Source organism: Ambystoma mexicanum, chromosome 2q, assembly GCF_040938575.1.
Source record: "Ambystoma mexicanum isolate Mex_15411 chromosome 2q, UKY_AmexF1_1, whole genome shotgun sequence".
Classification (NCBI taxonomy): Eukaryota; Metazoa; Chordata; class Amphibia; order Caudata; family Ambystomatidae; genus Ambystoma; species Ambystoma mexicanum.
In genome coordinates, this window is record NC_090924.1 from 1,256,810,318 (window position 1) to 1,256,954,496 (window position 144,179).

At 46.2% G+C, this 144,179-nt stretch overlaps 1 protein-coding gene across 1 annotated transcript; it reads left to right on the forward strand.

The window, feature by feature from the left end:
- Window positions 1–3,954: 3,954 nt before the first annotated feature.
- Window positions 3,955–82,260, forward strand: LOC138570067 (DNA excision repair protein ERCC-6-like). Its single transcript, XM_069648637.1, has 2 exons — window positions 3,955–4,154; window positions 76,721–82,260. The coding sequence occupies exons 1-2, from the start codon at window positions 4,048–4,050 to the stop codon at window positions 81,219–81,221; spliced, it is 4,608 nt and encodes a 1,535-aa protein (XP_069504738.1). The 5' UTR covers window positions 3,955–4,047; the 3' UTR covers window positions 81,222–82,260.
- Window positions 82,261–144,179: the final 61,919 nt, after the last annotated feature.

Here is a 144,179-nt window from a genome sequence, read left to right on the forward strand (position 1 = left end):
GAGTTTCGATGTCTGCCCTTCGGCCTGACATCCGCACCATGGTGTTTCACCAAGATAATGATGCCAGTGGTGACGCACCTCAGGAGTCAGGGAATAAGACTCATAATATACCTAGACGATATATGTCTAATGTGTCAGGAGAGCGAATCACTACAAGTACAAATACAGACAACAATAAAATTGTTAGAAGACCTGAGTTTCCTAATAAATTGGGAGAAATCCAAAATAGTACTGGAACAGTCAATGGAATTTCTGGTGTTCATAGTGGACTCCATTCAGGGATCTCTCAGCCTACCCATTGCCAAGGTGAACGATATTTTAAAAAAAACTGTTAAGACACACCCTAATGAGAGGAGAACTGTCCCTGAGGGACATAGCAAGGTTAGTGGGCCGACTAGCATCATCGATCCAGGCGATTTTCCCAGGTCCACTATATTGCAGGGCACTCCAGAGGTTAAAGATCAGACACCTCAGGAAGGGCGCCTCATAGGAAACGAATGTTCCCATCTCTCAAGAAGTGAGGGAAGAGTTGGAATGGTGGCTAAACCACATGGATGCATGGAACGGGAGGACCAATTTTTGGCTCATCCCCGAACCTGGTCATCGAATCCGACGCCAGCAGATGGGGCTGGGGAGCCCGATGCGGGAACCTGTTGACAGGGGGCAGGTGGTCGGATCAGGAGATGTCTCTCCATATCATCTGTCTGGAGCTACTGGCAGGGTCCTTCGCAGTGAAATGCTGGACTCAAGAGAGGGCACAATGTTGTGTTTTGCTAAAGATGGACAATGTCTCAGCAGTCAGGTACATAAACAGACTGGGCAGGACAAGATCCAGATTACTGGCTGAATAAGCAAAAGATTTCTGGGAACTCTGTCTTTAGAGGAAAGTGACAGTGATGGTGGAGTACCTACCGTGCCATCAGAACGAGGTGGCCGATTGGAACTCCAGATACTTCAGGGATGCCAGCGATTGGAAGCTGGACGAGGAGGTATTTCAAGAACTAATAGCTCGATGGGGACCATGCCAGGTCGACCTATTTGCATCGAGACTGAACAAACAGTGAACCCGGTTCTTCAGCTGGAGACCGGACCCAGAGGCAGACGCAACAGACACCTTCCTGAAAATATGGGGCCAACAGACAAACTATGCGTTTCCTCCTTTCTCCATGATAGCGAGGACTCTAGCCCAAGTGAGACAGCAGAAAGCATCGCTAGTGCTAATCACGCCGGATTGGTGTAGCCAGGTGTGGTTCCCCAGTCTACTGGAATTATCACATCACAGCCCAGTGGCACTACCCAGTCACGAATTCATTGTGCGAGACCCCAGGGACCTCAGCCATCCACTAGTGAAGTCAGGCAGACTCAACCTAATCGCATGGGCGACTTCAGGAGATCTTGGGTTAGGCCAGGACTATCGAATGAGGCTGAATGCATCATTAACAAATCCTGGGTACCAGGGACACACAGGGCCTATAAATCTGCATGGGCTAGATGGAGTAGCTGGTGTTTGGAGAGTAACATTCATCCCGATGGAACCGATGTAGTACATGTAGCAAATTTCTTAGCACAGTTAGCAACCCAAGGGAAAGCATACAGAACAATCAATACGGCCAGGTCAGCGATATCGGCAAGTCACCCAAGGATCGAAGGGATAGCGATATGTGAACGTCCCCTGATCTGTAGACTAGTAAGGGGGGTAAAGATTACTAGACCCCCCAGTGAAAAATACACTCAATTGTGGGATGTCAACACGGTTTTTTTAATTATTTCTATCATGGCCAGATAATCAGGAGCTATCCAGAAAGGCTATTTCAGGCAAGCTAGCCATGTTACTATGCCTATTGGCTTGTAAAAGGTCCTCAGACGTCAGAGCACTATAGATTAATAGGAAGAGTGTGCCACCGAACGGACTGTCCTTTCTCATAATGAGGAGGACTAAGACAGGTTTGAGATCCATATCTTACAAATCTTTTCCGGGACAACCACAACTATGCTTAGCGGCATATGAGGATATGACAAGGGAAGTGAGACCCCCAGGAGTATCTCAGTTACTAATAGCTATTTGTAAACCTTTTAAGGCCATAACACCGGCTACCATAGCCAGGTGGCTTAGATGGGTGATGGAACAGGCAGGCATTGATGTAGTAAAATATGGGGCTCACTCGGCAAGAGGAGCGATGGCTACCCAGGCTTTCAACATAGGAGCCAGAGTAGAGGACATTATGCCATCGGCAGATTGGTCGAATGAATCAACATTAAAAACTTTCTATTTTAAACCAATGGCATCGTTAGTGGTGAGTAAGCTTTGAACGAGCATAATCCGAGCCTTGTCATAGAATTCAGATTTTCAACACATTCGTTCCAGAAAGTCATAATTCTATTAAAGACACGGAGGCGAAGGATTATCCCACCCTATCAATCATAATATATGTATGGAATGTAAAAGGTACTGGAATGTGTTACAGGTGTTACTGCAATTTATTGAAATGGTTTAAGATGAATACATTAAAGTGTTACAGATTTATTAAAAGCACAAAGGATAATAAGTAGAAATTGCAGTTTACTTTACGATTGTCCCACCCTCTTTCGATTTAAAGTCACTGGTTACTTTATTTTTTCTATTAGATACAGTGGCGGACAACAAACAATCCGGAAATTGAGATCGTATCGACATGGAATGGACGGGATTGCAAAGTTCCCTGGACGCATCCTCGAATGGGCAAAGAAAGAGGAAGTGAAATTGAGGGACAGTATGGTTTAGGATTACTCTCCAATGTATCCTTCACTTTTGGTACACACGGGTGCACACCCGCAGTCAGACATTTTATTGAATTGATTTTATAACAAATGTTTAATTTGCTTCAAGAGTCTAATTACATTATCTGTACTAACGCCGCATAACAGAATACGTCATGGACCAAGTAATTATTGCCAACTATTTCTTCTCCTGGTCATCCATCACATGTTTTTCATATGTTGTGGCCCCTCTTGTTTACCTATAGCTCTATCCTTCACCTATGTTTTGTATGTGACACACCTTTGTCATTTGATTTATGATCTTCTGTTTCGCTCTGAGGGATTTGGCAACTGTCTACTGTTGTCTCTGTTATAAACTCAATGAAACTTTTTGAACTTGAAATTCCCCAGCGGAACCGTTCCCCCTCGCCTGCGAAGCCGCCGCTCTGCGCTGATAAGCTGCTATCACTCGCACCTCACAACACGAAAAATAGCACTAGCTCTCATACACACCAAACGAAGTCAATAAGAAATGTGCATTTATATGGTACTCGAGCAGCAAACAAAGAGGCATAATCCGAGCCTTCGGTCTTGTCATAGAATTATAGGAACTAGCTTCTGTGACCTATCATTTGACTTTTTCTTAAAAGTGAATACAAATATTTAAACACACAAATGAACTCTGTGACAGCAAATCAATTCTGGTCCATCCAAATAATGAATTGCCGAATAGCTGTCAGACAGTGAGACGTCAGTAGTGTAATAGGTGACATAGAGAAAGGACTGGTTCTGCTACCTTGCTTGCTGGCTGGGACATGTTGAAGTAGCAGTTTATTAGCTTTCAGAAAGAGGCGGATGTACTGTACATCAATACAAAACAGGCTACTCATCTTTGGTATTTCCGAAGTTGTACTATTTTATTTTTTAAACGTCCATACTGACCAAAATTAAATTCTAAATACTGTTAAAAAGTTTTAATCGATTTTATATTTTTCTAATTTGCACATGCATAAATCATAATAATCACATTTTAGACCCCTGCTACTATTGGCAATTAGTCGTAATACTTAGGTTCGAGGTTCGTGGCAGTTCGTGTTTTAAATACGTTTCATGTTCCACCACGGCTGATACGATAACGTAAGGTCCCATTTCGCCGACCCGTGCACACGCGCAGCCACATTTATATAAACCTCAGCGCAAAGCATTGTGGGGGGGATATTTTGAATAGCGGCGCGAGAGTCGGGCTGCAGTGTCAGCGTCAGATGGAGTGCTTCTGCGGTCCATAGGCAGCTGCGCGCCGTCAGCCAGAGGATGGAGACGCAGGAGGCATCGCCCCGCCGCAGCGGCAGCGAGTCTATGCCCGCCACCCTGTCCCGGAGCATCAGCATCACAGACGATCAGATTGCGGAATATGAGAGGTAACTGCAGCGGAACCGTGCAGTGGGGCGAGGGCTCGTCTCCTGGCACTTGATTTACACTGCCCTACATTGTCACACTTGCCAACAATCTGTGCCCAAAAAGAGTTAGGATTTTTCCAGTTTCAAAAATAATACTTAGCATAACAATTACATCACAGGAAAATACAAAACATACATTGTTGGAACCACTGGAGCATTCCAAAATACACAACCCATCAAATAGCACAATGTGGAAAGATGTTCAAATGTATAATTCTGAATGTTAAGTTAAACCCGAATTCAGTTGCCTAACTTCACAGAAGATAATCACACAGAGCTGGTAGGTAACGTTTGCCACTGCTCTGCAGCAGCATCCGGGCAATACATTTGTATTGCTGCAGTGCAGGTTGAACACTATAGCCTCCTCAGACTGATGTAGATGCTGTGTGATGGTGGTACGCTCTGCCACTTACCTTCACTGGTGGTTCACCTAAGGTCTGCCCCGGCTAGAGTGCAGGGCAGAGTCATGTAGCTGTCAGGTCACTGGATTGGCCTGAGCCCATCACTCAAAGTAATCACTTACCCGCCCACTGCACACAGAGTAACTAATGTGTTGCATGCTTTGTCCTGGTGCCAGTCTCAAGCAGCCTGCCTTAGGCACCTAAATGACCTGCCCCTGTAAAAAGCAGTAGGATCTGTCACCCAAATTTGTAGGCAGTAGGACTGCTTAAAAAGCAGTCGCCTACTGCCTAAATCAGTAGGGTTGGCAAGTATGCATTGTTTACCGCTCATGCAGGGCTGGGACCCAGCTGTGTCCTTTTCAGAGTGAACAGGCACAGTCAGCAGCCGCACACAACCCCATGGATTTTGATGGCATATTTTTTAAGCTCCTGTGACCAGTCTGTCAACCCGTAGTTAAAAGCTACCCTTCTATAATTTCATGTTGTTGGGTATTGCCCGTTGTCCCTTTTTCCAAACCCCTCTGCTGTCTCGTGTGGTCCAGCCCTCGCTGTCTCTTGTGGTCCAGCATGGCAAAGGGTGTGGAGTGGATGCATGATGTATTCGGTCCAGGAAATATGGAGATAAATGTAATTTGATAATCACTGTCGTATCACCAATTTACTGCACCTAAAAATTACGAGTTTAAGGTAAAGTTGAGGAAGTATCTCCAGCACTTTGACATCCTAAAAATTGAGGATTTACCAGAGGTGGAATTGCCGCTAATGGTAAATTCCATAAAATTCCCAAAGAAGTCCTTTGGACTCCGGGACTGGGGATCAACATTGCCATTTTGCCACGTTATTAGGTGGATTTTCCACGCGTGTCGGAAACGCAGAACTAGTACCGCCAAGTTTGTATTGAGAGTCACAAGTTCCACAGCACCCTAAACAAAACAATACCTAGCAGAAAAAAATGCTTGGTCCCACTGATGTGATGTCATAGCACTAATTATGACTTTCATAATACATTGCTATGGTGTAGTGACAGCAGGAAGATGCATATGGAAATAGTTGCTACTGGAAGCCATACTCTGCAATAATTCGCAAAGCAACTACAATTTGCACCAAATGCAATGCTTAAAGGAATAGTGCACTCAAAAATCCGCAGCAGGGGCCTCCCTCTGGAACAGCCTTCCTGCCCCACTGAAACTTGGGGAGAACCATCTCCGGTTCCGGAAGCACCTCAAAACCTTCCTCTTTGCCTCTGCTTTCTCTGACTCTCTCCCCTGCTAAAAGCACTGAATCTGCAACTGGGCCACTCACCGATCTTGGTCCTTGGCCCAGCCACTCTTCCTGCACTGCCTCCCTGCACTACGGGACTGTCTCTGTATCCTACAGCCCCTCCTCCCGGCACTTACCTTGCACGTGCCACCAGCTGGCCCTATTATTTATCTTGTATTCTTAACCCTGTATTGCACTTTTCCCTTCCCCTCTACCCTTGCACGATCTGAATGACACCTGCCTAGTAGGATCGTTGTCTGTCTCCCCTTGTCCCCCCCCTGCCTCGTCGCGCCTTGAAACACTTGTGTATAGGCGCGTTACAAATGCCTTATCATATCATATTGTCCCGAGCGTTCGGGCATGTGGTTTTAAGCAAACTGTGATCGGTCGTACTAATATTTCCTATGCACCTTACCTTAGTTTTCCTCATTTTTACACAAGCAAAATCGAGTGGGGCGCAACCATCTTGTGCCAATGTTTTCTGTTGCCGCATCGCCCTAAGTTCAAGTGCCCTTGCGGCACTAAATCATATCACCCGCCCCTGAAGCTGACATCACTATTCCTAGCAGTATTCTCCTCCTATTTTCATGACGTTAGTGGGCAGCGTAGCCAAACGTGCCCAGTAATCACCTACATCTTAACGTCAGTTGACGCAGAACCCGGAAAATCAACACATCCTCTCACAGCTCAGCGCATCCCAAATCGGAATAGAAAACACAATTTCTAAAGTAAACATCAATACTGTGCAAATTATAATGTGCTTTTATTTCACAAAAAATGCTCAGAGAACAACCATGATCCACTGATTTCGATTAACCACCAATTTTTGAATGTCCTTGGGTTAGAGCATCAAAACTTTATCATGGCACACACACTGTTCCTTTCGGGAGAAGATGCGCATTCGACGCACCTTGAATCGCAAGACTTCGGCATCAGCTTCTTGCTAGACCGTAAACGATGACAGGTTGCTCCTTGTCGGTCGTACCACCAAAGGGCACATCGGACCCGGGCGATCGTCTCACATCAGCGTAATGGAAATCCATCCGTTTAGGCGTATCTGCCGCTGCTGGCTGAAGAAACTACCTGGAAACTATGGCATTTGCAGAACGGTACAATATAGCTGTGTAGAAAACATAATAAAAATATATTTTAGCAGCTGGTCATTATTCAAATGTATCCATTTACCCTGTAATTCTCTACCAGATGAAACCTAATAATGAACGCAATACACAAACAATGGAAACGCACAGAAAACATCAGAGAAAGTTTGAGTCTACGATGTGTGTTAGCTCTGTGGATTAAGTATAGCTCCCAATGGAATGCAGAAGCTGACAGAAAAATGGAACAGATAGACAGCATTATAACGGAATATTTGCAACGAACTTGGGGTTGGTGACCCTAAGTTCCCTTGGGGAACCCAGACATGGACTCCATGCTCACTGTGCTCGGAGAGGCACAACTCCCTCACTGATGAGGCCCAACAAGGCTGAAACAAGTGTATGGGGTTGCTGTAAGTGCTCTTGTTCAGAAGGGAATTGCCATAGCATTTCGGTGCTGGACTGCCCATGTGGGCGGGACAAAGACTGATATGCAAATCGATATTTCCCATCTGTGAAAGGTACATTGAGCAAAGGCGATCGATGGCTGCGGAAACTCAGCGTGAAAAAAACACATAACGGGTTATCGTGCCATGTTCTTTCTAGAGAGGGGCACCTGCTACATTTTAAAAAAATGTAACAAAACTGGCAACATTAAATTTCGTCATGCAAACCAAGTCCCCTTGGAAAATGTTCTTCACCCGGCACATCCGATAATACAACTTTGATAGCACACCATGATATGCCATGGGATGAAGTGGTTCAGATATCACTAGCCTTCTTACAGGTTGTCTTTGCGGATCATCGATAAATGATCATCACAATGTGCTCCAACTAACAACTCATAACATAACAATGTAAGTAAGCAATACCGGTCAGTAAATGAAACCTTTACTAATTTGTCTTTAAACTGTGCACAAATATGCATTATTAGTAGACTTGTAAACATGCCGCAAGTTGTGCGATTGCTTTTTTAAATATGTAATCTACGGAATAACGTTTTTTCATCAAATGGCATATTGACACGTAGTTGAATTGTTCCATATGCATACAGCCCAAATGCCGTTTCAAATAGCAAAAAAAGTTGAATAGTTGAATTTACATTATATTTGGTAGTTTTGGCGTAATGCAGAGTGTCCGCTCAGAACAACATTTTGCATAGATTGAAAGTAAATGTTGCAATGTCCAGTTTCAAAATAGTGAATGTTATCATTTCTGCCAGTATTCGACAACTCCTGTCCTTCAAGCCATAGCGATTCCTCCCTTTCGCCCGAGGTCGAATAACAATTGAACCTTGTTTGGAGCGTGTCTGCCTGGTAGCTTTCGTTTTTGTGAATGAAGGCCACAAAAACTAAAACATACCGTACAAGACGTGTCGGTGTGAACTCCACACAAGCTTGCCTTCACTACATGGAAGCGTTGAGCACCGCCGACCATCAATGCATTTGAAATATGCCCGAAAAATAAACAAATTGTTTGCAGGCATCCACCAATGCCACGCAATCATGAATGCTTTTTTACCCATCAATAGTGCTAGTGATTTAGTTATTTTTGGACAACCGTTACACTCAAGGTAAATAAAACAGATAATACAAGCCACTGAAAGTCTGGTGTAACCTAAGATTCCATTTGTGTCTGTCTGAAACAGACCATGATTGGAGAACAGGATGTCTTTTTAAACTTCGTCCTACCTGTTTTAGTGAGGAGTGCAGAATAGTCTACAGAAAAGCATTTAGAAATGATAAGAGACAGCACCATACAGTAGGTAGGTTGAGGAGAGAAGAGGAAGGGTGGTGGAAGGGGTTTGGGGGAACACAAGGGAAGGACACTGGGATGGGCTCATGAAAAGCAAAACCCAGAGTTGCACTGTATGGCATCCAAGAACAGGCACTTCTTGCCAAAAAGTTGACAAAGAGGATACATTTGAAAAGACAATTTGGATGCTATGGTGACCTATCCCAAAAAATCGCACACATCAAAAGACCAAAATACTATCTGTGTGTAAAAAGGTGCCCACTCGCCGAGGTGTTTGGCAAAATAATACACAGCTAAAGCAAAATGTTCTGTTAGTTATGGGGTTGACACAGGTCAGACGATTAATCATTGCTATGAAAATCTTACCCACCATAGGCCATCAATGCTAGTGCCATGCACTGCATGTGTGGATGTGGTTTGCGTCTAGCAGAGGGATTTACAGACACCAAGCCTCAGTGTACCTTTGCTTGATGGCAAATATTGGTTTGCGGGTTTATAAAGGATTAGAAAAGTGGGTGTGTATGTGAATGTGTGACATGTTTCTGGCATGGTCTGCAAGAGGGGATCTTTGAGACAATGGGCCTGGGGAGGCCGTGTGAACAATGGCCCCTGTGCAGAAGATTACTTTGAAGTGTACATGGTGTTTGGCACCTTGGCCGTTCCCACACTTCCAGCCCCCTTGGGAGCGCAGGGCCACAGGTGCAAACTGCCATTGATATTGGAAGGGGGATGGATGGGCATGAGGCATGCAGACGAGGCCCAGAACACTGCTGATGGGAGAAACACTTCATGTGGATTGCAGGGGCGGGGTCTGGAAGAGGGTAGCCTGGAGACACTGGGTCTGGGAAGGCCATGTGAACAATGGCCCCTGTGTGGAAGATAACTTTGAAGTGTACACAGTATTTGGCACCTTGGCCGTTCCTACCCACCCAGTACTGTAGTGGGTTATAATGGAGGGGGATGGATTGTTAAGTAGGTGAGCGTAAAAGGGCACCAACCATTCTTTCATGTCCCTCATAGACTTGCCACCAGCTGGGTGCACTTTTATTTGTCATTTGTTTGTTTATTTTATTTATTGTCTTATTTATTTTATTGTTATCCTATTTACTGCACTACCCCTTACACCTTTCCCCCTGCACTTTTGCCTCCCCCCTGCACTTGCACGATCTCAGTCACCTGGCCTAGTAAAATCGTTGTCAGTCTTCCCTCTGGTCCCCCTCCCTTGCCTTGTCACGCGTTGAAACTCTTGTGTATAGGCGCGTTATAAATGCCATATCGGATTATATACAAGTGAGCGTATCGTTTCCCTGAAAAATTGAAACTACTATTCATAAAAGCTCATTTGTATTTTATTTTGTTGCTGATGTTGATGGCACAAATATACTACAAATGGTATACTTCGGGTTGCAGCACAGTGTGTGAAAATCCCCTGTACTATCTGCTGTCACTGGGGAATTTGGCACGAATGGCTCCAATGCCCCACTTGTTGATTTTGCATGTTTAAAAGTGAGGGAAACTAAGGTAAGGTGCATAGGAAATGTTTTTACGATCGATCAGTTACCTTAAAACCACATGCCCGAACGCTCGGGACAATAACATTTCTGAGCGTGATCTATTCCTTTAGCATGAATGCTTGTTTTCTTGACAGATAGTTGTGTATTTTGACAAGGCTTGATTACTTTATAGTTCTTGTAAATAAGTAGACATTGCATGCCACATTGACCTTCCGCAGGCCCCTTGACAACCGAAAATTGTTATGTAAATAAGACAACAGAAAAACTTAATCTAGATGTGTGTAGTTACTGGTTGAATGTAGTCTGCTTGTGCTGGTCATCTCACCGCTTAGTACATTTATCATTAATCTTCGGCTCTCAAAATGTTTTTGCATACAACTCCCAGCTCTAGCCACAACAGTCAATGGTGAGTGATCATGAGAGTTGTAATCCAAAATATCTTCAGAGCAACCAGTTGTAGACCCCTGGCTTAGAAGAATTTTGAGTGCTTGGTGGGTGAGTGCTCTGAATTTTGCCATTTGGGTGTAGGACTGGGCGATGACGAGTTTTGGAGATATATTTTGAAAATCGATATACGATGCGACAATATCGTTAACATCAAGAATAGTTGGGGGACTGTGCTGGAATAGATGAGGGATGATGGGTGGTCTTTTGTGTATCAAATACATGTAAATAAAGTAACCTGGACTTTCTTAAGACATGGCTCACATTAAATCTGTCTGGTCTCCATCTACATCTTCTTAAATTGCACCATCTACATCTTCTTAAATTGCACCAATGGTGAGAATTGCTGAAAGAACCCATAACGATGAAAAGTAATCGTCCCATGGTGGAGGACCAGCATATATAGATCATCCACGCCCTACCCCCAATTGTCACCCATGCCCTGAGCTTTTCTAAGCTACGTACAAATAAACATAAACCTGCTTCTTTGATTGTGGTTTCTAGACTGATTACCCTAATATGTGATGCACAAAAGGCTGCGTCCCATTGTGCGACTCACAGTACGCCTAGGTTTTGGGGAAGCAGCATGGAGGGTGGAAGGAAGGCTCAGCCGGAGCTGGGATGGAAAATTGGTGAGTGTGCAAGGAGTGTAGCAGCAGGGCTGCTTCGCAGTGCGATCCCTCCCAACCCTTCTTCCCCAAAATATACAGGGTGGAGTCAGAACCTTGCGGTGGTGGCCCTCACAAGCTGCCGTCCGCAGCATCTGTCTTTGGTTTGTGGTCCCCTGACCCCAAACAAAAGGACTAAAGCAGCCTGTAAACTCCACATGAGAATCCCTACCCTTAAGTAGGGACAAGGTCTTGGGTAATAACGTTTTGCTTGAACCTTAATAGGGGAAGGGCTAACTCGAAGTCTTTGGCTCTCAAGCATATTGCTTGGCAGTAGCTCGAAGAGATCAGCTGCTCCCATGGTTTGGGATAGTTAAGAGTAATTTGTTTAAAATTCTTCTGCCTTCTCTGTGCATGATGCCCTGCTTTTTAGCAGGATGACGTGGCCAAACTGCAAAATTGGAAAACAATGACCCATTCCTTTGACTAGTGTAGTACAGCAGAGGAATCCTCTGGCATGTGCATTTTGTGCCCCACAGAGCAGGCAGCGCTAACATCCCGTTAGGCAGAATCCTGTGCAATTCCCTTATGGAGCACTACAGAAGATTACGACTACAGGTATATGCAAGAAAAACCCCCTTGTCATCAGTCTGTACCAAAAAGATTTAGTTGGTAGCTGTGGCTAAGCAGTCAGACTTGTCTCAAGAGGGAGATGAGCAGTATTAAGGGTTTACACATTAGAACTACAGTACTATGGAACAAGGAAACGCTGACCAAAGCTTGGTATCAAAAAGAATATATATATTTTATACACTCTGATGTTCACACACAAATCACTATTATTAAAGCAAGTTAAATCAGTAAAGAAAAGTATACACAACTCCCTATTTAAATTGTAGACAAGTTTGAGCAAGAGTGAAAACTGAGCAAAACGGCACAGTGTTAAACTAAGCAGAAATTGCACTCTACAATTTCTTTAGAGGGAGGGAAAGAACAAGTTATACAGAATTAACCTCTCAAACACACCAGCAACACTTCCCAAGTGGATTGTGAACAAGTTAAGCAAGGCAGGACTTTAGCATCAACAGTACTTTGGTGAAAACCAAGCAACATGGCACTTCACAAGTTTAAAAAGAGGGAAGGAAAAGGTGGTTATAAGAGTTAGGTGCACCAACACCTTTCTAGGTGACAATCAATCTAGAGAAGGCAGTTGTAACAGATTTAGCCAGAGTCAATAGGCCTGTGCCAGTGTCAATGGTACCAAGCAATGTGCCCAGGATTAAAATGTTCTAGTAGCTGCAGTCAAGTCTTTGTTTAACGATTCGAAAAGCCGGTTGCAGAGGGTGAAAGACAATGTTAGACGAGAGTGGTGGCCAACCCAGTAGGTAAGTAAAGGATTTAAAACACCTTTAGCGAAACCCAATGAAACGGGAGGCCTGGCGGAACAATGTACCTTTGAAGTAGAAGAGGCTCCTGCGGTGGCTCTAGTTCCTGCAGTTCGGGAGATCCAGCAGAGGAGGAGAGGCTCTCGTCGTGGGGGGAAGGTTCGAGTTACTGCACTGCCCAGGGATGAAACCATCCCTGGGATGAAACCAGCCGCGGTGCTGCCAAACAAATAAAAGGTACGTCCGGGTGGACGGGTGCCTGGCTATCCGGTCTCCTGGAGCTTGGCACTGGAGATTCGACCAAGGCAGATCCGGGAAGGCGATTGGCGAACTGGTTGGCCCCACCAAGATCTTCTCAAGTCGTTGGAGAAAAGTGGTGAGGATCTGCAGCAGGGTTTCACCAGTGGTTCAGTCGTAGCAGATGTCTTTAGCTTCTCTCCTCTTCGGTTTCTTGGTTCCAGTGGCGACTTCTTGTCCTCCAGTCCTCAGGACCCTGCTTTTATGCAGCAAGACCCCCATTCATACAGCCTAGCTGTCACTCACACAGTGGGGTGGCTCTCCTGGCGGGAGAATCTGCCTATCGGGGCAGAATGTGACTTGGGTTGCGTAGGCAACCCTGTCCAGGGTGCCTATTCCCTCTCCCACACATCCTGTCTACCCCAGACTCGGTGGCGCCGAGAGGAGGGCTTCTGTGCAGAAGGCCACCAAAAGGACGAACAAAGGATCCCCGACCTGGGTTAGGATTCTAGAGAAAGACGCGAGAAAGAAATATTATCAAAGTTCTGGCAATAAAAACCTACTGGAGTAGAGTTTATGGTAGTAACCACTGCCACCAGCCAGAAACATTTGAGAGAGGGACTGTATGGTACCCCCTCGAAAATGAACGTTGGGGAAAAACTATTAACCCTTCCCAGTACTTCCATAGTAAGATTGGCTGTACTGGTTTAGTTCATAAGAATTGACTAGTAAAGTCAATGGGGACTTTACGTGCCCTGGGAGACAGTAGTCAGTCCCAGGGTATGGAGTCTATGTTTGGGGGTCGCTATGACACCCCTGTGGTACGGCACGGAGGGTGCTGTGTACCACACATGTTAAAAAGATGATTCCTATGAGGGTGAGAAAACCCCATAGACCAGAAGCACACAAGATAGCCTAAAACACACACTAGCAATCTGTCTAAGAGTGGGAAAAAGAGTCTCACTCTTAGCAGGAGAAAATAAACCCTTCAAATCCAGCAAAGCTGCTGGGTGACTCTATAGGTAAGGGAAATTAGCCTTTGAAGACAATTTTCCCTAACACATCCTTTGGGGGCTTGGCTGTGTGCTACAGTCAACGTTGTGCTGCTACCCCAGTCTGGCATCTTGGAACACGTTTGGGTCCTCAAGGGGAGTGGCTCCATTGCAGAGCACCAGCAAGCTCCACACTATACTGAGCCACACTTCAAATGGTGACATCCTGAGTGTCTTGTGATGCGAATGGGTGCATCCGGTGACAATGAATGTCTGGTTAAAGGGATGTTTCTGCAAATGTGGCAAATGTCTAATTTCAATTGAGCACGTCTTGTGGCATGGTCAGGGCTTAAAATGTGCAGTAGCCATTGGCTAGTGATAATCGACTCTTGTCGAGTAAGCATTTAATTTTATGGTTGGCTAGTAGCTTGCAACTTGAAATGTGTACCCCTGTTTAGTGAAACAGGAGTTATATTTGTGCATATTGGTCTGCATGTGTACTGCCCTGGGACATGGTTCACACTGTCTGTGTCATAGCAGTGGCTGGGTAATTTTTTTCTAGTGCACATGGACTACCCTCCGATGGGTGTCGCTGAATTGGTATAGGGCTCTTGCAGGGTGGCTGAAGGCTGTCCCCCGATGAAATGCCTTACGTCACACTGTTGGCTAAGGTGTAACATTACTATGGGTCTGTTATTATTTGGATGTAGGGCTGTCTAGGATTGTCATATTCTTTCTCCGATTGTAACAGAGTGAAGCAACACTGAATGTTTGGAGTGTACTTGTACGGTGCCTGTTACTGCAGGGGTCGAAATTAAGATTAGATGAGTATGGGGTAAAAGCAGCTCCTGGGATCCGGCATTAACCAGTGAGCAGGAGCTACTACCGGGGAACCAGGAGCTAGTACATAGCGTTCCGCAAATCCAACTCAACATAAGATGCAAGTGTAACATTTTGCTTATTTCTTTTGACTCCTCATGCTTTAAATGTTATATAGATGTGTTCTGATGCTTTTTTATGGATTGATCTAAATGTAGAGTTAAATTCACATCAGTGTGTTTGTTTGGCATCAGTTGGCCCGGGCAGCCAAAAGTAGCTCCTTGTCCCAATCCAAGAATGGCCTGAATGCACTTTGAACCTGATTGGCTGCCTGCATGCTGAATGCCCTTCTAGATGATTGGTTGCCTAGGTGTGACCCAGCAGAGTGAATGAGAGACCAAACAGTATATCTGAGGACCTCTCACTGACGGAAATCGTTCAGAAGCTGCAGTTGGAACTTGATGCTGATTCTTTTTATCTCTTTATTAGATTGCAAACTATAACAGTTTCACATAGATTTAACAAAATTCTGCAATAACATCCAAAGTTTCAAAGTATCTTAGATAACTTTCACTATAGATTCCATTAAGATAACCATTCCATGTGAAACATAAGTCATCTTCTCCAAATGAACTCACTTACATACCCAAAACGCATAGGACAACATAAATGTGAAAGAGAAGAGAAAAGGAAATGAAGAGAAAGAATAGAAAAGAGAAAGAAAAGAAGAAAAGAATATATTAATCACCCTACCATTTCTTTACATTCACACATCTACATCAATCATAAAGTGCCTCAAATGGTCCCCATAACCAAGTACTCCTCCTCTTTACCTTTATTTTTCAATGAGACTTTATCATATTTCGATAAAATCTGCAATTCCTTCAACCACTCTTACTTCAACCACTCTTTAATATTAGGTTTTGATGCTTATTCTTGAAGCTGAGCTGGAAGCAGGTTAACTGCTGCTTCCCTTCGCAATCTAAAAGCTGCTGTGCCTTCAAGAAACTGATCCAAGAGAGGATCTGGCTAGGAGACCTCTTCCGGAGCTACGATGGAACATCGTGCACCTGCTAACTTTCGCCAAGGCTCCCTGGAAGTCCGTCCTCAAAGGCTGCCAACAGGAGACGGGGAACGCTGAGGAATCTCGAAGCGCAGTACCCCGACAGTGAAGTCCATCGCCGACTGTCCTCGTCAACCGAAGCCGCAACGCTCCATTGCCTAAGAACACATAGAATCAAGGACTTCCTTGCTCATCACCGTCGACCGCTTTGCCCTGCCGGAGAAAGTCAGGGTCACTGCCGGTGGGAGAATCTGCCGGTGGGTTTCCCGCCACCCGAAGTCCTCAGACGAAGATCTGAAAGCCAGCCTTGGTCGAGTCCCGATAGTAAACCGCCATGGCCCGATGCCCTTGCTGGGCCTACGTTCTTCATTAACTCTTTGCGGCAACAAACTATCGTCATCGAGGTGCACCGCACACCGTCTTCACAGGAGGTCCACGACCGATCGTTGACAAGCACCGCCAGGAACGAAGCTGCTGCCTCGCAGCCATTGTTCACCTTTTCCTGAGGGATTGAGTTCACTCAAGAAGGATTTGTCGACGACCCGACGTCGAACTCTGCTAAACCAGATACATTGGGGTAGTAGAACATTTGTAGAGGGGAAATAAGACTCTGCTGAACAATATATGGACTGGGCTTGTTTATTATATTATTTAAAGGTTGCCCAGGTGCGAGGAACCTCACCCAGAACTGTATCTAGGTAACCAGACAAAGTTTTCTGCCAATTGTTTAACCAACTTGTTTTCCTCCCTTGTCAATTGTTGGTTCACTTTATTAATTGATTTGTATGCCATTTGAAACTGTCTGCAGTTGGTGCATTTTAATGGAATCAAAGAGTAATTGTGGTACCACTGAGAGATTGTATATATTTATCATTCTAGAATTGCCTAAGCCTAAAGCGTGTTATTGTATGTGTATATTACTTGAACCTTATTTATATAAAGAACTGGGTTATCACTAACATAGTGTGTGGACGTTCCTTTGTGGGGGCTTGGGGACTACACTGTACTAGAGGGCAGGAGAACAGACCCCCCCCTCCAGTCTTTACAGTCATCAGTGATGCAATTTGTGATGTCATCAGTGATGCCATTGTAGTCGTAGGCTGCGCAAAAAGGGGGCACAAAGTTAAGGTTTTGTTATTCCATACATAATTGTCATCAATAATACAGACCATTGGGCCAATGAAAACAATATATAATGTGTAGAAAGTAAAATAAAAAGAACTTGTACAACCACATTCCCCCCCAGATAAACATGTTAGTATCCACATTTATATGTACTTTTGATAAATGGAAAGTTATAGTGTTACAGTAACTGTGTACAAAGACTACACTAAATATATCTGTACATTTTTTCATAAAGCTACTGTCCATACATGTAGATGTTTTTTCTTTTTTTTTCCCCTTCTTTTTTCCCCCCTAAATTGGTTGTGTAGCCCCGGCTGTCAAAATACATGTGCGGCTATATGAAGCAACAAATTGGGATTTGGGGGTGTCTACTTTTTGATCCATATTCACAGTATGTGTTTTTATTGTCTATTTTAATAACTGAAAAGTTGTCCCTGAAAAGGACCATTTTGGGGATAACGACAAGAGGTAGGAAATCGAAAGAGGAAAAACACTAGGATTCATACATATAACAAAAGGCTAAAAAAGTGTTTTCGCATTTAATATTGTGTACATTTTTGGAGGTTTTTTTCTAAATAATGGTGTAAAACAAAATGGACACTTAAAAAATAATTGGCTGTATGTTCCAAAAGAGCCTTGCCCAAAGCGTTTACAGTGCCACCTCCCCCCTCGATCGTACTGTAACAGGTTTTGCACATCATGATAAAATGAAAAAGATCGAGTGCAGGCTGGATGGACTGAGGTTGGGTGTTACTTGGTGGAAAATAGTTGGCAATCGAATTGGAAGTCTGCTGTGCTGATCTTTCTCAATGTGCTTTGACCTTATGTTTCACATGGGCCTTCCTATAGGATTCATCCACTTAATCCCAATGAACACAGACAAGATGCTGAATTGACGTGGATTTACCCAATATTTGTGACGGCTTGTGTGAAGATCCCCTCTGTAAAACCTTACTGCAGAAATTACACATGACCACCTCAACCTCTTTTTTGCTGTGTTCATCCTTTACGTGGAAATATCGGCAACTGTCAGCTACAGTTTTTTTTTTGTGCACATTGCTTCTTCTGCGGCGCTAAAGCTGAAGCTACCCACACCACCTCATCGCGGCTGGTCGTAGGCATATTAAAATGCAGGACCGTAGAGAAAAAAGGAAAAATAAAAACTGTAATAAAACGCAACACAAAAAGGACTCTGCCACTTCATATCAAAAACATTTTTTTTCTTTTTTAAATCTAACAAGCTAAAATAACAAAAACTGACCAACTACAAAGCACAAGACAAAGGACTATGGTATAGGAACAAGAAAGGTAAAAAAAGGAATAGATAAATCAAAGTACTTAGGCTCACAATGAACTTTACCCACCAAGAGACCAAAAGCAATGACAGAAAACATGAAAAAGTGTTTTGGAGAGGGGTGAAATCGCGTGAAAATGTGTTTTCCGTACACACAGGTATGCCTGAGCACAATGACGTGTTCGTGCCTAAATGATTGACCAAACCCATCACCAAATGAGGCGTTGCGACTGCACGTGGCAGTATCTGCATCAATGGAAGGCCCAATCACTTTCAAAGGTCTGTTGCTGCGGCTACATGTTTTTAACAGCCAATCGCATTATTGGCTGTGTAGCCGCATCAACGAACGAGCCAGTGACAAGCTGCGATGGATGTATTGATGTGGCTACATCCATGCCATTTGACGAAATCCTGTGTGCGAAATTAGCCAATAGGACTTCTTCCTCCTTCAACGCGCTATGTATCTTTGCGCCTGATGCGCCAGCCAATCGTACCGCGCTGCGGCTCCGTGCATACTCGCCTACACGTGACTTGTATCTGCATCAGTGAATGACCCAATCACACGTTGCAATGTATTGTCACAGGTATGCCCATGCTGTTTGAAGTAAACCACACACGTGAAATTAGCCAATAGAATGTTGACCTCCTTCAACGCGGCTATGCATAGTCATACCTGTTACGCCAGCCAATCGTATCATGCGCTGCAACTCGGCGCCTACACGTGACTCCTATCCGCGTCAACCAAACATCAGATCACACGTTGCGATGGACATCCGCACGTGCGTCGGTTTATAGCCACGAATAATCGCCCCATCCACAACAACGAAAGTTTATATTGATCATTGCTATCAGTGTTTGGTAGTGAAAGGTTATACAAGCGACTGCAAATTTTGACAATTTAATCATTTAGTACTTCCTTTTTACCCACTTTTCAAATAATCCTCTTTTCACTTGTATTGTGATTTGTTCAGTTTGTCCATTTAAAAATATATATTTTTGTAACATTTTAATTTTTTGAGGCATTGTCATTTATATTGTTTTACATATTCCTCGCCCGTTGGACATTTCAACATGTCCTACCATGATAATCGCAACAGTGATGACGATGCCACTTGGCTCCCCAATCCGTCACCACAGAGGAAGAAAGCAACTGGAATGAAGACCATCGCAAACAGTTGACGATACTTCCAGGTTGAAAGAACACTGTTTGAAAAATGAGGCAGAGGAAGTACTATGCACATAGTGCAATAAATCTACGATGGGGCCCTTCCAATGTTACATCACAAAGCCTAGGAACATCAATAATGAAACCTTCTGGTGAGTCCACTGGAATGATGTGGATGATGCCTCGGAAATGCATGAGCACCACAAATATAAAAAAGCATGGGCCTCATGCATTACGTGCACGGACATCAGCAGCACCTGCATCCACCAGTGGTACATCACTGACACTGAATGATGTCTCAAAACTTCTGCACCAGTGTCAACTACACTAGCGGACATTTCACCGGCTCCCGATCTCAGTGAGGAGTCTTCTGTGAACGATGCCTTGCATGGGTAGCCACGGGAGGTGCCACATTTGTGGATTGGAAGAAGTTAATATCTGAACACCAGATTTACTACCGTCCTTTAATAATTTTCTTTTTTTTTTTTTAGGTGGCAATATTTCCAACCCTTTTTTTGAAAAAATAAAGATACAAAGTAAATACCCAAAACATGTTCTTTTTATTTGAATTCCATTTGTTACATCCTTGTTTTCCACCCCCCCCCTTTCCTTGCTCCAAAATGGCCCTTTTAATGGCCACTCTTGAAGATGCAAAAATAGACAGAATGCACATTTATACTACAATATCTATTGTAATTTATTTTATGCAGTGCCTAAAATCCGCCACAATGTTTGTAACTGCGGTTGCAATGTGAACAGGAGAGCCAATTAGCTGCGGATCGAACTTCTCCAGTCGTTGCTTGCCTTAGCCGTGGAAGCATAATCATTCGCCTCATTCGCTGATGTAGCCGCGGCTAGAAATAATAATATAAAACAAATATACAAATCTGTGTGTATACATATGTGCGGTGCACATATATAATCATATTTATCAAATGTTTTACTCAATACCTGTATGTGTTGTCTTTCATTCTGTTTCAGAGTTAGTAATATTGAAGAAATGTATTTCATAATAAAATAAAACAAGAATATTCATTTTCTTTTTTATGATGGTACTGTGAAGGCTGAATGTATTCCCAGTACACAACCCATAAAAGCTTGTATTCATTATCATATAATGGAGGAAAAAACCTCTTGTTGGAGAGAGAAAAAAACGATTCCGTTCTTTAAAATATTTAACAATAAATGTATACATATAAAAAGTATACACTATCCAGTATATCTATATAATGTGAAATACAATTATAAACAATTTTATATAATTGTATCAAAAAAAGTATACATTTTCAAAAAGAAAGGGTTGCTAAAGTGTATTATAGGAACAAAAATGCAGTATGATTACCTCAACTATACTAACCCTTTAGGTAACTACGAACTAGTTTTGCATCAGAACATTCTAAAAAGAATTGCCCACTATCATTAGTTCATGCACCTTCAAAGGCATTTCACTACAATGAAAATGTAAAAATACTGTACAAACATTATGTAATATTAAATGATAAATTCACAGATTAATGTATACAACCTTAATCTGGAAACCAAGACATATAACCCAACTAGTTCAGTTTTACAAGTAAATAAAGACATGCCAACAGTGTAACATTAGAGTATGAATCGTTTTAAGGTATAGTCATACTAATATTTCAAATGGGTAGACAATACAAACCTTTCTATGTGCAAACATATTAACACTATTAACTCATATTTATAATGTTTAAAAACTAGGAATTGTTATTTAAACTTCCATTGGCACAGATAGTTTTGTGCAGTGTGGAATACTTTTTTAAATCAAAATTAATTCTAAAATATAAAAATTATACCTATGTTGCTGAAGGCTATCTGCAAGTCTCACTTCCATATCTCTCTAAAACATTCATTGAGATCTGCTTTGCTGAATGCCATTTCAGACGCTTCCGGGGGTATCCCTTTTTTCTTCCTCCACCGTATCTTGCTTATTATGTCCTACTTCCATATCTCCCCTTTATTTCCAACACCTCTCAAGTTGACTTGCCTGTTCAGCCTGAGGTTGCCACCATTTAGCCTGGGTACCCCTATCTTTAGATCTTGGCATTTTGGCATTAGGATTTGTAGGGATGTCCTCACAGGCTCACCGTATGTGTACTTGTCACTCTCCGCTGGTTTCCACAGATGTTCTGGAGTAACTTTATCTGAGCTTCGCGTAGGTTTTCTGCCCTTATGACCACATTTAATTTCTTGACTTCAGATTCGCTTATCTTCAGCTATTCCCTTGTTGAGGGAGAGATTGCTTTCAGCTATCTGGGTACAACGACTTCACCCAAGCACCACTACTAGCGAAAGATGCCCATTGCAAGATCTCCTGCCTGGTGGCAGCGGTAAGTGTTCTCTCTTCATAGGTTGATGCACTGTTGTCAATCCAGCTTACCCTCTCGCTCTCTCTCTCTCAGCCTCTAAATCTTACTTCCTTTTCTGCATCATGCAAGGGTAAGGCTCCCTTCGACCTAATACCCCGATTGTCTGCTCCTTGTGGTCCACAAGACGTTTCGTCGCCACGTGCCAATCACAAGCTGCTATATATTTGCCCCCCCCCATCCTCCTACCTTAGCACTGCTGCGGTACCCTCGGGGGAATTGTTCCCACCGGCCAATATGTTCCTCCCTGGGCAGCGGCATTCTGAAATTCCCTTCTTACTGTTGCGGTAATGCTCCTTCTTTATCTCTGTCCCACGCTTGCACAGTGGGAGCCTGTTGTTGCACTCTTCAAAAGGCTATCATTCCCCTTGCTCCTACTCCGGCTCCTCACATTCTGCAGCTCACACCGCCAGATCAAGCGCATCTCTTTTGGCCGATACCAAAGTCACTATAGCACAAGCTGTTAGCGTTACTGCCCTACATGGAGAAGGAGCGTCGCCACTTTTTAAAAACTCTTTATTGTTTTACAACATTAACCAAAACGAACACTCTGGCACTTCTTGTGGATTCCGCCCTGCGTCGTCATTCTTCGTGGCTCAGTCTCGTGGCTGTGCACCTTGGTCGATGGCCAATCCTCCCCTCTAGTACAATCTCATGTTTACTCCCTGTATTCCACCTCGCCAGGGGTGTTCTGCCTTTCTGCCAGTCCTCCTATGTATGCTCTTCCGATCCTCCAGGGTTGTCTATGCTGCTCTCTTCCCTTTGACCAAATAAGTCCTGTATCAAGGTTCCATGCAAGTATTTTGTGTCCGCCCTCCCTTTCTCCGCTCTGCACTGCTCTTGTCCACACCGCCGTTTTCGCCACTGACCATTTCTTAAGATCTGCCCACCACAAGCCTATGCTCGATTCTGAGTTGGAGTTCCACGCCATTCCTATGCAGTGCTTTGCCAAAATGCGCGCTAGGTCCTTCATCTTGGCCAGATGTGTTCTGTCTGTCAACTCTAGGGAAAAGGCCCAGCAGGTATGATTCAGGGATCCATGCTCGCGTTTGATTCCCCTCCCAAAACATCTTTATCACCGGACAGGTCCAAAACATGGGCAGCATGTCAGCCTCTTCCTTAGCGCAACGTGGGCAGCTCTGGGGCTCCTCAGTCCCAATCCCAGTCTTTTTCTTGGGAGTGAGGTATGCTCGGTGCATTAGGTACAGCTGTGTCTGTTTGAATCTTGCATTTCTGGACACCATCTTGGGGTATTTTAGGACCCTGGACCACTCCTGGTCAGTGAAGGGCCTATGGAGCTCCCCTTCCCAGCGTTCCTTCATTTGCAGCTCTTGTTCATTATTGGCTATCAGTAGCAGCTGGTACAGTCCAGAGACTGTATGTCCCCCTTCAGATACATCGAACCATGCCTCCAGCATCCCCCTTGGGTCCTCGTCCTCTGGGAGTTATGCCATCTTTTCTTAATTTTCTGTACTATACTGTTATGCAATATGAACTGACCGCTGTGTATGTCATGCTCCTCCGTCAGCTGTTGGAATTCCGGCCATCGTCCCTCCTTTCTCAAGTCTCCTATCGGAGCTATGCCTTTAGCTTCCCAGTGGGATCCATACGTTGCGAGGGTCCTCGTATCCGTGCCTACAAATCCCGCTAGGGGGGGATCTGTGTGAAGCAAGGTTCCCGTGCCCCCTGAAGTTTCCATGCTCTGTTCCGCAGGGTCAGACAAGCTTGATCATATTAGGTAGAGTCTTGATCAGGGACTTGCCGATCCATAACATCTTCTCTCAGGTAATATTGCTTCAGCGCCGGCTGGAAAAGTAATGAATCTACTGATGTCTTCCCCCAGCCATCTAACCACAAATTGCAGTTGTCCTGCCAAGTAGTACCGCTCACAATCCGGCAGTCTGATGCCCCCTGCTTCATAGTCTCTCTACAAGGTGTTCCAACGCTATCCTATTCCTCTCCCCCACCCCTCCCACAAGAATTCCTGTATTATTGCGTTTAACTGTGTGAAGAATTTCTTAGGTATAACATGTGGGATGTTTGTGAAGTGGTATAGCATGCATGGCTGTACAGTCAGCTTCAGCAGGGCTGCGTTCCCTATCATTCCTAATGGCCGTGTCTTCCAGAAGGTCATGGCCTTCAGGTCTTCCCTTGGGCCACATGTGTGTTGAATTTGTGTATCCAAGGTATCGTGGTGCACTTATATCCCTAGCTAGCGGAAGGAGTGCAGTGCCCATGGGAGTACCAGGTCTGGCAGTTGGTCCAAGGGGACCCCTGTAGGATCAGCCCAGGGGAAGAGTGAGGACTTGTCTTTGTTGATAGATGCGTACAATAGACTTTCAGGAATAGCTATCGCTTCCAGTAGGCTTGGTAGATGTACCCTTGGGTTTCCCACAAAGAGGAACATGTCGTCTGCGTATAACGAGATTTGGTGTAGGACCCCATCTATGTCTATTCCAGTGTCCCCGTATTCGGCCCTAAGAAAGGCCGCTAACGGTTCAAGGGCCAGTATATACAACATTGGTGACAGTGGGCAACCCTGCTGTGTCTCTATAGATCCTCCAGACCTCCGAGATATGCCTCCCAGTTTTCACTCTCGCTCTGGGATTCCTATAAAGCAGCCTGACTCCACGGAGGAACTCCTCCCCTATCCCAAGTGGGTAGGACACTCAACAACCACTCCCAATTCACAATCGAAGGCCTTGACAGCGCCAAATGACGCTATGGCGCATTGGCCCCATCTCTGGTTCGTTTGGTCCAGCACATGGTGGAGCCTTCGCAGGTTCCACGTCGTGTCCCTTCTATCGATCTATTCTGGTTTTATATATAGCGCCCTATCACCCGTAGGCCTCAGAGCACTCAACAGAGACAGAACAACGTAAAACACGAGACTACAAAGAGAACTAAATGGAGATTCTATTAGACTTCTCCTTCGTCAATCAGATATGTCGTAAGCAGTTTCTTAAAGATGGTAAGAGACGTGCTGTTTTTTATGGGAGATGGCATAGCATTCCAAATCATCGGAGCCCAGTGAGTAAAGTTTGTGCCACCAACTCTTTCAAAGGTTTTCCGTGGTTGTTGCAGATTGTTTCCATTAGATCGTAGAGTTCTTTGAGCCGGGGCCTTAATTAGTCTCTTAGGGAGATAATTAAGAGCAATGTCTCTGACATTTGAAAGTCATACTGAGCATTTGAATTTTATTCGCTGTTGAACTGGTAGCCAGTGAAGGTTTTTCCTGGCAACTGGTGTTTTCTCCCGCCGGCTCTAGCCCCAGACTGCCCTAACTGCACCATTCTGAATGGTCTGCAATCGCTTGATGTTAGCCTTAGAGGTACCCATCAAGAGACTATTGCAGTAGTCCAGTTTGGAGTTAATTATTGCTGCTGCAATCAGCGCAACATTCTGTTGCGATAGATATGGTCGAATTTGCCATATGAGATTGATGTAAAAGGCGCATGTAGTTTTAAGATGGGAGACCTGTCTCTTATACGAGAGATGCGAGTTCATAAAAATGCCCATGGTCTTAACATGCTTAGGAACTTCGATGAAGCTATTGTCTCTTTTATTTTTTTGTATTGTTGATCTAGTTTCACTATATTTTGAGGTGTGCCAAGAATTAAGAGTTCTGTTTTTGCCTCATTGAGGGCCAAGGAGTTGTTTGCCATCCACTTTTGGATAGCATTGAACACTTTGTTTATTCTTTCCACGTCCTTTTATAGGAACCTGACAATTCAGACTAGCTGGGTTTCATCAGCGTAATTTGTGAATTGAACACCCAAGTCTTTAAGCATATCGCATAGGAGTTTTGAGAAAATGTTAAAGATCAGAGCGGACAGGCATGAACCCTGAGGTACACCATAGGTCAGCAGTGTTTTTAGGGAGCTGAAATTGCCCGTTACGGCTGCGGCGGCCATTCGTGGACCTAGGAAAGATTTAAACCAATTTATTGCTGGGGGGGGGGGGTGGGAATCTGCCAATGGATTTCAATCTCCTAGCCATGAGACCATGGTCTATAAGATCAAAAGCTGAGGAAAGGTCAAGTAGCATAAGTAGGCCAGTGTTTCCTTTCTCACCAGTACTAGCAATGTTGGCCTGGAGATCCAGAAGCACAGTCTCTGTTCCACATTTGGCCCTAAAGCTGGATTGCTCACTTGCCAAGATTTCATTGGTATCTATGAACTTTTGGTATTATATGTAGGCAATCCTATCAATAATTTTAAGCAGTAATGGCACGTTTGTTATGGGCCTGAAGCTGCCTGGTATAGAAGGATCGAGGTTTTCCTTTTATAAGAGGAGCAATCCATGCTTCCTTAAGATCAGCAGGAACATAGGCTTGTTCAAAAGATTGGTTGACAAATTGCGCAACCCATGGTGCCAAGGTGTCTGGGTAATCTTTGAATAGCTTGGCAGGGAAAATGTCCCCCTGACAGGAAGATGGCATCAATTTATGAATGACTTCCAGAACCTCTGAAATTGAGACCTTTTTGAAAGAGGAAAGATGTAAATGACTATTTGGCAGATCAATCTTAACGGTAGTCAACGTTAAGTGAGTTAACTTATGATCAGAATATAGATTTTTTGGGTTTCAATAGCCTGTTGATGTTTACTAGTTTTTTCAGAGAAACCTTCATGAATCTCTTGGCACCACATACCTCTCTTGAGCTGGGTGTGTAATTAAAGACTCTTTCAGTTCTTTAAGAATTGAAAAGATTTCCTTAGATTGGGATTTTGCTTGCTGAATCCTCGCATTAAAGAGTTCAGCTTTGGATCGAAGAATGGTCAGTTTGTGATCCTTAGCAGCTAGCATATAAAATGCTAGTGATGCTACAGATTGGTGTTTTCTCCTTATGCTTATTTCTTCTGGCTTCAAGAATATCCTCGGAGAACCACTTGTTCACGTTGGTGGCTTTACTTTTTTTTAGGTTTAAGGGGTGGCCAATTCATCAAAGGCTTGATTAGTTGCCTTTCTAAAGGCCTGAGTGAAGGAATTCAAGGATGTGTGCTGATATAGCTGGGGCAGGAGAGGATCAACCTTATCTTTAAAAGCCTCACTGGTTACTGCCTTTGTTATGCCAGGTTCCTATAAGTGGAAATTTTGTGGGGCACACAGTTTGTCTATTAGTGATGTGACGGGTAAAATTGATCAGATGATGATCCAGACCCTGCACAATCTAAAATTGAGGTGATGGTAATTTCCTGTGTTTTTTGTCCGTATCCAATGCAATATGTTACCAGCTCTGTGGGTAGGATTTTTCACTAACTGTTGGAATTTAATGGCCTCAAGTGAAGCTTTAAGGTCCTTAGCTTTTATATCCTGTGAGTTATTGTCCCTTAGGTTCATATCCCCCAGGACAACAACTGCTGAGGTGTCTTTGGAGATATTACCAATAGTAGCCAATAAATGTTCATCAAACTTAGGAGTGAGTTTGGGGGGATGGTACAGCAATAGGAAGATTATAGACGTCAAGTGATTAGCTTTAAGTTTGACATGAAGAGCTTCACAATGTTCAAGGTCAAGGGTACTGGACATGTGAATGTTTAAATCCTTTAAAAAAAAATAATAGCTACTCCCCCCTCCTCTCCCCATGACACGATATACGTGAAGCATTGTGTGACTTTCTGGAATAGCCAGCGGTATCACATGGCTAGTAGTTTAGGTCTTCCAAGTCTCAGTGAGAAACAGGATATCCACTCTCTTCTCAGAGACTGTCAGCAATTTCTGTTGCATGTTTTACCAGCGGGTGTTTAATAAGCAACAATTAAGGTGGTCATGTGGGTGGTGAGCAGTATTATTCTTATCTAGACCCTCAACCTTTGTCAAGCAGCCATGTTTCTTGGAGCCCCCTTCCTGGGTGGGTTTGGTAATTACCCCTTGGCTATTGTGGATCGTGGTATTACATCCATGATATTTTGTGCTTTCTATAGTGAAGGGGGAGTCTATTGGAGTGTTAGTCGTAAGCAGCAAAGATGGTTCCGCATTTGTTTGCTCGACATTCATACCCGGGCTCTGAGTGTTGAGTAGTGCAATGCGGGCCACCATATCAATTCGTATACGTTCCATTCTCAACCGCAAGCTCTCCTGTGCAAGTCTTAATAAGTCCAAGACTTCTATAAGTCCCATGTCAAGGAAGAGGGAGACAACGGGACTCAAAACTTCCTGAACCTTTATCTGACCGTATCTGAACGTCCCGATGCGCCGGCGCTGATGCGCCTGTCGTGGGAAAATAAACGGTCAGAGAACTACAAGTCTGCTGGGACTTGTAGTTCTATCTCAGAATGACGCATGGCAGCCTTTTAGTAAGTGTTGTCAGCAAAGCTCAGAACACAATTTGACTGCACTCCCGAGGGGATTTTAAAATACAAATATATTCAGGTTCAATTGACAAAAATGAATCTCATCAGCATAAACATTAAAGTAGTATTAAATCAGCTTTTTTACATCAATGTTAAAACAATGCTGCAATAATACCAGATGACAAATGGACAGCGCTTTTAGCCGTATACTAAAACTCGCTATAAAAACTATACTTCCCGGGACGTAGCCCGTTTGGTCTGGGTGGATTAGTGTGGGTATAACCTGCTTCAGTCGGTTAGCGAGCACCGCCGTGAGGATTTTGGGGTCTTGGTTGATCAGGAAGATCGGCCTATAGAAGGCGCAATCTAGTGGTGACTTCCCGGGTTTCAAGACGGGCACTATGACCAATTCCGACATGCTATCTGTCAACTGCCCCCACTTGAACGCTCCTGATTAGTGTCCAATAATCTCGATGCTAAGGTGCCCTTACATTCTTTATAAAACTCGCCTGGGAGCCCGTCTGGTCCCAGGGTTTTGCCAGATCAGTAATTACAGCCTCTAGCTCATCCACAGTGAGGGGTGCCTCAAGTATTTGGACCTGCTCATCTGCTAGTTTTGGGAGTCTGATCTCCGCTAGGTCATCGGCTATATCGCCCTTCTCTACCGCTGGGTTAGGAGCATACAATTTCTCATAAAAATGTGAATATTTTATTAATACCCATCCGGGTTCTAACCTCCTCCCCGGCCATGACTCTTATCGCATTAATGGGTTCCCTCCTGTGCTCCTGCTTGGTGAGCCAGGCCAGGAGTCTGCTGGACTTATCCCCTTCTGCATGCATCCTCTGTACCTCCCGTAGTCCAGCCTCCCAGATTGCGACAAATTTCAGTCTCAACACCACATATTCCCCAGCTTCCTCCCTGGTTACACCCGCTTGCCGTTCAGCTACTTCTATCTCCCTCTCCACCTCCCCCAGATCTGCCAGTGCCCCTCCCCTTAATCCTCCCGTTTTCTGTATTGCCACCCCGCCTTATCACTACTTTAAAGGCGTCCCAGAGTATGCCGTTACTCCCTACGCTTCCCACGTTATGTTCAAAGTAATATGATAAGTCATTTGTAACGCGCCTATACACAAGTGTTTCATCTATCGTATCTGGCATATGTTCCTGGAACTCTTCCTCATTCAATGCCTCCGCCCTCAACCGCCACGTTGGTTTAGGGGCCTTCCTTTGAGTATGTGCACATGTCCCTAGCGGTGGTGCGTGGTCTGATAGTGTCTGTGCCTTAATATTAAATCCTGTGAATTCACCCAGAGATTCGGTACCCATGAGTGTAAGTAATCTATGCGTGTGAATAACCCGTATGGGGCACTATGGTGTATGTACCCTCTCCCTTGTCCATTTACTGTCATGATGCCTACCTCCAAGGTGCCAGACAAGACCCAGCTACCCCAGAGGCAGACATCATGTCTTCAAGGGAAGTCACAACAGCCTCAAGTAGGGGCTCTTTGGACACAGTCCTGCTCATATCGGGCCATAGGCGCCAGGCTCATAAAAGGGGACTTTGTGTTAAAGGTGCTTAGTGTTAACTTACCTGATGCAGACCATGCTGCAACATCCAGGCCTTCTGAGGCCTGAATGGGACTACTTTATCTTTGGAACTACTTAACCACACGGGTGTGGTCAGGGGAGGAATACATACCTGAGAGGAAGGATACATACCTGGAACTACTTTGAAGGCTATTTAAGCCACGCCCAAGCAGCAACTCACGCTTCGCGTTGTTCTGCACCTGGACGCTCACCGTGTTTGCTCCTGCATTATGTCTTCTGCCACTCCTGCCAGCATCCTGGAACACCTGCAAAGAGAGAAGAGAAAAGGGTAAAGAAGAGTCCTTACCTGCTAAATCCGCATTCCGGAGACATCTCGCCGACGGTCCTGAAAAGGAAGACATCTATTTAAAAGCACATTGCATCGATCGCTGCAGCGCCGCATCTCACTCACCTGTACAAGGTACCACCACGTTCTACGGCGACATCTGGACTCGCAGCCACATCACCGCGCCTAGGGAGACAAAGACAAGAATAAAGGTGAGAGGGGAAAGAAAACAAGGAAACCTTAATTTCCATTACAAAGCTTACCGGTTATTCCAACTTCATTTCGGGTCGGTGCCGCATCCTGGCATTTCCGGACCCCGGCCCCTAAGGGGGGAAAAAGAGACATCAGCGTTAGTAGGCGCATGAAAAGACGTTACCCAACGTCCATTAAAGACTTACCTGATTTCTTCTGGATTGAGCTTCGTTTCGGGTCGGTGCCGAATCCAGGCATTTCCGGACCCCGGCCCCTATGGGGAAAAAAGACATCAGCGTTAGTAAGCGCTTTGAATCAAGGACACAGAGAACTCTATCAAGCTCACCAGAGTCTCATTCTTCGGTTCCACAGCTCTTCTCGGAATAGTTTCCGCACCTGAAAAAGAGACAACGAACAATTATTATTGCGGAATCATACTCATTAACAGAATCCTTACGGTATTATACCGGGAAAACAAAAGTTGACCCTCTACAATCAAAATCCCAGTGAAGTAACTGGATGCAACGCGCCCCTGCATGAGAAGCAGGATGGAGAGCTCAACCTTCCAAACCCTAAGGTGAGACTTCACGTGGGGGTCGCAGGAGGGTTTCGTAGAGGGGTGAGAAGGGAGCGGGAGGCTTATACTTTCTCCCGCAGATTGTTAATACTCCCTTTTCACATACAGAAAGATATTCCTGCGAGCCAGACAAGCCGGATTCGAAGGTCCGGTCCAGTCCATCTTCCGGGTCCTGCGCTTTACCATAGAAGTAGTAACAACACTCCAAACCAGACCTGCGCCTCCGTGGGAGTCAGGTGAGCGTAACATTTACCTTCCTCCAGATGTCCTCCAGGTGCAGTTGGTGCAGGACCGTTTGTAGAGCCTTCGCTGGCGGCACCACCTTCCTGTACTTGTCGTCAGATCTGTCCATAAGCAAGTCCAAGGTGCAGTTAAAGTCGCCTGCCCAGATGAACACCGCCTCTCTGTATTGAGCCAGCTTAGGTGCCATTTTTCTGAAGAACTCTGTTGCATCATGATTCGGGTCATATATATTTATCAAGCATATTTCCCTGTTCTCCAGCATTGCGTGTAGTATCACAAGTCTGCCTTGCATGTCGTTTTCCTGCTTGATCAGTTGAAATGGGACTCCCGGGGTCACCCATATCAGTACTCCTCTAGCATAGTTTTTTTTTTTTTTTAATAGTTTACTAATTTTATTCAAACCAAACAACAATACAAACAAACCCAACACGCAGTGTAATTTACAACAATTCCAGTAAACACCATTTGTATTTCCAGTTTGCCACTGCTCCCCAAGTCCCACCCTCCATTATGAGCCTATTTGTACATCTCGTTCACTATCTGCTGCATGTGGCTGGGTCTCACTATCTTCATATTCAGTCTGGTCCGATATAGATCCAAACAGTTCCGCTATTAATAGTTTCCATGCCATCAGGGTACCCACTTCTTCCTCCCCACTCATGCCGCTCGCCTCCTGCCATACTACCGTTTCAGCCTCCGCCCATTTCTGTAACTCCCTCCACTACTCCTCTGGCATAGTTATAGTCGAGCTGTACATCTGCCCCCCCCACCCCTCTCAGGTGATGCCTCAAAACTGACATCCAAACTGTTATTGGGGTTTCATGTCCCGCCGTCTTCAGCGGCAGGACCAAAGCTCTCTGCTCCTTCATTTGTATTCCATCTGCCTTGCATGATCTATGGTGTCAGAGCCGTCTTTTCCCTTGGTAGGCTGATTCCTGCTGTCTCCGAGGTGGGTTCTCCTCATTAGCATTTCTGGGTCTCTGTTAAGGGATACCTTGTTGTTCCATCCATGCGTGGGCCTCTTCTGTTGTTTCAAAGAAGTGTGATCAGCCACCTTAAATCACCTTCAGTTTCGCCGGGTACAGCGGCATGTAGCGTATACCCGCTGCTTTAAGGCATTCTTTGGTGGGGCCATATCGTGCCTGTTGTCGCTGTATCAACACTGTATAGTCCGGGTATATTGTTATTCTGGAGGAGTTTCTAGTAATCGCCCCGCCTTATTGTCTCCTGATCTTTGAAGTTTAATATTTTTGCGATCATTGATCTTGCGAGGGGGTGGGTGGGTGCGGGTTAATTCCCGATCGGGGCATCCTGGTCAGGACTCTATGGGCTCTTCCCACCCCTGCTCCGATCTCCTGCAGCAACAGGTTCTTGACATTGGTTGTATTTTGCTGTACCTGCAGTTCCGTCGCACCCACTCTGTCTGCCAGGATCTTCACGTCTTGCCATATCAGGTTCATATCCACCATAACTGTGTCCATTTTGTTTTCCAGAGAGGTCTTCAGGGCTGCTATTGGCTTTCAAAATCAGGCTCTCACCTTCTCCGTCCCCTTGTTGTGCAGAGCTGGTCGAAGCCATGGTTGCTGTTGATGGCGTGGATTGGCTCTTGTCAGACTTCCTGTCGGAGGATTCGATACTGGTTTGTCTCCCTCTTCCTCTTTTTGATTTATTTGGTATGCTTTGCTGTGCCACTTTATGCAGGGTCTTCCCCTTCTTCACCTTGTCGGGCGGCGTCGCAATTCTCCTCCACTCTCCCTTCGGCGCTATTGGTACCTTGCTTTATCTCCAGATACGCCTGGGGTTTCTCAGTATCACCCGTGGCAGGTGTAGGCCAGCGCTCACGTAGACGCCACGTGTCACACAAATGCGTGCTGCTCTCTCCTTGTGGGTTTGTTCTGCTGCAGCAGTGTCTCTGGTTCTCCTCCTCGCCTGTCAGGCTCTGCTCTGCCCACCAAATCGGGGCTGGGGTCTCCTAGCACTCTGTGACCGTGGGTTATGCCTCCCCCTGACGCGAGCCAAAGGAATCTGCTGGCCACTCCTATGGCCCTGTAGTTCCATGCATGCCCTGCTCCTCTTCGCCTCTTTATTAGGGGGGTCGCCGCCCTCTTTTGTCCTGACCCCTTCGACTCAGGATACATCACTCGATGTCCTCACTTTCTCTTGCTTGCTATGTCGCGCCTCAAGTGGGTCCTGTTCTCCCACGTTGCTTCGCTTCTATCAATCGTTCCTACTCTTTTTGGGATCCTCTGGCTGTCGGTAGTCACAGATGTATTCCGTAGGATGACTCCTACCTTGCAGCTCTGCAGTTTAATTCCTGCTTCTCGAGCATGGGGTCTGGCATGGATTCACATGCTCATGAATATTCCCTGTAGTCAGGCTGGGAATCCTCAGTAAAGAAAAAATCTGTATCAGTTTCGTTTCTGATCTGTCTTTCTTAGTAGTAACCAATCACTGGTCTCTGGGTCATACTGCCCCTAAGCCCCGCCCCTGGCAGCCATCCTCAGATTTTTACTGCACGCTCAAGTGTTGGGAGTCCTCGTGCTATAGCTCTCGAGCTTTTACTGTGTTTTGCGCTTTTTCAAAGAGATTTCTCATTTTTCGGTTTAATCGAGCCTCAAGCTCCACCGTTTCTACTTCCGATCAACGGGGACCCGTTTCGGATTTATCTACGCCGCTCAAGGGTGAAGTTTTTGTCGAGTTGCGCTTCTTGGAGGATTCCAGAAGTTTCTGAGGCCTACCTCGTAGACGAGAAGAACATGGCCCAGGAGAAGGGAAGCTCGACTCCTGGATTACTGTTCAGGATCTCCCCTGGATGCAACCTACAAAATGTGCTCAAGGACGAGCATTCGAAATGCCTTTACTGCCTCCACGAGGACAAAACGCATGTGGAGAAGGACTGTGCGTTTTGCTTTAACATGTCGGATCGGACGATGAGGGATCGCCGGACCCGTCTCTCCAACTGGCTGGAAGGCAAGAGCCCAGCAGGTGAGTAGTAGTAGTCCGAGCGGTCTTCTAAGTCCTTTGAGGGCGCCCCGGCGACGGGGGCCCAACAGAAGGCAAAGCACTGCGAGTCTGCGTGCACCGGGAGCGCCGAACGGTCGGGGTCCTCGGCTGCCAGGCAGGGCGCTCCTTCACCGACACCATCAACCGGGAGCCAACGCTCTGGCTCGGGGAAGAGGAAATCCGAGAACCCGGCTAAGCTTCTGGAGAGGCTGCTGTCCATCTCGGACGAACCGGCCAAGGTGGAGCGAGGCGGTGACCTGCCCCCTAAGGTGAAGGCCTCAAGCGCGCCCAAGGTGGTGAAGGCCTTGATTCACCCGGCTAAGGCCTCTATGGAGGGAGTCGCTGCGACCCTGGCGAAGCCTGTGGAGGCCATCCCAGTGGAGGCGACCTCGGGGCCCAGAGTTTCCCTGCCTCCGCGGAGGGAATCCTCTTTTAAGCCCATCGAGAAGACCCCCGTGAAGACCCCGGTGGAAAAAGATGGGGTGGGGGGGTGGCCATTACAGACACAACCTCTGAGGAGGAACTGACCGAGAATTTGGGAGAGGCTCAGCCCCACGGGAGGAATCCCGAGTAGGGGGACGATGAGAGCGAGGGTGGCAACGACGATGAGGTTCCCGTGGAGGAACAACCGTCGCAACCCGAGTCTCGGGACAACTCGGCGGCCATTTTGACGGCAATCCAAGCCTTATGCACGGAGATAAGGACGAGACTGCCCCTACCCCTGACAGACAACCCAGCTATACCGGGCCGTCTGGAAGCCCTCCGAACAAGAGGAGGAGAATTCATCCAGTGCCCCTTCAGCCCTCGCGGCCTTCTCAGCCTTTGCCGCCTTTCCCGAGGACAACACGGGAATTGCCACGGCGGGGTCGGATGATGGCGGTGACGACGGGACTGGCCTCCCGTCTCTGATTCCTCGGGCGTCCCCCGCCGACGGCTCCTTCCACGCCATGATTGCCAGGGCATCCAAGCTTTTTCAACTCTGCCCTGAGGAGAAGGAAGGCTTCCTAACGGCGTGAGGCCAAAAGGAAGACTGTCCTCGCGGTGCCGTTGCTGGATGACATCTGGGACGAGGGACTTGCCCTCCTCAAGAACCCGTCCACGACACCTGCCAAGAGGGACCGGTACAAGAAGTACTACTGGGTCCCCGACGCTGCCCCGTTGTGCCTTAGGGCGCAGCCGACCCCGGATTCGGTCGTCTCAGCGGCAGCCAAGAAGAAAGCGGGGGGGCATCGGCTTCATCCTAGACTTCCCCACCGGACCGCAAGGGAAAGAAGCTGGACGCCGTGGGACAACGAGTCATCTCGTCGGCGGCAACAATGCTTAAGGCGGCCAACGCCCTAGCGATCGTGGCCCACTACGACAGGGAATTGTGGTACAAGATCGCCCCCCTGTTGGACTTCCTCCCGGACGACAAGAGGGCAGATCTTACAGGAGGGTGAGGTGGCGTCGGACCATGCCATAACTGTGGCCACGGACATTCCTGACACCGGCTGCCGCCAGTTGAGCAACAGCATTTGCCTTCAACGACGGAGGTGACTCAAGGTGACAGATTTCCACCAGGACGTGCAAGCCAAGGTTTTGGACATGCCCTTCGACAGGAACAATCTTTTTGGAAAGACTGTGGATAAGTCGCTGCAGGCCACCAAGACCGACACGGAGACGGCTCGGGCCTTGGGACTTCTGCAGCAACGGCGGCTGCCCTTTTGGAACTCCGGAGGCAAGCAAGGTGCCTCCAAAGGATTCGGCGGCGGCTCCTCGACCTACTGTCAAGCGGCCCGCTCCTCGTCGCAAGAAGCCTACAGGGGACGAGACGAGTCCGGTGGATCTCGCTGTCGTCGCCAGGGAGGCCAGGGCGGTAAATCCGCTTCCAAGCAAGAATGAACTGGCCGTCGCGTCGGGCCCCCACCGAAGCACCCCGGTGGAAGGCCGGCTGATAAGGTTTGTCAGCGTGTGGAAGTCCCTCTCCACTGACCGTTGGGTGCTGGATGCCCTGGCCCACAGGCACACTCTGGAATTTCTAAAGAAGTGCCCCCGAATTTCTCCCGTGGCCAGGAAGGAAAACCATGTCCCTCAACTACTGCTAGAGGTAAGGGCGATGCTCAAGAAAGGAGCCATTGAGCTCGTCCCAAAGAGGCTCCGGGGCTCCGGAGTATGCTCAAGGTACTTCCTCGTCAGAAAGAAGACAGGAGATTGGCGTCCCATCCTGGACTTGCGCCGGCTAAACAAATACATCAACGCACAGAAGTTCCGGATGGTCACCCTCCAGCACGTGCTGGGCCAGCTGGAGGAAGGTGACTTCCTATCGTCGTTGCATTTGGAGGATGCGTACTTCCACATTCCCATCATAAAAGGGCACCGAAAGTTCCTCAGATTCGTAGTCCAAGGGCGGCACTACCAGTTCAAGGCCCTCCCATTCGGATTAAAGGCGGCGCCCAGGGTGTTCACCAAGTGCCTAGCACCAGTGGTGGCGCGGCTGCGCCTGCAGGGGATCCACGTCTACCCCTACCTGGACGACTGGCTCATCCGAGAAGGGACAAGGGATCTTGCTGTAGAACACACAGCAAAGGCCGTCCGGCTGCTCACGGACCTGGGATTCTCCATCAACTTCCCCAAATCCCACCTGGTTCTGTCGCAGGTCGCGCTGTTTCTGGGGGCCAAGCTCGATACAGTGGCGCGATTGGCCTCGAAAGAACGCAGGCCATCATGGGCAAGGTACAGCGTCTGCTGGCCAGGAACGTGGCCAGAGTGAGGTCCATAAAGTCCCTGCTCGGGATGATGTCCTCGTGGTGCGCCTGTGCAGGCTTCAGATGCGCCCTCTGCAGGAGTTCCTCGACGCCTGTTGGATGCAAGCGACGGGCAGCTTCGAGGACAATATCTCGCTGAACGAGGCATTCCGCCAGGCAATCCGATGGTCGGGCACGCGCGCGCATCTTGCGGCGGGCACGGCCTTTCAGACCCCAGCATACCAGGCGACTGTGACGACGGATGCCTCCCTGGAGGGGTGGGGAGCGCACACCGGAGATCTTCACACGAGAGGCCTGTGGCTCCCGGAGGAGAGGCCGCTCCACATCAACATACTGGAGCTCCGAGCAGTGTTCTGGGACCTCAAGTCATTCCTCCCTTCCCTCAAGGGCAAGGTGGTGAGGATCTTCACCGACAACACCACCACAATGTTCTACATCCGGGAACAGGGAGGAACCAGATCCCCAGCCCTGTCCAAGGAAGCCCAGAATCTGTGGCACTGGGCCGTTGCCCAGGGGATGTTTCTGGTGCCTTTTTAATCTAGCAGTGATAAAAAAAACACCATCGCCTATTCACTCAGCAGGGAGTTGCGCTTGTGCCATGAGTGGGGAACTACGCCAGGATCAAGTGGATCAACTTCGGCTATGGGGCAAACCCCAAATCGACCTGTTCGCGACAGCGACAAACTCCCAAGTGCCAGAGGTTCGCCAGCCGGTTCCCCCAGCCGAGGAGCATGGGCGATGCTTTCTCGTTCCCCTGGGACGGCCTGTTCTTGTATGCGTTCCCGCCGTTGCTGCTCAGGCTCATCAACCAACTCAAGAGGTCCTGGTGCAGGATGATCCTCGTTGCACCGAGGTGGCAGAGACGGAGCTGGTTCCCGGACCTTCTGGACTTGTCAGCGTCCCCACCAGTCAAACTGTCGACGGACGCAGATCTTCTCTCCAGAGAAGGAGGCGCCATTCTTCATCACGAGCCTGTGTCGCTGAACTTGCAGGCCTGGCTCCTGCAGCACTAGAGTTTGGAGGGTACGAGATCCCGGCCGAATGCAGAGAGGTTCTTGCAAAGGCCAGGGCGTCCTCAACTCTCAAGTGCTATGGTCACAAGTGGAAGAGGTTCTGTCTGGTGCCGTGCACAGATTAACCCTCTACTGATTACTGCCCCTCAAGTGCTACCGTACTTACTGTCGCTGGCCAAAGCTGGACCAGCTCATGCTTCCATTAAGATACATCTGGCAGCGATTTCCCGATAAACCAGAACTGCAGGACGGTCATCCCTGTGGTCTCATCGCCTAGTGAAGGAGTTTATGAAAGGACTGTTCCAATCGTTCCCGCCGGTGAAGGCTCCAGCCCTGGCGTTGGAGCTCAACGTGGTGCTGACCAGGCTCATGGGCCCGCCATTCGAGCTTTTGCATTTGGCTCCGTTGAAGTCCCTGTCGTGGAAAACGGCGTTCCTTGTGGCCAGAGATTCAGGCCCTATCCTGCAAGTCTCCATACTTGACTTTTCACGAGATGAGGGTAGTGCTGAGGACGCACCCCTCCTTCATGCCCACGGTGCCATTGGACTTCCATCTCAACGAGCCCTTGGTGTTGCCAGTTTTCTTCACGTCGCCGGCCGAGGGGACTTTGCACCCGCTGGATGTAGCTAGAGCGCTGAAGTTCTACGTGGACCAAACGAAGAGTTTTCGGAAGACATCACAGCTGTTTGTGAACTTTGGACCTGTGAACCAAGGGAAGGCTCTCTCGAAGGCTTCCATTTCCAGTTGGCTCTCCGGCTGCATCATGCACTGTCATCAGTTGGCAAACCGACCGTTGCCTGGCCGTCCGAGAGCCCATTCGACCAGAGCGATCGCTGCTACCACAGCGTTCTTGTCTGGTGTGCCCCTGCTGGACATCTGCAGGGCTGCTACGTGGAGGTCGACGCACACCTTCACGAGATTCTACTGCGTCGACCGGGATTCCAGGGAGGAGTCCAGAGTCGGCCAGGCAGTGCGGCGCAACCTGTTCGCTTAAGGTGAGCCTGGTGAGAAGGTAAAAGATGCTTGATGTTGAGTTTTATGTAATTCTTAATGTTGAGCCTTGCCACCTCCAGTGGTTGTGCATGTGTGTACTGCTATGCATTCTTATATTCATGAGCATGTGAATCCATGCCAGACCCCATGCTGGAGAAGGAACAAGTTACTTACCTGTAACTGTTGTTCTCCAGCATGGGGCTGGCATGGATTCACATGCTAACCATCCCTCCTTCCCCTCTGCGGCTCTTCACTTGCTACCAAATCTGAGGATGGCTGCCAGGGGGGGGGGCTTAGTCATTGGCTGGGGGCAGTATGACCCAGAGACCAGTGATTGGTTACTACTAAGAAAGTCAGATCAGAAACAAAACTGATACTGATTTTTTCTTTACCGAGGATTCCCAGCCTGACGACTGGGAATATTCATGAGCATGTGAATCCATGCCAGATCCATGCTGGAGAACAGTTACAGGTAAGTAACTTGTTCCTTACTCACATGGGCGTGTGTTTGTTACCCACGTGTGTTCCATGTTACATAATGATGTCCTATGCCCACGTAATATTCTGATGCGGGCCCTGAGTCTCGTTCATTTATCCCAGCACTATGGTTGCCTTTGTTCTTCCTCCTAGATGTGCTTGAGGGCTTTCCACTGTTCGCCCATAGGCCCAAGCTGTTTCTGCCTCCTTGCATCCCCCTTTTTGTATGCTGCCCTCTGTCCGCAGTTCTGGGCCACTATATTATCCCTGGCTCTTCTAATTAACACCCTTATCAGGTCTTGTACTGCTCGCCACGGTAGGCCGGAATCGGCACGGGCTGCGCCTTCCACGAACTATGTGCTAAAGGGAGCTGCTGCTGGCATGCAAGCCCCAGCCTGGGACAAGTGTGCGGTGTGGGCCCCGGCCGGGGTGCTGCAAGCACGAATGCCTGTGCCGAGCACCGTCCACTCGAACCTCCTGGAGCAGGCCAGCGTTGCGTTCCTCCAACTGGTCCTCCCGGGCTGGAGTTGGTCTGCTCAGGAGAGGGTGCACCGCAGCTCTCCACGCCTCCTGTCGTGTGTCCTCAGCTGCCCGGCCCAAGGGCGCCCGGCTGGATCAGCTCCACAGCGAATCAGTGACTTTGTACGCCCTTTGCTGAAGTCCAGGGGTTGCTGCTAGGTCACCGCTCCCTACTCTCCGGCGCTTCAATTTCCTGTGTTGCGCTCCTGCTCCGGTGGTCCCACCCTTCACAACACGACTGCACTCGCCAGCCCCAGTCTCTCGGTCGTTGGGGACGGTGCGGCTCCTGCTGCTCCCGGCGTGTGCTTGGAGCTCGCCAGCTTCTCTGCTCCTGCAGTGGTCCGCTGCTTTGCCTCTCTACTTCCCTGTGGCCACCATCAGGTCCCGAAGTGCACCGGTTGTCTTCAGCAGTCCTCGCAGCCCACGTCCGCCATTTTGGATTTTACGAGTTGATTCTTTGCCAGCTGATTTCTTCCTGATTTCCGTTCTGATTGTTCACAGCAGTTTCTCCAACTGATCTCCACATGTTCCGACACCAGCCTTCATAGTTTGAGCTGCATTTCCTAGCAAATCAGGCCAGTTTGTTCGGATGTGCTTCAGGATCATTCAGGAGCTCTCAAGCCGTGTCTCCTACCGCATGGTCACCAAGCCACGCCCTGGGCTTCACCACCTTATTGGAGGCAACCTTTGTGAATAAGCAATATATGCCCCTTCTGGAAATCATTCAGTTCTTTATCCGTCACTTTCATTTCCTAATGTTGTCACGGGCCGTTACGTCTTTCTCTTCCAGCTGTTCACTCCCTGCGTTCCGTCCAGGGGCAGTCTCCAGTTGCCACCACAATCAATTGTGTTGAAATGTCTTCCGTCTAGAAGACTGTCCCTCACAAACCAGTGACCTCTTCACAAAGCTTCCGCCCAATGTTCCAGTTCACCTCGATATTGTCTAAACCTCGGAGTGCCGGGTCCAACCTAGTCCAGGTCCGCCTCAGCCACGTGGAGGGCACCGCCCTGTTACACTTCTGTCTAAATCTTCCCAGCTCACGAAGGGCGGGGGGGTCAATCTGCTCCTTGAGTTTCCTATTGTTAAGCCTGACTTTTACGATCCTTTCTAATGGCCAAACCCACTCGGGGGGGGGGGGGGGGGGGGGAAGCGGGAGGGCTGCTTTGTTCTCGGAACGGAACAAAGGACAAAACGTCCCTACTCGACAGCGGCCGTCTTGGAATCTCATCACATAGATTTTTTTTAATTACATAATAGATCCGTCTTAGAAAGGACTCTTAAAACATTGAGGCCCTCCCTAGTCATTGCTGCACTTAACCACGCCTCCAATATTCAACAGCCCATTGGGCTACAACGTAGCCGCGGTTATTCATCTTTGGAGAAATAAAATCAGTTAAAGAACATACACCCTTTAAGAAACACAATTTTATACACAAGTTTGTATGACCCAGATACCTTGTATGCAGTACATCACATAGACTATTTAATCATTTGTGCATACAACACTGTTCTTTGCACATACTAATCATTGGGTAATTGGGGGGAAAAATCCAACTTGCATTAAAAAAACATGAAAAAAGCTAGGTGCGAGCATTGGTTGTACCGAATCGAACTCCACATAGGTGCTTCGACCAACAACCAGAAAGTTGAAACACCTGCAGCACTCTATTTCAAGAATCCTCAGAAATGCTAGAGAGGATAAAGGCTTTTCATAAATGGTCTACAAATGTGCTGCTCCCAACTCCAGCAGTACCACTGTTTTGAATATAGATTGACCTTTCACGGAAGTTACTGGTACAAATCCACTGGGATGATAACGATGCACCCACAACAAATAAAAATTGACTAAAATGACCTTACAAAACACCATTAATTGTACTACCTCCCAGAAAAGTCAAAACGGCTAAGAGTATTGCATAGATGAAACGGCATTAAAATTACAACAAATAAAATAAACCTCCAACCTCACTAACCTGCATACAAAAACTAAATGCGTACATATAAATGCTATTGATTGACAAATCTAATTGTGTAGGTCCATGTTGGTGAAAGTCACAAAATGCATTAAAAAAATACTTGCAACACAATCGGAACAGATGAAAAAATAATAATAAACGCCATCTGATAGCAGTAATTAATCTAACGAACACACAACCCGACAAACCTTCAAACATGTAAATACTTTCACACCCACACTCCTGCAATGTACCCAGGGAGAGTTCTGCAATTAAAAGGATGAAACTGCAGAAAATGGTGGCTTTTTTTAATACTTTCCAAAATGAATACCAAAAAGACTAAATACTAATAAAAAAATGGATGGCACATTTTCACTACAACCCAACAAAAAGAGCTACATAAATAGAACGGTAACAAAAAAAAACGAGGAATGAAACTCACAAAATATATTTTTCCCCTACCCAGCATCTTTCATAGGCGTGGCTTTTCGTGTCTATAGATCTTGTTTTGTATCCGTGGCTACACGTAAATTGTTTTGCAAGCCCAAGCCCATACTAAATCTGCCTTTAAATGATACCCAAGCAGATAAAATGACCCACATATATAAAATTCTGTAATGTATCATCCACAAAAAAATATTACTGCACAGACCATTTATAATTAATACATGCAGCTTTAAATACAACCACGCCTCCGGATACAACCAATAAATTGCATAAAAGCATTACCGTGCATATGCATGTGCTTTTTAATAGACGCGATTATAGAAAAGCCCTGCCTGTCTGTTTGCTGTTAGCCTCAGCTATAATAAAAGATATGAATAGAAATATGTATTTTCACTGCCCCAAACTCCAAACAAGTATTCCTAACCTACCAGCCCCCTTCCACTACCCATGGTTCTCTACTCCCCTGTTCTCTCCCAATGCATTGTACGCGGTAGGCTCTTTAAGACGAGGTAACACTCTACACGGTGGATGGGGATGCAGAAATTACTCCAGCATCAATAATAAAACAGACTCAGGAAGTAGGCAAAGATGTGGCTGCTTTAATAACAATTATCTAAAACAGGGAGTACAACAGACATCTACCGATGTCAGACAGTAAGATCTCAACGCATTTCATTAAAAAAAACATTACTTTTACACTAACATTTGTCCTCATTGACGTCCTACTTCGTGGTAAACTAGTAAAACGTATTTGGGACTGTAATTGGGTAACAGGAATCATCTAGGTATACTTTCTATGGGGGTTGTGATTGGCACTCTGTCAGGTGGACAACTCTTCCCACCCCTAGTGGAAGTCATTCTGAACATCATCAAATGCACAACGTCTCATTGGGTCTCGAACTATAGGTCTATTTGGTACGAATATTCCACTTGTTAACAGCATGCAAGCTGTTACGCCAGGTGCTGGTGGGTCGGACTTGACCAAGCCTCCCCACCCAATTAGCCCAACATCCATCACCCAGCTGTTTGCCATACAAATTAGTCTTTGAACTCGGCCTTGCAAGCCATCACTGCTCATGGGAATGAAAGGGAGTGTGGTCATGGTCTTATCGTCTGGTCCCTGCATAGCTTGCCCAAAGTCTTATTTCCATGTGACTGGAGACAAAGTTTTGAGTTCTTTGCTTGTATTTATTGGTATTAAATGAATAAAATGTGGCACTCATTGTCCTTCCGTCGCACCTTTAACAGGAGCGCAGCTTCTCGTCTCTTGTAGATTTCCATGATAGATGACCAGTTTCTTGGCTGCCCCACTCCTAACACTGGGCCAGACCAGCCTTCTCGATTCTCCGTCCATCTCCAGCTGGGCTTATTCTACTGCGCTACACTGTCAGTTCTTCTATTCACAGGATTCTCAGTTTGCTACAATACCATGTTGAACTTCAGATTCCTATGCATATATATACCTTGTCGGCACCGCCTGCAACTATTCACTGCGTGTAGCCAGCCTTCACGAATACTTGATCTACTTGATCTACTTGCGTTACTGCATCTGTACAATTTATAAACAATAAATTGGTTTTCTTTTACTTCTGTGCTCTTCACATGTGCGATCTTTATTTTGCATATGAAAGTTTACTTGATTCTTTACTTTTCTTTATGGTCTATTCACCTTCTCTTTTGCTTATATAGTTTCTTAACTTTCTCCTTTGGCATCTCTTCTCGGCGTGTCACTTTGCTTCATGTGACGTCACCAGTCTCTTCATCCATTTTATTGCGCTCCTCAGGGATCTTTCCCAAGAGGTTATCAGATTTCCGTAGATACATAAAGAATGGTCTTCTTAATGGATACTTTGCTTCAAAGGCTGCTCGTGTTATAGGCATCATTGCAGGGGTCACTTTTGTCGTTATTTCCGGTTACCAACATATAGGCAAGTTAGGGGTGGGGCTTCCGGTACAGGCTTTTGGTTCCTCCTCTACATCATCTATGATGCTTCTCCACCCAAAATGTTGATAGCCGCGGGTACCACATGTCCACAAACACACGACTTGCCATTTGCTACAATATAGCCGCAGCTGCACAGGGTAGCACATCTACCCAGGGGTAGCAACGCCACACATCGAGTGACAGCTGGATAGTAGCGGATAATTACAACAGTACCACCAACCAATTACAAACTGAAAAACACACATACATACGCTGCTCATACAAACGACTAGAAATTCAAACTAGGAATCATTTTCCTAGAAACCGAGACAGACTGGTTTGAAAACTAAATATTAACATGGACCTATGTTTCAGAGATTTTACAAAAAAATGTTGGGGAATGCGGTGGTTCCAAGTTGTTCAAATTTGTTAGTCTAAGAAGTACAGGACAGTCAGATGTCATATTAATTAACTGTGGAGGCAATGATATGGGAAAATGTACGAGGTGTGTCCCCTACTTTAATGATGAAACAAGACATTTGAAAACGAATGGAACTATTTCCTCACACCACCTTTATCTTTTCCAATTTGACTCGGAGACAAAAATGGAGATGTACCACCAGATTTAATGGTAAAATTGAGATCACAGAAATGTTAATAAAAGTAGTTTCAGCATTCATGAGACCACAACCAATTGTGGATTTCATAAACGTGCAGTTCTACATGGCCAATTTCTATAGACGTGATGGGTTACACCTAACCGATGGACATACAGTGTTTCTTCATATCAACACAGTACTCTAAATGTGCTAATATACTACACAGTGTACCCCCAAAACAGTCCTTAAGGACTACTTATCACATATCAGTACACAAACACAATAAAATAACCCAAAACATTTCTTTATACCCGCAGCCACAGTTCATTGATTTAACCATGGTTACAAATTGCTAATTGAACTGGGCGGGAGCTCCCTTCGGGCTTTATAATACAATAGAACATAAAAGATCAATACAGTACAACACTGCTTATGTAGTTATGTAAGGTAGCTGAAGATAAAGAAAGAGCATTATACTTGACAGTAAACTAGGCATGGTAGGGTGGCACCTTTTTCTATTTTCTTCTATTTTTCTCCACACACACATGTAGAAATGTCTGTAAACGCACAGTCAAAATAGATATGACTCCCAAATACCTACTGTGAGAGACCAAAGGGTGTCTCGCCCGCTAGTCCTGGGGGACTTGTCATCCAGGTGGCCAGGACACGGCCATCGCTTTTGGATCCAGTTCCTCGGGGTGGACCAGTGCTTGAGGATCACCTGGTTGAGAAGTCTCTGGGGAGTGGGGGGTGAGACAGCCTACAGTGAGACATGGTATTCCCTCCTTTGCCGTATACCTGATCCATCTGATTTCATAGGATTCCCCGATGTCCAAATGCCCCACCCCCTTTCCACACAAACACTGAGCCAAGGAAGAGGGTCACTGAGAGTAACAATACTAACTCTTACACATCGAAATTAACATGTCCCGTCAATTGGGTCAGGAAAAGTCAGGCACTTGACTCTAAGTGCATACATTTGATACCAATTGGCTCTCCTCACACAGATTATAGGCAGAACACAGAGACACACTCTGGGCAAGGTGGAACACGAGTAAGACCAGAACCCCGGGCAAGGTGGAACACGAGTAAGACCAGAACCTGGGGCAAAGGGGAACCTACTGGAGCAGAGCAACGGACCGAAGGATGAGCCACGGGCAGATAACCCTACTAGTTCCCTGCAGGAGGTCATTGCCTGCAACAGGCCATGAAAGATACGTGGAGAAGGCCGGATCCCAAACAAGAAGGTGGCATTGTGTTTTAAGGACGCCAGCGACCCTCTCGGGTGAATGGCAGATTTGGGAATCCCAGGCTAAGCCTGTGGTACTAACCATGACTCCCAAATTGGAAGAAAGCAAAAGACAAAACACACACAACCAGTGAGTTGGCAAGCGACGTGAGAGACCGGTGTGTGTTAAAGAAAGATTGAAGTGGCAAGATGAGATGCGAGGAAACGCAGACCTGTGAATGAACTTGGAAATAACGATAGCTGTAAACAGCGATACAGAGTATATTGGTCCGGCGAAAGGAAGTAGCCCACTCCAAAGTCTCTGTGAAAGGTGAAACGGTTGGAAAGAAAAAGTAAATGAACTGTAAAAGCGAGGTGATTGAAATTAACCCTGAGAGAAGGGCAAACTAAAAAGCTGACCATTGAAATTTGGTGCATAATAGTGAACTACCCAGACCAGAGAGCACTGGGGTAAATAACATAGGAGTGTGAATGGAAAGCTGGAAAGTGAAAGTGATCATTGCGGAGGTCTGCCACAAAAGCTAAACACATTGGAAAGTGTTCAAAATCGGGGGAACGGTTCGAGCCCGACTGAGGGAGACCGGAAGTATAATAAGTTAGGGCAAGGGAACCCCTCAGATGTGAGTTAAGCTTGGGGAAGGGAACCCCTTCATGTGTTATAAACGTTTTGCTGTGAAAGGTCTGAGCCCGATAGAGGGGGACCGACGTGAACCTTTTTGTTAACCTGTTTTTTTTTTGGAAATTGGAAAGAAAAACTTTAATGTGTAATGCCAGGCAGGCCTCAGTCCACGTCTTGAAGTGCTTTTGTGTTAAGGGCCTGAGCCAGAGTGTTTAGTCTATGGGGACCGCCTTAGTCCATGCTATCCAACATGGGGAGGAGTGCTGACTCAGCCACATTTATTCTTTTGAACACTGAACATCGATATATTTGTTTTCACGCTTTTTGTACAAGGTATAGGGCAGGCATTAGGTTTTTGTTCAGGCCATTTTGATTTGACGGACACAAAAAGGACTGTTTGGTCGAGACTACTCCCATCCTAGCTATAGCACAAAGTAGGAGTTTCTCCAACCCCATTGAAACTTGGTTTTACAAATTGTACCTTTTGTGTCAGTGTCATACTTGTGATAACATGCCTCCTTTACACTACTGCCAGTGGGTTTTCACCCCCAACATCACTATACCTATAAAAGTGACTTTCAACAAGAAATGAAACACGGACACCCCAAAATGTATAGGCACGGAACTACTCTTGCCCGCGGTTATCTGTAGTCCTTCCCCGCCTCAAATATAGCTGCGAATATCGGCAAACCTGCCAGAATCAATTGCATTCCTGGCATCCCATGCGATCACCAGGTGACCCCCTCATCTGTGCCAGCTCCCCCCGCTTCTCAGATGGCCGCCTTACATCCGCTGCCCTCTTCCTTTCCCCCCACAACACATGCTGTTTCTGTGCCGGTTTTCTTTGAGTTGTCAGCTATTCGGGGCTATAGCTGTGGCTACAGTAAGCTTTGTGTTGCAAACTCAGTCCCTATACCCCTCCAACACCCAAATTGCACTTGATGTCCTCTAGCCAACCACTCCGCCCTAACCACCCACCCCTAGCCTGATATGGCATTTTCATGTTTTTTTACCTTTAAATGGCTTTTTTCCTGCGTTTCATTTACCCACATCCTCAGCTGTAGCCGTGGATATCTCTCATTGAGAGGAAAACAAGATGACGGTCATTTCATTTCTAAAAACCCCCAGTCTCGGGTAAATCCCCCAATATATAGCTATTTTTGAGCAGAGGGCACCCCCTTCTCCGTCAAATATATAAATTACTACTGCACGGAAATAACCCCAGACCATGCATGAATTCACGAGTCAACGCTTCGTGGCCAACCTGTTCCGGACCTGGTGCGCTTTGCCAAAAATGTACCTTCTTTACAGGAAAATGAATTTGTGATGTCATCTTTGATGTCCTGGGTGTTAGTCTTAGCAGTTCATGGGGGTGGCGCGAGCTATGGCTTCTTAGCTTACCATAACTGGTGAATTGGTTTTACTTAACATCTCTTTAACAATTTGCTACAACTTCCTAATTTTACTTGCCCCCAATAAAGCAGCATTTTCGTCCAAAGAAAGTTTCACCTTAAAACAATGCCATTACCCACCTTCTAGCAACATTTCACTTTTTGCAACTTTTTACACAGTTTTTGTGTTCGGCGACATTCACGAACGTCCAACGTCATCGCAGGATTTGTCACGTGACCGCTCGCTCGCGGCAGGACATGTACGCGAGCGGGAGCGGGTCTGTGCTTCGCGAACATTTCGACATTAACAGCCGATTTTAGAAAGTTTCAACCTGAAAGTTTAGCCTTGCACAGCTCCTAGACCTATTTTTACCGATTATCCATTTGTAATCTAGGACACAGCACGTGCTTGCAAGATTAGCACAACTGCTATTTATCTTCAAAAATGGCATCAGCTATTGCCAGCCCTCCTCCCCAGAAGCCACCACCACCAGCTGAATGATCTAGACAATGGAAGATGCGCAATAATTTAGAAAACAATCAAGAGGACCGTGCAGACCAGTTGGAGCAAATGCCTACCTCTAGCACCCAGAGTGAATCATGGGTGTGGCAGTTTTTACCACCGTTGGGGGTGGGGTGGGGGAGTGGGCTGGGGGGGGTGTACCAGTCTAAAGCTACCAAGGTAAAATCCACTGAGAACTCAGTCGCGGGAAACCTGGGCATTGCTCTTACGGGACCACTTTGTGCCGCTACACTAATTCCAACCACAGGGATGCTCTCAGAAAGGCTGTTCCTTTCTCGGGAAGTAGCAAGCTATCTTACTCTACCAATACTGCCACCACAGAGGCTACTCCTGTGGGGCATAAAATCACACCAGCTACCTTGCAAGCTATAAAAGAGGCTGTTGATCCATATCTTTCGAAGACAACTGTAATCTATATACTGCAATGCACCACTCTGCAGGGGGGAGCAATGTCAACGTGCTTTCGAGGCTGCAATCAAGGAGCATGAGAAACACTGCCCACTACCTTGGATGTAATGCACGCCCAGCATCTTCCCCTGTTCACCTGCCCCTCATAACTGTGCTTGCTGCCCCTTCCCTTACCTCCCCACCTTACTCCCTGGCCTCTCTTGCAAAAAAAATATTCTAATAAAAAAACACACGGAAATTAAAGGTTCCTTTAGGAACCACCTTTCACAGTTCTGAAAGTAGAAGTAAAAAAGTATAAGCTTATAGAGTGCATCTACTTTACATTTTACAGTAAAGTAGTTGGACTCAATAAGTTTTTCCAACATTCCCATTAGCATTTTCTACTATACTAATGGAAATAATTGACAGTTTCATGCTAGAGAAAAAGAACAAAACGCAGAAACTATTTTCTCTAGCATACAATAAGGACCATAATCCGTGCCCCTTCATGACTATCCGCAGTCTCTGCAGTCCCCTCTCTACTACATGCTTTCATTAACCCAGATTCCACATGCACACCATTGCACAAGACAGCCCTTCTGCTCTTTTTACTAGTATGTTTGTAGCACACCGTCATTGCCTGCTTTGAATCAGTCACACACATATCCACCAATGTGTTTAAAAAAACGCTCATCTGCATATTAAACCTCCACACATCAACTGCCACTTAAAAATGTTGTGCAAATCCATTTTCCTTGCTTATCCAAAGGAATTGTACACACTGCTGCTATAAATGCACACATACATTGTGCAGTAAAAGAAGTGTATGAATTAGGGGAGTAGGGATTGCCAAGTGCTCATAGAAGCCGACAAAAGTGCCAAGACATGCCAAAGTGGGAGGCCACTAATTACCTGCTGGTGCAAAGGAGTCCCTAGGGTGTGGTACACAGCCGCCAGGCAGTACACTCGCAAGGGCAGTGCTAAAGGGTGGATGGGTGTGCTGGTGTCAACTAGATATATGGCCTGGAACATGTGAGGTTTATGAGGGACCAAGACAGCAGTGGCAGTGGTATGAATAATCAGGGAATGGGATAAGTAAAACAGGAACACAAAAGCAGTGTTTTCAGATGTTTTCGGAACTTAAGTACAAAAAGAGCGGGAAGGCTGTTCCAAAGAGAGGCACCAAATGAACATTGAGATATGCCTCCCGCTCCGTTTCAAAAAGCATTTGACAAGCAGAGTATTGTAGTTACAGCAGCAGAGGGCTGTAGCAGGGCAGTATTTAGGGAAACAAAGTTGGACATATTATAGTCCTTTGTTACGCTCACCTGATCTCTGCGGAGGCGTTTGGGCACGGTTGCACCCCTCCCGGGGATGAGGTCGCTCGGGTCCGACTTCACCTTCTGCGCTTATGTGGTGACTGGTGGTAATAGGTGATACTGCTCGGGTCTGCTCCTGCGTGGAGAATGGGGGGGCGCGAGTATGCCAGGTTGTGCACCTGATTCCCCTTCTCCCAAACCGTGGAACCCGTGGGATGCGCTGTCCCTGGAAAGCTCACCTGTTGCTTAGTTTTGGCGAGCACTCTGTCCTGCTGCTTCTGGCAGGGGTGCTTGTGTGATCTGGACCGAGTTCCTTCACTGGTCCCTTGCACGTGGTAGTCCAGTCCTGCTGCGACTAAGCCACTATACTTCAGGTAAGTGTTCTTGTTTGCCTTCGTCTTTCCTCGTCTGTTTTTGTTGTATTGTAAAGTTTGTTGTCTTGTATTGCTGTCCGTTCCGCTTTTGATGTTTGCTCTTTTGCTTTCTTCCCTTGCAGGTGATGTTACCGGCCCGGCAGAAGCTGCAGAGCTCGAGGCGACTGCTGAAGGGAATGACAAACGAAGCTGCAGCGGTACAGTAGCTGGTAAATTGTTATAGGAGGCGCACTGGTGTTCATATGCAGTACTGTCCTAGGATGGATGTTCTAACCTTGTCTTTCTGCTTCTTCACAGGGTCAGAGTTTTTGGATGCGGAGTGCAGTGCTGCGGCGTCAGGCTCAAGATCACTGGATGCCAGGAGATGAGTCTGCAGATGAAGCGATGAAGCACCGGTTTCCTGGAAGTGAGTATGCAGGAGAACACCTGGTTTCAAAGGTAAGTAAACTGGTCCAAGCGGCGATGAGCGTCACATTGCACGCGAGTGCACAGTAACAGGAAGCACCGGCCTTAAGGATGGAGCAGCTTATATAGCTGAGCTTCTGAACCCATGCCCACCAGGTTCAGCCTGCCTGCCACACCCGATGAATCAGCACATGAAGAGCAGGCCTAGGGAGCCACACCTGATGAGTCAGCACTTGAGGATGTTCTCTGGAATAGAGTTTTTCTGCTACTGGAAAGTTCTTGTAAAGTAAAATCACTCCTGCACTGAAATTAAGTGTTCCTGCTCACATCTCTATATGAGCCTGGCGCCAGAGTCCAGCCAGGGCCCCTGTGTTTATAGGTCCCAAAGGGACATAACTGAGTCAAGTGACCCATTGCGCCCATTCACTAGATGGTGTGGTTTTTGTGTTCTGGGGCCTGTGGCCATGACATACTTGCAATTAGCAGGAGCCATTGTACACATTTTCGGGCTGCAGCGATATCATCCTTGGCCTGAAGCCCAGGGATGATATGTCTTGCAGCCCTATTTTAGATTGGCCAAAAGGGGTATACAAATCAAATGGGGAGGTTTTAGTAAGAGGCTGTTGCAGTTGTCCAGCCTCCAAAATACCACGGCTCTAGCATTGAGCTTCTTGGAGAAGGTAAGGAATGGTACAATGCTTGTAAGGAGGTCAAGCTCAAACTGTGGGCTTTCTTTACAAGCTCCAAAATGTAAGGAGTAAAGGAGTGGAAACACTTAAAGATAACCCCAAGGTTTTTGGCCTCACAGAATGGAGTAGAGGGCTCAAAGACAGCAGCCACAGGGTACGAGAAAAACAGGTACAAGTGTCATAATAAGAAATCTGTCTTACTAGCATTGAGACAGATTGTTTGCTGCACACAATACCTATATGGCGATCAGGGATAAAAAAACGAGAACAAATTAGTTCATGGAAGATTAAGAAAAGCTTTGTCATTAACATAAGACTGGAAATGAGAAAAAAAGAAAGACATCCGGTGAGCCAGAGGGACAAACTAGATATGTAATTGACACAATGATGTGATAAATCCCTGTGATACTCTATACTCCACAACCTCACTGTGTATCTGCAAACAGCCCAGTTTCTGCTGGCAAGGGTAGTTGGTGAAGAAAACCGATGAGCAAGTTCAGTGCTCGGTCCATGATGCTAATGATATCCTGTAACCGTTTAATGAGGGTACAATGGTTGACTGAAAGCTGGAGGAGACATCAAGGAGCACTGTCCTCAATTGTACTACAATCATAAATACTATATACACTTTAATTGTATCATTTAACCCTTTAAGTGCCAAGTCCTTGACAGTGCACACGCAGTGCCAAGGACGAGATAGCTCGTCCTTTTCGGCACCTTGTTTTGAGCGATCCCTGGGCCCTGGGGCCCACTGGACCACCAGGGATTGATCAAAAAGTGGTGTCCCTGGAAAGGGGACTTTCTCCCCTTTCCAAGGACACCACATATGAGGCATTGCTGGTCACGGAACGGGCGCAGGGCGCGCGATCCTAGGAAGGGGCATCTAAATTCTGGGACGATGTGCGCAAATCATACCTCTGCGGATTCCCACGGGTGTCCTCTTTTCGGAAATGCATGGGGCTCCCTGTTTTCCTTGGTGGCTTGGACACCCGAGGCCCATATCTGTAGCGATTCCCCTCTGCAAACAGACTGGAGGTTGCTTGCGTTTTCGGCTTGCCCCTTGCCAGCCAGGTAGGTGCACCCACACATGTGAGGTACCGTTTTCATCGGGACACCTGTGGGGAACGCGGGACGGTAGGCCATGTGGTGTTGGGGGTGTGTTTCGATGGGTGCGTCGAGCGAAATGTGCGGAAAAAGCATTTTTTCCCCACATTTCGGACTTTGCAGGGCTGTCTGGGTAATAAATTCTGGGGCGATGTGCGCAAATCATACCTCTGCGGATTCCCACGGGTGTCCTCTTTTCGGAAATGCATGGGGTTCCCTGTTTTCCTTGGTGGCTTGGACACCCGAGGCCCATATCTGTAAGTTGTGCTGGTCGGCAGAATGTCTGAGATTTCGCTCTGCAAACAGACTGGGGGTTGCTTGCGTTTTCGGCTTGCCCCTTGCCAGCCAGGTAGGTGCACCCATGCATGTGAGGTACCGTTTTCATCGGGACACCTGTGGGAACGCGGGACGGCAGGCCATGTGTTGTGTTTGTGTGGTTTTCATAACGTTTTGACCCATTTGCTGGTGCCCTTTGTCTCACAACCCTTTCTTTTCCCAAATGTGACCTACATTTAGTTGCTGCTTTATCCACCATACACTTTTGTAACCTGCACAAGTCACCTACCCTTGAAAAGGTCTGCCTGTGCTCTTTTAAAAAATGTATGGCTGCCGTTCCTCACCACATTGGTTTTCCCAATTTACACATGCTAAGTGCGCCTGGTCAGGCCGTGAGCGTAAAACTCCTGTGTACCATGGCTCAATGTTTGGCGTGTGGTATTGCTTGTTTTGTAAAAACACTACAAAAATGGTATGCTCTCCTAACTGCAAGAGTCGGGGGAATGTAGCGGAGCATTGCTTTTCTCAAAATTCATAGAAGCCATTGCCGTACCAAGCCAACCATGTCCAACACATACTTTTTTTTCAGTCATTTTCCCGCTTTTCCCCCATTCGATGGCAGTTTCCCCTACCTAGTTGTTGCCTGACCTATGCAAATCGGTTCATAGTGATAATACCGAATCAGAAAATCTCAAACAAAAATCTTGAATACAAAAGGCCGAAAAAAAAATATCGAATTTTTTTTTCAATGTGTTTTTTTCCAAAATGGGGGGTCCCCCCAACCCCCTTTTTTTCATTTTTTTTTTATTTTACCCCTTTTTTTTACTTACCTGACCCAAAAAACATATATAAATAAATAAAAAATTCGCTATTTTTTTTCGAGATTTTTGTTTCGGGCTTTTTGTCATTCGAGATTTTGTTTTCGAGATTTTGACTGACCACCATCACCCCTTCCTAAACTTGGAATTTTGTCTACTTTTCAGAAATATATGCCTTTCTGTCCTCCAATTTGGCTTTCCTGCCCTTTTCTTCCATTCCGTCCATGCATGTCCAATTGGCAAAAATGGCAAAAATCGCCTACCACTCACAAAACGGTTGATAACCACATCAAAATATTTTTTTTCCATTTCCACTCAACCTGTTCCTGAAAGCCACGACATTGGGGAACTCAGCACAGCAAACCATTTGTTCCTAGCTCTTACAAGGAAAAAAACACGGGCTTCTTTGTACATCATTTTATTGGCATTTTTTGAAAAAACCCAAAATTTTCGCACTTTTCCTTATTTTCTCTCACCCCCCTACAGCAACCTGGGATTCCTGCCTACATGTGGGAAAAAAAGGAGCCACATACCAAAATCACCAAAAAAGGCCCTGGCACTGGGGAGAAATACCCATGGCACTTAAAGGGTTAACCATATTACAAATACTGTATACTCCCACCCCCCCCACATTACCTATAATTACCATACACCTATTACTATACTATGTGTTGCCAGTGGCCTAAGACCATGCGCCCAAGAATCTGGCCACAACCACCACAATATATTTAAACCATATAACAAGTACATACAATACATCATCCAATAACAAAACTCACCCAGAACCCCAGCCACCTATATAATGTCCGTTTACAGTAAGAAGTGACCGAAGCTGCATCTGCAATCAGCTCCATATCATCTTCTATTCCCCTATCCTTTCCACGCTCTTTCAGCCATCAATTAACTTCAAATGTGTTTTCCGAGCTGTTCGTTCACACTGTCTGTGGACTACCGTGGTGTCCTCGGACCGCGCAGCATCTGCACCCAACTTTTTTACCCTTTATAAAAACGGCTCATATCCTCTTTATTCCACCCCATCCTTTCCAGCTCCTCTTCTGGCCACCAAATGACCCCAAATGTGTTTTCCAGACTTTTCCCCCACTGCGCTATCCACAGACACTGGCGGCTGGCCGCTGAACCAACGCAAAAATATGACACTCCTCACACCTTTCGCCATCCAGTCAGCGGGGCACGCTGGACCCGGATTGGTCCGGGGGGGGTTGTATGCGGCCCGGACCCATATATAGCTAATTTTTGTAACCTACTTTTTGGCTGTTTAAAAAATAAAAATACTACTTGGTGGATTTACACAATATTTGCAAAAGCACGCTTTTGGGACCAAGCAGCCTCTCCTGGTGCAAATTTGGTGAAAATCCATCTAGCAGTTTGGCCTGTGGGCATGAGCAAAACCTTCCATTGAATCTGATTTCCCACATTTTGGTACACCCTCTAAAATATTGTGCTCCCCTGCCCCCCCTGGTTGAAACCGCACTAAACTTCAAAATTATTCTAAGGTGGCCATATACTGGTTTTGCAAAGTTTGTTGAGGATTCGTCCCGGGAGGGTAAAGTTATAAGTAGCCCCAAAATGGCTCTTTCTATGAGTTGAGCAACTTAACCATAACTAAACAGTTGCCACCGTAGGCCGTGCAATATATATCGATGTTAATGATAGTGTCTCATCCTATATTAATTTTGAAAATATATTGATATATCCAAAACTCGGTATATCGGCCAGCCCTATTGTGGGTGAAGCTCATACACAAAAGACCCTGAATCTTGAATGAGTCGGAAGTAGAAACTAGGTTGGCAAAACATGACATCAACAGGTTTTAGCTAGTATATTTGTATATTCCAGTAGACCACCATATCAAATGAGATAATTAGTTACATTCCCAACGGATGTACAGTTGTATGGAGAACTGCGTGTTTTCTTTCAAAGAAATCCTGTTTTGATTTTTTTTTAAAAGTCCAATGTAAAATAACCTTGGTTGTATACACACCAGTGATAAATCCTGTTGAGGGCACCTTCATGAATGCCCGCTTATATTCATAAACTGCTACCATGGTAGTAGATTTTGGCAACCTGAAAGCTGGTTTACCCTTTTTAGTGAACAAATCACATGGAGAACTGATAACCTGCTGCAGGCATGCCAATTACTAATGCCCAACAAGTATACAGGCGGGTGTCTTATATTTGGATGCTGCTAAGTTCTTTTATACACCCAAAGGCCAGCAGGCTTATTTGGCTACAAACCCACCAACACCGATTTGTAAAATGTAGAGCGCCGTTGAAAGTGAGACTGTTCAACATATGGCAGAATCTTTTTACTAGAGCTCCTAAAATTAAATCCGGCAGATGGAAATCCGTCACACAGGTACATAGAGGCACAAGTATTATTAGATCACAAGCCGACCATCGCATCAAATACAGCAATAGATCAAATGGCATTCCGGCATTTGTTGGCAGATGAAGAATCTGATGCAGTGGTATGTAAGTGTGCACCTCATTTCTAAGGTTTGTAGGAATCAGCCAGTATGCCTGTAGGAGCCAAACAGCAGTGAAGCGCCTACACTGCAGCTGTGTGTCTTTGGAGTACCAAACCACATGAACAAATCCGCATTACCCCTCCTCCACCCCCCACGCTTCAACTCACTTTAAAATACTCGAATAGCTCAGTCCCTTCACCACTATATAGTTTATATATTTACTGTGGCAGACATGGGCTATCAATTTTCTTGGTCGAACTGCGTGTATTTAAGCAAACCACACAAACGTATGCAGGGTTATTTTATTCAGCTAATTTCAAACTGGGCCTGGTACCATGCATTTCGTTTCTGTAGCTTTGGTCGGTGATTGCAATCACTTAGAAATAGTAAGAGATATACGCTGTGAAGTTGATGCCTGGATGCACAACTTCGTCATCGGCGATGGCGGAGTTGTGCCTCCAGGCATCAACTTCACAACGTATATCCCAATGCCCAGGTCATTCTGCTACGGGGGAAACCTGACCCCGGACGTCCTACTCACAGCACTGTGGGTACCTGGGTCACTGAGTGTATGTTCCACATCCAAGGTGCTGCCATCCCATCCTGCACTATTCCCTTGTCTCTGGACCCTACGGATAGACCTTCTGGGAGTTCCTCTTGCAATCTGCATGTATTATCATGAACGTGTTTGCCATATATTCCAAACGACCCTTGCATGTTGTATCCATCTATACGAATACTTATGCATAGATAGTCCCAAAAGCACAGAGTTAAAATCAGATGTGCATATTCCTGTCACCATTCGGCGTCCTGGTAGCGGTTTGTATGAAGCTACTAACTCGCTACTTACCGTAATTTTGACGCAATCCACTTGTTGCACAGGCGCAGCAAATGCTGCTCCTTGGTATGTATCTCCCTTAAACCGTCATACTGCTATACCTAGCACATATTCACATCCAAGTATCCAAATCTAACTTCCACATAAGATGCCAACCTATCAATTCGTCCAAATTTCATTACCCTTCAACTATTGTATAGATCCCTGCATATTGTAAATTGTAATTACCTACTTCCGACCCACTTATAACCTACTTCCGACCCACTGCATCCCAACAGTACAAGGAGATACCCCCTTTAGTCGCGCCAATGTCGGTGCATCCTTAAAGTCAGTCCTACCTCGTCTACAAGCCCTCCAGTAACACTTGGAGCAAGTACATAGCGTTCCGCACATCCAACTTTCACATAAAATGCAAACCTTTCAATTTGTCCACCACATATTACCATTCAACTTTAAATGTTGTATATCTCTGTCCTCATGTCCTGAGACAGTAGTCTGATTAGGACCAACAGGTAGGACAAGGGGTGTGACAGATGGGATGAACTATGACGAAGAGGATGGGTTGTGTGCACCGTGACAAGATGGTCTGTGTCCAGGGAAAAGGGGGTCACAACCTGTGACAAAAGATGCACAGTAGCGAAGGAGCATCCCTAGGACAAATGAGTGCTGCGACTGTCATAGCAGAAAGACTGAGAAGGGCTGTGGCAAAGATCAATGACTGAAAGGATACAGACTGATTTAGGACTGACAAAGGAGGGCAAGGACTATGACGAAAGGGCTATGACTGGATTGTTGTAGGAGTGTAAGGATGATGGCTACAAGAAACTCCACAGCCGTCAGTGGCAGGGTTAATGAGCCTGGAGGGGCCGGGACCCAGGAAGTAAGTGAAGCTGTTGGGTGATTTTCTGTCGGGGGAGAAAATTAACGGTTCGTGTTTTGTTTTTGTTGTGTCCCTCAGGAGGTGTGTAAAGAGGGAGAGGAACCGTTAAGGTGGGCGTTCTGAGATGCCAAGAGAAATGGAACCTGAGAGTTAAAAGCCGTGTTGGAGGCTGAAGTTACCGTTGGGGAGGAGTTGAAGCCTCGAGTTAGAAGCCGTGTAGAAGGCTGTCGAAGTTGCTGGAGCAACCCGGCTTTCCCGCAGTGAGAGAGAAAGGAAAACACGATTGCACCCAGGATCAGCTGTGCGTGAAGATTCCCAGAGGCGCCCCGGTCTCCCGTGCCGTGTTAAAGAGAACCATTAGTGCAGCAAGCTACAGAGAGACGCCCCGGTCTCTCGTGACATTATAAAAGATAACAGTGTGAGAAGCTACAGAGACCCCCCGGTCTCCGGGTAGATTGTATAGAGAATAAACATTGCGCAAGGCTAAGAGCAACCCGCTAAGAAATAAAGTTGGTGTGTTTTTACCATTTAAAGGTGGTCTGGCACTATCATTGGCAATTTACGTTTACAAGGTGGTCACACTGGATTGACAAAACGGGAGGGACTGTGTGGACTGACCAAGGACTATGAATGGGGAACACTGAAGGAGGACTATGATGAGGACAAGTGGCTACGAAGGACATCTGACTAAGCAGAATGACTAGGTTGCCTAGAAGAATGAATTGTAGGACCAGGTCCAATTTGGGTCCTTCCTATCATCTATCTTCCTCTCTTCCCATGGTGTTCCCCAGGGGTCTGACCTCTCGCCCTGGCTTTTCAACCAATACCTGGCAACTCTTGCCCACTGCATTGCCATGTTCTGCTCAAATTTCCAGTGCTATGCTGGCGACACTCCACTCATTTTCAGGCTGCCCTCGGCCACCTCCTCTCCCATCTCTGATTGCCTAGCTGCCATTCAAGATTGGTGTGCCGCCAATGATCTTTGTCTGAATGCCAGCAAGACTGAGATCCTCCTCATCGACACACCTTCACCATCCTTTCCCCTCACTCTGGCCGGCTTCCGTTGGCCCTCTTCCTTCCCCCACCTGCAAGGCTAAGCACCTCGGGGATCATCTTTGACTCCACCCGTTCCTTCTCTGCCCACATCTGAGGTCTCTAAAAAGTCAAACTTCCTACTGCACCTCCCCAGAGGTACTGTCTTTCCTCTCCATCCCCCAGAAGCTCATGGTATCCCAAGCTCTGGTTCTTTCTAGGTTGGACCATTGTAACAGCCTCTTTCTAAATCTACCTGCCTCTACTCTCCGCCCTCTGCAACTAATCCAGAACAGGACTGCAAGACTTTTCCTTGGCCTCAAACCCTGGGATCGAATCTCTCCAGCTCTGAAATCTCTCGATTGGCTCCCAGTGGATGCAAGGAGAATTCAAAACCCTCTGCGTTGTCCACAAGGCTTTCTGGGGCCTGGGTCAAAAATACCTTCAGCTATCCCTCTGCAAATACTTCACCTCTCGAGCTCTTCGCTCCTCTACCTCTAACTCCCTCAGGGTTAGTCGTTTTTCAAAGATACGAGCTGGGGGTAGATCTGTTTTCGGCTGGGGTCTCCCTCTGGAACAGCCTCCCTGCCACTCTAAAACCTGAGGAGAACCATCTCTGGTTCCGGAAGTACCTCAAGACCATCCTCTTTTCTTCTGCCTTCGCTACCCCTCTCCCCTGCTGATCTGTTCTCTCTTGGCACCGTGCACCTGGCCACCCTCTGTCCTCCGGGCCCAGGTACCTGCTCACCCTACCACCGTCCTGCACAGCCTCGAGGCCACCCCTTGCACAGGGGTCTGTATCTTTACCCATACAGCCCCCACCCTTTTTCTTCCTGCACTTATCATACCTACCCGGTCTGCTGCCTTAAACCTAGCACTTGCTGCTGGATGCACTACCACTGTTTGTTGCCTTTATTATTATCTGTTTCTCCTCTGCTTCACACTTTCCACTTCTACCCCCTTCCATGCACTTTTCCCCTCCCGCTCTTCCATGCACTTGCACGTTCTCAATGTCACTGGGCCTAGTAAGATCCCAGTTGTGTTCTCTCCCGTTCCCCTCCCTTGACTTGTCCCACTCTGAAACACTTGTGTACGAGCGCGATAGAAATAAAATATCAATATCAATTGTGAATGGAAGTACACAAAAATGGATGTATGGTGCATACTCCTACGTCCCGTCCCCTTTCCTCCATACTTGTGGGACAATCGGTCTTTCGGGACGGGACTGGAGCACATTTGTTAAACATCAAAAATGAAAAGTTTGTCCTGCTCTTATTACGCGGCGAACCGCACGCTGCTGTAACCCCACCCTCCTGAGCTCCACCCCGCGCATCGCCCTTCAGTCCTTTTCTCCGCACGGTCGGGGCTGGACGCACTGGCATCTCCGGGAAGTTTTTCTTGTTCCTGTTGTCCTCATCTCCTGCTCCGGTTCTGCGTCGCTTAGTCCTCTGTCTATGTCACAGCGTCTGGGATTTGTGTCCTGTTCTTTATGCAAACGTTGCTTCGCTAGGGCGGATCCACGTTCTCTCTGCTGGAGTGTCTATGGCCGGACAACTGCTGGGATTCGTGCTTCTACTGCGATTTCCCTTCCATCCAGGCACTCCAGCGCTGTCTTCTTCGGTGGGAGGACATCTTTCAGCGTGTTCCTCTACCTCATCTTCAGCTTTTCATCGACGAAAAGAAAAGAGCCTCACTAGGGCCCCCCGGCGGGGGACTCCTTCCCAGGGTTTGATCTGTCTGGGAGGCGCTTAAGCAGCTCTACCACCAAGGATTCCCCTGATGTGCCTCGCAGGCCTAATAGGCATACCAGAGTTTTCTCCGTGTTCCCGACGTCGGACCTGCCCAGACCGGACCATGTTCCGAGGTTCACCTGTCGGGTGCTAAACTTCAGCCCAGTTTATCTGTGTTGTTGGACACCGGAGTTCACTCCGAGGGTCTCTGTTGCTGGAGCTTTCCACATAGACACCGGGGCACACCCTGAGGCCTCCTTTTCTGGAGCTTTCTGTACCAAGCCACGGCTTGAAGCCCTTCACGAGGGAGTTACGCATACCGGGACGAAACCTGAGGTTCCTCTTTTTGAGGCTAAGGTCTGTACCGACAAAACTGAGACCTGCTTTGAAGGTCTTGTCTAAGGGCGATTCCTCAGCATTCCCACGCTCAGGGTCGCGGTGATACTGGTTCTGTTGAGGGGGTCAAAGAGGGTGGTCATAGACCGTAACTCCTCTGTTATCGGCTATGCTGAGATTCCTCCTCTGGAGGCTAATATTGGGACCACCTCCAAGATGCCTAGTAAACATCCGAGACACCCTGATACCGGCTCTGTCGAGGATCCTTGTGTCAAGGCTAAGGTGTCAAGTCCTCTGACCAGCCTGAGGAGGAGGTTGCCTCATCTGCACATGTGACGCAGTTCTCTTCAGGCATCAACAAAATGGCGGCCCAACCCTCATGGTCCACGGCAGCCATTTTGGATTCTTCCCTTACACCTACGTTCTCGACGGCGGGTGCTGGGAATCTTCATTTTGGGACTGAACAGCCTTTTTCGCCTCAAGTGGAAGGTAAAAATCTGTTCCGCCCTTCTTATGACTGGCGTGCTTGGATGCTGCTGTCTCATTCCGCCTACTTCTGCTCCACTGATCAATGCGGACCTGATTGGTGGTGGGCCTTCCTGGAAACCATCCTCATTGCATTTGTGGTGGTATGCCCCATATGAGAGGCCTCTGCCTACCCCAGCGCCTAAACCTTCATCAGAGGATGCATTGTTCAGGAAATTTCAGAGACTCATTCACTCTGTCCCTATGAAGGAGTATTTGAAGGGTCTTTTCAAGGAATTCTATGCTGAATCTCTTCCTCCACCTTCCACTCCGGCAGCTCCTACAGTGGTACCACCTCTTCCTTTTGGTCTGCCTCCAGCGCTTCCTCCCCTACCCCCGCTGTCTCCCGTAGAGAAGACACTGGTAGAGTGGGATATCCCTTTAAAACCTGTGGCAGCCCAGCCGTCCACTCCCGATTCGCTGGATGACCCTCAAGCAGATCAGGAGAGTGATGAGCAGCCCCGCTCTATCAGAGCATTCCATGACCGGGTTCTGGATATGATGGCCCTCCTTGACATTCCAGTACCTGAGGCCCCTGCTCCGCAGGAAGGGGTGCTTTCGGGAGCGTTCACCTTGTCACCACAAGAGCGTACCGGCCTGTTCCTCCAGAAAGACGTTTTGGCTGAGGCCAGTAAGGTCTGGGATAAGCCCCACACCGGGCTACATATCAATAAGAGAATCGACGCCCGTTTCAGGCTTCACACCTCTGAGGAGATAGCCTTGCCGTCTTGTCCACTCCCATCCTCAACGGTGGTAGCTGCGGCCACGCTTCAATCCAAGCCGGCCTCTGTGACCTCTGCGGCTGTGGCTCAGATTCTCTCCAAGGAAGACAAGATTCTGGACTCCTTGTGCAAGAAAGTCTTTGCCAACTCAGCACTGCAGCTTTGCCAAGCAAATACCGAGCTGATCCTGGCTAATATGAAGCTGTGGAAGAAGTTGGCTGATTTCCAGGAGTGTATTCCTGCAAATAGGCTTAACGACTTCAAAGCCGGTTTGTCGGACGCTAGGTTGTTGGCACAAGATCTCCTGGAAGCTGCAGCACACCAGGTGGATACCTCGGCTCGAGGCCTGATGGTGGGATTTGACGCCTCCCGCCAGGCTTGGCTCCATGCAATGAAGTTTTCAATGGAGGTGCAAGATGAAGTTCTGGACCTTCGCTTCGATGGCAAGGAATTGTCCCATTCTTCAACAGATGACGAATTTACAAAGACCAAGGCGAGCACCCAAAACCGCCAAATCATTGTCGGTCATGGCAATGGTCCCAGCTAAGGCCCCTTAAACACAGAAGTCAGGGTCTCCGTATCAATCCTTCTCTGGCTTCAGGGGGTTCGAGGACTGCCGGGCGCACAGAACTGAACCTCCGGTTGGCGGCACCTGTCAAACAACGTGGTTGGTTTTTCTCTCAGCCATTAGCCTCCTCTCCAAGGGGAGGTAGTCTCCCTGTTGACAAGTCTGCAAAATTGTATTTTTTGTCGGTCGCATGAGACTCCAGTGGGAGGACAAATCTCGTCTCATCTTGCGGTGTGGCAGACAATCACCGAAGACCGATGGGTTGTGTCCATCGCTCGGGTGGGCTTTCACTTGCCCCTACCCCGCCCTTCAACCCTCCCTTCCAACAGATTGGGACACCCTCCCTCAGAGTCGAGGTTCAGAAGCTTTTAGACCTCAAGGCGGTGGAACCTGTTCCCCTTGGGGAACAAGGGCAGGGCTTCTACTCTCGTCTCTTCACTGTGCCCAAAACCAACCAGGCTGGCCTGCATACCTTCCTCGACCTTTCCCAGTTCAACCTTTCTCTATCCCAAGAGAAAATAAAGATGATCACACCTTGCCAAATAAAGTCCTTGCTTCGGAAGGACGACTGGTGTAGTGGACCTTCAGGATGCGTATCTGCACATTCTGATATGGAGGCCGCATCGTAAATATCTGCGGTTTTCCCTGGGAGGGAAGCCCTTCCAGTTCCGTGTGCTCCTTTTTGGTCTCAGCTCAGCTCTGTGTCTCTTTACGAAGATTGTCGGTCTTCGCAGCTTTCCTTCAGCTACAGTGTGTTCATGCATATCTGTATTTGGACGACTGGCTTCTACGCAGCCCTTGTCCACTGACTGCTTTGAGCAATCTCCAGTCTCTCCTCCAGCTCCTGTTCAATCTTGGGCTGTCGGTGAACTGGCGGAAATCTTCCATGACGGTCTCCCAAGACTTCTTCCTGGGTTTCCGTTGGGACACGATCGACTCCCGGGTGTATTTGACGGCACACAGGATTGTAGATCTATTCGCCACGTGTCGGCTCTTCATTCAGTCAGCACACAACGGCTTGTGGTTCCAGAAGCTTCTGGGCCTCATGGCCTTGTGCGTACTAGCTCTTGGTGTCAGGCTTTGGACTCGGATTCCAAGATGATCCCAGTTCATCCTGCATGATGACGGACCTTCTATGGTGGTCTTTGACCAACAATCTTACAGTGGGAGACCTCCTTTCAGGAGCCCTGCCCACAAGTGACAATTACCACGGACCCCTCCCTTCTGGGGTGGGGTGCAACTCTGGATCATCTCCCAAGTTTTCGATCTATGGACAGGCAGGTTCATATAAATTATTTGGAACTATTGGCTATTTTTCTGGCGCTGAAAGCTTTCCAACCATCCATCACGAACCGGGGTGTCTGCGTCCGCATGGACAACTCGGTGTCTGTTTTAGATCAACAAGCAGGGTGGTACCAGATCACCACCTCTTGTAGCCCTTGCCATTCAGGTTTGGGAATTGGCCGTCCAGCACGGCATTTGGCAAATGGCAGTACACATTCCGGGACAATTAAATGTGACTGCGGACTCACTCGGCCGACAGACGGTGGCCAGATAGGAGTGGGAACTGAACATGGAGGTCCTCTCCACCATCTTTCGCCAATGGGACACTCCAGAAGTGGACCTTTTTGCGACTGCTACACACAGGAAACTTCCTCTCTATGCATCCAGGAACAGTCTCGGGGCCTCCTCTCTAGGAGATGCTCTCAAGATCCCATGGAACAACATGAAGGCATATGCCTTCATGCCTCTTCCTCTGATTCATCGGTCACTCTGCAAGCTCAGGAATACATTGAATTGCACTCTCCTGTTCATAGCTCCTTGGTGGCCAGCCAGATTCTGGTTTTCAGAACTTCAGCATCTGTCGATTTGTCCTCCGATCAGACTGCTGTTCATTCCCAACCTGCTTCACCAGTGTGATCAGCAGATGTGGCACCCCTCCCCACAATCATTCAGCTTGGCGGCCTGGTGCCTGAATTCAAATCCTTAGTGCAGTTTGACCTGTCCATGGACAATATGCGCATTATCCAAGCTGCCAGGAAGCCTTCTACGAGGCCTCATTATAGGAGCAGTGACAAAGTATTGCACACTTAAACCAACTAGTTTATCACCTTAATGTCTGCTTTTGAAACCGGTTTTTGTTTTTGTTTGTAGATGTGATGTTTTCACATGAATAACTAGCTTCACAAGTGTTGGACACTGACCATGTCACTTTTTGTGTCCGTCTGTAAAGCAGGTGTAAACATTTCAGTTGGCTAGCTACTAACCGGACATAAAGGGTGAATACTAAAAAAGTCTGTAGTCCTGCGCCTGACCTGTGTAGTAACATTTAAAGAGATTTCCTCTAAGGTAGTCGTACCTTGAAAAATCCCAGCGGGTGAAACATATGGCGATCATGTAGATTCAGCATTAAAATATACGCGTAGAGACACATGACAGGGAATGTTGTGTAGTCACATTTTGATCAGATATCATGGTTGTGGTATCCGGTTCTGTGGACTTAAGAACATGACAAATTACTCAAATCATGTAACCACAGTTGAGGCGCAGAGATAGAAACTGTCAACCATTCTTAGGTTTCAGGCATAAAAGGTCACTCCCCCTTCTCCACCTGCACACATCACAATTTCTTACTCACCAAGAGTCAAATAGCCAGAAGCTGGTAACAAGGACATATTTTGTAACCCTTTTAAAGCACAACAGTAAAACCCCTTTATTTTGCTTAACATGTTTTAAATGGATTGTGTCCACCAATGTCTTCCACATCTTTGACATGTAATGTCCACAGCTGTGCTGCTTCGGAATTTTTTTGGCAGAGGGCGTCCTGCGTCGATGGCGTCGGTCGATGTCCCTCGATAGCCTCCGTCGAGGGTTACGTAATTGGATGTTATAAGTAGGATGCACGGCACTCGTAGCCTCAGTTCTGTTTTTCTGCAAACCTGTTTGCTTTGAGAAGTCGCCGAGCCACGTGTTATCTACTTGGATAATGTGTTCTTCTACCCCTCCGAACCTGCGGTCGGTGTTGGGGAGAATTCTCAACAATGTGCCAATTCCCTCTACGTTAGAGACCCCCAGCAACTTTGCTGGATTTTTTTGAGGACTTGATTTTTTTTAACCTGGAGAGAGTGAGACCCTTTTTCCCACTCTCATATGTATTTTTATGAGATTTGTGTACTCTCTGTTTCTTTTGGTAGAGGAGTCTGACAAACTCCATAAGCATCATCTTTTACATTGTGTCACACAGCACCTTTAGTGCAGTGACACAGGGAAGTCTCTTAGTTTTCCCAAGCCTTAACTACTTTCTCTGGGATGAACTACTGTTTCCCAGAGCAGTAAAGTGAAATTGACTTTACTTACAGTTGTAACTTTCTAGACCCAGCACACACTATCTTACAATAGGGTGCTGGAGGGGTTACCTAATAGCCCCTTTGTCTAGCTTCTCATGTAACATTTTTATGTTACCCTTTCCTGACTGAATGGCTGGTTGCAGTGGTTTCATTTTTACTACCATGGTGTGCATATACCGCGGGCTCTGTTCGCAGCTGCAGTAAAGCACCCAAGGGTGCCATTTTTGTCAAAATGGCCCCCTGTCTTATTTTGCCATTTTTTGTGGAAAGGTTTGGTCCCTTTGTTCGTTTGGCCTTTGGTGGGTTTCCCGAGTGAAGCCCGCCTCTGGTTCCAGGGTGTCTGGGGTAGGCAGGAGGTGAGGGAGGTGCCTGAACCTCCCTGTGCTTAGTCTCCTAGGAGACCCAAATGCACTCTGTGATGATTGGCTGGCTGACTGTCTGGCAAGGACAACCACCCTGCTGGGTGAGAGACTGCTAGGCTGGAATGAAAGGGAAAGAACTGCATAAAAGGCAAGTCTTTTGGCTTGTAAGGCAGTCGACCACTGCACGAAGGAACCGAAGAAGAACTTGAAGAGGACGCCTGCTGCAACTACTGGACCGTTGGTTTGCCCGGTGAAGCCCTGCTGCAGTGCCGAAATGCCAAGTTCTCATTGACAGAGAAGCCCCTGCAAGGATGACTTCTCCCCTTAAGTTGGTGGGACCAATCAACTCCAAAGTAAGCCACCTGGACATCCATCTCAGAGCTGGTTGAATTTCCACAGAGTTGCTGCTGGAAACCGTAGAGCCAGGAGGGGAACACCAGTTTGTGTGCGTTGTTTGTAAGTTTGCCAAGAGCTCCAGGAAGATCCTCTGGACTCCAGGAAGCAGAACTGACCGAGCCTGAGACCCCTTAACAGAGTGCAGGACCCCAGAAGCGAGGAAAGTCCATCTCGCCAGCCAGGAACCGCAGTGTTGCTTTTTGCGGCCAACGCGAGGAGCTGAAATGCTGAACAGCCACTGAAAGGGAAGTTTGCCGGTTGTGTGTTTTGACCATCCCAGTGCAGTGCAGGAGTCCCCCTGACGTCCTCCCTCTTGTCCCCACAACTTAGGCCCTATAACAGTGAGACCTGCAGAGCTGCACAGGAACAGGAGTCATCTGCTGCATCTTTTCTTCATTTTAAAGGTACTGTACAAAGTCTAAGAGAACTTGCCTCTTCCTGTAGAGTTGCTTGCATCTTCTCTCGCAAGTCTAAACAGCTTGTGGCCCTACATTGATTCATCTTTTTCTCCAAAGACTTCTGAAACATTGTGGCAAGACTTTCCTACTTACCGTAAAAGAAGTGCTTCATCCTATCTAGACTCTTGCCTGTTGACTTTGGTTTATCCTGTTTTAACTGAATGTCTCTTATTAGGGGATCTGAAAGTATTTGCCTGCTTAAGAAATATTTGTGGCAACTTGTTTGTTCTAATCTTTCCCTTTTTACTTATTCTTAACAAAGTCTGAATGCATACATTAATGTCAACAGCACCCTAGCAATTGAAGTCCCTGTGGGTGTAGGTAGCTGCTGAATGCCATCCCAAATGGGTATTTAGTGATTCTGAACTAAGAGATTGTGTCGTTCTGAAGTATATTTGTGGGCTGTTTTACAGTGCTCCATTCTGAAGAAGGCTTATATTAACTGACTGGTAAATAAACAATTGTTTATCTTGAAATCCTGTGTGTTTGTGTTTGCTTGAATACTTGTCATTGTGGAACTCCCCTACAGCTCACATTGACCCCCTCTTGAGATAAGCCTGGCTTCTCGTCCACACTGCCAACCTGGTAGTACAGACTTATACCAAGGGTTGGGTTACTATTGCCAGGAGGTCAGGGTTGTTGTAGTGCACCCTATGGATACTGCATACAATCTTGCCTAACAGTCGGGCTTTAAAAAGTGCAGGGACTGGAAGTCCAAGATGTCCATCACGGACCTGCACCGTATCTGCTTGTGGTGTCTGGGCGAGAGCCAGGACACGGACAACTGCTTGAAGTGCCAGTCGTTGACTGCCAAAGCCTTGCGGGAGCGTAAGGGGAAGTTGCAGGTAGGTCGGGTATCCAAACCCCGTAAATCAAGTAAAACTACTGGTATTTCCACCGACCACTCGTGGGGTGACTCTCCCCGTCGGGACCGAGATCCCCTGGACTCCCTCCGGAGTGGTTCTCGTCACTCGTCCTCGTCGAAGCCCTTCCGGAAGCGGCTTGCCCCACTAAATATTCTACTCCAGAGGAGTGGGAGGCATTCAGGGAGAAAATGCTGGAGATTTTTTAATCCCAGCGCACTGTCCCGCCTGCGTCTTCAGTTGAACACGGCAGGGAACGCTCTCAGTCCGATGCCCGCGTGCCTTCGGGCCCGGGCAGTCGGCGCGATTCGGGAACCGTCTAGGTCCTGTTCAGACAAGGCTCCGGTAGATTGCCAGATACATGCCAGATCAGGTTGCGGTCTTAATCCCTGACAAAACCGTCGAAGTCTGGGAAGGTGTCGACACCATCTGCGCCGTGCCGATCGTGTGCGTCTTGCCCTCGGAGCCCTCCATTGTTGACACCAAAGCCGTCGGCGCCCTTGACGCCATCTGGGCCTACAGGCCTGAATTTGCCAGTGGAGGCCCCTAGAGCGGTGGAGCCTCCAAGAAAGGCTTTGTCGAAGACTGTAAGGCCTCCTCTTGACTCAAGGTCTACTCCTGTACCTTGGAGGGAGTTATTTCATTCTCTACAGGATATCTATGAGGAGCGGTCTGATGTGGAGTTGAAGCCTTTTCTTGCTCCTGGTGACACTCCTGAAGCTCCTGTCATGGTCTTTTCGGAGGACAGTCAGCTGGAGGATCTGCAGCAATCCTTACATGATGCCAGTAGCCTGGATACATCTCCTGAGATGTTTGGCAGGCCTGAGCCTGGGGCTCATGCTGAATCCTCCTATAGGATGTTGATGGCCAGGGTTACTGAGTACCTGGGGTGGTCCGGCCCTCAAGTTGAATTCGATCAGGATGACCTGACTGACATTTTAGATCAGGGTCCGTCCACTGACCCAGTGTTGCCTTTTCACATGGCGTTACAGAAAAGGGTGGCTGCTGCTTGGAACACCCCAGAGTCTCTTCCGGCGGTCAAGATGTCGCTGACTAAGCAATACCGCCCATCCAGTAGCGACCCCAGCTGCCTATCCACACATGCTACTCCGGAGAGTTTGGTGGTTCAGGCAGCCACGGCCACCTCGAGGCAGGCTGTGTACCTTCCTATCCCTCCAGATAGGGACGACAAGCGCTTCGATGGATGGACACGCAAGGTATATTCAGCTGGGAGTAAAATCGGCCAACTCCACCTGTGCCTTGACCAAATTTTCGCACACTCCGTGGAATTGTCTCTCTGGCGGCTGAGCATATTCCCGAAGGGGAAGAAAGGATGCCATGTGTGAATCCCTTCAGTGAGGGTTGGACACAGCAGATAGTGTCAGCCGATCCATGGTTGCAAGCACCGTGATATGCAGGTTTGCGTGGTTGCAGAACTCTGGCTTTTCACCGGATGTGCAGGCCCGTCTTCTCAACATGCCCTTTGACGGCTCTCATTTGTTTGGCAGCAAGGCTGACGAGAGCCTTGAGAGGTTGCAGACCTCCAAAGCAGCTGCAAAATCTTTCGGCGCAGCTGTGCATCAACCTCTGCCTTTTCGTCCTAGGGGACAGCAGTGGGGGGGTTCCTTTAGTTACTACTCCTCTTTTGGTAGAGTGAGAGGAGTGGCCAGTCAAAGGGGGCACCGTACGGGTACTCACAGTGGACGGGGACGTGGTGCCAAAGCACCTCCAGCAGCTGCCTCTTTGCCCTCAGGCGCTGCCACAGCCGCTCCGCAACAACTATGAGGCCAGGTCTCCTTGTTCGCCGGTGTGGGGGCAGACTGTCTCAGTATCTCTAAGAGTGGCGAGCCATTACTTCAGATGCATGGGTTCTGGAAACAGTATCCCACGGCTACTGCCTACCGCTCTTAAATCGGCCTCACGACAATCCACCGGGAAACTCTTTGAAGATTCCGGACCCGCTCCTTGTGCCGGAAATCTTGACCCTGCTAGAGAAAGGCGCTATAGAACTAGTGCCTCTGGCGGAGAGTAACAAGGGCTGGTATTCCCCATATTTTTTGATTCCCAAGAAAGACTGAGGACTGAGGCCGTCTCTTGAACAGGTTCAGGAAGGACAAGTTGAAGATGGTCACTTTCTCAGGTCCTTCAGGCCCTTCAACTTCTGGATTGATTGGTGTCATTGGGCTTGCAGGATGTTTATTTTCATGTGCCGATCCATCCGAAAACAGAAAATGCCTGAGGTCCGCCGTTGGCAGCTCGGACTTTCAGTTTCGGGTCCTGCCATTCGGGTTGACCTCCGCCCTGAGGGTCTTCACCAAGCTCATGGTGGCAGTGTATCTCAGGAGAGGGGCTGGGTTCACATCTACCCCTACCTGGACGACTGGCTGATCCGAGCGCGTTCTCCCGAACAGGCCTTGTATCATCTCAGCCTCACATGCCACTCCATTCACAAGCTGGGCTTCTCCCTCAGTTTCAAGAAGTTGCATATGATACCTTCCCCAACAGCTCCAGTACATCGGGTTGTGGTGGACACTTCCTTGGAAGTGCTTGCCTCCCAAGGTGAGGGCTCATCACATTGCAAATTCTTAAGGTTGTTCAGCCTCATTGCATCCTGCATTTTCCTAGTGCTGGAAGCCAGACTGCGGATGAGATCCCTTCAATGGGCTCTCAGGGCGCAGTGGTCCCAATTCTCGGGCAAGATGTCGGATCTCCTTCAGATTCCGCTCAAGGTCTCAAGGGATCTTCTGTGGTGGGCCAGCAGAGGGAATCTGATGAAGGGAGAGCCGTTTTGGCAACCGTGACTGGAGGGGACGTTGGTGACTGATGCTTCCCTCACAGGATGAGGAGTTCACGCCAATGAGCTGACCACCAGCGGTCGTTGGTCTCCGTCGGAATCCAGTCTTCACATCAATCTTTTGTATCTGAGGGCCATCAGGCTACAAAATGCCCTGAAGGCATTTCTGCTGTTCGTCCTGATCATGACGGACAACACAGTGGCCATGCATTACCTCAACAAGAAGGGGGTGTAGGGTTGCTCCTGCTGTGCAGGGAGGCAATGCAGCTCTGGTTCTAGGCAATAGGGCAGGGAATCTCACTCAGCAGTTCATCTGGCGGTGGATGCTCTGAGCAGGCAGAGCGCGGTCTCCCACGAGTGGGAGTTGGCTCAGGAAGTCCTTCAGGAGATCTTCGCCCTCTGGGGAACCCCTCAAGTGGATCTGTTCGCGACCGGTGCCAACTAGAAGTGCAAGACATATTGCTCAAGGGAATTTCCTCTGAGAGGAGCCTTGAGGGACACGTTCGTCGTGGATTGGTTATTCCCACTTTTGTACGAGTTTACTCCGGTCCCCGTCATTGTCTCTGCAGAATTTCCTATGCTATTGCAGCTTGTGTTCCCACAAGGCTACGTGCATTCATGAAGGCTTGGTGTGCGGTTATGTCACATGTTGTGGAGGCAAAAAACATGAACTGAGGCTACGGCAGCCGTGCGTCCTACTTATAACATCCAATGTCACCCTCGACTGAAGCCTTTGAGTGACATCGACCCGACGCAGGACTCCCTCTGCCGAAAAACACAGCTGTGGACATTACATGTCAAAGATGTGGAATGCGTTGGAAGAACATCCAGTCGAAAGAACGTTACCAGTTGGTAAGTAACTTGTTCTTCTATAATGTTTTTTAGGCACCAGCAGCTCAGCTATTGTCACCCCATGCGATTTGTTTGTGCTCATTTGGACTAAGTATTTGGAAAGCCTTGTATGAGTGCTGGGGTCAGAAATCTCATCACCTTGCCTGCTATTTTATTCTTGGGCTTCATCCTTTTGTTTGGATATTTTCGCTTTGGAGTTGCACAAACATTGATTCTGTAATAGAAATCTGCGTTACACAATTGAGGCTCATTAGCATACTTAAGTGTAGTGTGCTGCAATTATGTGAAGTGGTGTCAATGTCTAGCTTAATAAAAGTTAAATGAGGTTCCTACCTGGAATGCCAAAATGGTAGAGGACCAACTGGCTGAAACTGGGATAAGGATGGGAATGCAAACTGGGAGTTTACTTGGAATATCAAACAGCATTTTACTGGAAAGTAAAACTGAGAGCCCAGTGCAGTCACCCTCCCCTGAAAGGTCCCTGTGTAGCTGTTCAGGTATCTATGCTGAAAAGGGGGGGGGGGTGGGAGGGCAGGATGCAGGCACCAGTACTTTGATCTTGGATACTCGCAAAGCCAGGCAAGACTGGCTATGAAAACCCAAGCTATGCAAACCCAAACTATACAAACAATTTGACGCTCATCCCAAAAATCCTACCAAATATTGCAAACGTGTTAAATATTAGTGTTTGTTGGTCATCTCCACCATGATTCAGAAAGGCAGCGCTTTTCCCCCCTCCCTGCCCCTTTTGTATTGCAAATAGCTGTTAATTGATAATGTCTTATTTATATACCGCCTTAATCAAAAGCGCTTTACAGAGCACTTATTTACATACAATATCACTCAACCGAAATTGGTACTCATTTATCGACCTCGGAAGGATGACAGGCTAAGTTGGCCTTGCTGGGATTCGGACCTGCAGATCGCAGCAGCAAGCGCTCAACCCGCTGAGCTATCTTACCGGCATCATGAGGCGGGCCTTCCTGACTCCAGGAGAGTTTTGTAGGAACAGTCAAAACCTGGGCATTTGAAAAGCTCTGGCTCCTCCTGCACATCTCTGGAAGGACAGCCCCTATAATTGGATGATATGGCATGTATTTTGCAATGGTTCATTATTTGGCTTTTGTATAAATCTTTCCATTGAGCTCTGCCAAAGACCTGTACCTAGCAAAAGACAATAGTTGCTATATATTTGAAATTACTGTATTATTGGATTTCTAACTGCTCTTCAATTTCAGCATTTTTCTCTTCACCTTCCTGCAGCTAAGGGACCTGCTTTCGGCCAAGGGATGTGCATACCACCTTCATTGGGCACTTACAGAGAATCAAACTCCTTTTACTTTACTTTTATTCATTTAATCATTTAAGCGTCATTCTCGAATCTGAAGTTATGGAGCTGACTCCCCACTTGGTACAGTGGGTGGGTGGTGCTTCGGGACATTTTTGTTCTGTGGCTTTTTGGGAGACAATACAGTAGATGTCTGGGAGAAACGACCAGGGAACAAGGTGCCTGCTCTGCCTTTGCCAAACGCCATTCATTGCTCCAACAGGCAAAAATGCCTTTAAGCCTGATAGCAAAGCACCCTGGTGGTTTTGGGTGGCTCTCTGGCTCCCAATTATCATACTGATGAATGTGCAGTTGATAGAGCCTGGGGTCTTCATATCTTAGGCAGCTCTTTCTCTGAACCAAATTTCCTCCCATAACTCTCAGTACTTGGCTTATGAGTGGAGTCTTCACCTCTCGTCCAAGTTGAGGAGCTCACTCAGGCCTTGTAGTACATTAATAAAATGAATAGATAAAAATCCTGTACTCCTCTCCTCCTTGCGAAAATAAATGCAGCATCGCTCTGCCCACATTTGAGGTTTTGGGTTGATGTTTGCACCTTGTTTCCAACTCCTGGCTGCCTATCCCTGGTTTCTAAATTGGCTGCTTTAAACTGTATTGTGTAGCCTGAGCCTCTCTGGCTTCTGTATTCTTTCATTCATCGAACTTTTAGAGGGGTTTATGGAGATATCGTTTGCTTCATCAAATGTGGACCTGTTGCTGTCACAGTACTTAAAATGTGTGGTAGCTATCCTCGGTCCAAGTGGAAGTCCCATCTCCCATCAGGCTTCACTCTTTTGATCTGTGGCTCTTCGGCAGCTCTGCCAACTCCTGGAGTGACAACGGTACCAAGGTGCCTTGCACCATGGCAACTACTTTCATCACTTCTGTCCTATGGACCTCTTCAGCATAGTATGTCTCACAGCGTTCCTGATCATTAACATCGCTTGTGTGGTTGTCTACGTGGCAGACACCCAGGAGCAGTTGGAATCTTGAGATATGGCGAACAGGCGATTGGGACCCTACGGGACCCTCCTGCTCTATTATGATGCCGTGGGGATTTCTAATGAGGTTTGCTAAAAGATTAGGATTCCCTGTCCTCAATCTCAATGATAACACAGGAACATGTCTCTGGAAGAAGGGAGGAAATGCCAGTTCATACTCTTGATCTTAGAAGTCTAAAATTTCAGGTTCAGTGAAAGAAGTGCTTTCAAATTCCACCTTTGATGCCTCCAGGTAGGTACATTGCTCTAGCACTGTGTCCATAGACTGGCCGATTTCCTGGGTCTCGAAGTCCCCTCTGCCTTTGGATATAGTCAGGCACCTGACTTAATCACATTAAATGGCTCCCTAGTACCTAAGGTCAGAAACGGGGCTCATCAGCGGCCTGTATGAAAGTGTTCTGGCAGACACTGAAAACGGAGGCCTTTTGGCATGCTGAAGCAAAGCCTCGGAAACAGTGTGTTCGTTTTTTGAAGAACCCCTACAGACAGGGGCGTTGCTAGGGGGGGGCTAAGAGGGCTATAGCCCCTGATCTTTTGGTTGTAGCCCCGGATAGAATCTCAGGAGCTACAGCCAAAAGTCTAGCTAGCCCCCAGTCCCAACAGTTCTGACATTAGCGTAGCCCCGGGTCTTTTCCAGACCTAGCAACTCCCCTGCCTACAGACTACTGGCTGTGTGAACACTCGAGGGGTCAGGGTAGTTTGGAAAATAATAAATTCACTTAGTTTTGGAAGTATCTCAGTTTAGGAACGTGGGGGTGGGCCCCACCTGCAAATGGGTAGTTTGCAGAAGTGCAGTCACGATTCCTTTCCAGGCACTCTTTAAGCACAGTGCTTGTGATCAAATAAACGAGCAGTGTGCATGATTGGCATTGCTACAGTCCTGTACATCTTGCATATTGAAAATGAATGGAGAATAAAACATCAAGAGGGTTCTGAGGCATTGTTGCAGTGCAATATGACTCCTGCCCCATCAAAGCTGAAGATAATTGATTTGAATGAAGCGTGGGGTGGTGTGTGAGGGGAGGAGTGGGACAAGGGCTTGGCACTGTATGAACCATGGTTTATTTTTTTTAAATTAGGAAAGATGTTGCACAGTTTACTCAGTTTCGGTCTCTTGGCGAAAGTATTGTGCCAGTATAAATGGACTGAGTCAATTTTTTTACCCAGACTTGGCAAGCACACTGCTGCAAGGGGACTTTTTTCTTGGACAAATTGCCCGACGTGCAGTTTGCAGGTGATGTACTATATAGCATTTGAATCAAGGCTTTGGCCATGTTTGCAGGCAAACCACTGTCTGCATATTGACTGCAGATAATTTCAGTTGGAAAGTCGCAATTAGTGTAAACGCTCGCAGTAGATCGGGACTGTTCACAGTGCAACATATCTATTTTCTTTCTTTTTGTAGAATCTGATATGTTGCCTTGTTACCAGGGAATCGGTATCATTGTTTGAATTTAAAAAAACAAATGGGAGATTTGATCGGATTTTGGCCGTACGAAAATTTCATACGGCGAAAATGTAGATCCAAGTCTCATTCGGTGCCATTACAGTGAACAAGGGTGCCCCCTGCACCTTTGTTCACTGTAATGGCTTTGGGGATTGCAGGGTTGGTCACCCGAATCCTGAAAAATAAAGTTGACCAAAAAAAAGACCCTGCAGCGCCGGTTCCCGATCGAAGGCGTTGCAGGGACACAGCAAGTTGGCCACACAAAGGGAGTGTGCCGCGAAGGCTAAGTGGGTGGGTGGGTGGGTGGTCGTGGATGGTATTTTCAAACAAATTAACTTTCGTTTTTTTTTCTCCCTCAGTCATTTCGGAATATATTAAATCATGGACATCCGTTATCAGCTGTCAAAAGCTTGAAAGTGTATTAGTCTGTTTATTTTTTAACCCATCTGCGTTTCATAGTCATCTACAACTGGTAACGTTCATATAGGCTCTCCACTTTCCAACATTGAGAACCTTTATATCCTCTCTGCCTTTTCCCCTCTGCAGCCAATTACGTGTTCCTCATCCACGAGGCTTTTAATCTACTTTCAAGCCATTGTTTTGAAATTGAATGGGGGCTGATGTGTTCGTGTACGTAATGAACAGATGTGGAGTGTGCACTGCAGGCCTTAATTTGTAATCGTCACTTGCCATTGCGTGATAATTAACTTGTAGCGAGAATTAAATGGTGTGCTATTTGCATATAGGGAACTGAGGGGAGTGGCCTTTTATACCTGGCCTAGTAACTTGCACTGTTATATTTGCCAATATGTCATGATCTTTTTTGGAGTCGATCATTAATGCCAATTGGCGCCTTGTCACATCCTTTGTGGTCTAAAATGTGCTCATTAAAGTTGTGATTTTCATTAGTGTTGCCCATGATTGTTTAACAGAAATTACCTTTTTTTTATCGCAAGAGGATGTTTGACGATACTTCAACTATCTTTTTTCTTTTATTCATAGGTATGTGAAACACGGAAAAGAAGCAGCAAAGCTTGGAAATCTGACCAAGTCAATAGAGCTGTTTAATTTGGCCAACGAAATTCACTCCAGTGAAAAGCTAAGAAGCAGGATCAAGAAGCTAGAAGAAGCACTTAAAGTGGTGGCTCTTGATGAGGATGCTGATGACGACTTTGTGGATGTTTTAAACAGTGGCCTAATGCTGTACAAAGATCTTTACAATAAACTTTTCCCACATCAAAGGGAAGGCATAGCCTTCCTATATGAGCTTTACCGCGCAAACAAAAAAGGTGGTTTGTTAGCTGATGACATGGGATTAGGGAAGACTATACAAATAATCGCTTTTCTATCAGGAATGTTTGATGCAGAGCTAATCAAATATGTCCTTTTGGTGATGCCAACCACCCTAATTAGCATCTGGGAGAAAGAATTTGTCAAGTGGACTCCTGGAATGAGAGTGAGTGAGTTTCACGGTACCAGTAAAAATGAACGTACAAGAAACCTGGAAAAAGTCCAAAGAAAGGGTGGCATTGTAATTACAACCTACCAAATGCTGATTAATAATTGGGAGCAGATCTCCAGCTACAATGGACAAGAGTTCATGTGGGACTACATGATTCTCGATGAGGCTCATAAAATTAAAACTTCCTCAACGAAAACCAGCAAATGTGCACACAAAATTCCCTCAAAGAATCGTATCCTCCTTACTGGCACTCCTGTGCAAAATAATCTCCGTGAGATGTGGTCACTATTTGACTTTGCATGTAAAGGAAGGCTTCTTGGTACATCAAAAACATTTAAAATGGAGTATGAAAACCCTATTACCAGAGCTAGGGAGAAAGATTCAACACCAGGGGAAAAGGCCCTGGGACTGAAGATATCTGAAAATCTCATGAATATCATCAAGCCATACTTCCTCCGTAGAACTAAGGAAGACATTGAGAAGAATCGTACTGCTGAACATAAACAAAACCACATTGCCACAACTGAGAACAACCATAAGGGTAATGGGCCTGAAATGCCAACGCTTTCAAGAAAAAATGACTTAATCGTTTGGGTATATTTGGGGGAAGTGCAAGAAGAAATTTATCGAAAATTTCTTTCACTGGACCAGATTAAAGAGTTGTTGATGACTACTAGATCACCTTTGGCGGAACTAAATATCTTAAAAAAGCTCTGTGATCATCCAAGATTACTGTCTGGCCGTGCATGTAGTCAACTTGGCCTTGAAGGGCAGGATGACGAACAATATAATGATGTTGAACATACTGGCCATACAGGACCGACTAAAATTGATCACCTTTCTGATGAGTGTCTAATTCAAGAATCTGGAAAGCTGGTATTTCTTATGGGACTTTTGGAAAGATTGCAGGAGGAGGGGCATCGAACTCTTGTATTTTCCCAGTCGAGAAAAATGTTAGACATTATTGACCGGGTTTTAAAGAACAGGGGTTTTAAGATCATGCGTATTGATGGAACAGTGACGCATATAGCCGAAAGAGAGCGAAGAATTACGTTGTTTCAGACGAATAAAACGTACTCTGTCTTTTTACTAACCACACAGGTTGGTGGGGTTGGCATAACTTTAACTGCTGCAGATAGAGTTGTGATCTTCGATCCAAGCTGGAATCCTGCCACTGATGCTCAAGCTGTAGACCGAGCATACAGAATTGGACAGACAGAAAATGTAGTAATTTATAGGTTGATTACTTGTGGCACTGTGGAAGAAAAGATATACAGGCGGCAGGTCTTTAAGGATTCCCTAATCAGGCAAACAACTGGTGATAAAAAGAACCCTTTTAGATATTTCAGCAAACAAGAGCTGAAAGAATTGTTTTCTCTTGCAGATGCTAGAACATCTACCACCCAGATTCAACTTCAAAGCCTGCATTCAGCTCAAAGGAAGACTGATGCCGGCCTTGATGACCATATTGCATATCTTCATAGTCTAGACATCTTTGGTATTTCTGATCATGACCTTATGTACTCGCATGAGGTGTCTGCTCATGAGGAGCCTGATGGTGATGAAGAAGAATGTAATTATATTCAACATAGAGTTCAGAAAGCCCAAGAACTTGTCATGTTGGAATCTGACATGCATGGACAGATTGAAAGTGGTACTGAAGAGGCATGGATAAAGCAACCTGCAGGTGGTTTTGCAACAAAAACAAAGAGAAAGCCAGCTGCAGAACCGAACAATAGAAAACCTGATATTCCTCTTCCTAACACGGTTGATCTAACATTGGATGAGGAGGATGTTGTGAATATGAGCTGCCATATGACAAGTTTAGTTATTGAAGATTCAGATGAAGAAATGTTGGAAGAGTCCGTCTTAAAATCTGATGTGTACATTGCAGAAGAATCACAAATCAGTGAAAAGCAGGGAAACGACCCTAATTCAAATGGTGGCGTGCCCAATGCGCCTTCTCTGCTTACTAATGATTGCTATACTTTTGAGACTTCGGCTGCATTTCTTTCTGACAAAGACCACAGCTCCACGTCACAAACTAGTGTGCTTAATGGCCAATCTTTCAAAAGTTCTAAACTCTGCCTTGATACTGATGTTGGAGGTAAGAGTAATGATGATACAGCTGAACAAAATCAAGAGAACAGTGCTTTATTTGAATATGTTCAAACTATCGCCAAAGAACATAATCCTATGGACACTAGTTTGTTGCTGGAAAGACCTGCTCTCGCACACACTTCTAATGTGTTTGGTTCTGATGCCGTCGTCGACCAAGACAAAGTGTCCAAATCAATTTCTAATACAAGATTATCCGGATGCATGTTTACATTTCCTGAGGCTAAATCAAAAACATTATACGAAGAAATTGATTCAGTATTAAGTTCGTCACAATATTCCCGTGGGAGCATGTTTAAATCCCCTGGGGAACTTAAACCTAGCAGGGATGCCACTTTTGAGGGTGATTTGTTGGCATCACAATCTCCATTTCAGTGTGAGTTTAACCTTTTGCTGGAGGATTCTGTTGTCAATGAGTCCGGGTCAAAGGAAAACTCGCCAAAATACTATGAGAAAAAGCATGGCCTTAATCGTCTTGCAGAAAGTAGTTTAGCTGCTTCAGCAAATACGTCATTTGTGGAAGAAAATCGAAGTAATGACCATAAAATATTGAAACCACACCCAATTGATTGTGATTTAAAACTGGAAAGTGGAGAAGATTCAGACACAAAGGATGTGTTGGTTTCAAATACCAAAAATGTAGCAAGAATGGTTTCAGGCAGTGAAGAAAATGGCTGCGTGCCTTCATTTATGGATATTGAAACTGATAAGGGAAAAGTTCAAATAATTGATTCAGACAGTGAAGAGGAGCGTCCTAGTCTTGCTGTTTTTGGTAACGTAAATGAGAAGAAGAGGAGAGTCCAAAGAATAGATTCAGACAGTGAAGAGGAACATACTGATCTTGCTGTAATTGATAATGCAATTGACAAGAAGAGGAGGGTCCAAAGAATTGAATCTTACAGTGAAGAAGAAAAAGGCCTGGTTTCCAGTTTTGTTGATAAAGTTACCAAGAGAAGAGTCAATAGAATTGATTCAGATAGTGAAGATGACAATGTGGATATTCCTGCTATTAATAATGCAACCAATGAAAAACAAAAATTCAAAATAATTGATTCGGATCAAGAAAATGACTCCATATGTGCTTTAATAGGTGATGGTGATAAAGTAATCTCTCCTTTTAACAGCCCTTTACATTCAACACTTAAGGGCATCAATGCTTCCACTCCAAAACAAGAGAGATCTATTCTCGAGTTGCTTTTCCCACCGAAGCGCAGCATGGGTTTCAATACATCCACCGCTTCAAGAAGGTCTCTAGTGCGGGCTGCACTGGATGACCTTGATGATTTGGATGAAACTGTGCCAGGCAACGAGGAGCAAGAAGAGATGGAAGAAATGGATGGTATGGCTGAAGAGGAGGAATGCAATGAAGAGACTAAACCCAAATTGGGACCAGTTGGTGAAGTGGGGCCATTGTTAAAAGGCAATTCCAGCTACTTGGATGGTGAGTCTGACATGAATAATTCATCTATGCAAGATGTGGTGGAAGATACTGCAGATGAACTAACTGAGGATTTTACTCCAGACGAATCTACCAAAAACTACACACAGGATGAATCCACTGAAGAGACACAAGATGAATCCACTGAAGAGACGCAAGATGAATCCATTGAAGAAGGCACAGCTGAGCAATCTACCGGTGATGGGGAGCTTGTGTCCGGCGAAAACATCGACTGTTTTACTGCAGAACAAGGAGTTTCCCACAAAGACGTGCCTGCGACTAATTTAAAGAATAAATTGGCAACTGTAGAAGGTAATTCCACAAGCAGTTATGAAACGTTAGTTCAACTTGGAAAAGATTTAAAAGAGAATGGAAAGTTCAAAGAATCTCTGAACTGTCTGCTGAAGGCGCTTGATATCCAGAGTGGTGATCCAGAAGTTATGCTCCTAACGCTAAGTTTATATAAGCAGCTCTCCCAATGCTAAGGCGAAACGATCATATTTTCTGAACCCTGGGAGTTTTCCTGGGGGAGCAGGGGTCCATTTGTAAGTGTTCATAATTAATGGTCACTTCAAAGAATATAGTTTTAACTTTTGCACTTTAAGGTCACATTTTGGGTTTGAAGGATGGGCAATGGATATTTTATTTCGAGAAATCGAGCACATTTTGTGACTGTTTAGCTACACTTGGGAAGGCACTAATGATTATTGTGAAGATGGACGAGACTTGTACAAGTCTATTTAGCCTAATGCAATATACTTTCTTGGCAAAGTTCCTCACAAAAGTTGAAATGTACATATAATACATTATTTTCTATGATCATACCATTAAGACGGAAGAGTCAGTTAGTAAAACATTATGAATTGTCGCAAACATACTTTGCCAAAGAATGAGTTGTAGATTCCTGTAGTATAGCGTACTTGCTTGGCCATGAATTCTTCTTTCAGCCCACTTCTTGGCTTGCATTCACAAATGTAATAAGTAAATCCCATGTTGGCACTTTTCTACCAGTCATGTAATTTTGTGAAAATGCCGACCATACACCTGACTCCTGTTTGTGACACGCAGGCAATATCTGCTTAAAACATTCAAAGGATGGCTTATTCAACAGTCATGCCGATGATGCAGTAATTCTCGTCAATATGCTAAACCTAGATCACAGATGCAATGGCATTTCAGCAGAAACGCCATGCGTGTGAACATAGGCAATGAACCACTCTCCTTATTTAACCCAAGAGTTTTGCTAGTCTAAGCTGGTTTGTGAAAGGATCATAATATTTCCGTATTGAGTAATTCCATTTCAATCAAGCAGTAACAATGAAAGGTACAAGTCTGACAGGGAGCATCCGTAGATGACCTTGTATTGCACAGATGCCACAAATGGGGTGTCATAAAGTTGAAATCTGCTCGTTATAACGCTATGTTCTAAAATGTGGCTATTGTAAAGTAAATGTACAGTAAATTGTTACGCTTGTATGAAATTGCATGTTTTGGAGTATTGTAATAAATGGGGTTCCATCTCAATATATTGAATGTATGGCCAATATTTTGCTAAAGTTACTTTATGTGCATAGTTTGGTTGCTTAGGTGAAACGTTAGTGTATGGTGAAGAGACGGAAGGATGCTGAATAGATTGAAGGAAGCCCAACTTATTTTTCTTAACGGACGTCGGAAAGGCCACTATGCTATTGAGCAAGTCTGTAACCTACCTCATGTTCTGAATTCGCTTGGCACTTGAATGCTCTTCTCTTGGATTAGTGAGATTGTGTGCACTGGATGGAGTAGGGTCTGAATGTGGATGTCTGTTAGCAGCATGCATATTATTTATTTCCACATTACATTTCTGCTGTCCTTTGTTGGCCGACCTCTCATGTTGGAGATCGAGGAATGGGTGCAACCCTTATGCAACAGAGGCCAGAAGCTGCTCTTTCTGCTCAAGGAATGGGTGCAACCCTTATGCAACAGAGGCCAGAAGCTGCTCTTTCTGCTCAGTTTTTCTTCGTCACTCAATCAACGCACACCCTAAATTGTTTGTATTATTACACTGGTGGAATGTTTGTGATGTCTGACTTGTTAATATTCAAATGGGGGAATAAAGCGCCCGTTGCGAGATGGACAAGAGACCACTCAATGTTTGTTCAAATTAAGATTCTTCTGACGTATGCAGTAGTAGAACCAGAACATCTAAATGTTACTAATTCTGAATCAACCAGGTTCACTGTTGTGTTAACCAACCGCTCATTTTCAATAGTATGCAAGGTAACGGAATGCACAAGGTGAATGCTTCAGCTGCAAAACAGTGACTCCACCCACGTCCCCCCTGCCCCCTCAAACTCACTCGCACAGCCCTCCAAATCATGCACTTTTCAAATGAACTTTTCAAACATGGACATAGAAAGGAATAATAAGCTGAGCTGTATTCGTGCATCGACTTTTCTGAGAAACGTGGATTTGTTTGAAAAAGGCCCTGTTTTTGTGCACATTGCATTCCCTTTAAATCTACATACTGTGATGTGTGGAAGTGATATAAGAGCTGGCATAAAATACTTCCTACAGATGGGTCCTACTCGGCTTTCTAGCCGTCACAGACCTCTTTAAAGATTCCATTTCATAGTTCTGGCAGCAATTTGGGCTAATTCTGGAGATTGTGTAAACCAAAAGAATCACTTGAAGTTACACTTCAATCTGTGACCTAACAGTTGAGCCATCTCAATTTAAAACTCTTTCCACTTTGTCATTACCAGATTTGTTGGGACTCACTTTATTGTACTCTGGAACAAAGGATGAATTTGCCCATGTGTGTAGTGCAGGTTACACAGTAATCTGAGATTATTCCAACCATCTGCTCTTATTTGAATGTAATTACTTTTATTATACACTTTACTGTCCTTTCCAATGGCTTGTCCTTGTACACCAGTCCTATTACTACTTCTGTGAAAGTCTATGATGTACCCTGATGAATGAACCTTGGGTTTTCCCCTCCACGCAAACCTTATACAGTGCCCTGTTGCTGGATTCTTACTTCCCTCCCCCCTTATTAATATATGCTTTCAAATGGATTCCTCCCTCCCAGATTCTTTATTTTAGAAATATTTTATAGAAGCAAGTCTTCATTAGAACTTACTTCATTGGAACTTTCAACCATCAGTTGGCACTCCGGCGCCCACGAGGGATGTGACATAGGTATGTAGTATATGGACCTGGCTGCACTCCATCATTTCCAGTTTTCTGTTCTGAATGCTCTGAATACTCCCTTTGGACCACAGCACTGCTTTTGGTAACTTTGACTTGCATCTTGTTCCCACCGAAACCCCCAGGCTTCAACCTCTGAAAGGACAGTGGCAAGCCCATGGCTTTCCAGGGCACGAAAGTGCTGTCTTTCTAGAGCAGGGGTCCAGACATGACACACAGGGTATGGCTCCTGGCAATCCATGCAAGCAAAGGTCTTGAAGCGTGAAGACGCTATGCAAGTCACTGGCTTTATCAAAATCTTATGCTTCAAAAGAGACCACATGAAGACCCCGTTCAGCACAACACGTTAGTGACGGATGCCTCACTGTCTGTCAGGCTGGATTGCGCATGTGGGCTCCAGACTACACATAAATGGGCTGCGCCCTGAAATAGTTTCAACCAATACTACAACTCTACGGTTCAGGTATTAACTGACAACACCACGACCATGTACTACCTCACGAAGCAAGGGTGGGGGGGTGAGGTCCCCAACCCTCTCCCCGGAAGCACAAAAGATTTGGCACTGTGCCATTGCCAATGGGATAACGCTCCAAGCGTTTCACCTGCCTGACGCCGGGGAATTGTTCATAGCATGTAAATCTATGAAAGGTGCCAATGCTAGAAAAATTGAGTTACAGGTAAGAAACCTACCCCTTAAGTTGCAACACTACTGTTTTCAATTAAGTAAGCAGAATACCCCCTTCTAAATCAGACGGAGCTTGTGTTCAGGGAAAGCCTGCAAGCACCTTAACTATTTTCATTCATTTGGTACCTCCAGCCAACCAGGTGTATCCCACATTAATATAGTGGGTACTGAAACGTCCCATATATGGCATAAGGCATTTTCAGAATTATATAGTTTATATGTTCACAAGTTTGCTATGTTTTTTTTTTAATGTGTATATAACTGATTAATAGGGAGATGAGTGTGCCCATGTTCAAATTAAAGGGCTCATTCAGTGTATTAAGTGGATTTCAGAATGCGTTAGCCGTTTCTACGTTCACATCGAACCCTTTTAGGTATCATGGGGAAAGATGTTAAAAATATTGATGGGTGGAAGGTTTTGAATTAATCTTAACCACTGACACTACTCTGGGAAACCTTCCACACCACCATTTTTATAAAAATGTAATGTTTATTGAATTTTCAAGGAACAGTTGTACATCAATCCATGACATGTTTCAAGACCTGCATAGTCACTGGAACACTTTGGTAAAACGGCAAATCAGAATTCCCTAATAAGAGTCCGACTTTAACCATTCCCTTTATGCACCCTCCCACCTCCCCTTTTCCCACCCTCAATCTTGCAGGAAATGTCCGGGTGATGCTATTAGTCTCTGAGTGGGGGGCGGTGGGGATCTCATTCCTCCACTCTAAAGTGAGATAAACGTGTCTGGGATCCAACCAGGGTCTATTGAGTATGTCGGGGATCTCCATTTTTTTTCCTTCTCAATTTGGGGATATCCTCCTAGTCTTCATCCCCTTTGTGATTACCATGATTTGCTGTATGCCAAAAAAGGGAGCCACCCAGTCTAACAGTGTATGGGATTCTGCTAACATGGCTGTCATACTCTCCATCTCATGAATTTCATGGGTCTTCTTTGCCCATTCACTTTGTGTTGGTAGCTGGTGTCTTTTCCAAGAAACCGTTAGGCATACTCTCTCAGCCAAAAATAGGTTTTTCGCCATGTGGGGCAATCCCACATATCTGTCTCCTGAGTTGTCGAGACCAAACAGCAAGAGAATGGGGGTCGGGGTGGACACACTTCTTGTATCCCATCAATAGCCTTCAGCCATTCAAAGACCTCTTTCCAGAATTATTGAACCAATGGACATGTCCACTATATATGCCAGTAAGTGCTTGTGGTGTTGCATCCCCACCAATATGGGGGACTCTTCCCCCAGGTACATTTTGTAGAAGCTGTGGGAGTCAGGTGCCATCTGTTTCAGTCTGCAATTATGCATTTTATATTGAACTGCAGTGGAGGAGGCCTAAACTGCTTTGTATATAGCATGCCATGTTTTTTCCCCTTCCTGCATGTTAAGTCTCTGTCCCATTGCTCTTGTGAGTGTGGTGTTCCTAAGTGTCCCCTACATAGTACAGAGTTATACAATTTGGATATTAGCCCTCTTCAGTTTGCGTGTTTGTCTTCAACCTGTTCAAACATTTCTCAATGGGCACTTCAGATTCTCTACCCATTGGCGATCTGCTCGGATACATTTTACTTGCAGGTACAGTAATGTGGGCATGGTTATGGGTCATGTATGCAGAATTGTGTCCAGTTCAGTAATAGTACGAAAGTTTCCATCCCTCCAGAACTGTCTGGCACGAATTAGTCCTGCCTCGTAATAGGACTGAAATCTCAGGGGTTCAATCATTTTATCCCCGATTGTGTGTTTGGGCCGGATGGGGTGGTAAAGGGGCATAAACAACTGACAGGAGATGACCAGGTGGTCACACCCGCCAGATCTTTAGACTTCCTACAGACCTGCTATAGTGGAGTAGGACCGGGTTTTTATATATTTTGATCGGTAGATGTCTATATAGGACCCATAACCATTTGCCGAGTGCGACTGGTGAGAACCCATTTTCTAGACTTAACCATTGGTTTCTTTCAGGTGATCAACCAAGAGTCACAGCTGCGCGGCTCTATTCATTATCTTTGCATGTAGCGTATACTACATTGATCCTGCCCAGTCTTTTCGCGCCTCGGCAAGACATCCAGAGTGTTTTCTTTATCTCGCCGAAAAAAGTCTGTACTTCGATTGCCAGGGCTTGAAATAGGAACAGCAACCGTGGTATTATGTTCGTTTCCAAATCACCTATCTAGGTCATTCTTTATCTTCCCCAGGAGAGCCGTATAGTTTGCCTTGTAGAGTTCTGTGATCTATCTCGTGGGGACCGTGCCTAAATACTTAATACTCTCTGAAGTTGTAGCCCCGGTTAAGTATTAGTCGGGTCACTGCCAGATCAACTTGTCATTAAGGTTGAAGCTACTCACAATACAAACCTTTAGTCAAATTGAATATATAAAACATGTATAAGACTAACATAGTTAAAACAGAAAACATCAAACCATTATCAAAAGTTAATATAGCTGCTATATACAATGGGAAAAGTACATTATCTATTTAGTACATTTAAATTTGATATTTGCTGTAAGGCCACAGTTCAGACATTAAAACCTGCTGCTGCCATAACAATACTCTCGGTGCCATATAAGGTATTCCTAAAATTGATCTTTCGCAATTGCAGAAACGTTGGGTGCTAAATCCTCGTAGCTTGCATAGTAATATAATCCAAGGGCCTGACATTGTGTTGGCAAATGATGTGCAGTCTCTATATGATCATTACAAAGTCGGCACATTTTATGGCAGTGAGCAAATTTGCTCCATCTACCCTTATGTTTTTGAGTCGGAAGTATATTAAATAGTAGGTATAGTACAAATTGTCGCATAAAGTTAGACAATATTTTAATTAAATAAGTCCAGGGCAATCCTGGCAGAATCCCTGAGTAGAATATACCTGATACATAGAGTTCTTACTTAATCATTTGATATTCATCACAAAATCAGCGTTAATAGTCTTCCTTTTTAGAACAATTGAAGAATTGGGCAATTCCAATAAATCATGGATGCCAATGTCAAGATTGTACAAGTGTTCAAAAGCAGTCCCTTTGAGCTGTTCAAGGAATAGGCTAGCGGTATTCCCCCTATATAGTCTCATGATGTAACTATACACATTCTCAGCCTCTGCAGGTGAGCAATATATCTCAAATAATTTGCATCACTGATGTGACCAAAGTGAATGGATAAATTTGATGGGTGTTAGTCTTAGCAGTGCACGGTGGTGGCGCGAGTTATGGTTGCTTAGCATACCATAACTGGCGAGTTTTCAGGGGTTTTTCGGTTTTACTTCGAACCATAACGTCCCATTAACAAAGTTTGTTTTACTGAATTTGATAGGTTTTTAGTAGCGCAACTTAACCATAACGTCCCTTTAACAACGTTTTTTTACGAAAGTTCATCGGTTTCTAGTAGTGGCACGTAACCATAATGTAAACTAACATCAGACTTCTTTGCACACCTCGCGGAGAATGCCACATGATCATATGCTGGCGCACAGCACGGTGACGTGTCCGAGAATCCGTACACACTTAACAATAAGATCTATCCCTCGTGGACAGTGCGGAAATACATTTTTTACTGATGTAGGAACTTCCACCTTCAACATTTCCCTTGCACAACACCTATTCGTATTCAGCCATTAACAAAGTAGTACACAGTGCATACTTTTAGCAAAGTACTATTTATCTGAAAACAACATGAGCTAAGGCATGCCTCCTCCCTAAGAAACAGCAACACTGCTGTAATGAAGGAGCATGAGAAACACTGCCCCTACCTTACAAATAACACACGCACAACATTTTTCCCCGTCCACCTAACCCCTCCCCCCCCAACATATTACTGTTTGGTGCCTCTTTGCTCATTTCCCTCTGCAACTTTCCTTCTTAGCTGTCCTTCCAAAAAAAAAAGCCATCCGTAAACAAAGTAAATGTTCCTTTTAAAAACCACCTTTCACAGTTTAAAAATATTTTTTTTAAAATCGCATACACTCCCTCTACTTTATATTTCTCAGTAAAGGACATAGACGCAATAAGATTTTTCAACATTTCCATTTGCAGTTTGTGTTATGCTAATGGGAATATTGTAGCGTTCGTCCTCCATTCCAGGGACTGGAATGGTGAATAAAGGGGCCAGCAGGCCAAGTTATCAGGGCAATCGAAGCAAGAGTGCATAATGCGATCTCTGGATCATTACCCCCCCTTCAACACCTACAATGGGGGATGAATGCCATTAACAATCTAGATTTTCAAAGCGGTAACGTGTGCTACTAAAAAAGAGGATTTGTCGTTCTAACCCGTGACGCCTGTGGCGTCCCGGATTAGAAAACAAAATCCTTTTCCAAGATGCCCACCATAGAAAGGGAAGGTGGTTGTTCCATACATGGCCCCTCTTCGCTTTCCATGGCAGCCTGCAAAAAGGAAACCCTGTTAACATATTACCACAAGCACTTTTTTCCTCCCTTTCAAATGTGTCCTAATGTCGAACAACTTTACCACAAAGCCAGACCCAGGTGGACATGGCCACTTTAATCCTATCTTTTCTCCCTTCTGGTCATGGCCAGCAGCCACATTGTGCGGATCATGACCTTATACCATGACTCCGACGTTCTGCCCACTCCCTGTGGCTGCAGCCTACCCCTCAGTCAATAAATGTATATCGCTACGTTTTTTAACTACATTACGCCACTTGTGTAATACGAAAACACTCCATCTCGTCACATAACCAACCCTAATGATATTGTACACCTTTTTTGGATGACGTTCCTCTCCAGCATAGCCAAATGCGTCCATAAGCACCTACGTGCCGTGATGCAGAACCTGAAAATGAACACACAGCGACGTACAACGTAGCACGTTACATTTTGAAATAATAAACTGTTTTTTAAAAGAAAACTAACATTTTAGAATTTGTAAATTACTTTTATTTCACAATAAACTGTCCGAGACCATCAGACTACACCCATTTTCAATCAAATAGTAACTTTGTTTGCTCGGTTGTCATCGAAAATGTTAATCGTGAGGCACACGTTGTTCTTTTCGCATACACAAAGTATTCGTTTTCGATAAAGCAACCACTTCGGGCGCACAGTGATTTCCAAGATGTCTGCATGAACTTCAGCCTATGCCACCATAAAAGATATTACGTTACTCCTAATGGCCACTGCAGCGTATGGACATATGGGTCCTATCCGGTTGTCCCACAAAACAGTGACGGTTAGGCATCTGGCCTGCAAAGAAGCCATCACTTGGCATCTGAAATCCATGGCAATCACAGTACGGCAAAATGTAGCTGTTCGGAAAACGTAACAGAAAATACGTATCAATACCCATCCTTTACCAAACAATTTCAAAAAAGACAAAAAGAACGTGGAAGCTGATACACAAATCGATGTGGTTATACTTTACATTTTAAAGAAATATTAGCGTTGAACATGGGTGAATCTAGTGATAGCCTACAAACACCGAGAATCTGCACTCTCCACAAGTTAAAAAAAAAAATGACAACTACACAGAAAGATAGTACCTCAGTTACATTGCCAAAATTATTGTTCTGGTAATAAAAAATTAAAACTCGTTCCGGTGTAGAGTCGTCAAAAAAAGTAAACTTACACAATATTTAATATTTTCCGTCTCCATTGTCTTCGTTAAACTCAGACAGCAATGTACTTACATGTGTCTTACAAACGTTTTGAATACATAATCTTTTTTACAAACTGTCACTCACTGCATTCTTACTGAATTTTCCCTTTTGCTCAAGGTCAAAAAACAATTAGGGTTCAGTGGGATGCCTGGGCCTACTGAGCTCGCAACCAAAAAAGCAAAGTAAGTGACCTTCACTCAGAATGAAAATACATTCTGACTTTGCAACAACATATCTGAATGCATTCATGAGAACTGCTACTCCCATACACTTTCAGACTTGCTGTTTCCATCAAACAGTGCAGGTGGCTGCCTCAGATTTCAAACTCTAGGACGCCAGTCTGACTGCAATATTATTTTAAATACATTGTAACACAGACACAGTTAATCTTCGCCTGTACTTAATGGACACTATATTGAGCAATAACTTCCAATTTACTGTATGACTTTGGTGACAAGAAAACACCACTTTTGACTCCCTGCTGCCACATCCCATCCCCGCCTCATTAACCCTCACCTGACTGTATTTCATACGTTTAACAAGTGCAACGGTGTGTTGTTTTATATGTGTTAGCGGCGATGTCTGCGTACACCAAAACACGAATGAAAGATGGGGGCGCAGCGAAAGAACCTGAAGCACTTCACGCTGTTCAACATCCAATCGGTGAACGCGTCACATGTCCGCGGAAATGACTCTACGCATTAGCCAATCGGTATCTTGTCTGCGGAGCGAACAGGGAAGTGTGTTGGCACAACATTTACAAAAGCACGCTTTCGGGACCAAGCTCCTGCTGCAAATTTGGTGAAAATCCGTCCAGCGGTTTGGGCTGTAGGCGTGCGCAAAGTTTTTCCCCCATTCAGTCTATGGGTAAAAAAGATGTTTTGGGACCCCCTTTATAACTCCCCCCCCCCCCCCGGACCAAACATCACCAAAAATCACAGTGGCCCATATACTTTTTTTGCAAAGTTTGGTGTGGATTTGTCCGGGGGAGCGGAGCCCAAAAAAGTGCTCTTCCTATGGAAACAGCAACTTAACCATAACTACACGGCCACTACCATGGCTGTGTAATATATATATATATATATATATATATATATCCACTACTTCCAACAGGTCCCCATCATAATGCCACTTGAACCTATGCTTCGGAATCCTTTTTCCTCCAAATAACAACATCTTCGTTTTGGTGCTGTTGGCATGAAGGTCGTTGGCCTGAGTACAAACAGCCAGGACATCTAATGATCTCTGTAGACCAATAGGAATACAGTCCAAAATAACTAATCTGTGTATCCAATCCAAGATACTGGTACTATACCAATACGTGGACGGAAGTTATGGACTGCTTCAATACAGGCACCCATGTCTGCAAGATAGATTATATAGAAATGGGGCCAAGCCACAACCCTGTTTCAAACCCGTATTTGTTGGTATGTCCTTGGTAACTTCACCCTGCTTGTTGACCCGAAGTGAGACTGTAGTGTCATTGGAATCAATCAATGTCGCAACTATCAATTTATCCCAAAGCCGGTTAGGGGAAAATGAATCAAAAGCTTTCGAGAAGTCTAAAAAACACATGTAGATGTTGCTATAGGGTTCATCCTGGCAGTGGCTAATGATCGTTTGCAGGATACAAAGGTTGTGCAGCGTTCCACGTGATATACAAAATCTCTGGAATGGGGACAATAGATTCCTGGACAGAGCCCATTTAGATAATTTCCCCTGCAATATTCTGGCGAAAACATCTAGCATTGCCAATAGCCTATAATTGTTGGTGTTATTTCGATTGCCTTTTTTAAACATAGCGATGAGAATGGATTTATGCCAGCTGGACGGGTGTAGGCCAGTGCTGAGGATTTGTTGGAAAAGATTTGACAGCGCCATTGCATTTGCAATTACATTTGTTAACTTGTCCAGTCCAAGGGCTCTAGAGCCATTGAGGGATTTAATAATAAGTCTTATGTTACTCAAACCCTTGAGCAAATTCAATGCTGTGGACAAAAGGTATTAAAAAGTGTCCAAGAACTGGCTTATTATACAATTCTAAAATAGCTTCTGTCCAGCCTGCCACACTAATAGTGTTCTTTTCATTCCCACTATTGCCGTTTGCGAAAGAACAAAATGGGGACCAAAATGTTCCATCATCATTACTATGCAACAGTTGAAAAAGTCCTTTCCAATCAGCATTAATCTTAGAAAATGTATGGTTTCTATGCCAATTTTTGTATCTAGTTGTCTCCCCGAGCTGTGATGCTTTGATTTCTTAATATATTTACAGTTTTTTTTCGATAGTTTTTCATTGCGTGTTCTACAATTTAAAAATTGTTGGCATATGGAGTAGGTTGCGTAGTTGCGTTGTGGGACAAATGCAACTGCTTATTTAAGCATATGATACCAGATGCATCTCAATCTTGGTTAGCAAGCCACTGGGTTAATATATATATATATATATATATATATATATATATATAGTCGACTCTTGACAATTGCTATATTTGGAATCCTGACAGTGCACCATATTCTTTCTTTAAGATGAGCGTCGTGAGTGTGGTCTCGGGCTGTGATTATATGCCAGGACATTGTCTGCAAATAGGGCTAATTTATATTCTTTTACATACTTTGTGAATCCCTGTCTCCGACCCTCCCTGCGTATTGCTGGTGGTTCCAAAGCAATAATCAAGGGGGACAGAGGTCATCCTTGTCTTGTTCTCAGACTTAATTTGAACTCTTTGGACGATATACCATTGACTACCACTTTTGCTCTTGCAGATCCATATAGAGCCACAGCACTAGAAAGGCACCTCAAGGTTAGCCCCACCCGTCTCAGAGTTGCTTCCAGAAAAGGCGACTCGACACGGTCAAAGGTCTTCTCTGCGTCCAATGACACCAGAAGTGAGTCTCTGTCACCCTCATCTACTTTGGCCATTAGGCCTAGGGTCTTTTGGATGTTGTCTGCCCCCCTGTCAAACCCTGATAAACGCCCACTTGATAATTGTCTACCAGTTTAGGTAGGACTGTGCCAAGCCGGTCCGCAAGCACTCTCTAATATAACTTGCCATCTACGTTAATCGGTGATATTGGCCCGTATGAACCACAGTCCAGCCTATACCCATCTACCTTCCTTCGGTATGACTAGTATTTGTGCATGTGTCTGGGACTCCCTCTCCATCTAAGATAGTATTAATAGGTTTAGTCAGAAACGGTGCTGGTAACTCTCTCCATGCTTTGTATAAAACATGGGTGTGAGCCCATCTTGCCCTGGTCCAGTTCCCACATTTAGCTGAGAGATTGCGCGAAGGACTTTGCTTGTATCTATTGGGGCATCCATCATTGTTCTTTCCTCCACTGTCAGGGTCTGCAGGGGCAGGCCCTCCAGGTATGCTTGGATCGATTGAGTGCTATCCCTTGCTTTGTTTGTTTATAGGGGGGCATAATGTCTGTGGGCTGGGTCAACACAGGGCCTTTTCCCCCCTTTATCTTATAAACCAATTGCCCTTTGACCCCATAGGCAAGTTGCCAATAGGGTGTGGTCCTTATTGCCCTTTTCATAATACTTTTATTTGAGAAATCTGGGCTGTGTTCGTGCTCTACCCTTCCAAATGTCCTTGACTTCTTGCCTCAGTTAATCACTTCTCGTAGCCTGTCATCTAACTGATTCTCGTAATTTGAATAGAACTAATTCAGGTTTGAAACGGGGCTGCCCGTTTGCGTCAATAGTTTTTGATTTTTGTATCGGTGACTTTTGTTAATGTTTTAAAGGATGTTCATTCCTTCTCGCCTCGACTTGGAATGCAGCACATACCGTATTTATTGTATGCGGATGACCTCGTTTTTTTTTTTATAGAACTCCCATTGGCCTCCAGAGAAAGCTCACTGCCCTATCTAGCTTTGCTGATGCCAATAATCTAGAAATCAACACTAAGAAATCTAATATCCTAATACTTCATCACTCGCCCAAGAAAGCTGCTCCTAAATTCAATTGTTTTTTATCTAAAAACCCACTTGTTAAAATAACCCAATATAAATATTTAGGAGTGAACATTAACTCAGACTCTTCTGATAAGCCGTATATAGAAGAGATCATTGTAAGAATGAGACTTTTAGCGATACAGGCAAAGGCCTTGCAAAGAAAATATGGTGCCTTCTCTCTATTACCGGTGCAAATGTTTTATTTACAGAAAGTCATTCCTATAATTAACAGTTACCAGACCAAAGTATGTGTAAACCTGTTAAATTTTACCAGTCCCAATAAGTTTTCCAAATGCTGTAATTCGCTATGAATTTGGGCTCATATCCTTGCATATAGTAGTTTCATGGGCTATGATATCATTATACAGAAAAATGTTACTGTCTTAAGACGCCTCAAGAGATTTATTCCCAGTTATAAAAAATTTGATAGAAAGTGTGAAATCATCTCCAGACACAAAATGGAAGAAAGCTTGTGAAGATATACTTCGAGTGGCGGATATCCCACTTGACTTACTTTTGGCGTTACCCCACAAAGCTAAACTCAAGTTATATAGATATGACTGGATCTTTACAAGTGAAAAATGCCTAACATATTCAGCGTACAAATCTGGAGTTTTTCTAATCAAAGCATTGAATGATATACCAAAATATATCCAAATATTCCCTGATAGATCATATGCTGATATATTTTTGCGCTTCTGATTGAATTTATTACCAACCAAAATTAAAATTGCACATTATTCTAAAGACAAATGACTAATCCCTATGTGTAGATTTTGGAAGCTCGCTGAGAAACATGAGTCTACTTATATTCTAATTAGTGAATGTCTACAACTGGTCAAACTAAGGGAAATGTATTTTTTAAGCATAGAGAATTTTTAACTAGAGATCAATTGTGGAGCAAAGTTTTTAATGCATCTAAAAACTCACTGATCATTGACGCAGTGAAATTTATTCAGCAACTGAACTTGGAATTTCAGTGATCAGTTCTCTAATTGCTTGTTTAGTGTAGACTATCATCTTAGGTTATTCTAGGGGTCCATATATCTGAATGGTCATATTTTATTCATAGTTCTAACTGTTTTAAATCATGATTTTAAAAAAATGTGGTTAATCATGTCTTGTTCTTGAAACACTATAAGAGTTATATTTAATGAGATTGTGTGTTTTGCCATCATATATTTGACATTTTTCTTTTTTTTTTAAACACCAGTGTAACTATGTAATTATATATTGAATTTATATGAACTTTTATGTGATATGAACAATTGAAAAAGTTGACTGTATCAATTTATCAACTAAATCAATTTATGATAAAAAAAAATTCTCGTCATTTCTTAGCCCCCCCTTCTTTAGTCATGATCATGCGCCTGAGATAGATTTCCCGAAGTAGTCTCTTGTCTTTGCTGCCCCCACGGAAATTAGGAGGCCCCGAAATGTGGCCTTGGCTGCTTCCCACACTATACGCTGTAATGTTGCCCCTGTGCTGAAGTATTCTTTGATTTCTGTTTTTAGTGAGTCCATAAACAGTGTCTATGAACAGTGTCATTGCATGTCTATCTTTTATCCGGAGGGGTGCAGGGGCCGAAGTCCAGGGTGTCATGGTCTGACCAGCCCACTACTTGTTTATCTGCCCCAGTGATGATGTGATTGTATGCTGCATCAATCAATATAAGATCAAATCATTAATGTTTTGCGAGGGCCCGAATTAAAGGTGTAGGCCTTTTTTTGTGTGTGTACTGCCCTCCATATGTCTGTAATGTAATGGTCCCGCAAAAGGGTGGCCAGAGTCTCTCCCCTCCCAGCGGAAGGCTGGGTTGCTCCCTCTATAAGAGAGAGCCAATCGTGGGACGCGTCCATCAGTAAGTTGGTCTCTGGGCCAGATTTGAAGCCCTGTTTTCCACTGTTCCAACAATGCTCATCGCTCTTTACAAAGAAATACACGTTGTTGGTTAGGTGCATAGACAGTACATAGTGTTATCTCTATATGGCCAATCTTTCCTTTCACAGCTAGGAGATGCCCTTCCATAACCCTCTTTACATGGAGTATCTCGAGTCTCAGATTTTCTGATCAGCATTCCCAATATCAGGTTCGATCCCTGGGTCCGCGCTTAGAAACCTCTGGGCATTAAGCATGTTATAAATAACCTATCATATCACCTTTCTGGCTGGTCCAGACGACCACAGAATTGGTCCAAGTCTTTAGACATATGATTATATTCCTCAACCCATTTAAATTTGGTTTCTAGTAGAAAGGGGACATCTAGGCCCGATTGCTTTAAGTCCCTAAGCACTGTAGACCATTTCTGCAAGGAGTTGAGACCCTAGATCCCTAGAAAAAAACCTTTGTCACTTGCCTTAATTTTTCTTTCATGTATCTTTTCCTGGAACCGTCCCAATATTTTTATAGACCTCCAACCTCTCTGTGCACACCCCATTCCCCAAGATCGTCACAACCATTCTTGCTTCGAAGTCTGATTTGGACACAATGGTCCCCCAATTTTGCCCCACCCCTTCATTCCCCTCCTCCCCCAATTCCATGGCTGGGATTGAAAACACTCTTGGTCGAAAGCCCTTTCTAACGACAGCCACAAATTGGGGACATCCCCCGCCTCATAATCCTAGCTCCAATTTGTTTGAGAGAGCCCACCTAACGCCTCATCTATGTCGTTCTTTCCGTCTTCGGCAAGGCGGCCGCCCTGTCTCACACAAGATATTGCTCCTTAGGCTGAGTCTCATGGGGTATTTAGCTTGTGCAACTTTATCAATCAATTTTGACAGCCTCTCCTTGATTGATGCTTAGGTCGGCCGTTGCTGGGGTGTGCCGCTTGGGTCCCGTCCACTCCAGTCTGGGTTCCATTGTTTGCAGTCTCTTCAGGACCCCTTCGGCCGCCACCTCTTATGTCACCCAGAATTCTTCCTTTATGTTCGAAGCCCAGTTAAAAGGGGTATCCCCATCTATAGTCAATGGTTTGGGTTTGTTCCAGTAGGCATTAGGTCAATGGATGGCATTCTTTCCATTCAGTGAGGGTCTGCACTGATGGGTCCTGGAATATGCGAATCTTGAAACCTTCGAATTTGATTGTGCCCTTTTCCGTGGCCTTTTGGAGAATGACAATTTTTAGTTTGCAGTGTTGACACTTCAGAACTGCGTGGACAAGAGAATCCTCCGGTGCAGCCTGTTCAGCGATATTTTAGTCTCTTGGATTATTGAAGAGGAAGAGAGAGGGAGGTTGTCTCTTGGATCATTGAAGAGAGAGTGTGAGAATATTAATTTGGATACTGGCGCTATGATCTCGCTCTTCATGGAACTGATGTACGTGTAAGTCCCGTGAAGTCCCGGACCCTGCTTCCAGCGCTTCTTTTGTGGATCCTTCGATTTTTGACAGCCTGACTACAAGCCCCAGTAGGCTCAACTGCAATAAGGGCTGGGCGGAGCTATATAAGCTCAGGGGCGCGCGCACCCGTGTAAGTCCCGCTTTGCCGCGGACCCTGTTTCCAGCGCTTCTTTTGTGGATCCTTCGATTTTTGACAGCCTGACTACAAGCCCCAGCAGGTGAAAAACAAAGGGAGAACTATTGACTGTGTGAAGGATTAATTAGCTACAAAGCTAAGAACAAGATTTTAATATACCTTTCTCCTTGTTTAGGCTCAACTGCAATAAGGGCTGGGCGGAGCTATATAAGCTCAGGGGCGTGCGCACCGCGCGCGCGCGCACCCGTGTAAGTCCCGTGAAGTCCCGCTTTGCCGCTTCGCCGCGGTGCCGCGGTTATCGTGGGAGAGCTAGGTTTTAAGCATTTCATGATTAATTATCAATACTGGTTTTAAAGTTTTTAAAAAAGCAAAGCGAGGCATTATTGTGAAGTAAGAAAGTGTCAACTATGCTCACTCTTAGATCTGGTATGCCTTGTGCGGAACGAGTGCGTGCCTTATTGGAGTCTACCTCAAGAGATAGTCCAACGTTTACCCCTAAATTGACGCGTCCTTTTGTTAAAAGTGCGCCTCTGGATATGCGAACAAAGAAGAAAAGATCACGACTTGACTTTGTTGCAGGTGACCTGAGAGACTACGGATTTAACGTTGGTCGTTCTCCACGTCCTATGGCTCGAACTGTTGAATGTAATAATTTAAGTGTATCAAGTGTTGAGGCGCACCCTCTCAATAATGAACAAGCGGGTTCCGCTATCCAGCAACCTGCTCTGAGCCCACGATTGACCCAGGTCACAAATGCTGGTAATGAGCTGGGAGAGCAACATTGTAATATTTCTCTATCGGACTCAATGATGTTGTTGAACGCTCGCTCAGGAGTTGTTAGTTTAGCACCTCTGTCTATGCAGAAGCAAGAGTGTGTTGCTGTTGAAGACAATGCAATTATAGAGTTGGGGTCATCGGACTCTTGTTTTGTGGCCAAAGATGACGAATCTGACCTCTCTAAGTCCCCTGTTTTATTTAAAAATGGAGATATTTCAGAATCAGAAAGCTCCATCTCATTTATTCCACCGACTCCGAGGAGACTAAATAGTAATAGTTCAGCTGCAAGCCCGACTTTGGTAATAAAAAAAGTAGCTCCTGTAACATTAGAAGCAATGAATATGGCTTTGATGTCCCTCGCTAAATTATTTGAAGTCTTAGACTCAAAGATCAACTCATTACAAAATAATGTTGAAACTATCTTGAGGTCACAGAAGGCTTTTGGTTTATCTTTGGCCCAGAAACAAGAGTATGATGCTGATCAGATAGAATTCTTCTCTAAACAGTTAGGTGAGTTGGTGTCATCATGTAATAACATTGGTGACCAAGTGGACAGGAAATTGAGCTCATCTAGAGTTGAGAAAAATATGCAAAAGCCTATGACTGCGGTGCCTTTTGTTGAGGGTATTATACGAGAAATAACAGCAGAGGAGGTGGGGCTGGTATCTGTGGTGTCACAGTCAAGCCCTTATGTGGGAACAGCCAATGTCGTTGGTGAGGACGCAAGGGGTCAAGGTACTGTGAAGCTGACTAAACTGGCACCTATATTTGACCAGGTAGTGTTATGTGAAGAGGAACCTGAGGTCCCTAATGCTATTGCCTCCAAAATAAGAGACGAGCAGCAGTCTAAAGGGGCATATACAATATTTGCTAAAAATGCTAAAGGGTTAGCCCATCAACAGAAGGAAAATGTGAAGAAATCAAAAAATCAGAAGTCTAGGATAATACCTTCGAGTGGGAAAACAAAACAATTCTTTAAATCCTTGTCTAAACCGGATAGGGGCGCTTTGATAGCTTCTGATGCAATTTTAAAAAAATATCAGAACTTATCACAAGAGCGACAACGAGTGAAGAGTGGGGGTTCGGACCCCCTCCATGTGATCCCCCCGCATGCTCCCCTAAATGAGCTGGTGCAAATAGCGGAAGATCTTGAGAGCGAATCTATAAATGCGACAGACCGGAATTCAGCTTTAAGGGCCCCGAAGAAAAAGCAATCGAAAGTTGATAGAGTATCCAACTCAATTACTAACACTCAAGATCTTAGAAAGGCAGTGGATGAGTATATGGCTCAATTTCATCCTGAGCCATCTCTGACTTACCCACTGTCCAGGGTCCCAAGTCCAGCAGCAAAAAAGCCTGAATTAGTGATTGATGGGAAGATAATTACATAGAGGGCCTCTGATAATCAACTAACAACACCATCTGGAAATGTTTTGCCAGTAGCATATCGGAATTTCGATACTCAAGAAAATCTACAAAATAATATCTTAATTACAATTAAAGACTGTCTAGTTGCTCTGACCTCAGAACAAATGACTCTTAAATCATCTCTGAGGGCAATGAGCTGTAGTCAGTCTGATCTGGCAAAATCTTTTGATGAAAGATCTACCTCTAAGAAGGTTTCATTCAAATTTCCAGTTGAAGAGACCAAACATTATCCGCCCATAGAAACATCTAGTATTCAGAGTCGCCCTGGCTCCAAGGGAATATCTAAGAGCAAAATGCCCCCCCAGCTATTTGCCTTGTTTCTTAGCTGTCGTGAGGGCTCTTTCCCCAAGTACACCATGAATAGACGAAGTATAATGCAAATATTCTCGGATGTGCCGAGTTTAGAGGACATCTCTTCCCGGGATGTAGTACAAGTAGAGTTTCCGGATGACAACGATCCAACGGTGTCCTGTTTGTGGTTGGGATCCCGTGTCATTTATAAAATTATTTGGTCTGCTAAATCTGATCTTTTTGATCTGGGTTTTAACCTAATTCCAACCACAAAAGAACCCCTGGTGTCCGAGACTGCTTTCAAATCTACTAGTCAGGTTACTAGTGATGATGGCAATTCAGCTAGGGGTTGTAGTTGTGGAAAAGCATAACTAAGAACAGGTGAATTTGTTGCGCGAACCCAGAAATTTGTAGTTATGAGCTGGAATACCAGGGGCCATAAACACCTGCTAAATAATATGAGTAGCTGTTTGGAAGAATGTGACTTAGTTCTTATGCAGGAAACATGGCTAACTGCCCCACTATCATGGGACAACCATTATGTCCATTTGGCTCCAGCGATTAAGGGACAAAAAGGTAGACCTATGTCAGGGATGACAATTATTACTAAAACGTCCACGACAAATACAATCTCAGATGGTCCTAACCCAAATCCCTATTTGCAATGTTCCATAATAATGTTTCATAAACTGACATTTCTTGTTATAAACATATACTGGAACCCAATTGCAATTATAACATCTACCTTTTTTAATGATTTGACTGCATTGATAGAAAATACTATAACCACTACAGAGATTGCGCACGTGATACTAGCTGGGGACCTGAATCTATATCTGTTGGAACCAACTAAGAAAAGAAATACGGATAAGGTCTCCCAATGGTTGGTATTTATTGACACCTGGGATTTAATAATGCTAAATGGAGCAGTTAATTCTGACAATCCACCATCTTATACTTGGACTTGTGGGGGCCAAAATGCTACAATTGATTACATGTATGTTGACCGAAAGCTATTTGAAAAAATATCTGAGTTCAAGGTAATTCCAACTACAGTAAGTGATCATTGGATGCTGAGGGCTGAGTTTTTACTCCAGGTTATGATTGAACCTCGATATTGTCAGTATCAACTGAATGGTCTGGTTATAAACCCTCAACGGAACAGGCTATTATGGACAAGCGAGGGACTAAACGCTTTTGCGGCCAGTGTAACAAATGACCATCACTGTTTGTTGAGAGGTACTGACTCACCCAATTATCATGATAAAATGCACCTTTTTGCCTCCACTTTGTCTGCAGGTTTTGGTAAGGGCAATAAGTGTCATACCCATGTATTTGATCAGGGCATCAGAGAGAGAAAAGCACAGTATCGAAAACAGAAAAGGCAGATAGCCCTTCTACCGGTACACTATCGAGAATCTGCGTTACGCAAATTGAAGACTAATTATAGGAATTGGGTCCGGGGCAACAAGGCAGCTTTGTTCCAATATGATGGCGAAAAGTGGTTACAGGTGGTTAAAACCAAAAATACATCGCAAATTTGGAAGTTGTTAAATAATGGAGTAGCTGGTACTCAACTAGCAACTCAACTTAATGGTGTGTCGGAGAAGAAGTGGGTGACCTATTTCTCTGACATATATGGTCTTCCAAATAATAAAAAAATCTTACAACCATACCTAGAATTAAGCAATCCATCTTTTCAAATCAAGTTTGATCGAGAAGATGTATTGTTTTATATAAATAAAGCGAGTTCATCAAGAGCTCCTGGGCCAGATGGCCTGTCAAATTTTGTATTAAAACAGAATCCGGAATTATGGGCATCAATTTTATATGATGTTTTTCAAACCGTGCAAATTAAACAAGCAGTTCCTCCATCATGGTGTAAGGCCATTACGGTACCAGTCTATAAGAAGGGAGATCGAGCGAACCCTGCGAGTTACCGTCCGATTTCTCTTCTTGACGCCCCGGGTAAGATCTTTAGTAGAATTATTCTGAGAGAGCTCAACAACTGGGCGTCAGAAGAGAATCGGCGAGACCCATTTCAAACTGGATTTGTGGCAGGTCTTGGCACCAGTATTAACATAGCGACTCTTAATGCAATTAAAGAACTGTATGCATCAAGAAATCAACCTATTTATCTTGCTTATGTCGATTTTCGAGTAGCGTTTGACTCCGTAGATCGGAGTCTGCTATTGGAGAAATTGTTAAAATTTGGGTGTCCCTCTTCACTAGTACACTTAATATATTTACTCCATTCTAATACTTCAATGAAAGTTAAATTGAATCTAGAAGGGCTACTATCTGAAGAGATTCTAACCCAGCGAGGCCTGAAACAAGGATGTATCCTTGCTGCCACACTGTTCAATTTGTTTATTCTAGATTTAGGCAATGAATTCAATATTGTAGTGAATGATGCTCCTAAACTAGGGAACCAGATCATTGCATGGCTTTTGTATGCAGACGATTTAGTCCTCGTCTCGAAAACGCTGAGTGGCCTACAAAACATGCTTGATAAATTAGATCAATACGTCACCAAGAATAATCTTACTTTGAACTTGGAAAAAACTCAAGTGATGGAATTGGGGAGACATAAGTCAAGATTAAGGAAACAGTATTGTTGGTTTCTGAATAAACAGAAGTTGAACGTGGTGAATGAATATAAATACCTGGGCGTTCTATTCAGTAACTCTCCCACAAATAAGCCCCAAAGAGACAGTCTAAATGGTAAACTGACCACATTAATATCACAAGCCAGAATATTGCAACATAAGTATGGTAAGTTCTCATGTAAGCATATTCTTACCTTTTATCAGCAAAAGGTACTTCCCATTATTACCTATGGATGTGAGGCTTGGCTACCTGTGGAGGCATGCTATTGGAACAAATTCGAGGCAAAATTTTGGAAGAAAGTCTTGAATCTCCCAAACTCTAGTCCAACAGCATTGCTCCGCTTTGAGTTGGGAATTTTATCAGTAAATATACATGCTTCGTGGAAGAGATGCTGTTTATTTAGAAAATGTGTGTTGGGCCTGGCGAGTAATGGCATACTTAAGATTCTGGCAGACTATCTACTACGTTCAGTACATTTATTTCCATCAAGTTGGAGAGCGGCGGTTATGTCCGATTTGACGGAAGCAAATATCTCATTAGACACTCTACTAATTAATCCCTCTAAAGCCAAAATTAAATTATACCAACTTGATTGGCATATAACCCAACAAGATTGTCTAAAATTAAAAGATTTTGATAGAGCTCTGTTTGGGCATAAAAAATTTCGCCAAACCGCGGGTTATTTACTAAAATGCCCCTCTCACAAACTCAGAAACCAAATACTGAGGTTCCGCCTGAATCTATGGCCGACCAAACAAATTTTGGTAAGAAGGGGCATCATTAAGATGGAGGATTCATTCTGTCGATTTTGTAATGATAAATTAACCAAAGAAAGTTTGAAACATCTTTTAATAGAATGTGCGGCTTTAAAAATGCAGAGAAAAGACATTATTGATAAATTAACAAGACATCACCATATAAGACGCTCAAATGATGAATTATGGAATGAGCTATTTGCGACTCCAAAGATCACCGTAAGAATAGCCACTATTCAATTCCTAAATAAGCATCTATGCCCAATTTGTCCAAGTGAGTAATTGATTGCTTTCTTTATTCCGATTATATGATCAATCATGCTAATCACATGTAATAATGTACGATGTTTTATTTGTTGAATTGGCATACCTTGCCTTTTATTGTATGTGTTTTGTATAAAAGTAATTATGTTTGAAAGGTTAATTTAATTAGCCAACCCAAACCAAATTAAAAAAAAAAAAAAAAAAAGGAACTGATTTCTTCCAAGTGTACGCGGATTTATGTCTGGGTTGCGTTCTCCTGTTCTGCCCTTTAGTGGGTGAAAGGCTTCACTTGGCTCATTTTGTTGCATTCGGAGATGTCATCTGGGTACGCGGATTCAGAATATTAATCAAATGCCACCTCTGGGCATTGTGTTTGACCCCTTTCGGGTTCCCGATATCACAAGGAACAGTGTCGACCATTCGATGGGGCTATTTATTCGGTATGGAGGAAGCCTTCAGGTACACAGAGGCCTCTCCACTTTTGGATTTGGCCCTGGGTGTTCCAGCATCCTGTTTGACGTATAGGCTTTTTAGGTGGTGGGAACCAGCCCACCCTCCTGCCTGCGTGTGCTTTCAGGATGATGCCTCTGTTGTGGGTCGGGAAGGTGATAGGCGATCCCGCATGTGTGTATAGTTGTAGATGCGCCCAGGTGTCTCTGTGACTGGGAAGCTTTGCAGCTCTTGCTGGTCTTAGAGGAGCTCTTTGTCGGCTCTCAATGCGTTCCCAAGCTGCTTTGGTGAGTTAGCTGGCCTGTGCCCCCTGTCCGGCTCGACCTGGCTTCTTTCTCCTGTTGGGAGCCCACTGTATCTCGCAGGCTGTTCCATGTTCATTAATCGGCTGTTTTTTCCAGCTTCATTTTTGGGCCCAAAAACTCCATTATTTATTTTCTTTTGAATTTTATTTCGTTTTTTTTTTATTTCGTTGTTCCCCTCCACCCATATTATTTATTCCATATTCCCCACCCCTTATATGCCCATCCCAACGCCTGCGCCCCCCACCATATTGTTTTAGATTTTTTTTTTACAGGCAACATTTTTGGCAAAAAACTGGGATGAACGAATGTTGGACCCCTGCGAGCTGTCTGGAGCTGCTTGTGTCCTGCCCACTACAGTCTGCTGCCTCAGTCCGACACGACCGCAGGCTGGTCCGGTTTTGGGCTGAGCGATGGAACAAGCAATGCCCATGGACACTCACAGAAGGGGCTCAGAGCTTCCGCAGGCGCTTCATGTGGCGATTGGTCAAGTGTTCTCTTCGGTTCGGGTCATGGGACCTTTCCCACTGCCATCTTTAGTGCTGAGTCGAGGGGACACAGTGTACTAAGCCGACATGTCATCTGCACCCCCCTGTGGTCTCTCCGCAACCACACTTAGTCTGTCTGCCTAGGGACCCAAACACCCTTTTGAGGTGGGACGCAGCTGAAATACAAATGTATATGGTCCCTCCCCTTTCTGTAATGGCTTGGTAGGCTATGAAAGATGGTCTAGTCGGTTGCTCAGAACGATTCTAGAGGTTAATATTAGTTATAAACCTTCCATCCATTAACTCATCTTTTTCTATTTGCATTTGTCACCCCGAGTGGGACGGGTATGCCCAGATGTGGGTACTGATTCTGCTGGGCCTAGAGACCCATGCTACAACTAACTGTTGGATGCCTAATGAAACATGTCTGTGGTTGCTTGTGGTCTTGTGTCTAAGGGATGATGTGACCAAGGGGTCCGACTGGACTGCTCCCTTTTGCTGTTGGACAAGCCTAATTTACATATGGCCGTTCATCTTGCTTGACACGCTGAAGGAAGATTGTCTGAAGGGTTGCCCAGAGTTATCCTTGAGGTTAAGATAAACCTTCCAGCCCTCACCTCTTCTGTTGTGCTGCATGGGAAAAGAGGACCATGCTGGAACATCACACAATATGTAGTCGGAGTGAAAGAGTTTAACCATGTGTTGGCATGGGGACGGTATGTCACCAGTGCATGGCTGGATATCTTGGCCCTAATTAAGGTTCAGGATCTGCAGTACCTTATGAGGTGAGAAACAACCCAAATGTCTCAAAACACTGATCAAAACCCATGGATTGATTGCTCATTGGGCACTTGAATTAATAGGTGATTATTCTAGATTAGCATTAAAGTTATTTCAAGTTGTAGTTATACTCTGTCCTGTCCCCCTTCTTCCATACTCGTGAGAGTTCCTCCTTGCGGGATGGCCCTGATCATTTTTGGCACTTTTGATGTATCTCTGATGGTTGAATGTGCATATGTGGCCACACCCTTCCAGGTGCCAACCCCCCCCCCCCCCCGCCACACCCCAGCCTTGCCCCATGGGTGCTTTTCTACGTGCTGTATCGAGCAGAGCTCTGGTACCATGCTCCTTTTTCCCCTTATCCATTTTTCTTTATTTATTGAATCCTTTCGCTTAACTATTTCCTCTGGCCCTCGGCAGTGCTTTGGTTCCTTCACCTGTTACAAGTGAAAGCCAGTTTTGCAGCGTGTGTATGCTGTCAGAAGAAGGTGCCTGCCACAGCCCCTCGTTCGCTTCCTTGATTGGGGAACATTAGTCGGGCCACTGTTGGCGTTACAATGCTGTCTGTGTGCCAACTCCCTTTTTTGATGCAGCTTTGGGAGGACATCTTCTCCATGCCTCCTCATGACTTACTGGAGGCAAAGAGGCATCAACGGGTAAATGCTCCTCCCTTCAGGGCAAGCTGGCCGTGGATTCCTTTCCCGAGTCTCCTCAAACCTTTTCCTAGTATAGGTCCAATGGCTATGCCTGTGGAAGACCCTGAGGTTTCCCAGTCAGGTGATTAAATCTGGGAAGAAGCCAGAGGACCACTGGTCCAGGGTTAATTTTGGCTGGACAAAGGACTCCTCCAGGAAGGGTAAGATCAAAGGGGTGAAGCCGGCTGGCTCCTTCAAGGGAGTATCATTAGACTGGTGTATTCCACGGCCCAGGTTCACCACAAAGCCTCGAAGCTCAGACCTGCTAAGCAGCCTGACAAGGCACCAAAAGTCAGGAAATGGTATCCACTTCGAGAGACCCCTGTGTTGCATTAGACGCCTGGCCTTTCTTCATCTCGGGAGGCAGTACCTAATCAGTCCTTACCAGTTTGTTTCTTTATTCTATTTATATAGTGCGCCTGACCCAGGGGTATCGGGGCGCTTTTCATACATGGTATCATATACATGGCATACAGGTAGTGTGCAGTTATAGTACATACATCATTGTAATAGAGGCAAGGCAGAATACAGACAGGTAGCATATAAGGTGCATACATAAGGAGGGCTTACTATAGAGGGTGGAATCAGGAAGTAGGTACTATAAGAGTAAAGGGGTGCACTAGGGAGAGATAGATGTAAGCGGTGTGAACCAGTGTCCCATCAGGGTTTCAACCCCTATTCGCTGGAGGTTCAGTGGTCTGCTTATTCAAGGATCACGTTACCCTTCGTAGTTGACACAGTTATGACCCTCTCTCCCCCTGTTGGTGCTTTATGGCCTGCTGGAGCTGGGGGTGTGGGAGTTGGTTGGGGTGAAGAACCCCTGTGGGTTTCTGGCCTCCTGGGCCTGACTTGCTCCCCTCCCCCCCCAACACAACAGTCTGTTTCAAGGACAGGTTCTTTATGAATATTTCTAAAATTCCATGGTTCATGCAATCCAGGAAAGGTTGCCTCAGCCTGCAGTCCTCTTACCTCATCCTTCACTCTGCTCACTACTGGGGCCTTACGGGTGACGGATGGCACAACGTCTAGTACAATCCTTTACCTGGGCCACCAGTGCAGCTCCTGCTCAACCTACATCATCATCATCATCTGGGCCACACCACCAACCCTCTTCCCCCAGTGTTCTCGTGGGAGGGTGATAGTCTTATTCTAATTACTTTACAGGCACATGCCATAGACTCTGTGGGAGATGGCTGCTGGCTAGTGGTCTGTCCCTGCGGTCATATGAAAAATCAGGTGCCCTCATACAAAATGACGTCATGGTGCAGGCCCTCTAGATTGCGGTGGGTGGATGGTGAACAGGAGGATTGATGTAGCTGCCTTTCTTGGGAAAGAGTATAGGCTCCTGGATGCTTATGGTTGATAACTGTATCAGTACTCCGCCTTTTAGAGTAAACGAGCAAATAGTTCAGCTCTCCTAGCAGATTCAACCAAAGACTTGCGGGAGTTTGTGGATTTCGAGAAGGTCTGCCAGCTGGCTAGCAAGAGGCATTTAACTTGAGCTTTGCAGAGGCGAAACAAGTATTACAGGATATGCTACACGTTGCAGCTGATCATAGCAATACATTGGCCAGGGAAAAGGATGTAGGAGTTGACACAATGAGGCAGGCCCATTTGTGGAACTCTAACTTTGTTTCTGTCTTGGATGAAAGCATCAAACTCCCCTTTTGGAGTTCAGGCTTTGGGGGTGATTTCTTCCTTCCTGGAGGAACACACGTGTGAAGGATTGGCATCTGGCAAAGTTGTAGAAGCCCTGGCGTTCCTGATTTTGTATTTAAACATAAAATGATGCGGGTGATTCTCTCTGAGAGGGTGGTCTTCTGATCAGACTCTACCCCTAAAACTCCTTGCCAAAAGCATAGTAGCCGCCTGTGCCCAGCTGCATCAGTATCCTGTTCTGCAGCCCCTGCTCTCCTGAGGCAAGAGCAAGTTCTTGACAGCTGAAATCCCTACAGCACGGGGGCTGCTTTTAGGATATGCACCTCTATCCTGAAACCCATAATTGTGAATTTACTGTTATAAGCCATACCAGAGTTATGTCAGATGGTATTTCTCATACTTATTACAGCCACATCAAACTGATATCAAATGTCAGCCAACTGTGTAAAGGTTATGTGTATCCCCCCCCCCCCCCAAGCCAGGCTGCCCCTGCTGCTACCAGCAAGACTGCAGCTTTGGTGTTTGCCTTTCTTTGTGAGGGTAGGTAAACCCCCCCCCCCACCCCCCCGGCCCGCACAGCCCCAGAAAAGCTGCCATTGCATAGGAAGCTGTCCTAGGAACAGGAATCCGAAGGCCCACTCATTCACAAAAGGTGTAGTTTGTGAGGGTAGGTTAACCCCCCCCCTCCCCAGAAAGGTTGCCATTGCATATGAAGCTGTCCTAGGAACATGAATCCGAAGGTCCACCCGTTCACAAAAGGTGTAGCTTCGTACCAGGGTGCAGCATACCAAAAGGTCCATTCATTCTATTGAGAAGGGGTCTCACCCTGCTTCGCAGATTCACTTTGGAACAAACACCTGAGAAAGAAATCATTGGACCGTGGTTGGAAGAGTTGGCTTTCCAGAGCCCTCCACCAGTTAGGTGGAGACCAAGTGTCCAAGGCAGAGGTGAGCTCTGTTGCTTTCCAATTCCCAGAGCACATTGGCACCGACTTCAGCTGCTGGAACAAGAGCTGCATATCTGCCAGCCCCACTGCTGCGCAGGAGATGACCTCATTGCAGTGAAATACTTCTGACTGGGTGGCCGGTCTCCCTTGCTGGGAGCACAAGAACAAGGACTGAATTTGTCCCTGAGATCCCAAGAGTGGGACTTGCAGCATCCTGAGATCTAAGACAGCATTGATCCCTACTTTTCATTGCATCAAAGTGTCGAACTGCCTTCGAACCAGGTTCACCGAATCTTGAACTCCATGTGCCAAAGGCAGCATGGACAGGTCCTGATCGAATCTTCAAACCACTGTGCTTGTAATTTTGAACCAGCTCAACATTTCATTGTGTCCTCTGAGCCAGCCACTTACCTGGCTCGAATAGACTGCTCGCTGCCGGACCTGAATTGAACAACTACAGTGTCATATTGACTTGAACCAGCCGTTACTGAACGTCTCGACTGGCTCAACCTCGAACTGCCACTTCGCTGAACTGAAATAGGATCACTGCTTTGAACCAACATTGACCTTCATCTCGAACCTCTGGACTATCATGCATCGACTGTGCCCAGCGGTTGCCACTACTTGAACCAGCACAAACTCTGACAGATCGTGGAAGTGCTCCAACCTGCATTGCCAAATGTCTCCTTCGAAACAACTCTAAACTACTGCATCCAACTAAGCTAGACTCTACCTTGCTGCTTGGGCCAAAGCGATCCACCATACCCGATCTGAGTTATTCGGGTACTATTGACCCCTAACTGCCCCCTTGGTCCATTTTGGGCCCTAGTGACTGGTTAGGTCACTTGTGCACCTCTTTCCCCTAAAGGCATATCCTTTTTAAAAAAAACATTGTGGTTTGTTGAATTACCGTTCACTCCTGTATTCCTGCCTAGAATGCTGCATTTTCACTGTTGCAACTTCCCTGTTTTATCCACAGGGCTGGATTTTTGTACAGTTCATATATAGTCTTCTTGCAAAGGTTAACCTTGATTGGGCATTCCCTTTGTTAAGGATTGTTGTACTTTGCTGTTTGGGTTGCTATTGAGTCAATTATCACACCTGTTTTAGTTGCAACTGAGTCACATTCACACCTTCCCTCAGCCCAAGTAACCACAAACGGTGGAGGTATAATCTCTTAGCTGTGTCTGTTTCACCTTTTATTAGGACCACTGTTAGGTTATAGAAGTGTAAGTGACTTCACTGCTACTCACCCTGGTACTCCTGTACGGTGGAAGTCATTTTATCACACTAGTGGCAGCAGTTGCGATCTGATTCAGCCTGTGCCTACAGCTTAGTCAGCCAGGATAAATATGCAGTTAATGTTCGATGTACTGCCAGCTAATTCTTTTGACTGCCCTAGAACTCTAGTATTGTGCAGTCCTTTAAAAGCAAGCATCATGCGTGAACTCTGTCAAGAGACAGGACTCGCTCATGGCAGTAAGGATAAGAAGACCTAACTGCTCAAGAGCTTTCAAGCTTTTGAATGAGCTGTGGGGATGGCAGGGGGGAGTGTAGGCTTCCCAGGGGGCCAATAGCGAGCTGGCTTCCCTTTTTCAGCTGCCAATTCATCTGTGGGGGTGGAAGCCTCTGGGGAGGACAACAGTGATGGCACTTCACAGCATTCCTCCCAGGAGGTGAATAATGTGATATCCCGAAGGTCCCAACAAGTTGCATACATTGGCTGGTTCCCATACTTCAGCCAGGTCCCAAGCTTCCATTAGGTCCCGAGTGAGGACACAACTGGCAAAAAGTACCTCTTGGAAGAGAGCAGCCCAGACCGAGAGGAAACGCATGGCTGCAAAAGCTCTTAACTGTGTGAAAGCAGCAGGAATATGTAATGCTGTGCATGGTAGAGCTCTAGACCCAGAAGGAGGTCGGCAAAGCTTCCAGTGGGGAGGCTAGTCTCTCCAAAGGAAAGCCTAAGCACCACCTCCCCAAGGATTTTGTCCAACCTTATGAGGTAGGGAGAGATTTTTGACTGTTTCGAAAAGCTGGAGCTAGCTTTCTGCTTCCTGCTTCCAGGAGGTAGATGAGTTGTGGGGATGCAGACCTTATGACTAGTCTACCAATGGTTTGGACTTATGTAATTATTAAGTTGGCTCCTGTGGAAAAGTCCATCTATTCCAAGATGAAGGCCGCCATCCCCAGGAAGTTCTGAAAGACCCCAGGAAGTTCCGAAAGACCCCACAATCAATCAGGTACTTATAAGGTGCAAAATTCACCATGGGCATAAGTGTGCTGAGAAAGAGGACTGTGGGAGAGACAAGCAGAATTTAATTAAACCGTTTTTAAATGTTGCTTAAACTTGTCCTAATCCTGAATCTCATGAAGGTCAAGGAATTGCACAGCTTTGGACCGGCCACTGAAAAGGCCCTCCCTCTGCAGCATTCCAGGCGATAGCGCAGAACAACCAACTGGGGGGAAGAGGCCGATCGCAAGGACCTAGAAGGACAATATGGCTTGATTTTCTCCAGGAGGGCTTTACAACCCTTACCCTGCAGGGCCCGATGGATAAGGCACAAGGATTTGAGGAGGACATGTGACACAACTGGTAGCAAGTGCAATTTGCGCTGAGCTACTGATACTGGCTTTCCATAGGAAATGTCTCTGATCAATTGGACTGCTGCATTTTGTAGAACCTGTAAGCGTTTCACAAGATACCTTGGTTGAGAGAGCAACAAATCATTGCAATAGTTCAAGCTGCCGTTCATGACCGCTGCAACAATTTGTGCATGAGACCCGGCGGGAATGTAGGGCAGGACTTTCTTCATTCTCTTTTGCTTCTGAAATCCACTACTACAGATCGCTCCAACTTGAGCCTCCATAGTTAGTGAGGCGGAAGATTTCACCCACAGATTTTTCACTACCTTAACAGGTGTCAGAAGAGAGCTGAGATTGACAGCCAGTGAAGTGAGGTCCAGGAGTGAGGCAGGGAGGAAGGACCCACCACTAATATCTATTTTTTCCACATTTAGCTTGAGCCAGTTTGGGTACATCCAGCTTCTGACTGCTTCTAAAAAGGCTCTCAAGCAAGCAGCCATACCAAGATGCTGCAAATCCAACCTAAAAATAATCTGCACGTCATCCGCATAACAAAAGAAGCGAAAATCAAAAGAACAGATAAGACGAGCCAGGGACTGGACATATACATTAAAAAGAAGTGTAGACCGTACCAATGCCTGGGGCACTCCACACGCCATGGTCACAGGTGACAATTTCAAGGGGGATAAAGAAATGGTTTGTTTCTGGCAGTCAAGAAATAATATAAACCATTCAAGGGCATTCCTGCAAACACCAATGCTTTGCAGTCTAGATAAACAGGAGTGCAAGATTGATAGCGTTGACGGCCGCCGACCAGTCCAATAAAATCAGACCAACCACTCCACCCTCATCCCGGATCTTAACTAGATTATCCAGCACAGAGACCAGTGGACGAAAACCAAGCCTCTCAGATTCGAGGAATAGATTGTCCTACAAAAAATCTTTAAACTGAGGCGTTAACCAAGCCACAGGCAATGCCATAAAGAAAGGCGGCAACGATATTGGTTGTTAGTTGGAAAAGATTGTCGCATCTAAATTGGATTTTTTTCTTTCAACAAAGGCATAACCAAAGTATGCTTTAAGTTTGCTGGTATGGTTCCAAAAATGAGGGATGAATTTAAGGATTCTGCAAACATTTCACCAATGTGTATCAGCATTGTTTTAAGAAGAGGAATAGCATCCATAGGAGATGCCGATTCTAATTGTTCAACTGGTCTAATAAATTCAAAAAATCTAAAAGTTGAAAAGAATCCAAGATGGACAGTCCGAGAACCTGCTCAGAGAATCTTCCACAAACTGGTAAAACAAGCGGCACGGCAGCGGTAGATACGCATGATGTCTGACTAATATCGGCTCTGATATTCTCAATTACTCCAGCATGGAATCTAGCATGGATTCACATGCTCATGAATATTCCCTGTCGTAGAGCTGGGAATCCTCAGTAAAAGAAAAACAGTTTCACTTTCACTTATAAACTGTATTTCTCCTCTAAACCAATCACTGTCCTATGGGTCATACTTCCTCGTTGTCTACAGTTCCTCCGGACAGAAAGGGGAAGAAAATGGATGCCATGGGGAAGGAAGGTGATTTGCACCGTGGCATCCACCATGAAGGTGGCCAATGCACTGGCGATCCTAGCCAGGTACGATAGGGTGCAGTGGTAGAAGCTGGGTCCTATTTTGGAGTTCCTCCCCGATGACAAGAGGATGGAGGCGATCGCTCTCTTCCAGGAGTGGGAGGTGGCGAACCGACCGCTGCCTGGCTGTCCGAGAGCACACTCCACCAGAGCGATCGCTGCGACGACAGCGTTTCTCTCTGATGTGCGCCTGCTGGTCATCTGCAGGGTGGCTACGTGGCGGTCCACGGACACATTCACAAGATTCTACTGCGTCGACCGGGATAACAGCGAGGAGTCCAGAGTCGGTCAGGCAGTGCTACGCATCCTGTTCACTTGAGGTCCGTCTGTTCCAGAGGTAAGAGTTGATTGCTTCTGTTGAGCCTTGCCACCTTCCATGGGTGTCATGTTGTATTCGTTATTCATGAGCATGTGAATCCATGCCAGACCCCATGGTGGAGAAGGAACAAGTTACTTACCTGTAACTTTTGTTCTCCAGCATGGGTCTGGTTTGAATTCACATGCAAACCCTCCCTCCAACCCTTCTGCGGTTCTTCTTGGTCATACTGCCACTTTACGTGCTTATCAAATCTGAAGATGGCTGCCAGAGGAGGGGCTTAGGGAGCGGACTGTCATTGGATGGGGGCAGTATGACCCAGAGGACAGTAATTGGTTTAGAGGAGAAATAGTTTATAAGTGAAAGTGAAACTGTTTTTCTTTTACCAAGGATTTCCAGCCTGACAGGGAATATTCATGAGCATGTGTATCCATGCCTGACCCATGCTGTAGAACAATAGTTACAGGTAAGTAACTTGTTCCTTCTTTCACAAAGAAATGTGCCAAATCGTTTCACAGCCTCTGCAAAGCAGAAGCAGCTGTACAAGGTCTTTGAAGTAGCAGATCCTTGACTGTCTAAAACAATTCTTTAGAAGTAGTCGCTGCAGGTTTGATTGCTTCCTCAAAAAACAAACATTTACCAGATTTAATAGCTTCATGATAGGAAGCTAACGTTGCTCTATAGCAAGATTTGGACACAGGGTGAGACCTAGACTGCCACTGGCACTTGTCTCGACAAACCTTAACTTTAAATTCCCATAGCTCAAGAGAGAAACAGGGGCAGAGGGGCAGGCGGTCTTGCTTAAACATTTTAATGGTGCAAGCTAATCTGCAGCAATTAGACCGGCAGTAGCATCAGTGGTAATGGCATTGGTAGCGGGCCGTTCTTTTGCAGCTGATAGCTGGATGAGACTTGTTGCATAAGCATCGGGGAGCTAACCTGACTCCAACTTCTTTGCAATATTTTGGAGGACACTCTACTCTTACAAGGAGCTGTCAAAAACAAATGAAAAGGAACCAAATGGCGAGGAGGCGTGGCTAAGGAGCCATGCAGTAGGACGCGATTCTGAAAGGCTCTTGCTGATCCGGTACGATCCTGGATAGTAACTGAGGCATCAAGGTACGTTTGTGCACTTAAATTGATGCCAACGAGCAAGCAGTGTTCTGGAAGGAGGAGGCCCGACTGAAAATGGCAAGCAGAAAGTCGGCGGCCCGACTGCGAATGCCGTGTAACAAAGGGCTGAGCAGTTACCATCCACTGCAGCATGGTGTTACAGCAGCGAGTCGCCGGAGGTCTCAGTATACCGCACTGCGTACTGCAGGTGGGACTGTAGCCACAGTGGACCTGTTCTGGCTGGCGTCTGATGCCAAATAAAGGACCCAAATGTAAGCTACCTGCAATGTTAGAAGCAACTCTTCAAGCATACCTAGAGCGGGTAGAGCCGCACAGGTTCTTACCCAGGTGGAAGACACCAGAGGAGCTGCGGTGCTGGAACGGAGAAGGGCAAAGCGATATTGGTCACCTGAGGCAGACGCGTGATCAACGCTGTCGAAGCGCCAAGGACATCTGCGTCTACGAGGGACAGAATGCAGCGTACGTGTGAATATCGATGCCAGCACAACGAGGCAGTCCTGGTGGGGCTAATGTTGTGGAAACAATCATTTACAAAGCTGGGATAGGCTGCAGTGGGTGGAAATGGGGAGACGAGGACGCGTGCACACATAAGCTATTAACCAGCTTCCACTGCAGTCCGGCCCAGCAGAGTAGCGCGATCGGCATAGCGCGTAGCATCAACTGTATGGCGGTTTCCAGTGGTCTGGCCCACGTCAATGAGCGCGGCCTGCAGAGCGAGCGAGACAATTTGCCAAATGTTTGCATTGCGGCCCGGCCGATAAGGAGGAGCATTGCCTGAGTATGTGCAGTTGAATGCGGTTTCCACTGTGGTCACGCCCGAACTGATGGGCGCTTGCCGTGAAGCACGTATGCACAGAATGAGGGCCATTTCCACTGCGGTCCGGACAAGTCCCACAAAGGCAGAAGATGAAGAGAGATGAGAGCCAGTGGCACAGATAATACGTTGCCGGAGGAATGGCTACAGCTGCTGTGGAAGGAGTGAACCGCACGACTGCGGCAACACATGCTGAAGGAAGCCAATGCCAACTCTAGCTCTTACACTGCAGTTGCATGACGAAAACTAGCATAAGGGAACTGTAGCCGGCATGTGGGATTTATAAGAGGTGTACAATTGCAGCAGCTAGATAGGGACAATACACTTGCGAGCAGTACCTTCATTGTGGGATAAGACACTGGGGTGCCCTGCGGAGCTGGAGCAGGTTGCAACAACTCAAGCACTGCCTGGAAGTCGGGACTGAACAGGTACAAGGCTGCTATGCACATGCACCCTCTGGGGACCAGATGAGTAGGTCAACGCGGGCCACAGTTGGGTGCCACCCCGTATAAACCAGGGCTATTCATCGAAGGAGAGTGAACAATGCCGGCTTTCCTGGCTGCACCGAGGTATAAACTGGTGTCAACTCGTTAAGGGTCATATGGTGCCATCAGATAACAACGGATGGCCCTCAGCAGTCATAAGTAGCTTATTGGTGGCAAGCTTGGGTGGCATAAACTCAAAGAGACGCACATGTACAAAGGAGGACATCGGCATGCAGAGACGTGGTGACAAGATGCTACCATACCACGTACATCATACCAAGCAACAGTTGGGATACAACAACTGTGGATACGAGGGACCGCCTACTGAGCACCATCTTGTCGTAGTTGAGAACTAAGCGAGCAGGGTAACACTGAAGAGAACAGGATCCCGACACAGAGGAGTAGTCATGGCATCCAAGTCCCAGAAAAGCAAGGCTAAGCAACCTACACTGGATACCTTTAGTAAGCCCTTTAATGCAGAAGAAAATACCGGTTCAGGGACAACTCAAAGAGAGCAGATGCTTGAGAAAGGAGATGAACAGATCCTAAAAGCCATAGCATCTCTGAAAGAATCGCTTGAGGCTAAAATAGATGCCACCAGCATAGATGTGAACTTGCTAAAACAAGATGTGAGGTCACTTGCTGAACGCACGGGAACCCTTGAAAAGGCAGTTACGGAGAATACAAGTGGCCTAAATGACACCTCCTGAAGAAGTCAGAGTACTGCAACAAGTGCATAATCTGGAAGACAGAGGTGAGGATGCGGAAGGCAGAGCTAGGCACAATAATGTAAGAATTATTGGGCTCCCAGAAGGAGAAGGAGCGAACCCGACGGTCTACATAGAGACCCTGCTGCAGCAAAAAATCATTCCAGGCGCCCTCACTCAAGGCTTCATGGTCGAAAGAGTGCATAGATCACTGATGAGGAAACCACCACCTGGAGCCCCACCAAGGCCAATAATAGCCCGGTTACTGAACTACCGAGATAGGGAAAAGAACCCCAAACACTTCTGCAAAGGATGGGACGATCCAATGAGCATCTGCCATGATAACTGCATATCTGGATTGCACCCTACAAGTGAAGAAGCAACGGATGAGCTACATAGCGGTTAAAAGGAGATTACGAGCGGCTATCCTGAAGTACATGTTGCTGTACCCAGCCAGACTCAAAGTGATTCACAAAGGTCGGGCCCTTTTCTTCGATAACCCAAACGACGCATACAAATGGATGGACACACATAATTTGCCAACCGGATCAGAGGCTGGTCCGAGTAGACGCATGCAGAAGACCATGACAATTGCAAGGTAGCAAAGGACTGTAAATACAAGACAAAGTGGCGGGAAGACCCCCCAGATGGAAGCTTCAGGAAAACGAGAATTGCAAATGCAGGAGTCCATGATGTGGTGCTTATTTAAGAGCACACTGCGCAGGAGCGCCCTACCACTATGATCGGATTTGTATGTTCAGATACTAGCAGTTACTTATCCACCTACTGCACCCCACGCACCAGAACAAGACCCTGGAGCAGAGGTGAGAAGTGGGGATGCCTGAGTACAAGTTATTGAGCTGGCCAATTGTTGGGAGGGGGGGAGTGCAGGGGAGTTGGGGTAGTTAGTTGGGAGTTAGCCTATGAGTCCAGACTGTATTTGCTGAACTTGAACATTGGACTGCTGATATGTGTCAGAGTTTTCAAGTTAGATGGTGTAACTTGGAATAGTATCCTGCAATGTCAGGGGCCTTAACAGTTATATTAAACGTAACAGAATTAAACCCTAAGGCATCCAAGCGCTCCTTCACAAGCAAAAAGGTCAGTGACGATAACCGAAGATAGAGTTAAATGAACAGTTCTGTTTTTAGGAGCTTCCGAAACGCCAGATGATTACTTTCTGTTCGGAGCCCCAGCGGAAGGTTGTTCCAGGCCTTAGCCACAAGCACCGGGAAGGAATGTCCATTTCCACGTGCTCTCTTTGTCCTTACCGCCTGCAGACATAGGGTGGATGTAAAGCAAAGGTTTCTTGCAGGTTGGTAAACCGAGATTTTGTCCTTTAAATAGTTTGGGGCTGTCCCATAAATGCATTTGTGACCCAGTGTTGGCATTTTAAAGGAGATCCTGGCTGATATCGGAAGCCAGTGTAGCTCCCTTCTGGCATCGAAGGTGGGTTCATGCCTTTTCATACTGTAGATTATATGCACCGAGGCATTTTGAATTTTCTGCAGTCTAAGGACGTCTTCTCTACTAGCCCCCCCCCAATAGAGCATTACAGTAGTCAAGGCGTGGTAAAATCACAGCTCTGACTAGCTTGGCTCGGTTGTTTTTTGAAATTAGAGCGGCGACCTGCCTCAAAACTCGCAGATGATATTGAGAGCTTTTTTCAATGGCATCTACATGTGCACCTGCATCCAGGGAGGCCTCCATGTACGCACCTAGTGTCTTCACTTTATCAACTACTTTGATGAGACTGTCGTCAACCAGGAAGCCAGAGAAAACCGGGGCTAATGCCTCTCTCGATTTTTTGGACCCATAGATCATGAGTTCCGTCTTTCCTGCATTCAAGCATAGCCAGTTTGTGGTCATCCAATCTTTTATCACTCTATATACCTCATTAAGTTTAAGTTGGTCTGCTTGATGGTCTCCTGATAGTTCCATTGACAGCTGGAAATCGTCGGCATAGTTTGTAAAGAAATAGCCCAGCTTCTCCAGTTCTTTACAAAGAGGGACGATATAAATATTGAAAAGCAAGGGCGACAAACATGCTCCCTGTGGAACGCCACATAGGATAGTTTCTACTTCCGAGAAAGCCTCACCCCAATGTACCCTGGATCTACGACTCTCCAAGAAGGATCTGACCCAGCTAACGGTCTCGGTGGCCAGGCCCCCTGTATCAAGCAGTCTGTGTAGTAAGATCTTGTGATCCAGAAGATCAAAAGCTGCACTGAGATCTAGTAAAATTAACAGGCCTGATCTACATCTCTCAACTAAAGACAGCATGTGGGTCTGAAGATCAACCAAGGCGCTCTCTGTGCCATGGAAACGGCAAAAACCCGATTGCCTCTCATGCAGCCTACTGGTATTTTCAATGTGAGATTGAAGTTGTGTAGTGGCGACCTTATCTACCAATTTCAAGAAAAAGAGGGTGTTAGTAATTGGTCCATAGTTAGTGGCATCCTTGGGGTCCAGGCCGGCTTTTTTTTTTAAGAAGAGGGGTAGAAGAGGGGTAACTGCCACTGTTTGTTATGGCTTGTGGAACTGTGCAATGCCTGAAGGAGGCGTTTACAAATCTACACAGAAATGGTGCAAAGATGTTCTGATGGTCTAGTATAATTTTTGACGGGATGAGGTCCCCTGGGCAGCTAGTGGGGTTCATAGCTCTCATGGTATTTTCAACCTCACTGACTGTAATTTCTGGAAATCTGAAACCAGTATCGGTTGATTTTAGCTCCTCCTTTTGCGATTCAATATGATTAATCATATGATTCGGTTTTGCCCCTTGTGCTATGGAGGAATTAGTGTTAAGGGTTTGGTTGTGTAGTTGTCTCCGAATTTTGTCTTGAGCGCATGTAAGTTTGTCAGAAAAGGCTTTCTGCGTTCTAACACAGTCCTCTTTAGTAGGTGTAATTGAGTGATTTGAAACTTCTGGTTTCTCCCAGGACCTGAAGAGATGAAAAAAAGTTCCTTTGTGTCATTATTGGCTGAGTCAATTTGATTGTTATAATAGGTCCGCTTGGCTTCCATGATTGTTTCTTTGTATACTTTCGCATGTGCTTTCCAGGTGGCTCTATTTTTCGAGTTTTGATCTTTAATCCAAGCACGGTCTGCGCATCGTTTGGTGGCCTTTAATATAGTCAACTGTGGTGTAAACCATTTTTGTTGGCGCGTGGATTTCCTCGTAGTTTTAGGTTTCATAGGGGCCACATCATCCAGTAAGATAGCCATTTGGGTATTATATTTCTCCACAAGTAGATCTGGATGGTCTGAATCACTCGTAGTATGCATAAGATATGACATATGACTTACTTAAGGCGTCAGAAAATTGACATTGCACTCCTGCAAGAGACTCTCCTCACAAAAGAGAAACAGCCTCCACTTGCCATCAATACCTTTGAGGGTGCTTGAGACCTTCCAAGATAAAGAGGGCAGGATGTTCGTATTGCAAGGCCAGGTTGAACACAGAGAATTCTGTATAATCAACACATATGCACTAAACCAAGAGACGGCTTGCTTTGCATGTTATACCTACTAATTAATAAGTCCACACAGAGATGGTACATGGATCTGGGGAGGAGACTTTATTTGCACGCTTAACCCTACACAGGACAGATCAGATGATAAATGTACACACCCTGCCCCCTCCGCCAAAGCCCTGTGCACATTGTTGCAAGCTTTTAAGCTCTCAGCCATTTGGCAGACTCTACACCCGCAGGCCTGTGGATATTCACATTACACTGCTCCCCAAGACCAGTACAGTAGAATGGATTATATTTTTAGAGGAGAGGACCCCCTGGGGGAATTCGAGAGGGCGGAATATAAAGCACAAGTGTTGTCAGATCATGCACCGCTGGTGGTTACGTGGCGAGTTCCCCCCACCCCCCGAGAGCACGTATCCCGACATGGAGACAAAGCATTCTGGGAACATTTAAGGGTGCAGGATTACTTTACGCACAATACAGGAAGTGTGGAGTCACCGGGCACGTTATGGGAGGCGGCCTTCAAAGTGGTGATCAGAGGGATGGCAATTGCCAAGGCGAAACGGGGTTCAGGCCACAAAAGGGAATGACTTGCGCAAGGCGGAAATAAAATTAGAAGCCATAAACGGTCAGAGAGATCTCCCCAGCGGGAGTGCCCTAGAGGCTGTTTCCCTGCAGCAGGAGTGCTTAGTAAACTGGAATAGATTAGGTAAATTGAGTTATAGAAAATATGTGGAATAGCAGCATGCTGAAGGGGACAAACCGGGACGCTTGCTAGCCTGGTTGCACAAAAGGGAAACGGAGCATAGCATGATTCGAGGAATGGGGAGATCTGTGAGACACAACAGGACATAAACAGATGTTTTTGTGATTTTTATAAGATTTTATATGAGGAGACATCAGACACCCAGGATTCAGAGAAAGAAGAAGCTTTAGAGCTTTCAAAGCTAGATGCAGAAGCGGCGGACAAGCTTGAGGCCCCCATAACCAAAGAGGAGTTGTAACACACCATAAGAGGGTTGCCGTCAGTAAGGCTCCAGGTGCGGACGGACTACCAAGTGTGTTCTATAAAGAATTCATGGCAGAGATCGCACCCCTATTATTGGCAATGCTGAACGAATCCCTAGATAAAGGAATTTTGCCACTGTCAATAAGCGAGTCAATTATAGTCCCATTGCTAAAGCCTAACAAACCTGATACCGAATGCAGCTCTTACAGACCCCTCTCGCTGCTCAATCAAGATGGGAAAATACTGACGGCTCTAATGGACAACAGGTTGAAGGCAGTAATTCACAAACTCATACACCCAGATCAGTCAGGTTATGTACCAAATAGGAATATTACATGTAATCTAAGACGATTGCACCATTGACCATACCCAAGACAGCACCTAGCTCATGGCAGTAACCTCGCTGGATGCAGTCCAGGCTTTTGACTCGGTCAGGTGGCCATGGCTACTAGCGGTGTTGAAAGATTTCAGTATTGGCCCTACATATATCAAATGGGTAAAGCTACTATACAGCAACCCGGTGACTAGAGTTAACACAGGCACCACAATATCAGAACAATGGGAGCCTTGGAGCCGTTAGCGGTATACTTACAGAAAGAATATCATGAGGCAGGCCTTAGAATACGGGGCAGCACACACCTGATCTCCCTGTATGCGGATGATATGCTTCTTTAACTACAACAACCAGAGACCAATTTACAATACATATTGGATGTGTTTTGAGCGCTATGCAGACCTTTCTGGGATTACAATAAATGCACAGAAGTCAAGCTTATTCCCCCTTGCAGGGTACATGGGAAGTCCCCGGAGCGATTTACCAGTGTTACTGATTAAATGCGAAATGGACACATTTAGATACCTGGGAGTTGGCATTTTCCATAATCCTGAAGTAGAACATGTGCAGAACACATTGAAGGCGGTGAATAAAATAGAGAACTCTGTGAAATTTTGGGCCAAGCTTCCGCTTTCATTAACGGGAAGGGCCGCGTTGTTGAAAATGGTAGTGCTTCCAAAGCTGCTTCATTATTTTACGAACGTCCCATATAATATGCCCAGAGCCTCCTTTAGGACACTGAACACCACTTGCCGGAGTTTTCTATGGAACAACTCGAGGTGTAGATTGTCGCTGGAGAAATTACAGAGACCGTACGAAAAAGGAGGGATAAAAGTGCCAGATTTTGAGGGGTATTTTGTGGCGTGCCAACTACAGTTTGCCACGTATTGGCTATCTGATGAACAGACCCAAGACACAGAGTTACTACAACCAGCATGCACCCCATTCTTTCTGAAAGAGATGGTGTGGGCCACAGTAGCACGGGACACCAGGCCCCCTCTGTTGCTGAAGCTTGGCATGCGAATGTGGCAAAGGGCGTACCGCTTTCTGGGCAAAGTAACACCCTATTCACCCCAGATCTCACTGGTGACACTAAAGAGTGATGATGCGCAGCTTAAGTTGAATCTTAGGAAATCTGGGAGCCTAGAGGAGTGGTGACATTGGGCGATATAATGAAAGAGGGACGGCTGAGGACCTTTAATGAGATCGCTTCGGAATCAGGAATACGGGAGGGGCAACACATAACCTACGCCTCACTTCTCCATAGACTGAAATTGAAATGGCCAGGAACTGAGGGAGTATTGGTAGAAGACGAAATGATAGAAACACTATCTCCGAAGGGGGACACGCAATATCAAGACTATATGAGATTCTGATGGCGAAGCCAGATAGCAATCTGATGCACAATAGGCAATGTTGGGAAGCAGATTTGCAAGAGCAACTGCCAGACGCAGCTTAGAGTAGGACCATGGGGTATCACAAAGTGTCCAGAAATGCAAAACTACAGTTGATCCAATTATGTTACTCCGAGCATATTTAACTCTGAAGAAAATTGAAAAATTTAGTAAGGCAACAGAACAAGCTTTTCCGAAATGTGGCCCGATTCATATGTTCTGGGACTGCGTGGAAACAAGCCGATTTTGGGAGGAAGTGGCCCGGACCCTAACCAAGATTGGCCTATCGCCAGACTCAGTCTCCTCCACGGCGTGCCTGCTAGGTATTTTTCCGAGACCAAAGCAGGCTAGACACGTTAGTAAATTAAGAGATCTAGCGTATATCTTAGCGAAGTGTAGGATAGCAATGTGGTGGAAAGCAAGTTGCGTGTTGTTGAAATGGTCACTGGCAGAAACTGCTTTGTGGCAAGAAACATCCCGTCGAGGCCAGGAGGAGCAGAACATGAATTTAATGGCCTGGAAACGCATGATGCAAGAACTGACGCGCCCTCCACAAGATGACACTCAGACACATGCACCATCACAAACAGTGGAATTGGATAATGGTAAGAAGTTCAAGCAGTTTAATACATACCACAGGTAGACATTGCAAGCGGAATAGGCTGGGGGGAGGAGGAGTGTGGGGAGGTTTGAACAGATGAACAATGTGATGTATTATTGGAGGTTATTTACAAAGTCTGTATGTTATTTTGTTGAAAGAATGAATAAAAATAGTTTTTAAAAAAAGGAACCAAATGGCGATCAGTCCAAGACAAAATGTGGCTTGAGCTGGGACGAGCCAGCTCGCAGGGTGCAAAAATTAGATTGAGAATATGGCTTTTAGCATGTGTCAGCTTCATAAACCTGCTGAGTTTAGCGATAAACAGTCCATACAGGTCAATATGGAAGCTACTAGTTTACAATCGGTTGTATCCGCCCACAGATCGATTCACCCAGTACACAAAGATTATTATGCATTATAGATATCGCTGATATAGCTGGAAAAAAGACTTTCTGAAACTGGGACAAACTTAATGTGGGTGGTTGGTAGCTTATACGCAGATTAAAAGTCAGACGAGGAAACCACAACTCTCACTAGCATGGCTTCCCACTCAATGGGTGGAGTCAATGGTAGCAGAGAGCCGTAAAGACTGCCGACACCCCCTCCATGGTGAGGTCTTTCTGGTCTACATGCAACATAGAGTATCCATCAGGAAGAAGTTGTACTATATCTGGGCCAGAAGCCTTGGTAAACCAAGTTTCCATGATGCAGACCAGGTCAGGTGTAAACCTCTGGGGAAGTAGAAACATCTCAAGTTTAAGCGCCACCAGTGAGCGCAGCAGGCATGCATAAAGGGATGCTTCCGATGTAGAAGCAGTATCTGATACCCACCCGCCAGCAAATTCAGTGTTGGGAGGAGCGAGTTCCACAAAACCAGAGCAGGACAAATTACCCTGACTTACTGCATTGTCCTAAAGTTCCATCCGTGCATGATGCCTCAAGAACTCACCAAAAAGGGGAGTCAAACCTATGAGGCATTTGTGCATCAATCTCTGAAATGAGTGGATGGGTTACAAGTAACAAAGTTTTGACACATGTGAGGGCATGTTGAATTTGATTGCATGTGAGAGTATCCTTAAACTATTTGAGATGGAGTTACACAGTCAAGGCCGCTTTAGTGAAGGCAAGGTCCGCTGGTGCTCACTCAGGGGAACTTATGTCCTAATATGAATCGGGACTTGATATTCTTTTTATAACTGAAACCTGGTTTAATGAGGTTTCTGAGGCCATGTATCACACGTTGGTACCACCTGGTTTCTCGATTCAAACTATTAATCGCACCACAAAACAAGGTTGTGGGAGGGCGGCGGGGAGATTGCTGCTATTTATATATTTAGGTTGAGAATCTCACAATTTGTTGGGATGATATGCCCAGGTGGGTCACATGAATGTTTGGCTCTCACCGACGGCTTCCTGTAAAATTATATTAGGTTACAGACCCCCTGGCCCTGTGAAAAGGTTCCCGGCTAATTTGGATCTTTTTTTTTTGTATCTACTCTTGGAATTAGATACCAGCAAATGATAATTTGGGAGATTTTAATATCTGGCCGGAGGACATTACATGAACAGAACCTGTTTTTTGGGGGTATTTTCAATAACTGACATCAGACCTTTGACGGTATCACCCACCCATAGACATGACCATTGCCATGACCCTATTCTGGTTCGTGGTGTGAGGTATAACATTCTTCGTTCAGAAGCAGCTTCCTGGTCAGATCATTTTGTTAGCCTTTTTTTCCCCATTACTTCGGTAGGTAAACCCTCTAGTGCTGTTGCGGGAATTGGAAACACACCATCTGCCCATCGTAGGTTAAAAGACCTGCAGGCTATTCCAGGTACACAATTGGTGAACTCTTTGGCCTCTATCAACTCGAATTTAAATTGCACAGAGTTCTTCAGTCGAAGAATGGGGGTGTTTAGATCAATTTTTTTTTTTTTATTGTGGTACAACCAAAGTTTGGTTTTTCACAAATACAAATAAAATTTCAAATTAAAATAACAATATACCCATTTCATTTTTTCTTCCAAACCATTAATAACACATTTCCCTCGATTTACTAAACACATAGTAAGGAAGAATAGGGGAAAATTGATAATTTAAATAAAACAGAATCTAGACGGGGTGAATCAAGGTTACAATTATTTCTCAGGAATACTCTGGGAGAATGAACCCTGTGTGATGTAGGACACGTCCATGTTTATTTCCAACGCTGTCTCGTGTCGGGCAATCAGCCTTTCCCAGAACATTTCTGTCAACAGACGGTCAGCAGAATCAACAAAACGACAGAGAAATTTCTCTCTGACCTCCCATGTCCCCTAGAGAGCTCTCAACAGATGTTCAATGGTTTGTTTTTTTGGATCCTCACATTCAGAACTTTGCTTTCTCTTTTAAGCCCCAGCAATTAAGAACAGCCCCAGTCTGGACTACATTAAGTCAGACTCTCAAAAAGTTCTGCCACAACTTATCATCTGGGAACTTTAATAGGTATTTCGGGAGGGAGCCCAATTTCTTGTCATAGAAAGAGAATGAAGCTGCTACCGACGATCCTCACATTTGATCTATTGTGTTGATCCAGTCCATAATTAGCAGAGCCTTCTTGGTCTTCATGGGATTGAAAATTAGAGTATCAACATCACTATCACAGTTTACTAGAATTTTTTGCGCCATGGTCTCTAAGTTCCTGAGGACTGATGATCGATCAGATTTAAGATGCATCAGTAAATCCTTACATAGCGTGATAACTTGAGGATCGATTATCGATCTATAAAGGGAAAGCAACCTTCAATCTGCCTGGGATTTGCGGGATCTTAGACCTAATTCACATCTCAGGCTCGCAGTTGATGGCCTGTTGGGCAAACCCAGGACTTTCTTCCAGCTATTGCCCTCTAGTTTCTGCCAATTCAAGTCCCAAGCCAATGGTCTAGCTTCTAGCCCGTACATAAGTAGGGGGATGACTTTGGACACATAGAACCTTATAGCAGGAACCAAAGAGAACCTGCAGTAGAGCCCAATGTCATGGTCATGAAGTCAGGGACACAGGCATGCAGGGGTCGCATGCACAGGAGACCTGGGAGGACACTGTCCTGGCGCCTTTGGCGCCAGGCTCATGAACAAAAGTAAACAAGAACATCCATTTAACACCAAAAAGCTTTTATTATGGACATAGCACTTCAGATGCATTAACCTTCAACATTCTATCCGTTAAGCAGGATGCATTAACCTTGAACATTCCATCCATTAAGCAGCCCCAAGTGTATTCTTGGATGTGGCTGCTAATGTATTGCCTTCGCACTTGCTCACTCTCTAGGAGTGGCAGGGTGTGGCTGGTAAACCGGCCCTAATGGGCGTGCCCACGATCTCAGCTATATAAGCTTCCCCGATCCTCAAGACAGACGCTTTGTGTTATTCTGCACTTGCAAGCAGCGTAACGCTCACCGTCGCCTGGTCAGACTTACCTTTGAAGATCCTGCTTCCTGGATATGCTGCCAGCATACTTACCAACTTGGGGAAGCTGTTCTTACCTGTACATCTCTTTGGCGAACCAAGTATTCATCTTTACACTTTCCGGAACGCTGAAATCTTAATCTTGGCACCGCAGAACGACACGCTTCATTGTCGACAGCAACGCCTGCAAGGAAAAACAGAAGACAAGGTTAGACATTGAAAAAACTGTCAGTTTAAGGTTGCGCTTAGCCATACTTCACGCTTTTCCTTAAACCATCACTCACCTAATGTCGAACATTGCGGTAGCATCCATCTTCCATCCGGCCGCGTCTCGTGCCTCACAGCTGCATTGAGGCCGCATTTCCATTTAAGGTAAGAAAACAGAAGAGAGACATTATTGCGGGCATAAATAGGAGCAACATATAAAGACATTAAACAGAACGAACACCATCACAAGAGCTCAAGATTGACTTACCAATCATAAGGAGAAGCATAGTCGCAGCTGGACTGGACTAATCCTTATCAGGGATCAGTGAAGGAACTAGATCTCATTTGACGCGCCCCTGCCAGAAGTAGCAGGACGGAGAGCTTATGTTCCATAATTCACAGGTGAGCTTTATGGGCCGGTGTATGCTCACAGAAACCGTACTTTGGGGTGAAGGGTTCGAGAGGTACAACAATCACAGATCGGCACACTCACACACTCTTATCTCCACGCAGGAGCAGTATCACCATGTACCACCGCTCACAGCTTTTCTACTGAGGGAGAGGCCTGAAGGGGGGTGATTCAAGTTCAGGGAGGGCTGCAACCGTGCCCCAATGCCTCCGCAGAGACCAGGTGAGCATAACACCCAAAGATCTTCTTCATCTGAGATGTTAACTGGGGAGCCTTAGATGTATAGTCTAATACAGTTTGTCCCATAGTTGGAAATGTGTACAAAGTATAACCCAGGTAGATAATATCCTCCTCTACTGGAATCGTATGGCTTCCCACTGACCAAGTGAACCTGTGACCGTGATTACCCTTTTCTCCAAAGATTACTACTTTTGATTTCTCAGGATTGATGATCAAACCATTCCTCTGCATATATGCATCCAGAGAATTCAATAGCCTCTGGAGGCCCACTGCTGTATAATCTAACAGGACAACATTGTCCGCATAAATTAGCCATTTGATGGAATTATGGCCGGATCTTTGGACTTGCTAATGCTGCAGAGTCTATTTCCCTTCCAAAGTCAGCCAGATTGGTGTTAAATAGAAATGGGGCAACCATGCAACCTTGGCGTGTTTAGAAAGTTGACCCTCAGTGTTTAGTCTTATTATAACTGCATTGCCCGCATGGAAGGATGAGAACATGTTTACGAGTGATTCTGGAGCTCCCCAACTGTCTAGCTTTGACCATAGACGATCTCTGTTTACTCGGTCAAAGGCACTAGACAGGTCAATAAAGGCGGCATGGAGCCTAGGTGCTTTCTTGATACCCCTTTTCTCATGGAGGGCAGCCAAACTTATTTGGTTGAGGAACGTGGAGTGGCTCCTGCGAAAATCTGTCTGCTGCTTAGACAGGTTATTGCTCTCCACATCCAACAACGTGATGGCATGATAGTTTGCTGGATTTCCTCTGTCCCCCTTCTTGAAAATCGGAATAATAGCGAACCTCCAAGAAGGGGGAATTACTTGTTCTTTCACTATTTCCCGAAGAAATCCAGTCAGGTTTCGAGCCCACATTTTTATCATTCCCTTTCAAGACTTGATATGTTAATCCATTGGGACCTGCTACTCTAGATGCTGAGGACTTATTTGTCAGCTCGGCAACATCCTCTTCTGAGAACTCGAGAAGCCATGATATATCTTGGATCTTAAATGCAGGATACCCGTCCGACTTATAATATTGTGTAGACAAATAATTAACCCAGTCAGTTTCAGACACAACATTTGCTTGAATGGGTGTTTGGTTATTATTTACTTCATTGATGATTGCCCAGAAGTAGCAAGATGTTTTATCGCTCAAAGCTCTGAGCATCCATTCCCTGTCTATTTGTAGCCGAACCATTCGTTGTTGTTTAGACCAGCTGTTATAATTAATTTTAATGGCCTTTATCTTTTCGGAATGTTTATATTTGTCTGGGATTTCCCTCCTCAAAAAATGTATCGCACTACACATTTCTCATTTTTTGAGCCAGGTAACCATGTCAAAGGTTGTATGTGTGAGGAAGATCTACGTGACATCATACCTTGAGGACATTTAACAGCCCATAAAAAATTGTGAAAGCCTTCGGAGCTACATTTTTGCTTACGTTCATCAGCCTTTAAAACTTTGCAAGTCCAGTGGAGAAGCTTATTGAGATCGACCCCATCTCTCTTGTATTTAACCAATCTATTTTTTTGGTTATTAACCATTACTAGTGTGTCCATAACTCTGATTTTTCTGTGAAATTCCAGGAGAAAGACGCTTCAAGACGCTTCAAGACGTTTATAGTCAATGGATCCACCCTCTCTTACCATGAACTGTGAACACTTCCCAAACAACCAGGGTGTTAGAAATATATAATCTATGATGGATGTTGATGCCCCACGACTCCCTGTTGTTGCTGGCAGGACATCCCCCTCTACAGAGCCATTTGCCGCCCTCATATCCCATTCAGAGAAAAAAGACAGCCACCTTCTACCATTTACAGATACAGGTTTGTTTTTATATATTGTACCCCCTGATTGATTGACAACACATTGTGAATTCAAGTCGCCTGCTATTAAAACATGAGACCCTGCTGATTCCAAGATGGCCGTCGGTGCCTGAACACCGTGTCCGTTGCTCTCCTGCCCTGCGGGCCCCCACCGAGCAGATTGTGGTCATTAGCCCTCCGCAGGCGAGAAAAGCTTCTGATGGTACATCCAGGAATGAGGCAGTGAGGTCCTGCGGTCCAACGGCAGCTGTACCATTGCCGGAACGGATGCGCGGCCTCTGGAGAAGGTGTTGCTACAGGCAAACGCGTGACAGCTCGCCGGCGGCAGAGGAGAGGCGAGCACACCATCCCCATTGAGCCCCCAACACCTGCACCAGGTCCGTGGGGGTGAGCTGCCGCGGCTGGAGAAGTTTACTGGGCGTGATGGGCACTCAGCGCTGCCTGGGTAGCAAGACGGCACCCTAGGTCCGGGGAGAGGAGCATCGCCTGGCCCCGGGGAGGGGGAGAGGGGCCACGGGGAGGGGGAGAGGAGCACCCGCTGGCTGGCCGGACTGTATGAACCCTGCGCGAGTCGGCCGACTTGCCAGCTGCGGCTGGGTGGCGGGCTGACCTCGGGACTGGGCCCGCGGTGCTGCGCCAAGTGAAGAACAGCCTGGAAGGAGGCGCTGGAGGTCCAGACCGCGAGGCGCCCACGCAGACTTAAGCACAGCGCTTGGAGAGGGGAGTGGAGGGGCTGCTCTCTCGGAGGAGCGAGAAGAGCTGGAGCCCCGAGCCGTGGAGGAGAAGGACGGCCTGGCAAGAGCATGCAGAGGTCGGCGGTCCAACGCACAAGTGGTTTTAGTGCCGTGAAGCCGGCGCAGGGACCCGCCGGAGCAGCTGTCCGTCCAGGGGGTAACTAGAAGGTACGTGCAGCGGCCCTGCGGGCGCCCGGCCCCAACCTCTGGAAAGAGCGCTATTTGTGGACCCGAGCGGCGGGGGCCCGGCCCTGCTGGTGTGATCTGGGGCAGGAAGAGACATCCCCCCCCCAGCGCCCAAGGTGAGGGTGGAGTGGGGTGGGGGCCCTTCCCGGGTCATCTAAAGCCAACCCTTGGAGGAGCAGTGGCCCAGGGCGGTGGACTGGTAGGCATCCGCCAGCAAGGACAAACTAGTGGATTGGGTACCGATTGAAGGGGGAACGCCCTCCCCCAGCACAGGCTTGACACCTCACCACCCCTCATCACCCCTCAGCGCGGAGGGAATCTTTGGGGAGACCAACTCCGACTTGGGGACTGAGTGGATCAGAGAGCACAATAAGTAAAGGGGCTCCCCGAATAGCCACCAATTGTAAGAGCGGTATTGTACACGGAGGGTGCTATGATCTAAAACAAAATGTTTAAGAACAGGAACAAGGACACTGCCCCAGCGCCCAAGAGCACAAAGAAGAGTCAGGAGGGAGATCTTGCGAAAATATGGGGCAAAGATACGGGTGGGCCCCCGGGCAAAGATACGGGTGGGCCCCCGCCCAGCACCTTATAGAACGCGAAAACGAGGAGCAGATGACAGGCCCTCGAGAGGAGCTTAACACACTGGTCACGCACTCCTCGCTGAAGCTTCTCCTCACAGAAATAGTGTACCAGATCACAGCGGCGGGCCAGGAACAAATGGATGCACTACGGGAGGATCTGGCAGGAGGATTGCAGGAAATCAAGAGAGACATTGGCAAGGTCGGAACAGCAGGTCGACACCAATGAAAGGGCTATCCAGGTTCTGGCAGAGGACGCGAGAAAGGCTGAATCGCTAATGGAAAACTTGGTGGCGGCTACTCACAACTTGGAACTTCAGGCGGAGGACCTGGAAAACAGGTCAAGGCATTCCAACATACGCATTAAAGGCCTGCCGGAGGCAACCCCGGATCTAGATTCAAAGCAGGTAGTCAAGGACATCTTTGCGGAGCTCCTGGAGACCGAAGCCCCAAACAAAATAACCTTCGACAGGATCCACAGAGTAGGCCCCAGGAGAAAAGAGCCGGGTATGAGACAAAGAGACGTACGGGTAGCGCTGCACTCCTATGCAATGAAGGAGCGGATATTAGGGAAGGCCAGGAAGTCAAAGACGATTACTTATAATGGGTCTGAGATAGCCCTGTACCAGGATTTGGCACAAGCAACTCTCATAAAGAGGAGGAGAATGAGGCCGTTCTTGGCCCACTTACAGAACAGGGGAATCCGTTACAGATGGGCTCATCCCTTTGCCCTGACCTTCGAGTGGCAGGGGAAGCATCAGAGGGTCACGACCTGCGAACAGGGCTTGGCGCTATTGGGTCTGGATATGGATGGGCCACCACCACCTGCGCCGACCACCTCCCAGAGAGTGTCAAGAAAGCCGTGGGAATGGTCAAATGTCCGTTCCAGGAAAGCCCGAAGGGGGAGCGACCAGGCGGCAAGCGAGGCGAGTCTCTCCGGCAGGTGACCAGGACCTCCAGAGGAGGCAGGTGGCAGAGGAAGATTAACACCACTAACAGAGCAATACCTGAACAGGGTAGAACAGCGGGCCTGGGGAGGACGAAACAGAAGCAGAGGAAAAACGGTTTGGCCGTATTACTCCTATGTGGGGGCTTGTCGGGAAGGGGGGAGAAAATCTTGGAATGGGATTGGGTTATCCCGTGGGGGTTCATCGGTGGTGGCTGGTGGACCAACTCTCGAGATGATAAGTCGAGGGGGGCTAGAGGCCAGTTGGTCCGGCCCACCATTGGTAGGGGTGGGGGAGGGTGAGGGTGAGGGGTGGGCGAGGGGGGAGCAAGGGTTCGAGGATTCAGTCCTTTTGTTAAAGGGAGGTGGGAAAAGAGGGGGTTGGGGATGGAGGGGCTAAGAGGGGTGCGCCCCGAGCGCTGAGAAACTATTACTCCAGTCCTAAGTAGCATGGCAGATTCGGGAGCGCTGAAGATAATCTCACTGAATGTTAATGGCCTGAAATCTGTAGTGAAAAGGAAAAAAGTGGAGAGATACGTTAGGCGTGAACGGTCGGACATTGTTGTCCTGCAAAAAACTCACATCCAAACGAAGGACAGGAATAGAATAAAGATATGGGGGTACTCTAGAATGCTGCACGCCACACAATCGGTTAAAAAAGCGGGGGTCCTCCTAGCGTTAAAAGACGGCTTAGATCTAAAGATAACGGGGAAGGATGCAGATGAAGAGGGTAGATTTTTAGCAGCCACGTTGGAAGGGAAAGGGGAAATCTTAACGATAGCCACGTTGTATGCACCTAACACAAGGCAAGAGGAATACATACTCTCTGCGTTACATCGCTTGGAAAGCTTTGCGAAATCATCAATAATACTAACGGGGGATTTCAACTTGCCCTGGGACCCCATCAAGGATAGGAGCAGGAGACAACACCCTCATCAGGGAGGGCCGTCGGGTCATCTTAAAGGAAGAATGGCTGATCTCTCGTTAGTGGACGCTTGGAGGGAGGTAGAAGGGGACAAAGAGGGTTTTACTTTTTATTCACACACCCATCGCTCTCATTCAAGGATAGACTTCATTTGGCTGTCAAGCAGACTTTTGGGAACAGCAAAGAGCATACAGCTGGGCCCGATTTCACTCTCTGACCATGCCCCCCTGTTAATAACACTGTCCATAAAAAGGGCTCAGTCGGGCCTGTGGAAATGGAACTACCCAACTCCCCTATTCAGACGAGTTTCTGGTGGCGGAGGTAAAAGGGGAAATTGAAGCCTTCTTTGAAAGCAATAAAATAGGGGACACTACCCAGCAGACCCGGTGGGACGCCTTTAAGGCAACTCTCAGAGGGAAAGCCATGAAAACAAGAAGGGATAGGGAGGTGAGGCTAGAAGAGGCTAGGTTGGAAGAACAGCTGAAAGAAATTATGGCGAAACTGGGTCCAAGGCAGTCCTTATCTACCCGAAAGGAATACAGGGCGGTCTGGGGGAAGCTTGATTTGATACAGACGAGGGCAGTGGAGCGGAATCTACTTCTGCTCAGACAACATATCCAAGCAAACAAAGCGGACTGCTTGTTGGCAAGGATGCTCAGGAGGGAGGAAAAGGTCAAAACAATAACGAACATAAGAGTGGGGGGGCCAGAATTAGCACGAATGTGGTAGACATTAAAAAAGAGTTCACCCGATTCTGTACTGACTTGTACTGCTCGGGCAACTTGCCGCAAGAACAGGTGATTGAGTATTTGGGGAAAATAGATCTTCCCAAATTATCAGGGGAGGAACAGCATGCATTAGAACAGGAAATAACAAGGGACGAAGTCAGAACTGCCATCCAGTCCCTACCCTCCAACAAATCTCCGGGTCCAGATGGTTTCGTCTGGGAGTTCTATAAAACTCCCGGGAGACGTTCATCGCTCACCTCACATCTTTGTTCAATCAAATAGGCAAGGATGGGGCTATCACCAAGTCGTTGGAAGAGGCGAAAGTCATCCTCATACCCCAAAAAAATAAGGACCCCCACGGACTGTGGGTCATACCGCCGTATAGCTCTGATTAATGTGGATGCCAAGATTCACGCAAAGCTTTTGGCTACCAGACTAGATCAGATCATCCCTAGATTAATCCAGCCCGATCAATCTGGCTTTGTAAGGGGGCGGCAGACAGGGGATAATGTCCGGAGGGTGGTCCATTTGATAGAAAAATCCCACAAGAAAGAGATCCCTGCCATACTCATGGCGATAGATGCTGAAAAGGTGTTTGATCAGGTGGAATGGCCATTCCTCTTAGCGACAATGCATAGAATGTGATTTGGCTCGAGCTTCCTGGCCCGGGTAAGAGCAAACTACCAACACCCAATCCTCCGTCTGGCCATTAACGGGCAGTTAATGGAACCGATCCAAGTGGGAAGGGGAACAAAACAGGGGTGCCCGCTGTCTCCGATCATGTACACGATACATTTGGAACCTTTTCTAGAGGCAGTCAGGGGCAATAAAAACATAGCAGGAATTCCTTTTACGGGGGTACCTCACAAGATAGCGGCATTCGCCGACGATATGATTCTGACCTTAACCCAACCTGAGGATCCCCTGAGGGCAATGGAACGGGACCTAGAGCAATTTGGGGAGGAGGGGGTTGCGGGTCTCAAAACAAATGAATCCAAAACAGAAATTCTGAAACTTACCATCCCGCCAGCTAGAGCCTGGGAACTTGAGGCGGTTTCCCCTTATAAATGCGTTGAGCACTTTGTTCCATATTTGGGTATTAAGTTAACCAAACATGTCGATGCGTTATATCAGGAGAACTATCCTCCCCTTCTAATGAAGCTAAGGTCCAAACTGGTAGACTGGGGCTCACTAGCGATCTCGTGGCTGGGGCGGATTAATGTCCTGAAATTGGTGATATTACCCCGGCTCCACTACTGCTTTGCGTCTTTGCCAATCGGTGTTCCGCAATCGTTTTTTAGAGCCCTTCGGAAGGTAACAACTAACTTGTATGGAATAATAAGCCCCCGAGAGTAGCAGCCAAATTAATGAGGACACCTGTGGATAAGGGGGGGCATGGGGCAGCCTGATTTTAGGGCATATTACAGAGCATCCCAGATCCGGATTATACGGGATTGGCAGAGGGATGACCGTGCAAAGATTTGGAGACCCATGGATAGGGCAGTGGCTGGGGAGAAACTAGAGGGCATATTGTGGAAACCTAGAGGGGACAGGCCGGCAAGGTTGTACTGTAGTTTCCTCCTCTCAGTAGGGGTTCAAGCCTGGGATGAGACAGTGAGCATGGCGCGCCTCACAACTTACTCGTCACCATATACTCCGCTGTTTGACAACTATAACGCTCACCTGATTCCTGCAGAGGCGCCCGTCTTGACTGGGTGAATGCCGTATCTTCAAAGGTGATGTGTAACACACGGTTGGCTCTTTGGGCTGGACCTCTGTGCACTGTATGTCTGACTCGAAGAGTAAGATGTCTGCAGATAGAAAATATGGGATTAATGAACTGGGGTTATTGGGTGCCTCTCTCCTCTTCCCTTTCTCTTCTCCTGTAGAACCCCAAAGGTTAACGCCCTCACCTTAGGTAAGTGAACGCCGAGCTCTCCATCTGCCTCGGGGCAGGGTGCCGTAACCAGTTTCTTCACTGGATAAGGGTGCAGGCCTCTTGACCTCAGAGGACTGCTGTCCGTCGTTAACTGCACGAACGGTAAGTTCTGGGCACTTCAAATGTCTTAAAAGTCTTTTGTAATGATATATCTTGTTTTGCAGGGTTCCGGCGATAGCGGATGGCGGGCTGATGAGAGTTGAGGATCGAACCCGCGCGAGGAATAGAAGCGCCTGGAAGCACGTAAGTAAGCGCTTGTAGCCTGCTTCACGATGCGCACTAACTGTCCCTTTTATCTTGCAGGTACAAGTTCGGAGCTTTAGAGAAGCTGAAGGGTGCTGGAATACCCACTGGATTCGGCGTGGGAAGGAGTAATGGCACGTGAGTAATAAAGTTGCCCAATGTCTTTAAACGCACCTTCTTTGGTCTTTCAGATGCGGGATGCAGCGCCGAAGGCCTCCGGAGCGTGCGAAGAGCTGGTAAGCTTTCGTCTTTCAGATGCCGGAATGCAGTGCGAAGACCTCCGGAGCATGCGAAGAGTAGGTAAGCCTTTGTCTTTCAGATGCCGGAATGCAGCGCGAGGCGTTGGTGACAGCCGATGGACCAGGTAAGAGATGCGCTGCCACTGAAGACCATAGTGCTAACCTGTTCTTTCTTTGTCTTTACAGGTGCTGCTGAAGACTGGATTCCTGGATGGTAACCCTTTGTTCCCTTAGGCCCAGGATCAGAAGCAGAATACACGATGAGCGTTCTGCTGCAGAGAATGCAGAATCATCCATCGGGTGTGGTTTAAATAGCCTCCTGTAGTGCTTAGGTGCCTCCTTCCACAGCCACGCCTAGGTAAGAAAAGAGTTCCTGCTTTCCAGAAGAGTTCCAGTGTTCTGAACCTAGGGAGTGGCTCCTGCCCCACCCAACAGGAAAAGTAGTCCCAAACAGAAGAGGATCAGGGGTTCAACTGGCAGGTAAGTAAGCAGCATGGTCTGCTGCAGGTAAGTCCACCCAAGCATTATGAGCCCGGCGCTTCCAGCGCTGGGACTGGGCATCATTATGAGCCTGGTGCCACTGGCGCCAGGACAGGGTCCAAAAGGTCCCAATTGGGACTGGCTGGCACTCGGAACCCGGGTTATGGGTCTGCTTCCAAGGGAGTCGGGCAAGTCCTGATCTTTTGGAAGCAGAGATCATGACAGCACCCCCCCCCCCCTCAAGGCCCCTCCCAAACCGGGCTTCTCCGGGGGTTTGGGCTTGTTAGGAAATGTTCGATGAAATCTTTTGATTAGACGAGGCGCGTGGACATATTCTGCAGGTTCCCAGGATCTTTCTTGGGGACCGTAGCCTTTCCAGTCAATCAGGTAAAATAGTTTAGATTTGGAGATCTTGGAATCCAGGATGCTTTTGACTTCAAACTCGAGTTCTCCATCAACTAGAATAGGTTTTGGAGATGTAGTTAGTCGGGTTTGAGGTTGCACGGGTTTTAATAGAGAGACGTGGAAGACCGGATGTATCTTCATGTGAGGGGGCAAGTCCAACTTGACCGCTACTGGATTTACTATGGTAGTGATGGAATAGGGACCAAGGTATCTTGGGTTGAATGTGCGTGGTCCTTTTAGAGGTAGATATTTGGTGGATAACCAGACTTGATCTCCTACTTGATATTGGGGGGCTTCCTTCCGATGTTGGTCTGCTCCTTTCTTGTATTGTTCTTTAGCCCTTTGAAGGTGAGAAACGGCTTCCTTAAAGGCTTGGGTGATTGTAGAATGCAGGTGGTCTACTGCTGGTGTTCCAAGATCTTGGAGTGGATCCAACTCCGAGGTTCGAGGGTGACTACCGTATAAAAGAAAAAACGGGGTCTTCCCAGTTCCCGAGTGGACAGAGTTATTGTAGGCATATTCGGCTATCCAAAGGATATCTTTCCAAGTTTTTTCAGTTTGTTGTAGCATGCAGCGCAAATACTGTTCCAGAGTTTGATTGGTCCTCTCGGTTTGTCCGTCGGTTTGAGGGTGGTGGCTGGTCGAAAGTCTCACATCAATTTGAGCCGACCGACAGCAACTTCGCCAAAAATGAGAAATAAATTGACTACCTCGATCCGAAATTAGAACTGAAGGAAAACCGTGCAGTCGGACGATGTTTTCGAGAAATTCTCGGGCCAGAGTTGCTGCTGTTGGTAAGCCTTTGAGTGGAATGAAATGCGCCATCTTGGAGAATAGGTCCACGATTACTAGGATCGTATTGTATCCAGAGCATGGAGGTAGATCGGTGATGAAGTCCATAGAAAGCGTATGCCAAGGGCGAGGCGGGATGTCAATAGGGCGTAAGAGGCCGGGTGGTTTTTCCTTTTGACTCTTGTTTTGGGCGCATACTCCACAGGACATTATAAAGTCTCTGATATCTTTTTTCCAAGACGGCCACCAGAAGTAGCGCTTGATCTTTTCCGAGGTCTTGGTCATACCGGGATGTCCTTCCATTAAAGAATCGTGATAACAAGAGATTACCTTTTTCTGTAAATCTGTGCTGGGCAGGTATAACCGTTCTTGGAAATATAATAGGTTGTCCTTCACCGTAAAGTCCTTTCCCTGCAGATGCCAATTCTGTATGTCTGCTGGAGTTACCAGTAGCCTGGCTTTATCCTTAACTTCCTCTATGGATTGTGTGGCGATTACACCTAGAATTCTTTGTTCGGGAATGATAGGTACAGGTTTAGGATTGATCAAATGTTCTTCCACTCCCATCCGAGAAAGGGCATCAGCTTTACCGTTTTTTGTACCAGGTCGATAGGTAATTATGAAGTCAAACTCGGCAAAGAATAGTGCCCAACGGAGTTGCCTAGAGGATTGAGCTTTTGCGGTTTTCAAATATTGCAGGTTTCGGTGATCTGTAATCACAGTAACGGTGTGTCGGGCCCCCAGAAGATAATGCCGCCAAGCCTTAAAGGCGGACTTGATAGCTAGAAGTTCCTTATCAGTAATAGTGTAATTGATTTCAGGAGGCGAGAATTTGCGGGACCAAAATGCCACGGGATGCAACTGATTGGTTACTGGGTCCTTTTGTGATAGAACTGCCCCCATGGCAAGGCTCGAAGCATCAGTTTCAACGATGTAGGGGAGTTCTGGGCGAGGATGTTTTAAGATCGGTGCAGAGATAAATCTAGTCTTCAAATTCTGGAAAGCTTGTTCCGCCTCGGTAGACCATTCAAAACGTTTGTTTTTCTTTAACAAGGCGGTGATGGGCTGGACTATTCGAGAATAAACCTGCGGTAAAAGTTAGCGAAGCCTAACATGCTTTGAACACCTTTTACGGAGGATGGCGATGGCCATTTGAGAATTGCATCGACCTTCTTTGAATCCATACGCACTCCGCTAGGTGATAATATGAATCCCAAGAATTGAACTTCAGTCACGTTGAAAACACATTTTTCCAATTTAGCGAAAAGTTTGTGTTGACGCAATCTCTCGAGGACCATGTTCACGTGTTTCCGATGTTCAGTTTCCGATGAAGAATAAACGAGGATGTCGTCAATGTAAACAACAACACACACATCTATGAGCTCTCTGAGGACATCGTTCATAAAATATTGAAAGGCGGCCGGGGCATTGCAAAGTCCGAAGGGCATGACCTGATATTCAAATAGCCCATACTTGGTGCGGAAGGCCGTCTTCCATTCATCGCCCTCTTTTACTCGTACCAAGTGGTAGGCTCCTCTAAGATCCAGCTTTGTATATATGCATGCTTTTCTGACTTGGCCCAGGAGTTCAGGGATCAAAGGTAACGGATATCTATTCTTAACGGTGATCTGGTTCAGGGCGCGATAATCTATACAAGTTCTAATGTCCCCTTCTTTTTTTGGAACGAAGAACAAAGCTGAGGAAGCAGGGGACTTGGAAGGACGAATAAACCCATTCGCTAGGTATTGATCCAGGTATTGTCGGAGGTGAAGATTCTCAGGCTCGGTGAGGGCATAAATTCTACTACAAGGAGGAGTAGAGCCAGGTATCAGGTCTATCTGGCAGTCATAAGACCTATGAGGAGGTAGAGAGTTAGCCTGATCCTTCCGGAAAACATCTTGGAATTCTAGGTATTCAGGAGGTAACTGGGGAGCCTCTGAGGAAATTGCTGCCAGTGCAACACCAGGTCGAGGGTGACAAGTAGAGACACATTCTGGAAACTGAACCGTTCTTGCTCGCCAATCGATCTGAGGATTGTGCTTCTCTAACCAAGGAATTCCTAGAATAATCTGGAACTGAGGGGCCTTGATCACATCGAACACGATCTTCTCATGGTGTCCATCTTGACTTACTAGCGTCACTTCTTGGGTGGTATGCGTTACTGGTCCGGAGGCTATCTCCGTACCATCCACCGTAGTAATGACGTCCTTTACAGCCTTTGGACAAAGAGTCAGATTCATCCTCAAAACCATTTCATGATCCACATAATTGCCGATGGCACCGCTGTCGACGTAAGCTTCAATCGCATGTAATCGATCCGGATGTTCAGGGCTAATGAGGACCATAGGTATCACGAAATGCGAGGTCACAGAACTGGTTTTAACGCTCGGCAAGAGGACCTCTATTCTTGTCGGGCGAGGTCGTTTCCCTGCTCAGAGTTTGTGACCCTGGTAATTGCAGCTCCTACTGCCTTCTTGGCTGGTTTCACCGGACAGTCTCGAAGAAAGTGCTCTGAGTTTCCGCAATAGAGGCATAATTGCAGCTGTTTTCTCCTTTCCCGCTCCTTTTGTGTTAGTGGTCCTTTCAGGCCCCCTATTTGCATGGGTTCCCCGGAGTCTACTCCTTTGGTAGGAGTTGGTGGTTTGGAAAATACTCGAGCATCAAACTTGGAACGATCGGCCTTCCTGTTCTGCAGTCTGTGGTCAATTTGAACGACTAAGTCAATATAGTCCGAACAGTCTTGCGGGGGATTCACTACTTGGGCTAACACATCTTTGAGCTCTCCACGTAGACCTCTATAAAACAGCGTAATCCTTTTGTCCTCAGGCCATCGAGTTTCCACTATCAGTCTGTTGAAAGACGCAATATAAGCCAAAAGGTCTTGATTACCCTATCGCAACGAAAGGAGCTCATTGTCCAAGGCCTGCCCCTGTGAATGTCTTGCAAACAGTTTTTCCATACTGAGCTGAAAAGCTTGAAAATCATGGAGAACCAGATCATCTTGATTAACTAGAGGGATCGACCAGTCTGCCGCATTGCCACTAAGGTACGAAAGCACGAAAGCTACCTTAGCTTGATCAGTTGGAAAGGCTGCTGGCCGGCATAAGAAGTGCAACCGGCACTGATTAATAAATACTGCAAACCTCTTTGGGTCACCAGAAAATCGTTCGGGCGGAGTCAGAGGTACATTTCCAGGTAGGTTAATCTGCACTGGGTTCGTAGAGGATGTTGAAGGAAGATTTGCCCCTGATGCGGGTAACGGAGTTTGTCCGGCTTGTGACTGTAGCAATTGTCTAGCGAGATCGTCTGTTCGCTCCTTGGAAATAATCAGTTCCCTTCTTAGAGCATTCGTTTCCTGACAGCTGCATGCACTTCTGCTCTTAGTTCCCCAAGTAACTGGGCTAGCTGGTCGGTATCCGAGGTTTCCATAGCGCCTGGGTGGGAGTTTTGCGGTAGGCTTTGCGTTCTGTAACGCTCACCTGATTCCCGCAGAGGCGCCGGTCTTGACTGGGTGAATGCCGTATCTTCAAAGGTGATGTGTAACACACGGTTGGCTCTTTGGGCTGGACCTCTGTGCACTGTATGTCTGACTCGAAGAGTAAAATGTCTGCAGATAGAAAATATGGGATTAATGAACTGGGGTTATTGGGTGCCTCTCTCCTCTTCCCTTTCTCTTCTCCTGTAGAACCCCAAAGGTTAACGCCCTCACCTTAGGTAAGTGAACGCCGAGCTCTCCATCTGCCTCGGGGCAGGGTGCCGTAACCAGTTTCTTCACTGGATAAGGGTGCAGGCCTCTTGACCTCAGAGGACTGCTGTCCGTTGTTAACTGCACGAACGGTAAGTTCTGGGCACTTCAAATGTCTTAAAAGTCTTTTGTAATGATATCTCTTGTTTTGCAGGGTTCCGGCGATAGCGGATGGCGGGGTGATTAGAGTTGAGGATCGAACCCGCGTGAGGAATAGAAGCGCCTGGAAGCACGTAAGTAAGCGCTTGTAGCCTGCTTCACGATGCGCACTAACTGTCCCTTTTATCTTGCAGGTACAAGTTCGGAGCTTTAGAGAAGCTGAAGGGTGCTGGAATACCCACTGGATTCGGCGTGGGAAGGAGTAATGGCACGTGAGTAATAAGGTTGCCTAATGTCTTTAAACGCACCTTCTTTTGTCTTTCAGATGCGGGATGCAGCGCCGAAGGCCTCCGGAGCGTGCCAAGAGCTGGTAAGCTTTTGTCTTTCAGATGCCGGAATGCAGTGCGAAGACCTCCGGAGCATGCGAAGAGTAGGTAAGCCTTTGTCTTTCAGATGCCGGAATGCAGCGCGAGGCGTTGGTGACAGCCGATGGACCAGGTAAGAGATGCGCTGCCACTGAAGACCGTAGTGCTAACCTGTTCTTTCTTTGTCTTTACAGGTGCTGCTGAAGACTGGATTCCAGGATGGTAGGCCTTTGTTCCCTTAGGCCCAGGATCAGAAGCAGAAGACACGATGAGCGTTCTGCTGCAGAGAATGCAGAATAACGCAAAGCAAGATTCATCCATCGGGTGTGGTTTAAATAGCCTCCTGTAGTGCTTAGGTGTCTCCTTCCACAGCCACGCCTAGGTAAGAAAAGAGTTCCTGCTTTGCAGAAGAGTTCCAGCGTTCTGAACCTAGGGAGTGGCTCCTGCCCCACCAAACAGGAAAAGTAGTCCCAAACAGAAGAGGATCAGGGGTTCAACTGGCAGGTAAGTAAGCAGCATGGTCTGCTGCAGGTAAGTCCACCCAAGCATTATGAGCCCGGCGCTTCCAGCGCTGGGACTGGGCATCTTTATGAGCCTGGTGCCACTGGCGCCAGGACAGGGTCCAAAAGGTCCCAATTGGGACTGGCTGGCACTCGGAACTGGGGTTATGGGTCTGCTTCCAAGGGAGTCGGGCAAGTCCTGATCTTTTGGAAGCAGAGATCATGACACAACCCTCAGTTCACTCCGGGGCATAAAACTCCCACATATGAAGCATGGTGCAGGGGGGGCTGTAGAGTGGTCTGCGCTATGTTTATGCAAGGACAGGTTAAGCACTTTGAGCAATGCAAGGACTTCGGTCTGACAGAAATAGAAAGATATCCCTATGTCCATTTGAGACACTGGCTACACCATCCTACTCTGCAAAAAGCGGCTGCCCGCCAGCTAACCCCCTTTGAGAATTATCTGAGCAGGGACTCTGGGGAGAAGCACCTAATCTCAGCAATGTATACCCATATTAAAGCCTGGGAGGACCCCCCTCGCAGGGAATATATAAGGAAATGGCAGGAGGCAGTAGGGACTGAAGTGGAAGAGCAGGAGTGGGTGAAACTTTGGAGATACATTCCCAAACTAACAAGGTCACTGCAAATACGGGAGATATGGGTTAAATTAATGCACCAATGGCACATGACCCCAACACAACTGCACAGGATTTACCCGGATGCGTTGTCACTCTGCTGGAGGGACTGCGGGGGAAGAGGGCACATAGAGTCACATTTGGTGGGCCTGTCTATAGAGAACAGGGGCCTGGCGATGATGGGTCTAGGGGGTACGTTGGAGGCCATCAATATAAGTCAGACCACAAATTGTATGTGATCATGATGATGGTGGCAGCCCTAGTAGTGGCTCGCAAATGGAAGGCTAAAGACCCCACACAGGACCACAAATGGGTGGAAAAAATCTGGAGTCTAGTTGCAGTGGAATGGCTCACCTACTCGATACAGGGGGAGTATCAAAAATTCAAGACAGAATGGTCTTCACTATTACAGTTTCTCCAGCGAGGAGCCAGGAGCGCCTGGTGCCCAAGGGCTATGGGTATACTGGGGATAATAGAACTCCCCGGAGAAGGGGTAAACTGAATGGGGATATAAGGACAAGAGTGCATCCCTCGATTGGAACAAAAGGGACTACGCGAAACAAGGCCACGGGGCAGAATTCTCTAACCTGGGGGGCGTGCGGTTACGGGGGGTTTGTTACCTGTTACTGTTATTCATAAATGCCAATAAAACTTATTAAAAAAAAAACATGACACCCTGGGTTGGATAAATTCACCTGTGTCAGGAGAATAGCCAGGGACTCCAAAATGTCTGTGAGTTTTGGACAGGCGGGGTTCCAGTATAGGTTTATGGCAATTAATTTTGTTAAGCCATCTTCTGTTGGTATCACAGGGTTTACTGCTAAAATCCCCTCTTGCTTACAGGGAACACGTTACGCCTCCTTAATTAAGGCGGTCTTACAGCCCCCCTTTTGGT

Bases quoted from the DNA above. Each gene is read 5' to 3' on its own strand.
- LOC138570067 (XM_069648637.1), top strand. From the start codon at position 4,048: ATGGAGACGCAGGAGGCATCGCCCCGCCGCAGCGGCAGCGAGTCTATG. The intron at 4,155-76,720 runs GTAACTGCAGCG...TTTTATTCATAG, and splicing joins CAGATTGCGGAATATGAGAG to GTATGTGAAACACGGAAAAG.